This window comes from Kogia breviceps, chromosome 10 (assembly GCF_026419965.1).
Source record: "Kogia breviceps isolate mKogBre1 chromosome 10, mKogBre1 haplotype 1, whole genome shotgun sequence".
NCBI classification, from domain to species: domain Eukaryota; kingdom Metazoa; phylum Chordata; class Mammalia; order Artiodactyla; family Physeteridae; genus Kogia; species Kogia breviceps.
This window is the reverse complement of record NC_081319.1, coordinates 96,546,046-96,690,224: the sequence shown is the minus strand read 5'-3', so window position 1 is coordinate 96,690,224 and position 144,179 is coordinate 96,546,046. Positions and strand designations below refer to the sequence as shown.

The following is a 144,179-nucleotide window of genomic DNA, read 5'->3' as shown; positions in this document are numbered from 1 at the left end:
TGGCCTCACCAAGTGTCTTGAGGGATCATCCCCGCCCTCACCACGCTAGGCCATCAGCAGGTGACTGATGTCCTTGTCAAGGCTCCCAGCCCCTCTCACTCCCAAAGCTGGTCGTCTTTGAGCAGCCATTGAAATACGGGCATCTATGCACCTGTGGCCAGAAGACCTTCCTTCCCAACTTCTCTGGCTGTTTCCAGGCCCAGAGCACAAAGTCTGGCATAGAAAGAGCTCCGTCAGCTGCTATGTCCTCTCCTCCTCAAGTCCCCAAACTGGGCCACGTGTCGGGGCGAGGGACAGATGCCCTGCTTCTCCCCAGTTGTCCTTCTCTCTACAACTCACACAAACACACAACTCCCTCCTCCTCACTCACTACCCCTCCTCCCCCACTAAAAACCACACAGAACATCACTCGTGCAAACACATTCCCCAAAGATCCCTGACTGACCAAGTCAGCAAATAACCCAACTAAATCGCAGGCACGCACAATCAGGACCCCCCGCCACACCTGGGGCGCCTGGGCTTCTCCTAAAACGAGAGCAAGGGGAGGCTGTCTACTCTGACTGGAGAAAAGGTTCTCCTGGTTTGCTTTGCCGGAAGGCAAGTGAATCGACAGGACCTCGGAGAGCTTTGAAAGCTGCTTCTTCCTGGATGCCACCCCCACACATTCCGGATTATGATTTGCTGAAATTCAAAAGGCCTCGAAGTCATCTGAGACCTAGGGGTCTCACCAGAACTCACAGAACACGTGCCTGATTCCAATCGCTATTCTAGGTCCTTACAGGAAGTAGGTTCTCATCACCCCCATATTATAGACGAGCAACTGATGTTAAATGAAAGAATAAGGCTCATACAATTAAAAAAATATGGAATCAGATTTAGACCCCTGTGATCTGAAAGAGAGCTTGAGTTTTTAGCCATCTTACGGCCCTGTCTCATGGGAGGAGCCGGAGGCCCAGGGTGTAGGAAGAGGAGAGTAAGTAAGACGCTGAAGTTCAAGGTCATCAGAGGCCCGTCTGCAATCCACCCCGCCCCCCCAGCCCCGACCACCACCACCAAAAGAGAGACGATGGCATGGGGAAGGATGGACAAGGCATTCCCTGGGACACTGTGACATCCACACTCTCAGAAGAATGAAAGGGTTTAATTTTGCCCAGTTCAACATCTAATTGAAAGCATAGCATGTGACCGGACAAGTGTGCTTAATTTGATTTAAGGCTTGTGTGGTCTGGGCTCTTAAAAGAAGCTGGATGCAAAAGAGCTTTCCTAAGATGCCTGAGAAGAGCTCTGCGTGGAGACAGTGACTAAGAACCCATCCATGTGTCTACAGCATGGGATGCGCCCTCCGTGCTCCCCGCACCGAGTGCGTCATCTACCACTGGGGGGCAGGGAAAAGGGAACAGGGAAGGGCCTGGTCCAGCAGCATCAATGGTTTGTATCTGTATGAGAATCGTCTCCCCCAGGAGAGAGTCAAACAACGTTGTTACAACTACTTGTTTTCTTTTCCTTCCGCGACACTCCGCAGATGAAGAAGGCAAAGAGTGTTTCAAGAAGAGGGAACAAGGGCTTCCCAGGTAGCGCAGTGGTTAAGAATCCACCTGCCGATGCAGGGGACGCGGGTTCGAGCCCTGGTCCGGGAAGATCCCACATGCCGCGGAGCAACTAAGCCCGTGCGCCACAACTACTGAGCCTGCGCTCTAGAGCCTATGAACCACAACTACTGAGCCCACGTGCCGCAACTAATGAAGCCCACGCACCTAGAGCCCGTGCTCCACAACAAGAGAAGCCACCACAATGAGAAGCCCGTGCACCGCAACGAAGAGTAGCCCCCGCTCGCCACAACTAGAGAAAGCCCGCACGCAGCAACGAAGACCCAACGCAGCCAAAAGTAAATAAATAAATTTATTTTTACAAAAAAAGAAGAAGAGGGAACAATGCATGCAGGTTTGGAGAGAGGATTGTGGAGCGAGGCCATGTGTGAAAAATGATGGGGGTCTGGTGAGGTTGATGGGGCCTGGCTGATATGAACCGGGACAGGGAGGTGAGGGTGCGTGTGTGTGTGTGTGTGTGCGTGTGCGTGTGTGTCTGTGTGTGTGTGTCTGTGTGTGTGTGTGTGTGTCAGGTTTTCCAGACTCGGTCTCCATCAAATTAATGGTGTTTGTGTGATAGAATCTCTCCGATTCAGTTCTGCATAATAGTCCTAAGTGGCGTCCCCAACTCTATTTTACACTTAATAAAATAGGAGCACGCTAATACCAGCTAGTGGAGGCCTGCCCTGAGAAGGTCCGGTCCTTTGTAAAGCTGATGTCTCCTCAAAGGCCTACAGGTCCTGAGGTGAACCAATTAACGTGGCCAAGAGCACGTCCGTTTTTTGGCAGAACTACCAAGACGTCTGTTATGGGCTGAATTGTGTTTCCCTAAATCCTTGTGTTGAAAATCTGACCCCCAGTACCTCAGAATGTGACCATATTTAGAGAGGTGATTAAGTTAAAATAAAGTCGGTAGGGTGGGCCTTAATTCCACACTACTGGTATCAAGTCAGGAAGGGATTAAGACACAGAAACGCACAGGGGAAGGACCATGTGAGGACATAGGGAGAAAACGGCATCTTCAAGCCAAGGATAGAGGCCTCAGGATAAAACCAACCCTGCCCACAGCCTGATCCCAGGTCAAGCCTTCCAGAGCTATGAGAAAATGCCTTTTTCTGTGGTCTCAGCCCCCAGTTCCTGCAGCCCTAGCAGACTAATACAGATACCATCTCCCAGCCACATCGTATCAGGACCCCAAGCGTCCTGCCTCGTGCGGGACCTGCATTATTAATAAGTCCCCTCTCTCCCACACCCAGACAATCTTTCTTCCTGTCACCTGAAGAGACAGAGGGGAGCCGTGAGCCACCCTTGGCCCTCTCCTCCAAGTCCTCTAATCAAAAATAAGCACAAGGGAGGGGAGGGAGGCAGGAAAGAGGTCCAGTAAGACACCCCCCCCCCGGTAAAGGAGGGGTCCTTTGAAGGAACAGAGGACACTGTTGGTGCAGGGCTGAGAGGCCTTTGTGGGGTCTGTGCTCAGACGTGCCCCAAGACGCTGTCCTAAGCACGGCTTATTTTGAGGGGAAGGTGGGCAGAAGGAAAAGGCCCTCGGTCCCTGGAAGGACCACGCTTCCTGTTCAGAGAGCCTCAGCCAACTCTGGCAGAATAGCACACAGCCAGGGGGTGCTGGGCTTCTCCGGTCCCTACAGCCTGGCCCACCCCCGTTTCCCCCAAACAGACACAGAAGCAGGTGCAAGAAGGCTCCGGAGGGTCAAGGCTCATCCTAGAGGTCACTCCATTTAACCCTTCCCTTCTGCCTTTCCCTCGGCTTCTCACTGAAGCCCAGGAAGTTTGCCTGGTTGTGATTTTTGTTGATTTATTTATCGTAATCGCATCCTGCCTTTCCGCTCGGAGCAGCCCAGGCCGCTAAGCCAGCTGATGAGGTGGGATTAATTGGGGCGCGAGGCTTCTGATACCCAACCTCTGTGCGCTTTTTTGTGGGTTTCCTCTCTCTCTCTCCCTGCGAGCCCCGGGTCTGCGGGATGCACCGAGTCTTTGCATTTGAAAGGAGCAGATGAAAGCCGCTTCTCTGAGCTGCCTAATTGGAGAGAATTGCAGTTGAGTGGTGAGGGGTGAGAGGGAGAGGGGGGCAGAGGGGAGGGGGCGGATACAAGGACACGGGCTCTTTTTGATGAAAATGTGGGCCTCCCCACACCCATTCCTCTTCAGCTGCTGCCTCGCAGATGGACCCTTTAATTGAATTTTCCTTCTGGCCTGGGGGAGGGAGCCATTTCAGGCCAGAAGAGCAATTGAAGTGAATCCGATGGCTTTGGTTTCTTTTCCTCGGGAGCTGAAGGGACAGGTAGGATGGGTGTCAGTCTTGGTGTTTTCATCCTAGCCCTGCCATCCTCTTCTCCTTTTCAGTTCACCTGATTTTTTTTTGTTTTGTTTTGTTTTTCTTTTTCGAAAGTCCCCACTCTGGGCTATTTTGCTACACTCTGGCCTTTGTCGCGGGGATCGGCTTGGAGGAGGACGACTTAGAAAGGGAGGGTTTGCTTGAGTCCACTGGATTCTCGGCAGCACTTGGTGGAGTATCCGCTGCGTGCCTGGGCCTGGGTTCTGCTTGGAAGAGGACGGTGGCGAGGTCAGTGCCTGCCTTCTGAGAATTCATCCTCGATCAGGAAGAAGCCTCTTTCAAAACAGCAAAAGGAAAACCGCAATGAACAGCAAATAAGCAGAAGCAGTTGAAAGCATCATAGAAGCCAGCGTGAAGTTCCCTGTTGAGTAGGTAGGTGAGGGACTAAATGGAGGGTGGGGCGGCCAAGAACAAGACTCTGGAGGTTGGAGGCACCGGGGGACATTGAATCTGGACCACAGCCTGTAGATTGCCTTGTGGGAAAAGTACATGTCGAGAAGGCAGAGCACCCCTCGACCAGAGACTATTCGGGAGAAGAGAAGACCAACGAGGCCTAGTTCTCTGCCCTTGTGAAAACAGTGGTGTGCACCCGTGATCAGGATTCAGCTGAGCGGACTGCAGAGGTCAGAGATGCCAGTGTGATTCCGGGAATGCCATGAGGAAGACGGAATGCCTGCCTGTCCACAGCTTCAGTCATCTTCCCAGACCTTCATGAGATAAGCAATTGGGTGGCAGAGAGGGGAGGCAAAAACCTTCGGTTCCAAAGGGGAAAAACAAAAAAGCAACAACAAAATTGGTTCATTTGTTCATCACTGTTTTTGCTAAGCTTGTCCGCCCTGTTTCTTACTCATTGTTGAAATCTGGAGACGCAAAGTCAAACAGCACATGGCCCCTGAGGCTTAGAGGAGGAAAGAGCTATGGCAGCACACTTAGTTCTGTTAAATAGTATTTTACAGCAAGAAAATATATTAGTTGAAATGTGGGCAAAGAGTAGTGCAAAGAGGTGGCAGGTGAAGGGTAAGCACTAACTGCCTCTGTTTAAGAGCTCTCCCCAGAAACAGACACTCTGAGCAAAGCGTAAGTCCACAGACTCTTCACCTCGGCCCTTCGTGGGGCCATGGTGCTTCCAAGCGCAGCGGCCGTTCCCTGGTGCTCAGGGCATAGCGGCCAAGGCATCAGGGAAGATGGGTGACCAGGAGAGACAGGCCCAGAGCTGTGCTTCAAGAGAGGAAGAGGATTTGCACGGAAAGAAAACCAAGGCTGCTCTGAGTAGCTCACTGGTGGCCAAGATGCAGAGGTGGCCTTGAGAAGGGATGTAGGGAGAGAAAGGGAGGTGTCAAGCCCACGCGGGGGGGAGGACTGTGTTGTGTGTGATGGGGGAATGTTTAGGCAGGTGAAGTAGAATCATTGAGGCAGATCCTTACTTGCGTGAGGAATTTATCTATTCTTTAATAAGCAATCAAATCAAGACAAACCAATTAACTCTTTCAAGCTCCCACTCTGGCCAGTGGCTTTCCTACTGATGATTTATCATTGCCACCACCGCCTTCATCATCGTCACTGAATGGAGTAGCTAATATTACCCATTTCAGAGGGCAGGAAACTGAGGTTCAAACAGTACAAGTCACGCAGCCAGGGTCGCACTGGTGACTGGTGTCGGTGGATCTCTCATTTGCACACCACCTTCTACAGCAGGGTCACGACCGACATCCTCTCACCCACTCCCTCAGGCATGTAGGTATCTTCCAATCTTCAAGACACGTCTCAGCAAAGGGCTGGCTCGAGTCCTCTCCTGAGAACCCCCAGGCGACCCTGGAGAGGACATCCCAACCCACGGTACCAAACGAACCACCCAGGCAAGTGCCGTGCCTGGGGGGTATGGTGACCAGCGGAGAGGCGGGCAAAGCCCTCCAAGCAGCACACGGGCCACTATTTTAACAAACAGGCGGTACCCAGGCAACCCTCCAAGGCCTGCCTGTCCTAATCTTTTCCTAATCACAGGACCATTTAAGTGTCTATTATGCCACCTGCTGTGTTAGGCACTTTGCATTCATTATTCCAATTAATTCTCACACCAACCCAGGAAAGTAAGAATTATGACTCTTGTTTTACACATTAGGAAATGGCGGCTCCAAGAAGGGGTTGGGCTGAGAGTCAAAAGCCAGTTCTGACCCCCAAAGGCAACCCCGCACCTAGAGCCGCACCCCACCCCCACGTCCGCCAAAGTCTTGAGTTCAGACTCAACAAACTTCTTTCCAGAGATCAGTTCCTGCCACCCACTGCCATCACTTAGCCTGCCTTGCCTCTTTAAAATACAAGAACAAAACCCTTCAATGAAGGTACGGGTTCCTAAGGAGTTACACACACTGCAGGGACACCTGGTGTGAGGGGGGCACCGGATAGCCAGCTGCGGGTTCGGCCTGGCTCTAGTGACCTGTGCAGTCACTGGGAGGAGGGCAGATCCAGTTCCTCCCCGCCTCCCAGGATCAGCTACCAAGGATCGTGGACTCAGCCATCATGCAGTAACGCGTGGAGACGGATGACTGATGATCAAGAGTTGTTGACTGCTGTGTGCCGGCCACTGTGCTAAGAACCTCCCACGTATGGGAGACTCAAACCAGATTTCAGAGCCGTTTCTCAGCCTTGGCACTATTGACATTTTGTGCCAGATTATTCTTTCCTGTGGAGCCGTCGGGTACATTGTAAGACGCTCAGTGGCGCCCCTGGCCTCTCCCCACTAGATGCCAGTAGCACACCCCCTCCCAGGTACGACAACCCAAAATGTCTCCAGACATTGCCAGCTGCCTCCTAGGTAACGACACTGCCTGCAGCTGAGGACCACTGTTTGAAAGTATGAACCGATGAGCCTCTATATGGATACAGTGAGACCAGGCACCAAGTCTGAAGGCAAAGTCGGCTTTGACTTAGGTCATATCCCAGGCCTTCTGCACATCCACCCGGAGATCAGAGAAACGGGGTCATGCCTGCAAGCTGACCTTCCACAGAGCCAACGTGTAGCAATCCGAGTCTCACTAATGAAAGACCCAAAACAGAATGAATGGGCCCCAAACCCCTGGACCTTGGGCTTCCTTGAGTTGATTTGCTTGGGAACAGCAGGTAGTGGTCACAAAACCCTGGGGGAACCCTTTTCAAATCCTGCCTGGCTGCTAATTAGACGTGCAGTCTCGCAAAGTGACAACCTCTCCAAGCTCAGTTTTCTTGTCTGTGAAATCAGGGTAACAGAAGCGGCACTTCTGTCACGTGGGTTCTTGGGAGGATTAAACAGGATGTTAAATATAAAGTTCTCACTCCTGTGCAGGCACATAAGTAGGCCCTAATAAATCAAAATTGCCTTTGCCCTCACCCTTCTCTCACCAAGACAGAAATAGGATCTTATCTGGAACAAACCCAGTGGGGGGCATAACGAATTCCATCGAGCAGAGCCTGTGTTATGAATGGGGGTGGGGGGGGGGGTGGTATCTCCTTCCAAGCATGGCGCTCCGGCTCGGCATAATCCAGCCCCTCTGTGAATCTCCAAGTCATCTCTCTTTGACCGGGTGCCCGGGCCTGTTGAATCGGGGCTGCTGTCGGAGGCCTCGTGAAAAGGGTTGTGGGCCCCTCTGCAGGTGTCTGCTGTCCGATAAGCTTGTCGGCAGAGGCTTTTCTGCGCCTGGCTCATCTGTCAGATGTACAGGTGTGCCTGAGCTCCGCTTACACTCTTGAGTCAGGGTCATCGTTGCCAGGACGGAGGAGTTTTTCCCCGGGGATGGAAGCTTTTATCAACCTGAATGACAGCCTGCTGTAGCCTGGAGCCCACGGGGGCCGATGAATAGGCTTCTCTGTGCCCTGCATCTGAAAACCAAGATCCCAAGTGCTTGCGTGGACCACACTGCTGGGCTCTCTGGGGGATGAGGTCAGGGGGGCTCTTGGTAAAGCTGCAGGTCACAGGGTTAGCAACAACAACAAAAAAACCCCGAGGAAGTAAATGGGAGCTACCCGGCAAGTTTTGTGTATCTGAGAAGTCACGACTCATTAAATGAAGCCTCGGCTGTGCCACGGCTGGGAGTCCACTCCTGGATCTCCTCTCATGTCCTTTCTCAGGTAGGCATTTCCTTGAATATCAGTAGACAGAGACCGAGAAAATGGAATAAATAAAGATGATGCTCAAGTCTGAAAATCTTTCTAGTATTTGCAAATTAGAAAAGTCATTTTGATGGAAGAGGAGGGTAAAGCTTTGGGCAAAATGGAATTTGGGGAGTAATTCAGGTTTCATTTCCATTTATTCACTTCCTTGTTTCTCTCTCTCCAAGTCAGCAAGACCCCCTAAGATGCTGTGCATCTGGCAGCTTGCTTTTGCTGTCGTCCGGAGGGTGTTAGCTGCTTGAGTGGTCTCCCCAAGAGCCACAGAGGAAGAACCTCAGTACCAGCGTGCCGGGCGCAACCGGGTAGGGGGGGCTTGCTATGCGACGCTTGTGAAAATTGCTTGATTGGAGGAGCATAGACGCAGCTGGACTAAACTTCCAACAACTATAGGACAAAATCGCTGATACCTTTCGGGGCTTCCCTTCCCTGGTGGCGCAGTGGTTGAGAGTCCGCCTGCCGATGCAGGGGACGCGGGTTCGAGCCCCTGCCCGGGAAGATCCCACGTGCCGTGGAGCGGCTAAGCCCGTGTGCCACAACTACTGAGCTTGTGCTCTAGAGCCCGCGAGCCACAACTACTGAGCCGTGTGCCACAACTACTGAAGCCCACGTGCCTAGAGCCCCTGCTCCACAAGAGAAGCCACCGCAATGAGAAGCCCGTGCACTGCAACGAAGAGTAGCCCCCGCTCGCTCCAACTAGAGAAAGCCCGCGCGCAGCAACGAAGACCCAATGCAGCCAAAAAAAAAAAAAAAAAGAATAATGCCTTTTGGGGTTAGTGGATGGTGAAACCTATCAACGTGTAAAAGTTGAAAGTAACTTTTGTTACTCCAAGTAAACAATGAGGCTACCTGGGATCCAGACGAATATCATCTAATAATGAACAGCACAGACTCCAGGGTCAGCCCTGGCTTCCAATGCCAGCCAGCCCACTAGCTGTGTGAGAGCTGTCAGGCTTCTTACCTATTCTGTGCCTCAGTTTCTACGTCTGTCACAATGGTCCCTGTGCTAGTTTCCTAGGGACGCTGTAACAAGTTATCGCACATTTGCTGACTTAAAACAACAGAAACTTACTCTCTCACAGTTCTGGAGGAGAGAAGTACAAGGGCAATCTGTCAGCAAGGCCACGCTCCCTCTGAAGGCTCCGAGGGAAGCTCCTTGCTTGTCTGTTCCAGCTCCTGGTGTTTGCCAGAAATCCTGGCTGTTTCTTGGCTACGGGTTCATCACTGAGTCTCAGTCTCTGTCATCACGTGGCATTCGCCCTGTGTCTGCATCCTAATCTCTTTTTATAAGGACCACCTTACAAGGCCCACCCTAATCCAGTATGACCTTGTCCTACCCAACTGCATCTGAAAAGGCCTTATTTCTAAATAAAGTCACATTCACAGGTATCTGGGGGTGGAAATTCAATGTATCTTTTTGGGAGACACAATTCAACCCGCAACGGTGCCTCACGGGGTTGTTTTGAGGATTAAATAAGATAACGTGAAAAGAGCACAGACCAGGGCCTGGCATGTAGTAACACAAACTATTAATTAGTGTTATTTCTAAATTGACAACAAGCTTATAAGAGTGGGTATTATTGTCCTTCTTTGACAGGAGAGGAAGCCCTGGCTGGGGGTTAGGGAAATTGGCCTAAGCCCACCCAGATAGTGAGTGGAAGAGCCAGAACCCATGCATGTCTTTCAGGCCATTATTCTACACTCCTACAATGACGTGATTTTCCATCATAATCTAGCTTCTTCTTACATTACCCGTAAGACTTGCTTTCCAACCCTTGGGTTCTTCTCTCAAATTTTGTTCACTAATTTAGAACCCAGATAGAATAGTACTATTCTTACATTTAATACACGTGTCATTAGTCCTTCATTGTGCTAAGTACCATGCTAGGTTTGAGCACCAGGTACTGTGCTTAGGTTTAGGACACCGAAGTAGACCGTGACGTTCCTTCACTTCAAGAGTTTGCAGATGAGATACTTCCAGAACTAGCCATTTATAAACAAATTTACAATGTGGTAGATACTGTTATAAGTGCTTTAACAAACGTTTTAAAAAACATTTAACAAATGTTTAATAAAACACATTTAATTCCTTTAACAACTCTGTGAAGGAGCTACTAGTTCATTCCCATTTTACAGATTAGAACATGTAGGCACAGAAAGGCTAAGATTCCCAAAGCTGGAATGTGCCAGAATGATCCAGAATTGGGACTTGACCTGGGTCATCTGACTTTAGGTTCCAGAGTCAGTGCTTTTATGTGCTGTGTCCCATGTGAAATGGATGTATTTAAACCTTCCTTGGATATTAAGTTATCTTAAACTTTTTAACATTAGAGACAATGCTTCAGAAAACATTCTTTAGCTAAATCTTTGTGCACATCCTGAGTTATTTTTCTTGTAGGAGAATGGCTGTGTCAAAGAGTAGGCATGCTAGTAAGGCTTTGTTACCTAACGTCAAATTGCAAGAATGAGGAAAGGAGTTCTCACGAAGAGAAAATGTGATCGGGAAAAGCATCACGTATATCTGGAAAATGGCAAACTCTCCAGTCTGAATGGAATGTAAAGGGCTTGAAGATGAGAGATTGAAGGACTGCCTCTAAAGCGGTCTGGAGCCAGCCTGTGGAGAGGTTTGAATGCCACGCGGTGGAATGTAGATTTTTTGTCAAGCGGCACTCCAAAACCAGCATCCGTTTCTAAACTGGGGAGTGAAATGATCAGATTCTGTCTAAAATAATTTTTAAAATAACTTCCTCTCTGTGAATTTATCACAATTCAGTGCAGATGGATTGAGGGAGGAGGTAGTAAATATTTTACTTATTTTTTAACATGGTGCATTCTTGAAATCATCTACTTTGACATATAGAAAATATAGGGAATAATACAAAGAATAATATATTAAAAATACACAATAATTCTGTATTATATATTTTACATTATATATTTATGTGTAGTCTATGATATAAACTATTGAATATAATATATTTAATATATAATTATATATTCTGACATATTAATAATATGTTATAAAGAATAATATAAAGGATAACCTGTCTTCTGACTCTGGATTTTTTCATCTTCATGCACTTTTTTTATACCTTCACTATGTACATAAGTGCATATGAGCAGTAGATATGTTTTGTTGCCTTTTTTTTTTTTTTTTTTTTTTTTTGCGGTATGCGGGCCTCTCACTGCTGTGGCCTCTCCCGTTGCGGAGCACAGGCTCCGGACGCGCAGGCCTAGCGGCCATGGCTCACGGGCTTAGTTGCTCCGCGGCATGTGGGATCTTCCCGGACCAGGGCACGAACCCGTGACCCCTGCATCGGCAGGCGGATTCTCAACCACTGCGCCACCAGGGAAGCCCCTTGTTGCCTATTTTTAACTTTCATATGAATAGAAACATACTCTGTATATTTTACTGCAATTTGAGTCTTCATTCACTATGAAATGGTTTATATTTGCCCTTATTAGTTAATACATGTGACTCTACATCATCTTTTTTTAACTGTGGTATAGTATTCCATTACAGGAGTATACCAGGATTCATGTTTTTCTCTTCTTGATGGACGTTTGGGTTGTTTGAGAATTTTTTGCTTTACAAACAATGCTTGCTGTCTTCTTGTTTACTCTGAACTGCAAAACAGAGAAGGTAATCAGAGTAACTCTTAAGTTCCCATGGAAGGCATATAACTAGCCCCATTCTAGATTCATAAATGAGAAGTTAATTCATTTCATACACTGATGCCTGAGAACATAAGGGGCTTAATTCTCTGCATAAATGTTTGAGCAAGCCTTCTGGGATATATCCTAGGAGAGGAACTGCTGTTGGGTTTGAACAATCTCAATTTTACTTGATGGTGCCAAACTGCTCTTCAAAGTGGATGTACCAGTTTACACTCACACCGACAATGGAAGAGATCCACTGCTCCTCAGCATTGCCAACAAACAGCACAGTCGGAGTTTTCAAACGCTTGTCTCTGTAACTGGGGTAAAATAGTATCTCAGTGTTTTAAGTTGCATTCCATGATTACTTGTAAGGAAAAGTTTTCTTTTTTTATTTTCATGGACCATTTGGGTTTTCCCGCTTCGTGAATTTCCTGTTCAAATGTTGGTCCATCCATCTATTTCTCAGTTGGATGGTCTTTCTTCCATCATTTTGTAGACCTTGTTTACAGATTCTGATAATAATCCTTTACTGGTGATATGCATCATGGCAAGTATTAAATAAAGTGATCTCTGGTGATGAATTTTAGGAGGTTCTGAGTCCTGCTGCAAGGCGAATGCATGGCAAAAAGAGAGGTTTCCCAGAGGGACAGTCGACATGTGGATTACAATTATTCAGTAGACAAATATTGCATATTTTCGATGGATTAGAGTCTGTGGCGGAAGGTCTGGGGATATGGAAATAAATAGGACAGAATCTCTGCCTTTAAGGGATTTGCAGTCTAAAGCAGCACACAGACAAATAACCATCTAAATTCTGTTACAAGCCCATCAGCACCATCGTGGTTAGCAAAACAGTATTACGTGTCTTACCACAGGGATGCCACTTGAGGCTAAAAAGGATAAAATGTTTCTGCTGGTCATTATCCCATGACTGAAGGAAGAAGAGCACTGGAGAAAGCGTCTCTCCTGGGTGTCAGGTCCCATTTCCCAGTGGGGTGGCCAGTTCAAGGGTGTGGCCGTATCTGGCATCCTCTAGCGTTAACATACCTGGCAGGGCCAAAGGCCTTCTGAAAAGTACATTCTCTGAAGTATATATGTGCTCTTTGTTCCCTCACACCTCTGTAAACAAGGCTTTTTGCCTCTGTTCCTATCAAGCTGCTCCCTGCAACTGTGCCTGCAGAAAGACCGTCACAACAGCACTTGTCAGGAACTGCAACAGAGCAAGCCATGACAGCTGGTGGCACGGGCAGGCCAGGCATCTGCTTTTCTCTCTCTGCCAGGCCTCCCTGAATAACGTGAGGTCTTGTGTACACAAGAATGATGTTATTGATCTGCCAACAGTGGGCCCCGAGCTCTGTGTTTTGTTGTTTTTTTAAAAAAATTTTTTTAAATAGCCGTGGGTTGCATTTACTCTGGTCCGCTCACACACTGTCATATCATTCTCTCTGGGACCCAGGGGACACATTTGCACTTGGTTACAAGTGCAAAGATCCCTGGAGTCCTTATGGGGAGAATGGGGGCTTTGGTGGTGGCCTTGTCACATACTAGCTGGGTGGCCCTGGGGAAGTCATCCGGCCTTTCTAAATCTCTTTCCTCACATGTAAAACAGGACAGTAATACCTGCCCTGTCTCTCTCGGTATCCACATAAAATCACTTCTTAATTGCTTTGTGTGCTTTAGAGTGTGAAGCACATATGAGGGATTTAAAATCATTTGCAAAGATAGAGCAACTCTGTACTTGACTGTGGAAGGCACAGTTCTAAGGGGTCCATGAATTGCATCTTGTGGTTTCTGAGCCGACATGTCTGTGAACCGACACAAGTGGGCACAAACCTTTCTCCTTGGACAGCTGATGCGCTCCGCCCCAGCGGGGGAGTCTAAGGAAGGCAACTGAGAATGCTCCTCGAATACGTAGAACCATGGACCCTTAAATCCAAAGGGGCCTGCCCACCACCAGTGGAATGACCAGGTTGGCTTAAATTTGTTGCTCCCAAACGTTTTGTTCAGTCAAGCATTCTTCAGCACACCCTTTCAGTACATGAGTATTTATTCATTTATAAATGATAGGGCTTCCCTGGTGGCGCAGTGGTTGAGAGTCCGCCTGCCGATGCGGGGGACACGGGTTCGTGCCCCGGTCCGGGAGGATCCCACGTGCCGCGGAGCGGCTGGGCCCGTGAGCCATGGCCGCTGGGCCTGCGTGTCCGGAGCCTGTGCTCCACGACGGGAGAGGCCACAGCAGTGAGAGGCCCGCGTACCGCAAAAATAAATAAATAAATAAATAAATATAAATGATAGACATGTACTAATGCTGGTATATAATGTGCATTGTAAAATCATATACACAATTAGAAAATCTGAACGTTCAAAGGAAGTTCTAGTATGTTCTTCCTGCTGCACGAAGTGGATCCATTTTGCTCACCCCATGAGAGCGCATGCCCGTAACTTAGGAGTCCACTAGACAAAAGAGGAAACAGAGGCCCAGAGAGATGAAGCGATTTGCTCAAAGCCACACAGCTAGCTGGTGACACAGCTGACACACTGGTCTGAGTGAGACTGCTGCTTCCTGACAACGTGTGGGATCCTGGAGTTGACCCTACATTGCAAATCACTTGGGTGGAACTGTCACACTTATCACAATTTTTTCTTAGTTTATTCCTGATGCATTGAGGTTTTGTTTTTTTGTTTTTTTGTTTTTTTCCTATCTTAAAGCTCTTTTTGTTTTCCTTTTAATTTCTGGGAACGGACCTGAAAGAGTGGGTATAGATTTCTTTCACATAACAATGTGAGAAATAATAGAGCGAGAGTGTATGTCACAGATGAAAATGCTATATTTATGCCTCATTGTAATCCATTCATTGCTTTATGGATCCGAAGTCCCCTTGGGGATGTCACAAATCCACATAATGTTCCTGAGTGCCGGATTTGGCATTTGGATCTCTGATTTAGCTGTCAGATATGTAAAATCACATGTAGCCAGACAACTCCCCGGGGACTCCACAGCTGCGAACACTGAAGAGCCACAGTTATCCCAACAAGGTCAGCTTTCATTCACGCCCGGATCGTGCTCCCCTTGCGCTGCCCTCTTGCCGCCCCGTCTAATTTTGAGTGTGGCTCAGAGGGCTCAGTGGGGCGAATGCAGGAGAACTCTCTTCTCAAGCCCAGAGGACGTAACTTTCAAAGGAGTCACATGCCCTTAAGAGAGACAACAGTCATCCCAAGACGGCTGAGGCCGTCACACAGCTCTGCTCACTGCGACGCCCTCCCTCACCTGCCTTTCAGCTTCTCAGGCTCCTTCACACAGTGGCCTTGCTCTTAGGACCCCACGCAGGCCGTGTAAATAGCTGCGTGGATGGTTCTCCCCCCCGGACCAGGTAACAGTCACCTCAACATCCTCTCCTACGTCCAGACTGGTTCTAATCGGTGATCGATGAAAAATGTAAATGGACACAAAATACTTTTTAAAGGAAAAATAAGCTGGCGGGTAAGTTATCATTCCCTTCAACACCAGGGGGGCACCAAGAGAAATTATTTTATTGGGTAAATGCTTGAAGTGAATGGTCTCTTAATATTCCCTTCCACATCTTTAGAAAACGAGAACGTAGAATCAGAAGGCCTGGATTTAAAATCTCCCTCTGCTCGTTAATAACAGAAGGACCTAAGCACTTAAAGGGTCAAGAAATATTTGTTACACTGTGCAAGTGATTTCACTTTCCTGTGCTCAGGTCTTCCTGTGAAATGGAAAGACAATAACTGTCCTTCCAGGATTGTTACGACGATCAACACTTAACAGATATTTACGTAAATGAACGACGCGATAGAATTGGAAAAGAAACAAGAAAGGTCTACATGTTTTAATCAACTAGTGCTTTGCGAACCTTAAGAGTGGACGATTCCACAGCAGAGATTTCCACGAGGGCTCGCACCTTTGGCACCATTTCTGGACGTGACAAGCCTGGAAGCCATTGCTGTCCTCTTAGGTCCCCTCCTGAGAATGATGCACTAAAAGTGAAGCACTCACTGGAGTCAGGACGAGTGAACGGTCACTGAGTCACACCCTGCTCAGCCGCTGCTCCGAATCCTTCTGGCCTCATCTACAATGCCAGTCACTTGCCCGCTGACCCACCTGTGCAGGTTTCCTGCCGGCACAACCTCATCGGCCCTCACCTTAGGCATGGACCCCATGCTCCCCACATCCACCCCTGGACACCTCTTACTCTAGCAAGTCTGCAGAGCCCACCCTGTACCCACACGTACAAGCCAGAAGCACGGGAGAGTTGACAGCTTAGGGGACAAACCTTGGCCAGTGGGGGATGGGAGCTGTCTGATGAATGGACGTCCCCTCAGAGAGCAGATCTGAGACACGTTCCATCAGGCTCCACAGAGAGTCCCGGGAAGTGAGCCTCCAGATGTGACCAAATAATGACGCACCTCGGCACGGACCCTCCCTCCCTCCCTGTCCAGTGTCCGTCTCAGCTCTGTTTCTTGGGATCCATTGCTGAACGAACCCTTCTTTGGGGGAGCTTGGGCGAAGACACCACCATGTGCCAGGCACTGTCACAAGCTATCTCATTTCACCCTCTAGGGGGGCCAGCAAAGTACAACCCAGGTGCCACGCCTTGCCCACCTGCCTCCGATTGTGTAAATAAAGTGTTACTGGAACACAGGCAGGCCCACTCATTACGTACTGTCCATGGTGGCTCTCAAAGTACGACGGCAGGGCTGAGGAGTTGTGACAGAGAGTGTACGGGCCACAGAGCCTCAAATATTTGCTATGTGGCCCTTTACAGAAAGAGTTCGCCAGGCCCTGCTCCAAGCGGGCTACCTGGGCCACCCGCAGAGGATCTCACCGTGTTAAAATGCAGCTTCACATCCCCAGCTTCGATGGGTCACAAACTCAGCGCCCACAGAAGCCAGGCGGGGGACAAGGTGCATAAGCGGGACCGGTCTGTTGTCGTGGCACGTGCACAATTTTGTACGTTAAACATGAGCAGGAAGAGTGTCCTATTCTATAAGGAAATGTGCTCTCGCTCATATTTGCTGAAACAGTCCGCTCGTGTCCCTCTTTTGACTTCCACTGTGATACGGACATAGAAATTGACAATGAGACCACAGTGCAGGCTGAATGACCACCCGGCACTTGGCCTCAGAGCTGGGCAGACAGAAGGTCACCCTGAAGAACCTACCCTGTTTGCAAGGGGCAGCCTCTACTCAGCTCTAGGCAACTATCGCCAGGAGGAAACTTTGGGCCTTGGGGACCCTGGATGCCAGGCCTTGTGATCTGTTTTTAAAAGAAGACATACTTTTGAATCTCCCCATTTTGAAGGTTCATCCGTATTTCTTTGTATTACCCTATGAGTTAAACAAGATGAGACTTCAGGCCACGTTCTATCCAAGAGACATTGATACACTGTTTTGGTTTTCATTTTTATATTCTTTACCCCTGGCTAAGCTGTAATTAAAATAGTGATCATGGGCTTCCCTGGTGGCGCAGTGGTTGAGAGTCCGCCTGCCGGTGCAGGGGACGCGGGTTCGTGCCCCGGTCCGGGAGGATCCCACGTGCCGCGGAGCGGCTGGGCCCGTGAGCCGTGGCCGCTGAGCCTGCGCGTCCGGAGCCTGTGCTCCGCAACGGGAGAGGCCACGGCAGTGAGAGGCCCGCGTACGACCAAAAAAAATAATAATAAATAAATAAATAAATAAATAAATAGAATAGTGATCATTTTTAAAAAGTACTAGCCAGGGCTGTTATTCAGTAGGTGGGCCTGGGTACAGTTGTGACAGTGTTGAAATATACCTGTGCCATTTGGTAAGCAGACACTGTCCCTTGTGCCATCGCCACCGCCAGTTTCCCCCATCCCTGCTGCCCACCTCCTTCCGGGAACCAGAGGACCCCTCCTCCACTGATTCAGAGACTTAAGGCCTCCTGGGGCAGCAGGCGCCTTCTCTGGCTCGGACCCGCCACCCGGAGCAGCGGGCGAGTGTATTTGCTCTCCCCCTGTGACAGTCATGGCAGGGTTCTTCCTATGGCCAGAGCTTCAGCTGTTCCATTTGCCCCCAGACAGATGGCTGGGTAGGGCAGGGCTGACCCAGCTGCGCAAACCATAGTCGACTTTAAATTGACCAGAGTCCTGATTCTGCATCGTTCCTCTTCCCCTCCCTTTTTTTGGGAACTCTGTCCTCTTCTCCCACCCGCCAGGCTTCCAAGCCCTCCCTAAAGCTCCAAAAGAAAAATGCCACCCCACGCCCCCATGTCTCTTGTTCACTAGGCGATAAACGAATCCCACCTGCTCTAATGCACTGGGCTCAAACTTGAGCGCTGCTACCCATAAGGCAGGTGGCTGTGGGCAAGTCACGTCTCCTTTCGGAACTCGAGTTTTCATTTGCCCGTCAGGAATAATTGGCCCAAGCTTACGGGGCTCTCCGGGATCCTGGTGGACAAGGTGCGTGAAGTGGCCGGCACGGAGGGAGATTATAGCAAATATAAATTGGTCTCTGCCCCTGGCTCCTGGCACAGAGCTCCTAAACCCCTTGTCATCTCGTAAGTGACAGGAGCACTGGGAGCATTTCTTGTCCTAATGAGACAACGCTGGGTGGCTCCTGGATGGAGCCAGTCACAGAATGACCAAGCCAGGGTTAGAAGCGGGGGATTTTCACCTCCACACCCCACCCTTTGTCCAGAGAGGAAAGAGGGGCTAGAAATGGAGTTAACAACTGATCACGCCTACGTGAGGATGTCTCCGTAAGATTCCAATAGTATGGGGTCCAGAGAGCTTCCAGGTGGGTGAACACACCCACAGCAGGAGCGTGATACACCCCAACTCCATGGGGACAGGAGCTCCTGCACTCAGGACCCTCCCAGACATCATCCTGGGTATCTCTTCTTCTAGATGTTCATCTGTGTCCTTTACCGTATCCTTTAATAAACTAGTAGATGTAAGCAAGCAATTCCCTGAGTTCTATGAGCTGCTCTAGCGAATTAATCAAACCCAAGGAGAGGATCACGGGAACCTCACCTTTACAGCTGGTTGATCTGAAGCGCGGGCCTTGAGACTGGCATCTGAAGTGGGGTGAGAGCAGTCCTGTGGGACTGAGCCCTAACCTGTGGGAGCTGACACTACGTCCAGGTAGACGGTGTTAGAATCGAGTTAAACTGTAGGACACCCAGCTGGTGTCGCGGGGAATTGCTTGGGGTGGGGGGAAGATTTCCACATATTTGGTGACCAGAAGTGTCAGAAGCGTGAGCGTTTTGCATGAGTTGTGAAGGAGACGCGGGAGAAAGACTCACAGGAAGAAAGAACTAGGTGTTTCTAATACAGCACCCAACAAATCACAGACCCGGCTCCCTCATTCCCGAGTGTCACCTGAGCCAGGTCCTGTCAGTTTTAACTGGAGTCAGTTCCTTGAACTAAAGGGAGCAAAAGCACTAATGATCAGTCCTTCCCTGGATTTCCACGGCGTGGGGGGGGGGGGGGGGGGGCAATACCCTTATTTTATAACCCAAGGCACAGTGTACCTCTCCGCCGTGCACTTATCGAATTTTTAAATTATGTGTTTATTGCTACAATCCTTCAGTTAATATTTGCTTCTTCACTAGCCTGTATATGTTTCATGAGGGCTGGGATCAGCTCTGTTTCTATCACATCCCCAGTTATGTAGTGCAGGAAGGGAAGGGAAGGGAAGAAGATGCCAAGTGTATGGGCAGGAGATGTTTTTCGATGTGGTCTTTCTCAGGACTCTGGCTCTTGTAACTCTGGGACTTGCAGAAAGAAGGGAGAAAGGGTCTTTAATTCCCTTCTTCTCCCTCCTCCATCCCATTCAGCTCCTAGCCTCATCACACCTCCATCTCTACTGGTTAAAGATAATCTGTGGGGATATTTGTGAAAATAATGGTATGCATTTCCAAAGCCCAGGCATAGGAAGGGGAGGGGCAAAGAAGGTACAAAACTGGCTGAGGCCCTACCCTACCTGTGCTTTAGCTGTTCTTGGGAGTGGGAGAAGAAATAGACTTTGGTCTTCAGGGGTCTAGACAAACAGAGGACTTTCCAGCTCTTCTTCAAACTCTGGATATGGCACATAGATAGGCCCAACTCACAGACCCCTCCAGAACACAGGTAGCATATTCCATCTGGATTTCTCTCACTCCTCCAGGAGCTGGACCTGATATTCGGGTCCTAACCCAACCCAGACTGTCCAGCTCGCACCCCCGGCCCCATCTCAAGCTCAGAGATGACCAGTCAACTTCTCAGGACATTAGCCTTAGCAGAGGTCTTTGCCAATGACCATCCTGACCTCTCTTTAGCCTTAAGCTTCCCAAGGCCAAGCCCAGGCAGAAGAAGGTACATTATCAGTGGAGCCCAGTGCCTGTAGCAGCCGGTCTAGAACGGCTTATTTGACTGTAAATGCTTTATGGAGATAAGTTTTTTAAAAGGGCAGGAGAATGAAAAGCTTGCCCCAATAAATGATTCACCAGGGTCATACAAGTAAAAAAAGAATTGCTTGGATCTCCAAGCCAAGGTTTATGGAAGCCTAAGAACTGCCCCATCACTCCCTCCTCCCCACAGTACAGCACAATTTTCTAGCATCAGAATCAGAACAGTTACCAGAGTCTGAGTGATCACACCAATTCCTAGAAGTCAGCTTCCCAATGGACCACACTGCCTAGAGACACCATGCTGATTTCTATCTTACATTCACAATTTGGGACAGGATTTTCCTTTGGGGTTATCGATTACACAGGTCAGTGTTCTGTCCGTTGCTGGTGGCCGTGCACGAGCATTGACATATTGATGAAGACACAGAGATACAAAAGCAAGACCTTGTCCTCTTTCAGCACACATTAAAGTCAGGGGGATACAGAAGCAACCCAGAGATGGATAGCAACCTGGGGGCAGGGGCTGAGTTCCAAACGGGTGGAAGAAGCAGACCATTGAGGGAGTTCAGAGGTGGGAGTGACCACCGTTAGGGAAAAAACTTCACTCCTGTGATCATTAGTTAGTGGACTGAGGCCAAAAGCTACAAATGCAAAGACAGCACTCCCTCAAATCTTCTGTGTCCCCATACCAAGCACAAAGCCAAAGCTGAGTATAACCTGTGGTTGAGTGAGCGCTGATGAGCACACTCCAGGATCCCTTTCAAGGTGTCCCTTTGTAGTACTATGCAAACATTTAAATAGTAATTCGAACGTCTTACAAAAGTTTTATGAAAACCTTGGGATCACCTCTCTGAACCACAATTTCCTCACCTAGAAAATCAGGAGACCGAACTGGATAAACCCAACAATGTCTCAGAGGCATGAAATAAGGTTTTCTTTTTGCTTGTGACAATAAAAGTAATGTAGATTCTCACTGTAACATAATTAAGACAATACAGAAAAGTATAAGGAAAAAGGAAGAAAAAATTCTTCCAAGATCCCGTTACCTAGAAATAGCCGCTATTCTAAGACAGAGAATGAATGATGGGTGGATGAGTGAAATAGTAAAATAAGCCTGGCAATGGGCTCTGGTGATGGTGGTACAACGTGCCACCATGTCCCGGAACTCCATCACCTTCGTCAATAACATGAACACAGCATCACTCCTTGGGCCTCTCTTTCTCATAGGAAAATCGTAGGTGTAGAGGGGGTTTTGTGGGCAATTCAAAGGTCCTTTCCCAGATGTTTGGTACACAAGGAGACTTACATGCATGGAGTCCAGATGGTACTGGGAGAAACAGTTAAAGAGTCCTAGGCATGGTTGGATAGAAGTGGGGGGGGGGCAGCTATGGGACACTAGAGGGGGTGCTACAGAGCAAAACTGTGGACATGGAAAGAAGTGTCCCGGTAGGTACGAAACAATAATATCTGGGTTCTAAGGGCACTAAGCTAAAGAGAACACTTTTTGGTGAAACTAAGGTGTGTGTCCATTAAATGTCTCCATACCAACCCAGGGAAACTTGATCCAGATGAATTATTAATAAACGGACTCAGTAGAGTGTCAGTGAGGTACAGCTCTCCCCACCTATGAAAGTATTTGAATATCCTATAGACTAGGCAGGATAATAACGAATCTGTCAGGATTCCTATAGAAGAGCTTCCTGTGTTTCGGGACTAGGTGCCAAAGGTACTTTTCATTACCACAGACACTGTTGCTATTTCATCAGTCAGTTCAGTTCAACAATTAAGTAGGAAGAAAAAGACTCAAATTGATTGTTTTACTTTTTTGTAAAAATTGATTGTTCAACTCGGACAAAAATGTTGATCCCATTTGGTATGTGGAGATAGTCAATTTAGAAGAATTGTTCTTGCTGGCCTAAGCCAGGGGGGACAGAAATTAAATCTGACACTGCAGCAGAGGCTGGCATGTGGGAGAAGGTGAAGGAAGGAATCACTAAAATCCTTAGAGCTTCTCCCTCTGGTTCCTTGGCGTTTTGCAATCTGGTGGCCGTGGCCGAGTGGTGTTAATTATTGACAGTTCAATAAACATTATGCCAACATTTGTAACTGGCGGTATTTTGATGCGGCAAAATCACCAAGTGATTCTCTCTGACCAGATGATGCCGTGGATAATGGCGTGGCGATAAAAAGTAGCCCAGAGAGAAAGCTACACCAGAGTCGGGGATGGGTTTTCTTCCCTTTGGACTCCCAGCCCTAACGGGGAAGTGTGGAAGCCAGCAGGAATTAGCCCTGTGACCTGCACTGCACTGGTGGCTGTTTGCAAGTGGAAGCATTCGTTTTACGTGCAAACTACTGTTCATAACTGAGAGTTAGGTGAAGTGCACAAGGACTGCCTCTCTGGATGTTATATATTAGGGGGTAATGTTGGAGAAAATGCAAAGGGTAATGCAAAAAGAAAACCAGGAGGTTCAAAATGTGTGTGTTTGGGTGGGGAGATGGGGGGATTAAAACTGGAGCCAACAGAAAGAGATTAAGAAAATGTGTCATAGAAAAAGCCAAAGAGAAGAAATTCTTCATTCTCAGAGCTTTGCAGGTGATATGAGACTTGTCCTGTGAAGGTGAAGACCAAATTTCCGGAGAAGAATGTGGGACGATGCGGAGTGTGCCCAGTCCTCAATGAATGCGAGGGAATTCCCTAGGGGCGTAAGACAAGAGGCGCACGCTGCGGTGTTGGGACTCCCTGTTGAGGAGTGAAGGGAAGTCCTTGTGGAACAGCCATGACTGAATTTCTTGGATCAAGTATTTGGGACGTAACAGGAAGTCCTCCAGATTTTTTTTTTTTTTTTTTTTTTTTTTTTTTTTTGCGGTACGCGGGCCTCTCACTGCTGTGGCCTCTCCCGTTGCGGAGCACAGGCTCCGGAAGCGCAGGCTCAGCGGCCACGGCTCACGGGCCCAGCCGCTCCGCGGCACATGGGATCCTCCTGGACCGGGGCACGAACCCGCGTCCCCTGCATCGGCAGGCGGACTCGCAACCACTGCACCACCAGGGAAGCCCCCTCCAGATTTTTTAAATTCACAAACCACATCCACTGTTACTACTCTTAGGGGTATCAATAATGTCATTTGAAGGGATCAGAAATATATTTTTAAGGATTATAAAATTTTAAGCAAGAAATGGAAGGATTTGGAAGCCCAGGTGGTGTTTTCATTGATCCTTTAGATCAATATCTGGGATTTAGGAAGAGAGAAGTCAAGGAGGTGAGCAGTTGACTTCTGCAGGCTGTACTGTGGGAAGTACCTAGATGGCTGGACCATGGTTCAAGATGCCAAAATGATGGAATCTTGGCTGAGAACAGAATGCATTTCATGAGGACAGGAAAGAATTGGCCCAGAAACTCAGTGATCCAATCAAGAGTGTTTTAATAATTCAAGACTGGCAAAATGTTGATAATCTTTTTAGAGTAGACACAGAGATATGCTGATTGCCTCTAAGAAAGGATGCTTGGCCCAGCTGCAGAGAGGGTGCTTAGAGACACCCTCCTCTTGTTAACTCCTTCAAGTCAACCTCAGCTTTTGAGTCAAGGCCACATTCTTCTCAGGGTAGCCCCAGCCAGTGACTGAGCAAAACTGTGGTCCAAGGGCTTAGCCATTTAAACTCAACATGGGATTCCTTTAATGGGTAATTTTTGCTCCAGACCTCTCCACTGGGCTGGCAGAAGGGAACACATGTGCACCCAGGAGATCCACTTGGGTGCCTCTTGGGCCAACCTTGCTCAATTGTAATTATGAATGGAAAAGTGCAGCAAGCTTGGAGGTGTGTGTTCAGCTGACATCTTTTAGCTGTTAATTGCTTCAAGGACACTAGAGGTCACAGTCTTCTCAGGGTGGCCCCAGCCAATAGCCACCAAGGCCAAGGGCCTTGGTCCAAGGGCCCAGCCATTTCTGTCAATACAGGACTCCTCTAGAGACAGTCTTGGCCCTGGGCCTCCTTGTTAAACTGTGACAAACTCTGTCAGATCTCCATCACCATCTGACAGCTTCCCCTACCCAGTCTTGCTTCCTCCCATTTCCTTCCGTGGGTGTCACTCCCCAGTAAGACTTTTGCTCTCCTAACTCCATCTCAGCATCTGCTTTCTGAAGGTTCAACTGACATACAGCCGAAGCCAAGAGATGTACATTAAACTTCATTGTATTTGTCTCTCTACTTTGAAATGTTCTTTTAGTATTTTCACAATAAAATGTCTTTTAAAAGGAAATAAAACTGAAAAGGGGAAAAAGAATGCCTTAAACATAAAGTATGGCTGAGGAGAAATAAAATGTCCAAATAAATCCATAAAACTAATTGCTGTGAAAATCAGAAGATATTACATAGAAAAAATAAATGAGTAAAGTGTCGGTGATATTTTTTTAACCAGAAAGCAACTGAGCAGGGGGAACAGAAAAAAATTGTTCTAATCTTAGAAGTCTTTTTTATGTCAGTCAGCAGAGCATGAGTAACAAAATGAATTGGGGATAATTTGAAAGAAATTCTTACAAGCTAGGGCAATAAATATGAACTGTTTCACCAAGCCTGGGAAAGAAGAGATACAGAATTGAAATATGCTGATGGAAGCATATGCTCTATTCAAGACAAACAGGCGTGGTAGAGGGAGAGACTGACTAGAGTCTATGCCAAGAAGCAGACATCTTTGTGGAAATCCATGGACCTGTGGATGGATGTGAGCTGAAGAGCCAAGAGATAAGGGTACAAAACTAGAAGGGATATTGTTGTGGTACAGGTAGGTCAGTGCTTCTTAAACCTGGCCAATCATCAACATTGTTTAGGGGACCTTCAAAATGCAATTTCTTCTTATGATTTCTATTAAATCATAAATTCTGGGGTTGGATCCTAAAATTTGTATTTTTACCACTCTCCAAGCAGTTCTGAGGATCAGTTAGGTTTGTGAATTTCTAATATACAGACTGGGCCAGTGGGCCAAATAAATAAAAAGTGTAATATGTTCCCAACACATTTTTTTTTAAATGACTGTGAGTGTGATTTGGTAAAGAAGGGGGATTTCAACTCTGCGAACATCTACTCAAAGCCTCATCGGGCCCAAAGCAGAGCAACCTAAAACTTGCCTTGCTGTTTCCAAAAAGATGCTCAAGCACACACATGGAGAAATTCCTGTCCTAGATTGAATTCTGACCTACTAGGATAAAGCAGTGTTTATCAAGGAGGATGAAAAGGGAGTCTTAGGGCAAAGGTCACCGAGTTCACAGACTGTGAACCAACAGACATGAAGACAGCATGATTCCCAGATAAGATTCATAGGTAAAGAAAAGCAAAATTCCGAGGCATGAGGAAGGAAGGTCCATTGCACTCAAAATGTTTCCGAAATTTCTCAAACATTCAAATCTTACAACGCAGATACAGGTAAGGCCAATGATAATGAGAAAAAGAAAATCTAAAACAAATAACAAAAACCAGCACACAAAACCAGAAACAAACAAAACTAATATGCCACTCCATTGTACTTCCAACTTTGGCTATCCACTGGGGGTCTTCAAAAAAAAGAAAAAAAAATACAAATGCTTCCATCACTCCCTGAAGTTTTGATTCCATTTGTGTAGGGTGAGAAATCCGCATGTCATTTTTTAAATCTCCCCAAGTGACCCCAATATTCACTTACGGTTGCAAAAACATTTCTCTGGAAGCTCAGGTTTTAAAGGACAGGATGGGATGAGGGACGCAAACTGAAGAAGCATGGGAGAAAGTGACACAGACAGCATTCTGTCATAACGAACTCAGGCTGACAAACAAGCAAAAAGGCAAAAGCGAAAACGAAACACCTTTCAGCTCTATTTGGGACTAGTTGGAGATCAGGGACAGGATAGGCATGCTGTTTGGGAAGAAGTCAAAAGATCTTAGAAGGCTGGAAATGAGTAAATATCCTTCCAATTTTCTCAAATGGATAGAAAATGGATTCTGTAAACTATGGATGATTGAGCTTGATATGGATCTCAGACAAGATTCCAGAATGTATTACTAAAGCGATGTCATAATAGGCACCCAAAGGACAAAGAAGTGATTATAGGACCCAGCATGGGTTCACAAGAACACATCCTGTTAGTCCAGCCCATTTCCATCCCTCAGTAGGGGGGGCTGCCAGATAAAGGCAATGTTCACACATTTCCATTCAGGCATCTGGGCTATAGCAAAACACTTGGTGATGTCTCTAATGATATACTTGTGCTTAACACAGAGAAAAATGGGTCGGATGCTAGAACACTTTACTGGGTTATTAACTGTTCAGAAATCATATCCAAAGAATACTCATTAATGGATTGATATCAAACCTAGTGAGGGCTTCCTTGTGTCCTGGTGATCCCTCAGAGAAATAGTTCACAGCCCTGTGCATGCCTCCACGTTTTTGATGGGCCAGAGAGTAAAAAGCAAAATCTAAAGATAATTAGATTTAATAAGGTTAATAGTCTGGGACTTGAGTCCTAAAAATCTTACAGCCCATGTAGAGGAGAAATTCAATATAAAGTCAGCTGACATTTTTTAAGAGCCTTGAGAGCTTTAGTCAACAATTAATCCAATACCAGTTAAAAGCAATGTGGCTGCTATTATAGTGAAAGTGACCAACTCTGACTCTAATAAAAGTAAAGAATCTATAATAAAGGGCAGCACTTTCATCCTGAGTGCTGCTCAGATCAAACTTGGAATTTTGCATTCATTTCTGGGTTCCACCTTTTTAAAGTGAAGTATACAATCTGAAATATGTTTCAGGGAGAACCCCAGCAAGGTGAAGGAACGTCAAACCAAGCTACACAAAGAACAAATGACGGAACCGTGTTGCTTATTAAGAGAAGACATAAGGGGATGAGATGCCTGTCTTCAAATAATTCAAAGACTGTCTTGGAGAAAAGGAATTAAACTTATCTTGTGTGTTCCAAAGTGCTTAAACTAGAACAAGTACCTGGAAGCTTTGGGAAGGCGGAAAGACTTTCCATATGTAGAACCAAACACGAGCAACACGCTGTCTGAAAATAAAAACAGTGCCCTCAGGAAGCTGGGTTCTCCATCACTGATCACGTTTGGGCAGAAGCTGGGCGCTCACTACGAGGGACGCTGCACAGGGAAATCAGGCACCAGAGAAAACTGGATGAACCTTGGAGGACATTTAGATCCTGGTAAGTCACGGCACTAAGAACATAGAATAGACTTGTACGGCGCATTAGCACACTCTGTCCCCGGGGGAAGATGGGAGGTGTCTCTAGCTACAATGAGGGTGAGGGCAGAGTCTCACCAACTCCTTGGATAGGGAACTGATCATCCATTGATTGGTACCCTCTCTACCCAGCAATCCAAAATGGGACAGTCCACCGCCCGTCAGGCAGTTTTGGAGCAGGAGCAACCCCTTTCCCAATTCCACCATGCCAGTGCGGCCCAAACTACATACATACTGAAAACCAATGGAGATTTAGGTTGACCTTTTACCAAAGGGTTCAAGTGAGTATCCCGGAGTTGGGGCTGGACGGTGGTGGGGACCTGCACCTTGACTGAGCTACTCCCGCTCTTATACCGAACGGTGGAGCAGGCGCTCACTCTCTCGGCCTTCTCAGAGAGCCTGTGTGGGCATCGTCTCCTTCCCAGCATCCCCTGTCTCCTCTGGTCTCCCTCAGGTTCTCCCGCTGTGTGCTCCTGAAGCCCTTCTCCCCAGATTAACTGCAGATTAAGCCAACGCACCCTCAGATTAACAGAGCCCTGTCTCTTCTTGCAGGTTGAAGATTCTGCTGCCTCAGGCTTTGGGTGGGGGTCAGTAGAATCTTCCTTTGAGAGCTCAGGTGTCTGCTGGCTCATTGGTGAAAAGAAGCATGAAAGAAGTGGAAGCAGGAGCTCTTAAGGGGACACATGGTGGCGGAAGAAGAGTTGACTTTACCTATACCTTGATTTCTCTCCGCCAGCTGAACTCTAGCCATTATCCCTGGAAGGTCCATGAAGAAAATACATCTTCCATGGCAATAATCAAATGATCTCCTAAAGCCCACAAATTCAAATGTAGGGGTGCATACATCTACAGACATGCCTCTGACTCATTCCTTGATAAATAATGGCTCTCGCCGTATTATTTTACGTCATTATTCATTTGCCTCTTTTCTGGCGGGGTCTTTAAAAACCATCAACTCCCACTGTATAACCATGTCTTTTATTTTCTGTATTCTGAGGCTATTAATATTTGGGGACTTGCTGACCATGGAGGCTCTGCTCCTTTCAGGATTAGCCAGTTCCTAGAGATAGTAAACAGCTCAGGGCAAGCACACTTTTCAAATGCAAACCAACCAATCCAGAGCCCAGACCCCCGACCACATCCTTTATTGGGCTCTCACACTCTGGTCCACTATTCATCTACCCCGATTATCCCAGCGCCAGGTCCCAGACAACTAGGGACAGCCCTTATGCCCCAGAACCCATCTGCTTACCTACTTTGTTCACTCTTCCCTGCGAAAACCACTATAAAGTCTATGCCTACATTTCTTCCCATTCCTTCCGCCTCCTGACTGACCCTGGTGTTTTCCCACATGGCCCTGCAGGCACACTTGTGCCTCTTGTTTCTAAGGAACTGTGAATATAAACTTTTTCCTTCAAGACAGTTATTTCCATATCTCTGTGTCTTACTAAACCTGGTTAAAACAAATCCTGGATACCCTTAAAACAACGAACTTAGCTCCCTGATTCCTCTTTACCCTTCTCTAGTCTTAGTCTCTGCACAGCAGCCAGAGGGAATTTCCTAAAATATGTACCAGAGCTCATCACTCCCCAAACCCTTCAGTCACACTTGGAATAAAATGCAAACTCCTTCCATGCCCACCCACACTACAAGTTCTGGATCCTGCCTACAGCTCCAGGTCCTCTGACTGAAGCCCCTAGGGGTCTCTGCTCTGCTCCAGCCATGCTGGCCCTCAGCATGCCATGCCCCGCCCCCTCAGGGCCTTTGCACTTGCTGGTCTCTCTCACCCAGATCATCACGTGACTTGTTTCCTCACTCTCAACTGGTATCTGTCCAGGTTTCAGACCTCCCACACCTGCCGCATCTAAACAGTTTCCTGTATCTTTTTCTCTACCGTTTATTCTGCTTTCTTTTTCTTCATTGATCCAGCATCTGAAACCATATATTTATCTGTTACTTGTTTCTGGTCTCCCCCTCTAGAATGTAACCTCCATCGGGGCAGGCATCTTGTCTGTCTCGTTCATTCTCAGTGCCTGGAACTGTGTCTGGCTCTACAAATATTCTGTTGAACAAATGAGCCCAAGTTGAACCCTGATTGCAGGGCCTTTGAGGCATAGCACGGAGGTTACTTTTCCTACCCACCCCACGCCAAGCTATCCCACCCCTACCGGCTTGTGAAAACGTAAGAGATTGATTAGTTGTGTTTGGCTTCATCTAATCCAGGAAAACGGCACTTGCTTTTCCTGATATTCCCAGGCCTCTGGGTGTCGTGGACAGCACACCTTGGTTAATTTAAACAGGGTCCAGCTGTAGGTTTTATTTGAGCGAGAGTGTTCTCCAGGTATCTTGGTAATGAAACTGGGCTTTCTTCAGAGGTAAGTTAACCTTTGACTGCCCTCTGGTTCTTTGTTCCAGGTGGGGAATTTCTCTCCAGGCTGCCTGCTGCTTGTTAGAACAGCCCCAGAGCACACAGCGGTGGCGTGAGTCATTAAACCATCTGTCTGGAGTTCTAGATTAGGAAAAATCATAAAGCCTAGAAGGAGAATGATAGTGAAGTCATGGCCGAGTAAAGCCTGGGGATTCTTGGTATATTTAATTTATCCAGATTATCCCCTAGACCCCCCACTACCACAGAAGTGGGCATGGCTGCACATTTATTAAATGATGCTGAACTTAATGTTCTGTGCTAAAACATCAATTACCCATTCGCCACCCAAATGTTCATATCAAATGGTTAGAGCATCCAGGCTATAATGGCCAACTCTGAGCCCCAGGAAGGAGAAGGTGTAGTTAAGAAATATTCATCCTGAGAAGTTACTATAAACCTGGGGTAATTTTTTAAGGCATGCAGACATGAAAATAAATTGTAACTGAGCATTATAATTATATTACTAAGTATAGCTTCTGTTTACGTTGAAAGGAGAAAACCAGCAAATGAGAGTGATGATTACAGATGATGACGATCCCTCACTTGACACTGTGTTCCTGGCACTGTTGTTCGAAGGGCTTTACACAGAACAGTTTAACCCTCACAGCAGCCCTGTGAAGTCAGTCCATTACCCCCATTTTACAAATGAGGAAACTGAGGCAGAGAGTGGTTATGTCACTTGCTCGTGGTCACACAGCTATGAAGTGGTAGCCTTGGTACTTAGGTCCAGGCAGTCTCTTGACCACTATGGCACACTGCCTCTCCCGAGCTCTTGGGGACACAGCCCTAACCTCAGGAAGGGAACCCCAGACTTGGCTCAACTACACTTTGCGGGAGAAGTTGGTCCTCAGAGGCAGGGTTGCTGGTTCATTCTTTCATTCATTTCAACTCGTATTTTTTTTTTTTTTTTTTTTTTTGCGGTACACGGGCCTCTCACCGCTGTGGCCTCTCCCGTTGCGGAGCACAGGCTCCGGACGCGCAGGCTCAGCGGCCACGGCTCACTGGCCCAGCCGCTCCGCGGCACGTGGGATCCTCCCGGACCGGGGCACGAACCCGCGTCCCCTGCCTCGGCAGGCGGACTCTCAACCACTGCGCCACCAGGGAAGCCCTCAACTCGTATTTCTTGAGCAACGCGTGCAGGCTCTAGGAGAAGGGCCTTGGAGTAGTCGGGGGCGGGGGGGGGGGGCAGATCTCTCACACCTTTGCTCTTTTCTGCAGTCTGCATCTCCTCTCCTTTTATACCCCCAGCAAATCCTTCCACAAAAGAAAAGAGGCCCGGCCGGTCAGATGAGCAGATACCGGAGTGCAAAGCAATGCATTGGATTCCCCACTCTTCCGGCCTCTCCCTGCAGACCTAACTCCACTCCGATGACAAACCCCAGGCCTGTGCTGAGGCATGACCGCTCACTTCTCCCAACTCTGCGTTCAGTGACATCACGGCGGTGCCTTGAAATCGGCCACCGCGGGAGTATTTGCACCATGAAATCAGCAGATTTTACCAATCAAGGTGTGTGTGTCTGTGTGTGCGCGCGTGTGTGTGTGTGCGCGCGTGTGTGTGCGCGCGCACACGTGTGTGTGCGCGCGCACACGTGTGTGTGCGCGCGCGCGTGTGTGTGTAGCGGCTTGCCAGCTCACGACTCCACACACCACCAACTGCCTCCCCAAGAGACAGGATGACGAGCCTCAGGCCCTTCCCCTCTCTCCAGTAACTGCATTCAGGACAAGGCACAGCACCCACTTGTCTTCCCCCGTGATTCCCTCCAGAGCCATCACCATCTGTCCAGCAGAACTTTCATTATGAACATTTGCACTCCGAAGAGGCACCGAACCGCCAGTCAGCCCGCTCACAACTTTCTCCGGTCACGTCATGCACAGAGCCAGCGTTTCTTCACATCTGCTGGCCCCTTCCCCACATTCCCAGCTCCCAGGCCCTTTCCTACCTCTCAGCACGGCTGGATTCTCTACTCCTGGTGTCAGTTAGAGTTGGACGTGCATTCGAATCTCAGCGTCATCACTGTAGATCCATTTAGGCCTCAGTTTCACCACCTGTAAAATGGGGATGATGGTCATGCTCCAGCTCAGAGACTTGGTTTGAGGAATAAACTCGTAAAGGTACACAGAGCACACAGCAATCCCCGGCATGACAGCAGAGGCAGCTATTGTTACACACTCTCTCACAGGCAACTCTGGACACGAACTCTCATAGGCTGCTGCCCCGCCCAGGGATTCTATAGACAGGGCACATGTGCCGCCCACTTCCCCTCTCGCTTGATGTGCTCACATCGCTTATTCTGGAAGGCCTTTCCTCTGCTGAAGTCCTACACGTCCTTCAAAACCCTACCGAACGCCTCTGCTGTAGGGAATCTTTGCGGCTCCTCCTATTTGCATTAAACTTTGACTCCTTGGCTCTACAGGAGGCCACTGGCTGACTCAGATGATGACAGCCTCACCTTTCCCCACCCAGTCTTCTTCACTTTGCCTGAAAGGCTGATGGAACTCCACTCCTCTGGGCTCAGGGGCACAAAAGCATTGTTCAAAATGTAAATGTGTTCTGGGAGGGATCCGCATTTTCCCACGCTTGTGCATCCTCCCGTATTCCTCAGCTTACTGATTTCCTAGCCTCAGGGGGTCATAGTGCTGGAAGGGCTCCTAGAGGTCTCGGGCTGACCTGCATGTTTCACAGATGAAGAAACTTTGAGGCCTAGCAAGCCACTTAGCCCACATCACACAGCTGGACTTAGAACCAGGATGCCGTGACTTCCCGCCTGATGTCCTGGCCATCCCGCCAGGCTCTTGGAAGATCAGGACAAAGCCCAACGGGAGTAGGTTGAGGGACAACGGTCTGAGCGTGGAGGGTTCCCGAAGAAGGCTTGTGGGGCCTCCAGGAGGGCAGGACAGCCAGGGCAACATGAGGCCATGGGTCTAAGGGAGGGGAGAGAACCAGGCAAAGGGCTCGAAAGAGTTTCTGAAGCCAAAGTCCTGGAGAGCAATTGTCTACCTGCCTCAAACTGTGGTCCATATTTTTTCAGGCTCCCTACCCACCACCTTGGCCAGGCCACAAATGGCCACGGGCAGAAGGCATCAGGCTGGGAGCCCGTCAACACTCTATTATTTACGATGTGGGCTTTTTACATTTCCTAATGGTTGCATGGGTTCCTGTCCTTGGAAGAATCCTGAAGTCTAAAATAGCCACCACCAACTCGCCACCTCTCCTGGGTCTCTGTTCCTTTACTCTGCTGTATGTTCCTCAGCTTCAATGTGCTTCTCACTACTTGTAATTTTTATTCATTCATTCATTCATTTTCCTAGGTACCATCTGCTCCCCCATTAGAAGAAAAACTCGAGGATTAGGACTTTATCTTTTCCTCGTATGTAGTAGGTGCTCAGTAAACATTGGCTGATGAATGAATAAGAGTCCTTGCCATACCGCTTTGTTAGATATTCGTTCTTCGTACTTGCTTGGGAGCTTCATTCTGCTGTTCTTTTTCTTTCTTCTTAAGACTGATGCTTGGCTCCATCATTTTGCTCCTGCTTTTCTAATGCAAGCATTAACTTAAGTACTGGTTTAGCTGCATTCCCAAGTTTTGATTTATAATATGTTAATTATTCAGTCCCAAGTATTTTCAAATTTTCATTAGGATTTCTTTTTTGACCTATAAGTTATTTGGAAGCCTGTGTATGCTGTGCATACGTGTTTACTATCCATATGCATGGGGGGTTTCTACATTTTATTTAACATATTATTTCTAACTTAATTTATTTGTGGCTTGAGACTGCAATATGGGTGAGCACAATCTTCTGAAATCCAGTTTTATGGCCCAGAACTTGAGCAATCTGCATTACTATTTCATATGTTTTAGAAAAAAATGTATTTTCTCCTACAGCTGCCATGCTCTATGTAGGTCCATTTGATCAAGGTCTCTAATTGTGCTGATCAAATCTTCTGCATATATCCCTTCTTCTGGATGGGTTATTATTTACTTCCTTTTCTATTCTACTTTTAGTCTCTAGTTGTTTGAAAGCTAAAGGCTTTGGTCTATTCTTTAGTATTTACTTTTCCTTTTACAGAAGATAAAGGACCTCATATCTCTTTAACTGTGGTCAAGGCTCTCCCATCTTACATGCTGTTGTTCTGTAAATATTAGCTTCCCTAGCCTAGATTTCCACACAAACTGGACATTATTTTATAGTTTTAAAGTCTTTATTTTTGTTTGTTTGTTTGTTTTCGGGTTGTTGTGTTTTTTTTTGCGATACGCGGGCCTCTCACTGCCGTGGCCTCTCCCGTTGCGGAGCACAGGCTCCGGACGCGCAGGCTCAGCGGCCACGGCTCACGGGCCCAGCCTCTCCGCGGCACGTGGGATCTTCCCGGACCGGGGCACGAACCCGCATCCCCTGCAACGGCAGGCGGACTCTCAACCACTGCACCACCAGGGAAGCCCTAGAAGAAGATTTTTTTTTTTGCTGGTACGCGGGCCTCTCACTGTTGTGGCCTCTCCCGTTGTGGAGCACAGGTCGCGGACGCGCAGGCTCAGCGGCCACGGCTCACGGGCCCAGCCGCTCCGCGGCATGTGGGATCCTCCCGGACCGGGGCACAAACCCGCGTCCCCCGCATCCGCAGGCGGACTCTCAACCACTGCGCCACCAGGGAACCCCAGAAGTGTGTCTTTTTTAAAATCAATATTTTAGTTGTTTCATTTGGAAGCGAAGGCTATCTGCCATACCTACCACACTATGGGAAACAAAGCCCCTCCGGGAAGAATAGATCAGAATCACAGTAACCAAATGAGGCAGTTTTAATAAATGACATGTTATGGAAGGGGGGGTAGGGTGTGCTGAAGTTACCAGGACCCAGAGGGGAAGAGATCTTTGAGAGAACACAAATGGTAGCTATTATAGAAAAGTAAGATCCGCTCACATTTATCGCTCAACAAAAACAGTTACCTGCTCCACATACATAAGAATGACAAGAGGCAAAACATATCAATACTTTTCTTGAATAGAGTTTGTCAAGGATTGAATTGTGTCCTCTCCCCCCGCCAAAATTTATATGCTGAATTCCTCACCCCCAGTACCTCAGAATGTGACCGTATTTGGAGACAAGGTCTTTACAGACCTTGTCAAGTTAAAGGTAAGGTCATTAGGGTGCATCCTAATCCAGTATGACTGGTATCCTTATAAAAGGGAAAATCTGGACACGAACACGTGCACATCATGTAAAGATGAAGGTAGAAGTCAGGGCGATGCATTTACAAGCCAAGGAACGCCAACCCGCCAGACGCTAGAAGAGAGGCCTGGAGTGGATTCTCCCTCACGGTCCTCAGAAGGAACCAGCCCTTCCACATCTTGACTTCAGACTTCCAGCCTCTAGAAGTGCAAGACCGTAAGCTTCTCTTGTTTAAGCCACCCAACCTGCGCTTCTTTGTCATGTCAGCCCTAACACACTAAAACTCTATGTAACGTCTTCTAGGAGAGACAGCCCACCGGGGTCTTCTGTGTGGAGCTAGCTCAGACCACATGTTCTTTAACAGTCTGGAGGAACCTCGAGGGGGTAAGAGGGTTCACCGGCATCTTCTGCAACATTCCCAGAATTGGGCAATGTCCTCTTCTATTAATATTTCAGTTTCACAGAGAGGTCCTAGAATACCATCAATTCTTCTCCTTCAAAGCGCTCTCCTGAAAAAGCATGATGCTCTTATTGACACTGCACTTAAAAAATGTTCTGAAGTAAATCTACACAGCACTCTGGCTATTCACTTCCGGAAACTGGTTAACCAATAAGGATATAAAGACACAGAGAGATGCTCTGGCAAGGTGGCAGAACAATTTGTGCCAGATATTAGAATAGAATCAATGCTCTATTGCAGAGCATGGTCAAGGGCCTGGATAACCTCCAACAATTGACTCTGTTAGTCCCCGGGATTATGGGTCGGTGGGTAGGGTCTTTAGACCAGGAAGCTCCTATCGTCTCTTCCAGTCCAACAAACCCCAGTTTGAGTCTGTCAAAGTCAAAAAGAAAAACAAGATATGGGTTACCCCAAAATTCACTTAGCAAGGACCCAAAATCATGCAGAGTAATAGAGACTTGCTGGAATCTCAGACCCCCCAGCAGAGCAAATGGAATATGTCCAGAACCAGACTCAACTTTCCTAAAGAAAAAAGACAGACCTTCTCTCTGTTGTCAGGTATGTGTGTTCCTTCCATTTCTTTTAGCAACCCTCCTCCCTCCTACCCCACTGCATCCATGCTATAATATTAGATGCAAAACGGATGCAGACGCTCCAGAGAATCCTGAACTGAAAAGCTTCAGATGGGGGAAGGATATAATTAAAGCATAATCACACACTGTTCACCAAGAATTCATGTCAATACCATATGTCATAGGGCTTCCCAACACACACGCACCCTCCTCTGGATTCTGAGCTCTGGCACCACCTCTCCTCCAGCTGAGCTTTCCCCGGGCCACACACTAGACCCTTTCAGCACAGAACGAATGTAAAGGAAAGCACATTGGTGGCGGAGCTCCCCCTGACCCCATTCCTTCTTCCTCTTCCACAGTGCTGATGTCAGAGCAGCCTCCGAACCAGCGCTGTCCAAGAGGGAGACAACCCAAGCTACAAAGACAGACAGCAAAGAGAATTTTAAACTCAGCAGCCCCTTTAAAAAGGTGAAAAGAAATAGGTGAAGTCAATTTTAATGATGTGTTCTTTTTAATTCAATATATCGAAAATATCATTTCAACACGTAACCAATATAAAAAGTTATTAATGGGATATTTACCTGTTTTTGGTAAAGTCTTCAAATTTTGGTGTGTATTTTACACTTACAGCACATTCAATTTGGACCACCCAGATTTCAAGAACGGAATGTGTTCTTGTGTCTAGTGGCTACCATACTCGACAGCACTGGTCTAAGAGTTTAAAGTGACCTGTTATAGCTTCAAGTCTTGGCAAGGTGTGTGATTTTAGAGGACAGATGTTTCCTCTTATATTTATTCAGTGGGGTCCATGAAAGTGCCAATAAATTCTTTTTTCCAATAAATTCTTACTGAGCCCAGTTCCCTGTCTCTATATACCCAGTTGTCTGCCTGAAAGGACCCCCTTCCCCTATAGGCCTCAAGGACACCTATTTTTTTCTTCTTTGGTTCAAAAGTTTCTTCAGTGAACCAAAGCTGAAACAAATGTGGCCTATTTGAATGTTCCCTTTTCCCACTGTTATCGTATATAGTACAGGGCACTGCATCTGCTTGAGAACATTTATCTCCCTTAAGAGACAGGATTACTTTAAAAAGAGGGGATGTGCCTTATTTCTGTGTACCCCATACTTAACACAGGACCCCTCACAAGGTTGCTCTTAACATGGTACCTGCCTCCCCGGGAGCGGATGGTCTGAGAAAGCAAGCAAATGAGGGCAAAGCATCCAAGGCAAGAGCCATGGTGTCTTTCAGAACCTGACCTTGCAAGTGACACACCATCATGTCTGCCGTATTCTCTTGGTCACACAGATCACCCCTGGCCCAGTGTGGGAGGAGACTACACAAGGCGTGAGCACCCGGAGGTGGGGGTCCTTGAGGGCCATCGTGGAGGATGGTGAGCAATGGAATGTGCCACCGCCGGACAGCGGAAACCCTGAATTCAGGCCTCGGTGGCACGTAAGTTGCTGACCTTAAGAACCGATGCAACTGGCGAAGTCCAGCCCTTCCCATTCCTCTCTACATGTGCTCTCCTATCACGCTGACTCTGCAGCTCAGTATCTGTGCTGTTCCATCATTTCTTGCCTGCTTCGGCATGACCTCACACGCGTCCATCTCAGTAAGCCAGCCCCGAAGCCTGGTGCGCCAGCAACCTCAACCTACGATGCGTAAGTGGACCTTGCTACGGAGAAATACAGCTCCATTTACTGTGATGAATGGATTCCTTTGTCAGGGTTTTTTCAAATTTTTGAAGATTTGGAAGAAATTTTGAAAGTGGAACCTATAACATCAAGGCTTTCTGCAGTTGAAAGCAATTAACCACACAGCAGTTGTAAACAAATGTAAAGAAAACAGCTGTTCAATCCCACTACTGGGCATATACCCTGAGAAAACCATAATTCAAAAAGAGTCATGTACCAAAATGTTCACTGCAGCTCTATTTACGATAGCCAGGACATGGAAGCAACCTAAGTGTCCATCATCGGATGAATGGATAAAGAAGATGTGGCACATATATACAATGGAATATTACTCAGCCATAAAAAGAAACGAAATTGAGTTATTTGTAGTGAGGTGGATGGACCTAGAGTCTGTCACACAGAGTGAAGTAAGTCAGAAAGAGAAAAACAAATACCATATGCTAACACATATATATGGAATCTAAGGGAAAAAAAAAAAAAGGTCATGAAGAACCTAGGGGTAAGACGGGAACAAAGACACAGACCTACTAGAGAATGGACTTGAGGATATGGGGACGGGGAAGGGTAAGCTGTGACAAAGTGAGAGAGTGGCATGGACTTATATACACTACCAAACGTAAAATAGCTAGCTAGTGGGAAGCAGCCGCATAGCACAGGAAGATCAGCTCAGTGGTTTGTGACCACCTAGAGGGGTGGGATAGGGAGGGTAGGAGGGAGGGAGACGCAAGAGGGAAGAGATATGGGAACATATGTATGTGTATAACTGATTCACTTTGTTATGAAGCAGAAACTAACACACCATTGTAAAACAGTTATACTCCAATAGAGATGTTAAAAAAAAAATCACTTGGCAGCAATAACGGCCTTAACTTCTGAATAAATATGGTTACTGAAAATCTAAAATAATACATTATAAACTATTTAAAAAAAAAGAAACAGAATCATTTAAGATATTTTATAAATAGAGAATTAAATTCAGTGATGTGTCCCAAAGACTCACTAGTGTCTTACATTAAAAATGTTACTTTACCCCTCCCCAAATTATACTTTAAAATGCTTTTCACTAAATAAAAACTAAAAAGAAAAAGGGGGTGCATTAAAAAAAAAAGATGAGATTTGAGGATCAATATTTTTTACCACATCTATCAGGATATAATACAATACACCTAACATTTTGTAATTCTAATATTCCTATTAGTAATAATATCTAGTATTTATTGAGCACTTAACTATGTGTTCACCACTTGACATGAATTACTATACTTATTCTTCATAACTATCATATGAGGAAACTGATACACAGGTTATAAAACACAGACAATCACGCAAAAGCAGATTTGAGGTTAATTCTAAAATCAGTATTTGATATTACTTAAGATTACATCATCTTCCATGTATATGGCTTCCATGTATATATAGCTCACCAATACAGAAAAAAGGCAATTTTTTTTTTTTTTTTTTTTTGTGGTACGCGGGCCTCTTACTGTTGTGGCCTCTCCCGCTGCGGAGCACAGGCTCAGCGACCATGGCTCATGGGCCCAGCCGCTCTGCGGCACGTGGGATCCTTCCGGACCGGGGCACGAACCCACGTCCCCTGCATCGGCAGGCGGACTCTCAACCACTGCGCCACCAGGGAAGCCCCCCAAAAGGCAAATTTTTAAGCATTTGTTTACCTTTAAGAATATTGGACTGACTGATTATTGATTTCAGTCCTTCTAACATTACTCTTCAAAGACAGTCAGTGTCTATTTCTAGAGAATAATTCCCTGTATTAGTTAGAGTTTGATCAGGAAAATAAAAGCCATTCCAGGTTTTTGGTGTAGGAAGAGGTTTAATACAAGGAATTAATGCAGAACTACTGGAAAGTTACAGGAGTAAATGTCAGGAAAAATATTTTCAGGAAATTCAAAATAGCAGAGGTCAAGAGTCTACCAGTATTCTCAGCTGCCAACAATACCAAAGTGCGAGATTCTCAGGAGAATGCCCAAAAGTCAGTTGCCCGAAATTTGATGCTGCTGACAGGCCTTCCCAGCGCTACAAGGAAGAAAAATGGCTGCTCTTCCTCTGTCTTCCAAACCTTTTCCTGAGCCCCTAATTGGCAGACTCTAGCTGGAACTGTGCTGGCAAGGAAAAAAGTAGTTTTTAGGCTTTGTCCTGCTGCAGTGCAAGCAGAATTCAGAATGTCAAGGGTGGAACTGAGAATCAGTAACAATATCAGGTAAATTCTGCTCTTTGGCTATTCCACGTCCATTCACAATCTTTGGCCCATTGTTAACCTTCGAAAAAATAATAATATCAAAGATGCATTACCAAAGCATAAATACAACTATTTCTCTTTTTCTTACAAAAAAAAAAAGAAAACAGCTGTTTCACAAGTTGAAAAAATACTGTAATTTATCTCAACAAAGGCAACAAGATTAGGTAGTAACAGTATTAATAACCTAAGTTCAAATGTTATCTGTTTTAAATTTTAATGTTTGTATGGACCTAAAAGACTTGGTAGGCAAACGCTCTGTGAATTTCCTAAAAGTTGAAAGCAAAACAGTTTTGCCACCCTATCGATAAATAAAAAAGAGTAAACTGGCATAATATCCACACAGAAGTGTACCACAGTGAACCTTCAAATGTAAATGATTAAATACACTAAAATAATGAGGTGTCTGGGGCCTCTGGGTCCCAGGTCCCCACGGGTACCTGGGAGGATTGTGGACACTACAGGTTTGCCCTCCCAATTTAAAAAAAATGTTTGACCACGGGTTGTAATATTTATGTATGTATGTGAAACATGCATGCCCCCCAAAAATGTTAAGCATGAGATTAAAGAATAGACAGAGATTCCATTTTTAAAATTTCCATACCACTGTGTGAAGCTCACATTGCCTTAGATAAAATTATCCTGCACACAGGCAACTTGGACTTGCCCCCCATATCTCATCTAACCTTAGACATCTACGCAGGAACTCAGGGGAGGAAAAAGTGGATTGAACTCTAATATCCCCTGGGTTTCTAGAATCTAGAAGCATGTCTGGTGAACAGTAGCAGTCCCGGAGGGAGGCCAGGTGGAAAGAGAGAGCAGTGGGTCTTGGAGAGGGAACTCACACTGAAGGGCTAGAATGTTAGACAGGAGGCTGGGTGCTGGGGTAGACGTGCAAGTGTGAGTTGATGGAGCCGATTACATCAGCTCCAGGCAGATTTACTGTGAACCTCCTGCTGATACAATGTAGAGCTGGGGGAGGGAGCATTCTCTCTCTTACCATGGAGACACCGTCTGGCTGGACTGCCAAAGGTCCCCTGAGAGCGGTGGAGGTCTCTGCTTGATGGGCGCCCCATCCCCCCAGGTCGGTGAGGGCTTGAGCGGCAAAGTCAAAGCTCAGCCACACCAGGTCAAGAGGTAAGTCGTAACACAGAAAGGTCTGAGACCCTCCAGTCCCAAGCGTCCCAACACTGGAACTTGTCTCTCACCTCCCAAGGGTGGTGATGTTGCGGCTAAGGGATGTGCCCGAGTTTCTCTGCCTTTGGGAGCAGGGGGGCCTGTTTTCACCACCGATGGTACCTGTAGCTGCGCCAGCAGCAGTGGGAGAAGTATTCTACCTTCAGAGTGACCGCCTAATGGAAACTTCCAGCTCAAGACCCTTGTGTGGGCCTGGTTTGGTCAGTAGTGGATTCGTAAATGACCAGAACTGATTTCTGGACACACGTGAACACCCCCTAGGGATTCTTAGAAAAACACTGAGAAAAGAATCCTGGAAGCAATTCATTTTTCTGCAGCCAGGAAGGGTATATTTATAACCCTGGTTTCATTGATATGAGCAGGCGAGTAAGACTGAGAGGTTCCTTTTAAGCACCAAGACTGTCCTGCTAGTGCCACCAGATGAAGTCCGAGGACAGTGCTGTGAAAATGAAGCAACCAATTCTGGCCACCTCACCAGATACCCCGCCACCTGCTAGAATAGATAACGTAATGGCAGCCAGTGCAGGAGCTTTCATTTTAGGACAGTACAAAAGCATCTGCAGGGAAAATAAACAATCCCGTGCCTTTGGCGAAAGGCTTGGACCGAGTAAGTATGGAAACCAAGTAACCAAGCTGCCTGCTCGGAGGCGCCGACACACCCGTTCCTCCCCTCTCCCTGCCGGAACCTCACTAAAATGCAGATGAGAAATAAAGGTGGCTCAAACCCACATGGCCAAAGAGACCTGGACAGGAGATGACGGTGCAAAATGGATGCCAACCAAAACTGAGAGCTGAAAGGTAGATTGCAGCTGACTTGGAAGCCCAGGAAGAGCCGAAACGTAAACCTGCAGCAGAGAGCGCCACGAAAACTGTCTTCCCCTAAAGAATCTTGGAAAAACCCAGCTGTTTGAGTTACAGGCCCCTCCGAAGGCAGGGAAAATAGGAGGACTAGTTAGAAGACATTGTAAGTGGCAGCAAGATCCCCAGATTCTGTCGCTGACTTCCTGCAGCCAGATGGCTGTCCCCCGCCCCACCCCCCCCCCACTGCCCCCAAAGACTGCAAGTTTAGAGAGGTTCAAAGAGACAGACTTTGGACTCTGGACAGCTGAGGGCAGACAGAGAGCCTTTACCGCAAAAAGGAAATGTAGGTGAAAGTTTACACCCTGAACAGTGGGGCCCCCAACTTTTCCTCCACCTTGGTGGGTAGAAGACCGGCAGCCAAGGCAGAAGATTAGAGTCGAGCTGTCCAATATGGTAGCCACTCGTCAAAATAAGTGGTAGCTATTTAAGCTTAAATTAAGTAAAATTAAACAAAATTAAAAATTCACTTTTTCAGCCATAGTAGCCCCACTGCTAGTACTGAAGAGCCACATGTGACGAAAGGCTACCATATTGGAAAGTGCTGATACTGAACATTTCCATGTTCAGTATCCACACGAGCTGGACAGCACTGGATTAGAAGAAGACCCCTCGCTGAGGAAACTGACCAGGCTGAGAGAAAAGACCTACAGAGACTGACATCCGTTGATCACCCAGAGAGAAACACAACAGTTGACAAGCTCTACTCATGTAAACAGAGCTTTCTGTCAGAAGTTTGGTGACCCATCCTTAAACAAAGATGGCAAATATGAATGACCAAAAATTTGAGGAAAGTCCTAACCGTGAGAGACAAAAGGAGATCATATAGTATGTTGCATCCATGAGAGAAAAGTATAAAAATATGATAGGCAAATAAAAAATGAAATGGGTTAGATGGTAAAGTCTCTTGGAGTGCCAAACAAAAAAAGAGTTAAAAAACAAGAGGGAAAACTTGGGATATTAACATATCTGTCCATGAGATTCATCTTTCAATTGGAAGGATTTCCAGCAAAAGAGAACTGGGGAAAAAGGGGGAGGAAGGAAATTACCAAAGAAATAATAAAATGAAATTCTCAGAAGTTTCCAGATTGAAAGGGGCCACTGAGTGTCTAGCACTATGGGTAAGACAAAATAAACACATACCAAAGCACATCATGACATTCTGAAAACTGGAGATAAAGAGAAGTCTTCCTGAGAGCAAAAGCAAGTCCCATACAAAGGATCAGGTATCAGGATCACACTAGTGTCATCAAAAGTGACACTGAGGGGCTTCCCTGGTGGCGCAGTGGTTGAGAGTCCGCCTGCCGATGCAGGGGACGCGGGTTCGTGCCCCGGTCCGGGAAGATCCCACGTGCCGCGGAGCGGCAGGGCCCGTGAGCCGTGGCCGCTGAGCCTGTGCGTCCGGAGCCTGTGCTCCGCAACGGGAGAGGCCACAGCGGTGAGAGGCCCGCGTACCGCAAAAAAAACAAAAAGGGACACTGAGAGCTGGAAGACAGAACGACACCTCTAAAGTGCTAAGAAAAAATGACTTTCAAACTCAAACTCTATACCCAAGGGTGAGGGTAGAATAAAGACATTTTCAAACTTGCAGTGCATCAAAAATTTACTTCTTGTGTCGGTCAGTGCGGAAAACAGAGGGCTCACTCTGACTGGGGAGAAGTCACTGTTTACTAATATACGGTCAGGGTTAAAAGAATCCAGCCAGGAAAGGTGCGGTACCCTGAGGCCAGCCAGAGCAGGGAGCTGTGACAAAGCTAAGTTCCCAAGACTGGAGTGAGCTGCAGCCATAGGAGACACAGCCACCTGACTGAGGGCGTGGCCAGCACCCACTCACAGCCCAAAAAGAAGTAGCTGGAGAACACAAACACCCCTCCTTCCTTCTCCTCGCACTCAACTTCCGTATCTCCCACTGACCAAACTCAACTGGAAGCCAGAAGGCAGAGACTGCTGAGGCAGGGTCTCCATAAGTGCCAGCCTCCCGGGGCCCAGAGCAGGCGGAGAGGGCTCTGGGGTGACAACTGGAGAACTTCCCTCTACGTACTCTTGCTCAAGAGGCCACTGAAAGATGTGATTCAGTAACACAGGAGAGTAAATCAAAGAAGGAGAAGACACAGGATCCTAGAAACAGAGCCTCTAAAACCAAAAAGGGGTGGAGGGGGGTCCCGGGATAATAGCAAAGGAAGTCTCAGAAGCCATCTATGCCGGATCCCCAAAGAGCAAAATTCCAAACTGGAGAAGACAGACTGCTCTTGAGGAGGGGTGCTAAGAAAAGAAAGATGAAGTCTAGTGGGCACGTTTAGGACTCAGGAGAAGATAATCAGCTTTATCAGACAGTTATGAATTAATTAATAAATTAACTTAAAAAAAAATAAGCGAGTGGGGGAAAAAGGCAATTATTAGCTCCAAAGAAAATTTAAAAGTTGTATAGAAAGGAAATGTAATTATGATTCGCTACAACACACATTATAGTAGTGAGCAGTATTTACATAGCTGTGGTAGGCTGAGTAATGGCCACCAAAGATGTTCACATCCTAATCCTTGGAAGCTGTGAATGAAAGGGACTTGCAGGTTTGATCAAGTTAATCTTGAGATGTGTAGATTATCTTGGAGGACCCAGCTAGGCCCAGCGTAATCAAAAATGGGAGAGGGAGGCAGGAGGGTCAGGGTCAGAGGAGATATGATGATGCAAGTAGAGGTCAGAGTGATACGATATGAGAAAAACTCAACCTGCAATTGCTGGCTTTGAAGATGGAAAAGGGCTCCGAGCTGAGGACTGTGGGCCGCTTACAAAGCTGAAAGAGGTGAGAAACAAGTTCTTTCCTACAGCCTCCAGAAGGAATGCCGCCCTGCCAGCACCTTCAGTTTAGCCCAGGAGGACCCATTCCAGACTTCTGACCTCCTGAACTGTAAGATAATAAATTTGTGCTGTGGTAAGCCACTAGGTCTGTGATAATTTGTTACAGCAGCAGTACAAAACTACTACAGTAGCCACAGAAATATAATCAAATATTATTTAATTTAAAAATTGTGAAGAATCTGTGGTAGTTTTAAAACATGTCCACAAATTCTGGGACATCCCTCTTCTCACAAAGGCCCAATTGCCTTCCTTTCGTGATTCACTTCTAATGAACACAAGGTACTAGAAGCAATGGTAAGTGACTTCTGAGGCGAGGTCACAAAAGACATTGGAGTTTCTGCTTACACCTTCTTGGATCACTCACGCTTGGGGAAGCCACTTGTCGTGTCATGAGGACCTTCAGGGAACCCGTAGAAAGGTCCAACCGGGGAAGAACTGAGGCCTCTGTTCAACAACCAACATTAACTGGCCATCCATGAGAGGGATCTTGAAATCAGATACTTCAGCTCCAGTGAAATTTTCAGATTACTACAACTTTATGAGAGACCTTGGGCCAGAACACCCAAATTCCTGGCCCACCAAAACTGTGAGATAATAAATGTTTATCATATTATGGCACTAACTTCTACAGTAATCTGTCATGCAGTAGAAGATATCAGATACATAATTCAATTAGGAGGATAAGAGGAGGGAAAGAGTGTGTGTGCGTATGTGTGTGTGTGTGTGTGTGTCTGTGTGTGTGTGTGTTGATGTATGGTGAATGGAGAGCGAGAAACTATACAGTTAATTTTTAAAGAAGAGAGTCACTAGTAGTATAGAAAACTGAAAATCAGAAAACAGAGGCATACACATATTGCTTAAAATACAGAAGAAACATCTGAAAGAGTGGAATGTGTTTGCCTCAAGGTATAAAGGAGTTGAGAGTGCGGGATGCGGTTGAGTCTAATCACGACAGTTAAGTGTGATATTTGAATTTTAACCTATATACATACCATACTTTTATAAAATAAAAATTTTTTAAAGCAACTTCCACGGACCTCCCCACAGGATCTGGTGTCACCTTGCTCGGAGAGAAGGATGCTCCCACCTCTTTGATTTGGTAAGAAGAGTATCAGGGCTTCCCTGGTGGCGCAGTGGTTGAGAGTCCGCCTGCTGATGCAGGGGATGCGGGTTCGTGCCCTGGTCCGGGAAGATCCCACGTGCCGCGGAGCGGCTGGGCCCGTGAGCCATGGCCACTAGGCCTGCACGTCCGGAGCCTGTGCTCCGCAATGGGAGAGGCCACAACAGTGAGAGGCCCGCATACCGCAAAAAAAAAAAAAAAAAAAAAAAAAAAAAAAAAAAAAAAAAAAAAAAAAGAAGAGTATTAAGAGGGAGTATTCTGAGATGAGGGTCCCAGGATGCCATAGGTGGAAAGACTCCAGGAGAAGATAATCAGAGCTGGATGACCCAACCAAAACAGGTCATAAGGTTCACGAGACCCACAGCAGCACGGAGACTAACCTGGAGCTAGAAATAAAGACTAGGGCCCTCATGTGGAAAAGAAGGCCAGGAGACGTCAGACGGAGCATCAGAATCCTTCCGGGACCCCGGGGAAGACGCTGCTACTAATGAAGCCGAACTGGACCAATGTAAAAGATGAGCTGTCTTAAGGGGAAGGGCACTGGAGGAATGCTTAACTGGATTTACATATGCTTATTGGACAACTTACAAAACTAATGACAAATGCACAAAGTGGCTCTTGTAGGACTGCATTAATACGTTATCATCTGTGCAGGATGTTAATGCACTTCCTTCACTGAAGACTCTGTGCTGAGTGGATTACTTTAAGCAATTCACCTTCAAATTATAATAGTTGCCGTCAATACCATCATCATCATTATTATTATTATTCCATTTACTATGGTCTTGATATCTTTTTATAGGGGACATACTGTATTTTAAATGGTTGAAATAAGTCTTGGAATTCATTGCTAAAGGCCCAGAAGCACTGTCTTCTGAATCAATGCCAGATTCCCATAAAATGAATCACCAGCACCGTAAGATTTTTAGTGTCTTATGGGTGCGATCCTCCACGATTGCCAAAATGATGGACATCATTAGCGTAATCTGCTCTAAATCGGGTATCTTTCCAGAGCAGCTTCTGCAATGAGAGGTTCATGGTGGTCTGCTGGGAAGAGTTCCTATAACCCTCTGCCCCGTATCATGAAGGAATTGCTTAGCTGGAAAAAGAGTGTGAGGTTTTGGAGACATCGCTTCCGTTGGGTGGCCTCATCATTCACAACTGCCTGGGGAAGTGCAGACAAGAGAACAGGGGAAAGGCCACCCATACTGAAGGGAAAGTGAAGCTTGGGGTTCATATTCCTTATTTGCTTCACACGGCTCTTGGCTTTCACTTGACGTGCTTTCAGTCTCTGCTCATTTTCCCCTCTCCCTTGCCTCATTAAATCCTGCTTTTCCCAACCCATGTGTGATGCTGTGGTCTCTAACCTTGCCTCTCAGGTCTGGCTGCCCCTTTCCCCCCCCCCTCCCCTGACCCTACTTTCTTCCTTCTTGCCTCTTCCCAGCTGTGCTCTCTCCTTTTCTGGCACCAAATCATCACAGTACATCGAACTATGTAAGTACAATAACATTTGGAGGTCCTCTTCCCGCACCTCCGCATCCATCTCCATGTCTCCTTCAACCCCAGGAATTCTTTATTTCATTACTCAAGCCAGCAACCGAGTATGCCATTTCCAAGCAGACATTCACCCCAGCCAGGCTGGCTCAACCCACTAGCCTATTCCTGTATCTGCTAACATCTACTAGATGATTTTTAAATACAAAACAGACATCTCCCTAAAGGCCCTTGGTTCATAATAAGGAAAAAAGTCTTAATTTATTACCACAGAATTAGGCACCTTTCAACAGTAGAGTCCCAAGTCAAGCCACAAACTATTTCTACATTGCTGTGTAGACAACAAGGTCTGGGCAATAAACCCATCAACAATCAGGGAGACAGAAGAGCAGAAGGGCAGCTCCCGCCCTTGATGGGGCCTTGTGTGAGTTTAGGAAAAGACCCAGGGCGGCGACAGTCTATTACACCAGGTATCATCACTCACTCTAAAGGTCTTCAGAAAAGTCACACACCTACTGGAAACCAAGAGACAGGCTGCATATTCAGGATGGGAACGAATCGTGGGAAGGAAATCATCCCTGTAATGTGGCTAGAGGAGGGATCAGATCACAGAGGGAAGGTTCGGTGAGCCCACCTTCAGAAGAGGACAAGACACCTCCAAGGCTTCCGCTCGCGATCCCAGAGGGAGTTTAAAATTATATACAAGGGCTCAAGGCCATAAGAACTTCGAAAGATGCTTCACTATTTACTGCTTCTCCATCTCTGTGATTTTTGGGATGCTGTTTTCTCTTTGTGATCAGTAGTAAAAAAGCCTGAAAAACAAAAAGCACTTTTGTGTTTGTCTTTGGAGGGCATTAAGGAAACAGACTCCAAAGGACAGTGGCGGCTTCTGAGGGAGAAGGAAGTGGCTTGGTTTCCTGGAGCCTCAGCAGACGAGCACTGCTTTGGGCTGGAGATTGTCTGAAGCCAGTTGGTGGCATAAAAATGCGACCAGGCCCACAGTCCCCCACCCCTCCCACCTGTTGACTGTATTCCTCCAGGACTGTTATAAAACCATCAAAATGCACCTCAAACCTAAGGCTGGGAGTGGTCTGTCCAGGGCCAGGACGCACTCCTCATCTTCACGGAAAATTCACTGAGTTCATTAAGTGTCTCGCTTCACAACAGGCTCTAAAACTACAAAGGGGCCTTAGAGTTTTTTCAATAGAAAAGATAGACTATTCTAATGGGACAGCTGCATGCTGTAAAGCTTAGGAGCACTGGTTTGGGAGCCAGTCGGCCAGTGTTCAAATCACAGCTCTGTCACTTACTGACAATGATTTCTTTTTTTTTTTTTTTTTTTTTTTTTTTTTCCCCGTACGCAGGCCTCTCACTGCCGTGGCCTCTCCCGTTGCGGAGCACAGGCTCCGGACGCGCAGGCGCAGCGGCCATGGCTCACGGGCCCAGCGGCTCCGCGGCACGTGGGATCTTCCCAGACCGGGGCACGAACCGCGTCCTCTGCATCGGCAGGCGGACTCTCAACCACTGCGCCACCAGGGAAGCCCTGTTTGTTTTATTTTGTTTTGTTTTTTTTGCGGTACGCGGGCCTCTCACCGCTGTGGCCTCTCCCGTTGCGGAGCACAGGCTCCGGACGCGCAGGCTCAGCGGCCACGGCTCACGGGCCCAGCCGCTCCGCGGCACGTGGGATCTTCCCGGACCGGGGCACGAACCCGCGTCCCCTGCATCGGCAGGCGGACTCTCAACCACTGCGCCACCAGGGAAGCCCCTGACAATGATTTGTGATTAATCACCTAACTTCTCCGTGAGCAACTGCTCATGCATATAATGGAGACAGGACGAGTACCTCCCTCATGGGGTAGTTTTCTCAGGAAGAGGTGCACCTTGATCTGAGCCTAAAGGAAACGCAGACCACGTGTAAGTCAAGAGACATACAGGAGCCCGCCAGGCAAAGGGGTCGTCGGGCAAAGGCACAGTCGAGTCTGAGGCAGGAGACTGACAGACCCCATGTGGCGTCTCGTGACTTTCGTGACCCTCCGTGCTTCCACAGGAAGCACAGGTTGTGGAAATTATATACATGCCTCTAAGGCTGGGCTGGGCCTTCTCCCAGGACACAGTGTGGCTCACAAACAAAAGAGGGAAGCTCTTGTACAGAAGAATGATGAACAGGTGGCCGTCTTTGTCCTCGGGTCCCACCTTCTTTCACAGGGTGCTCACTGAATACCCTCGGGAGGCGGCCGAGCACAGGACCACTCTAGGAGGGGGTCCTTGTTCAAAGCCTGCTCCGTCACAGATTTAACTTCACACCCGGAGCCTCAGTTTCCTGGGAGACCAACATGGTTCGGCCACAAAACCATGCAGACCCAAGCCAGTTGTTTGCAGCTCCTCAAACAAACTCCGCCCTCTCCCGCCACTTCGCCTTGGGGGATGCTGTAGTGGAGGTGGAGTTTGGGGATCCAGGTCCAAGGACGTCACCGTGTGAGATTTACCATGTTACAGTGCTGAGCATGTCACAGATGGCCAACACATACATAAGGACTCATCAGAGTTACGTCTCTGAAACCTGGGCACGAGACTCGTACATGCACAGAACTCAAATCTGCACCGGCAAACTGCTGGCCGGTTTTCCAAAGGACCAGAAACTGCTCCCAGCATCTCAAGGAGAGGCTGATAGTTGCACACAGAAGCTCCTGCTCTCACACGCACAATTACCCAGTTTTCACATGCAAATATCCATCTGCACATGGTCTCTTTGGTAAATGCCAACTTCAGAGGTGCAATCCAGGTGCCCAAATTGGAGAACTTGGCATAGACAGAGGAGCACACGAGCTTGGAGTCAGTGATGGCCTGGGACCATCATTATAATTAGTTCCAATGGATGTGTCTGTCGTTCAGTAACAATGGTGGATGATTCGGTCTCTCGCTGCCTCATCTTGTTGCCCCCTTCCCCCCCCTCACCCCTCTTATAAGAAAAGCCAGCCACGTCTTGCTTGACTGTCCTCCCACCCCCATCCACACTCCCGCCTTTTAAAATGAAAAGCCCAGATGTGGGTGACCCATCTGTGGTGTGTGTCACGTTTTTAGCATCTTCTTTATTTAGAGCTGGGAGAAAGAGACTCATTAGAGAGGAGGTCCACAATGAAATTAGGAAACGTTTGATCAGACCATTGTCCCGACACAATACGTGCAATGAGGGAAATGCTGGAGTCGGCTGTGAACCCTAACTGTGTTTCAGTCTCACTGGCTTTCTCGTCCTGTGCTGACCACATGGGATCTCGAGAGCTCCCTGGGCAGCATCCAAGCTTCTGGAAGTGGGGAGCACCATTAGGGCAGGCAAATTCTCTCTCTCTCTCCTTAAAAGACTTTGCCTTTTGAGAAGAGCTTTAGATTCACAGGAAAAGGGAGAGGCAGGTACACAGGTTTCCCATCCATTCCCCGCCCCACACATGCACAGCTCCCTCCCCATTACCAACATTCCCCACCAGGGTGGGACAATTGTTACAGCTGATGAACCTGCGCTGACACATCACTATCACCATGGTTTGCACCACAGTTCACTGGTGGTGTTGTCCAGTCCCTGGATATGGACAAAATATGATGATGTGTATCCACCGCTAGAGTATGATACAAAGTATTTTCACTGCCCTAAAAATCCTCTGTGCTCTCATGTCTTCTTCCCCCAACCCCTGGCAACCACTGATCTTTTTACGGTCTCCATAGCTTTGCCTTTTCCAGAATGTCATAGAGTTGGAATCATACAGTATGGTACCTTCTCAGATTGGTTTCTTTCGCTCAGTAATATGTATAAAGTTTCCTTCATGTCTTTTCGTGGCTTGATAGCTCATTTCTTTCTAGCACTGGATAATTCCATTGTCTGGATGGACTACAGTTTATCTAGCCAATTCTTTTCTTCCCTGTGGCCTCACTCTGCTGTGGAAGTTGGGGCATCTACTGCTACGGCAGTTAGGACACCCTTGACCTTCATCAGTGTCAGTCCTTCCCTGCGGCCTCAGCAGAGGCATCTACAGGGACCCAGTGGTGAGGACTAACTCATCCCAAAGCATCTAGCCTTTCCCTCAGCTTCTTGGCATTTAAAGGGAAGAGGTTTGCTGCTGGGGACCTTATGTCAAGGGCTCAGTACATGAAAACCACTCTTGAACTCCAATTCCATTTCTGGTATCTCAACTCACTTATTAAGCAAAGCAGAAGGTCAGAAATATACAGACTCCAAAACAGATGCATTGATGACACCTTTCAAGCTCTGGGTAAACCATTTTTCTACAAGGATGTCCAGTCACATCCCCAAATACTTAATCTGCGCTGCATCAAAATCAGCCTAATTCTACATAAGGAGAAATTAAACCACCAAGAAATGGACCCTAGAGCCCTGAGTTAAGACTGAAAAGACTTGATTTCAAAAAATGAAAATGGGCTCTAGCCCTGACTCAGTCACTAGCTATGGATCATTAGGACCTTTCACCTCACGTCTGACAGAGCTCAGACTAGTTGTCTTAACTTAGAAGATTCTTGTGAAAGTACAATATAAAGACAGTTATTAAAGCAATCAGGAGCATTAAAACATCATATTAAAGTGTTTGGTTTTATACTAACAGACCACACAGTAAATTCTCTACCATTTGTGGCATTAGAATTCATCTCCTACCTGCTAAATCCATTGCTTCTTCATCTAAGTGACATATGAGATTTGCCATTCTGAAAAGACATGGAAAATCCACTTCTTGGTCCAAGTTACAGAGCACAACATTTTGCACTGAATATGGGAACTTGAATAGAAACAACTGACTAAATAACTCGATCCATGCCAGCACTGAATGATACAAGCTTAGCATCTGGCACACAGTAGGCACTCAATATATACACTTGCTGAATCAATTAATTAATGTAAAATATGTAGAGAAAAATCCTACTGAAAACAAAGGCAAATTTATTCAACAAATACTTGTATCAGTGAATACCTAATGGGTACATGCCTTTGTTGTTTAGCTAATGTGTAAGTTGAATCAGAACTCCTTTGTCCATAAGTCAGTTCTCCATCAACTTTCTCTGTGTAGAACTTCAACAAGCACCACCAACCATCACTTAGAAGAGAAGGGATTAAACAGAGAAGCATACCGAAAACAGTGAGAAGTGACAATGGACAATATAGCAACCAAAATGAGGTGGCAGGAAATTTGGAAACAAAGTTACAAAAATTATGAGTTTGGGGTAAATATCCCCATACATCTCCATAACCCTTGGAGGCATCGTCGTATTGATTTCTTTGAAGACACTGTAGTGTACAAGTCCAAGTTTCTTTCATTATTGCATTAACCAAGATAACGCTGAAACTAACTTAACCCTTTCTTAATAACTCACCATGTGTTATTTATTTATTTATATTTTTTTTTTTTTTTTTTTTTTTTTTTTTTTTTTTTGCGGTACGCGGGCCTCTCACTGTTGTGGCCTCTCCCATCGCGGAGCACAGGCTCCGGACGCGCAGGCTCAGCGGCCATGGCTCACGGGCCCAGCTGCTCCGCGGCACGTGGGATCTTCCCGGACCAGGGCACGAACCCGTGTCCCCTGCATCGGTAGGCGGATTCTCAACCACTGCGCCACCAGGGAAGCCCACCACCATGTGTTATTTAAAAGGTGGAAATATCTGTGGTATATTTTAACAGAGGCTTATGTTAAACACAGAAGATGCATGAGGGGTGGTTAATCATAAAAGCTTCTTTATTTTTATTTTCCACTATTCCTTTAAACCGGTTCTATGGGATAATGATTTCACTGTTCCTGGATGAAACTTCAGGAAATCTCCATGACTTTTCTGGTTTTCTTAGGCAAAGTCTTATAGTCAGGAGAGAGGTACCAGTTTCTTAGGCAAAGCCTTATAGTCAGGAGACAGGTACCAGTTTCTTAGGCAAAGCCTTATAGTCAGGAGACAGGTACCAGGTTCCTTGTGCTTTCTGCCTGCAGAGGATGCTTAGCAACCCAAAGTGGTCCCACGGAAGCTCTTCCGTGATTTGGGCGCACTGGTTGCCGTGTTCTAAAATCCCCCCTCATAAGATCAGTAGGAACTTAACCACAGCCTGGGTGAGGGGATTCTGGAAGACAGGCATAGCAGTTGTGAATAAGTTTCCAGACATTTTCTTTCCACGTTTGTATCTCAGTGTCCTGGCACACACCTCGCTTTGCTATCCAATATCTATGATATCTTTTGCCTCAGTCCAAACTTCCAAATTAACATTTGATTACATTAGAAACTTTTCACATTGAATAATATACATTGGGGAAGGGAGTTAAATCTTTAATAAGATAGCCACTCAACACACAGAATTATTCATTCACCAAGGGGTGTAGGTAGGTTTTTTGGGTTTGGGGTTTTTTTTTTTTTTTTTTTTTTACTATATTTGGAAACATCTGGATTTTTGATGAAATGTTTCCAATTTAAATCCAGATGTTTGAGATCATGTAGAGTAGCCAAAAGTTGGAAAAGTAAATTACAGGATAGCAAAAAGAGCCCTGTGTTTGCTATCATTATTTAGATGTGATCTGACCGCATATGGAATTATATATCTGAAAATACGGATCCAAATCTATACCTGGAAGAAGCTACTTATGCCTCTGGACTCAGTTTCTCCATAACCAATAAAGAGATTTACGTACCGTGTTCTGAGAATCCAATAACGTAAGTAGCTAACCCTATTGTGAAAAACTTATATTTTGTTTGGAATACGAACAATAAAAATGCAGTTTATGCCAAAGAATTTGTGGTGGTTTTACAACATGTCCACAAATTTCTTTCATATGCCTCACTTCAAAAAGTGGAGTGTAATTCTCCTTCCCTTAAGTGTAAGATGCACTTAGCCACGGACCTTTCATCAGTAGAATGTGGAAGAAGTGACAGTGTATGGCCTCCAAGATTAGGACATGAAAGGCAGTGTGGCTTTTTCCTTTCTCTCTGATCACTCCCCCTGGGAGAAACCAGCTGCCATGTCATGAGGACACGGAAGCAGTCCACGGAGAGGTCCACATGGTGACAAACTGCAGCCTCCTGCTAACAGCCATTGGGAGAGTCAGTGGACCCTCCAGCCCCAGTCAAGCCTTCAGATGATAGAAACCCCGGCTGTCAGTGTGACAGCAACCCCATAAGAGACTCCAGGCCAGAACCGCCAGCTTATCCACTCTCATATACCTGACCTACAGAAACTGTAGCTTTAACCCACTAAGTTTTAGAGGAATTTATTGTGCAAAAATAGAGAAATAATACGAAATTGATCAGATTTTCTAATCTGTCTATTATGAGAATCAACAATACTCAAGAAAGAAGTGATTTAAAAACAAACAAACATGAATCTCACTTTGAATAGAAAAAAATACCATTTCCAGATTTTTATCATTGAAGTTCTACTTAAGAAACAGTTCTTGAATCTGGTCCGTTTAAACCACTAGCTCATTGAAGGTGCTGTGTATATGCAACAAATTCACATGATAACTAAAATTATCTTTAAATGCATGGTAAAAGCACAGATATTCACGACTCTAAACTGTGCTATGTACAAGGCTGACGCTAAAAAACTTCTTAACAATGCACCTAAGGATACTTCTAGATGTTTCTTGTATTGGCTGCTTTTAAAAGGGCATCAATTTGCTTTTTATTTGTTTAGGAACTTGTTTTTAAAAAGGAAAGCATAAACATGTTTATTATAAAGATAAACCTTACCTTTTGTGAGAATTAGATCAAAGAAGTTGCATTTAGGATACTAAATATGCTTATGCATCATAGATGATCAGGACGCCACATACCCGCAGGGAGTTTATAGTTGCATGTACTTATCTCATTTAATCTTCTCAACAACACAGGAGAGCAGGCATTATTTTCTCATTTTGCACACGTGATGGTGCAAAAACTATTACTGTGAGAATCCTCTAGGATGTACCTCCTCTTCCAGACCACCAAAGGTAATCCTCTATGTCTAAGCCCAATTTCTCCTTTCCTTTCCCCTCCTAAAGATGTAGCATCTGCGCTTCCCTGGTGGTGCAGTGGTCGAGAGTCCGCCTGCCGAGACAGGGGACACGGGTTCGTGCCCCGGTCCGGGAGGATCCCATGTGCCGCAGGGCGGCTGGGCCCGTGAGCCGTGGCCGCTGCGCCTGCGCGTCCGGAGCTTGTGCTCCGCAACGGGAGAGGCCACAACAGTGAGAGGCCCGCGTACCGCAAAAAGAAAAAAAAAAAAAAAGATGTAGCATCCTTTCTGGAAAGAGGCAGATGTTGCTGTGCCGGGGATAGGCACGTCGGGGTGAAAGAAAGCCTCAGGCAGCTACAATTAGGAGGATGGAAGAGAGGTTCTTGGAGAGGAAGATGTTAAGGAGAGAGAGACAGACACTGGAGCGCTGTGGGATGTGAGGGGAGAGGGATATTTTAATGTATTTTATGGACAGTGTATTTGGAGCTCCTTTAACTTCATCTGAGCAATGTGAGAAATTAATAGAATTTGTTTTAATTGCGTTTGCCTGTTGAACTGTGCTTTTTCAACACATCACTTTAAAACTCCTGGGTTTTAAGGTGGCACACTGGAGAAAGTTCAGGTGCAGAGAGTATAAATGACCTTCTCAAGAATCCAGATCTTCTAATTAAATCAAGTGTTTTTCCCACTTTATCACTTGGCCTCCTCATTCATTCATTCATGCGACAAATAGCAACTGCTCACATAATAAACTCCAGGCGCTATCTTAGGCCTTCAGGAAATAACTTGGCTTGGAGCTGCAAAAACTGTCATTTTGAAAGTCAGCAAAAGAGTTAGAGAGCTAAATTCAGTCACCTTTGGGTCTGATCGTTCCCATGTTTGGAATAAACAACCTGGCTGGACTCCTTAATTACCCGAATGCAAAGCAAACACCCATCCATTATTCAGCACTAAAGCTGTGAAATGACAGTAATACCATGTTTTAGAATGAGAACAAAAGCCTTCTCTAATTGTAAATTTTTACCTCTGGTTGAGCCAAAGCTTTTGTTGATTTTTTTTCTCTTGTGGTCGTTCTTTTCATTTTTCCTTTTAGAGACTGAACGGCAAGAATATGCCTTTTCTCTATATGGAGCTGGTGTTCCCTGTGCCAGTGAATCTTTGTTTCTCTTGAGGAGACAAGGATGCTCGGGCATGACCCTAACTTTAGGATAAAAGAAGGAGGACTGTGAAAAGGGCTCTTTGTGGTTCAGGCTGTACTAGGATGTGAGTGTCCTGCACACTGTGTTATTTAAGACCAGATAAAACACCTTGGGAAATCCATCAGTGTTAGAATACAGTGTTCCAATGTGCCAGCCCCATTGGGTGTATTCCAACTGCCTTAGAATACATAACAACAGCTTGGGAAGAAGCCCCAAGCCAGGCTGAAGAAGAAAACAATGTACAGTTCTCTGTCTTCTTATTCAAGTTTCCCATATTCCACTTGAGGACTTCCTGTCTCTTGATGCTCTCTCCTCTCTTGGCTTCTACAATACCACTCTTTTTTGGTTCTCCTCCCACGTCACTGGACGGTCTTCTGCAAACTTCTTTTCTGGCCCTCATCCTCCACCCAAGTTCAAATACATCAGGAGTTGGTTGCAGATCTTTCTTTTTTCCATAGCTGCACTCTCTCCCTCTGCTATCTCATCCAGTATCGGGGCTTTAACAACCACCTATATTTTGATGTCTCCTACATTTATATCTCTAACCCTACCTTTTCCTTAAACTCAAAACTTACATATCCACTGCCTTGGATACCTAACAGGCATCTCAAATTGGAGGTCTAAAAAAACCCTTGATTTGGCACCAAACCTACTCCTTCACCAATACCCCCTTCTAAGGAAATGATGCCTTTACCCACTCATTAGCTCAAGTAAAACTGGGAGTCAAATTGAATTCTTCTCTTTTCTCCTGCATCCATAACTGATCAGAAAGTTGCATCAGTTTCTATCTCCAGTACACACCTACCCCTCTCCATCTGTCCTTCCACCTCCACAGTACCAGTCTATTGCAATAGTCCCCTACCAGTGTCTCCACTTGACACATTGCTGAACTATTCCACTAGTCTTTTCAGCAGTCAGAGTAATCTTTTAAATAAAATGTATCAGGTTATGACCCTGTTTTAGTCACATCTCCCTCTGTGTTTGCTCTAAAAAGCAACCTCCTTTCCATGTCTACAAGCCTCTCCATGATCTAGTCCCACCTGACTCTCCAAATTAATTTCCATTTCATACCACTCTCCCACTCATTTCTGCCATAATATCCTCCATTTAGGGGAAGGAAAGCCTCGCCACCGCTCCGCCCCCCAAGTTAGACTAGCGGTAACAGCACTGTCCCAAGGGGAATGTATGGTCCTGGCCTTTTGGGAGACGACAGCCAGAACTCAGTGAAGATCTTGATGAAGGGGAGACAGAAGCAGCACCACAGCCTCATCTCAACTGAGTGCCACGAGCGTGGGACACCACGAGATGCTCCCAAAACACTGGAGAGACCAGGAACGTCAGAAGATGGGGCAAGGCTGCCACCACTGAGACGGGACTCTGACTCACTGTAATCTACAGTATTAACAGAAAGGTGAGCCCACCACTTGGTGACAGGCACTTAAGACATTCCGTTTTTGCACCAATGAATCAGACAGAGCCTCTGCCCTCCAGGACTTTTCAGCCTAGTAGGAAAGACAGACAAGTAAACAAATAATTGCGATACAGTGTGATAAGCGCTCTCACAGGAATAGATGCTAGTAAGAAAGATGGCACAAAGGTAGCAGTGGGTAATACTCGCTCCAGTGTGGCGCCAAGCAGACATAGCGATCAGGGGATTATTCTCCTGTGGCTTGAGTTATGGCCCCTTTGGGCTTTTCCAGAGAAAATTTCCAAATGATCAGATTTTAGATTTCAATATTTTCAGGAACAAAAAAGACCGGTACTATGTTTACAGAAACAAAGGAGACCGTGTTTATTAGATGATGCCCTTGATTTAAAAGTGCCACTGAAAAATAGGAGTTTGAGGGCTTCCCTGGTGGCGCAGTGGTTGAGAATCCGCCTGCCGATGCAGGGGATACGGGTTCGTGCCCCGGTCCGGGAAGATCCCACATGCCGCGGAGCGGCTGGGCCCGTGAGCCGTGGCCGCTGAGCCTGCGCATCCGGAGCCTGTGCCCCGCAACGGGAGAGGCCACAACAGTGAGAGGCCCGCATACCACAAAAAATAAAAATAAAAAAAAATTAAAAAAAAGAAAAATAGGAGTTTGAAATTTTCACAGAAGAGAATAAAACCTATGTAAGTTGAGCTCTGTTTTTGTGTACATTTTTAGTGCCATGCCAATTTTATTATTTCCTTTGGGGAGAAGTATGTTTTTCATTACAATCCCTGAAAACTAGGGATCCAGCAAAGGGAGCAGTGGAGGTACCTTAATAACTGTAGTACAAACGCTGTCATTTTGAGAGTGGCAGGAAGGCAGGCTCAGATCAACAGACAACTGTTCCACAAACCAAGAGATGCCAGCAAAGTCTTTGCTTTTCCTCCACCCCTCTGCGGTCCAAACGACACATTTGAGTCTTACGCCAGTTTTCCGCTTTTGGAAAAGTTAAAAAGGAAATTTCATCCTGAATATCTATGGTTTTTCCCCCTCTTGGGATCAAAACATTATCAGAGAGATAAACCATGATGTTTTTCCTAACACCATCGGACAGCAGTTTCCAGACTCACCTCCATTTCCCCACCCGCCCCATCCCAAAGCTGTCATAGTGGAGTAGCCTTCCCAACATACAGTATCATTTCAATACACCAACCATTCACTAATGATAAGGAGCACAATTAGATTAGCTTTCTGGAGGCAGGAATCAATATCCTGGCATATGTGAACCCAATTAGCCATTGCTAATTAGAGCTCTCAGACATTAATCAAATACCACATATGGGGCTAATCAACCAATGTGAGAAGCAAAAAAAAAAAAAAAATCTATCGTCTCCCCTTGAATTCTCCAACCTGTTCACCTTGAAATCAGACCCAGAGACAGAAAGCCTTGCAGAAGGTCTGCATGAACTAGGCTGGGAGGCTGTGCTATTTCACGGGTTCCTGAGTGTCCTGGAGAGTGAGGCGGACGTGACGTCATCAGGATCCTTCTTACACAAACACAGGCTCCATCCTGCAGCCTGGACACACTTCTCATTGACTCCATGGCAGTTAAGGATGTGTGCCAGGTGCAGGCTAGACCCAGAGAGGCAGACCAATACTCCTAGGCCTGAATGATAAATAAAACTAAATGCTTTGCTAACGAATAGATTATTCATGAAGTAGCCCAATTGCCATCACGCTACGTACTTGTACTCATACAATAATTCCTGCGTGTTTAAATAATGAATGTTAGGTTTGTGTTCAGTAACACAAATTGCTGATTAATCCGTATTCAAAGCAAACAGTGCTTTATATGAACTCTTTGAAATACTGTACTAGATCAGTTTGTCTACCTCAATTTAGGAATAGTTTCTATAATGCTAATTCTAAGGCATGCGATTGAGCCCCTTAATCTGACAAAATCTTACCGGATAAACCAGGCTTGAATAAAGATTCTGCTGACAATGCCGGGCAAATCCAGATGTGATTCAAGATTTGTGGAAAATATTAACAATATTTCCAGCAACTATGCCCTTCATTCCTGACTCTTTAATGCTTCCAAGTGTTACCTTGCAAAAAGCTACTTACTGCCCAACAAGCTCTTTCAACCTCATCACAATCTCCTTTAAAAAGACATTTTGCTAAAAAGCCACAACATGTGTGCATGCTATCATTATATTATTATTATTATTATTATTTTTTAGAAATAGAAAGTCAGCTTTAAATAAACTCAACTCCCAAAAGGTTTACTTGAGATTTGAAATTCACAACCTATAAGAATTGAAGTTTTTAGGCTCTAAGAAAGCACGTTTTTCCAACCATTCTTAACATTGTCAGTTTTAGACGTAAGTAGTGAGATGGAAATGGAATTCCTAGAACGTAATTATAGGGCAAACTGAACAGCACTGGAGGAAGAAACGGTATAAAATAGTAAAAATAAGCATGGAATCAAATCTTGCTTGAATCCTAATTCACAACACATTAGTTGTGTGGCCTGGACAATTATTTAATGTCCCCCTGAGCTTCCCGAGGACAGTAATGTCCAAGGTCATAGTGTGGTTCTGAAGGTGATCTGAAGTGATACACGTGAGAGCTTGAGACAAGTCTTCCTGGAGTGAGAATCTCAATAAGTGCTAGTTCCCATGGCCTCTTCCCTTAATGCTGGTTCTATGGGACATAATGCTCTGGAAAGTAAGAACTGCATCTGTATCTTCAGTGCCTGGCACTATGGTGGAGCATACTTGACTTAATAAATCATTATTGAGCCAAAATTAACTGCCAGAAAAGCCACCAAAAGATATTTGGGGGACAATGTAAATGTTTCTTTACCCTCCTTCCCAAAAGTCAATATTGGACAGAATCTCCAAGGCAGTAATTTCCAGAAATCAGGGGAAACCTTCCAGAAGAGCCAAAGCAAATCCCTCCTGCAATTTCCAGTATTGAAAAGTGTGGTTATTAAAAAACAAAACAAAACCAAAAAACTCTCTCTTTTACTTCTCTGGCCCCTTTCTCTTGTAATTTGGGAGACAGTCATGCATGGAAAATGTCAAGCAGGGCATGCAATGCAAATATGATAGGTATCCAAAATATTGATTTTATGAGCTATAAAATATGAGTCTGGGTAGATGGTTCGTGAAAACACAAAAATAGAGTATGGTGCATAGATATGGGAGAAAGGGCAAAGCTTAAACGAGGGACATTATTAATATCTGGTGTGATTCTTAAGATAAACACATCAAGTGGGAAATAGCACAATTCGATTCCTTGAGTTTGGATCAGGGATACACCGTGGGCTTCCAATGAATTCAAGTGTTGAGAGGATAAAGGGTACCTACAATGTGCCTTAGCCATCAAGGTTTCCCTTGAGGGTGCACTCATCAGCAGGGCCAGTAGTAAAATGTCAGACACTTACTGAAGGGACCGGCCTTAGAACAGGGGCATAGAATATAACCAAGAGCATGTCTTTCTGATTAAAAATCATATTTTCATTTCTTGAAGTAAGCAAATACAGTGTGATGTAATTTTTTAAGTTGACTCCTAACATTTATATTGTCCACATGTTGTGATGGTGGTGATTAAAATTTGAAAAACTCTACAGAAGTTAGGAATGTGTTACTTTATCATATGTTGACTATTTAACATATTATTTAGCATTTTCTCATATCCCACCAAATCTCACTGTGACACATTTTTTGCAGGAAAATTGGGAAAAAAGATGGCCCACCAAAGAGATCTCTCCTGCCAAGTTCTACATTACTCTTGGTCTCAGATGAACTGTCATTTTTTTTTAACAATGATTCTTAATTGAGTCAATCATAAGTCTTTATTTATAACCAAAGAACATCTAAATTGAATAGTTGGCACCATCTCTTTCTCTGTGTTTAGGAATTAAATCTCTACCATTTGGAATCAAATTCTTAATTCCAAAAGTATTGGGAGTCTCCAGATGAGCGAAGGCCTCGCCCAGGGACAGTAGAGGGTGATAGAAATTCAACTGAGTCACACACAGAGCATCTGGCAGCTAAGCCTTTGCTGCAGTGGTTGTTCAGTCTTTATTCAAATGGATATGGGCTCTGCAAGCCACTTTGTGTTCTAGAAGAAAAACAGCAGATGCTGATGCACAAGGAGAAAGGGCTGAATTTTTCCTTAAAATTCTGAGCCTCTGAATTCATGGTTTCATCCCCAAACCCCTTCTCCAGGGCCACCCCTGCCAGAACTCTATTCATTAGACTCCATCATTCCAAGTCAGTTCAAATACACAACCCAAATTTCCTGTAATGAGGGGCTTCTGAGACACAAACACTGCACAGCTGCGCTGAGTCTCAAGTTATCATATTATGTTGGCATAACTTTAAATATTAAACAATCTTCCCAGCCTCTGGTTATTGTCACTCACTATGGTAGACATATGTCATATTATCTGCACCACATTGTTTCTCGTTTTCTGACAAGAGCACCCCTTTTTCCTGTAGGTAATTATTCCTCCGCCACTCCGTATACTGCCAGGGTATCTGGGAGATAATGGCTTCGCCAGCACAACCAGCAGAGACCTTCCCTAGATTTTATATGTGGACACTGAGAGAAGAAAATAGTGTTCTTTGAGTGCCATACGTTACGGCTTCGAAAGCCTGGAGCTCTCTCTGCAGACTTACCCACCCCACAACCGACCCTTGGCCATTTGAAGGTCAACCCAAAAGATAAGTAGAGAGACAGGATGACATCATCTAAATCCTTGGAGCCAGGCGGGCCTGAGGCCAGCTCAACCTCTACTTCCAAGTTACACCGGCTGTTATAAGACTTTCAGTAACAGCGTGCTTTCTACAACACGTACATTTTTTTAGTCCACAGATCCCACTTTTAGGATCCTCAGTTGTTACTCAACACTTCTCCAACCCACCAGGCTGGGTTGAAAACTTTCTTCCCATGCACCTAAACACAGAACATTGGTCTTTTCTTCTTTTGCTTACATATCCAGGCAATTTTATTTCACGATGGAGTGTTTCTCACCAATTTAGCTGCTATCTTTGGGGATCTGTCCCCCTGGCAAGTTTTAGTGAAACTTTCTTCCCATTAAGGCACTGGGTTCTTGCTTCACTTCCCTGATATAACTGTCTCTAATTATACTCTCTAGATTCTCCCTTCCACTACTTTGCTGTTCTTATGTTCTTTCTTCCTTTGCTGTCTTTTCTTCAATGCCTCCCTAAAGCAGGGGTTCTTAACAAGGTCCATACACTATCCATCAATGGGCTTCCAGGGATTTCTCAAAGTCTCTTGAAATTATATGCAAGTTTTACATGCATATGCACATATACACGTGTTATCAATTGCTGTGTAACAAATTTCCCCATAATTTAACAGCTTAAAACAATAAGCACTTGTTATCTCACAGTTTCTGTGGGTCCGAAATCCAGACGTAGCTTAGCTGGGTCCCTCTGCTTCCTCACAACGCAGCAGTCAAGGTGTCAGTCTGGGATCTGAAGACCCTGAAAAAGGAAAATACACTTCTAAGTTCACTCATGATTGCTGACAGGATTGAGTTTCTCATGGTTTGTAAGCTGGGGACCTACCAATTCCTTCCCACAGGGGCAGCTCACAACGTGGCAGCTGGCTTCCCTCAGAACCAGATGAAGAGAATAACAAGAGGGCGAGCAAGACAGATGTCACAGTCTTTTGTGATCTAATCTCACTAGTGACATCCCATGTCTTGTGCTATGTTCTATTGATTAGAGGCAAGTTGCTAGATCCAGCTCATCCTCAAGAGGAGGTTACACAATGATGTGAAAGTCAGGAGGCGGGGATCACTGGAGGCCATCTTAGAGACTCCTGCCATAATATACTGTGGCAAGGAAGGTAATCCATATCTTTCATCATATTTTTAATTTATGAATCAACATTTGTATTCTCTCTTTTATTTCTGTCTCAACCATCAGTTTTACCCAAAGTCTTCTACATTTTCACAGAGTCACTAGAAATCATCTCTCTGAAACATGCTGGACTTAGCCCCCCTTTCACAACAGTTGTTATACCCCCTTTTCTTAAATTTTTATGATGCAAATAATCTATGTTGTCACCCATCCCCATCACACACACGCACACACACACACTTTAGTCCAAGGTCACTTGATGAGCAGTGGAGTGTTTTGATCACACAGGACAAGAACCCCATATTGTAGAACACTGGTTCTTATACTCGGACTCCTTTACACTCTTAAAAATTATCAAGGCCCCAAAGAGCTTTTGTTTATTTAGGTTATATCTATTCATAATGTACTGTGTTAGAAATGAAAGCTGAGAAGTTTAAAATATATATGTTTATTCTTTTAAAAACAATAAGCCCATTATATGCTAATAAATATTTTTATGAAAAGTAAAAATATTGTTTTTCTAAAACAAAAAAATATAAAGAAGAGTGACAATGTTTTACATTTTTAGAAATCTCTTTAATGTCTGGCTTAGTAGAAGACAGTTGGATTCTCTTATCTGCCTCTGTACTCATACTTTACAAATATGTTGTTTTGGTGTAAGTATATGAAGAAAATCTGGCCTCATATAGTCATATAGACATGTCAGTGTGAAAAGGAGTATTTATGTAATTGTAGATTTTTTTTTTAATACTAAACCAAAACTTGTCAATGATAGTTTCTTAAAGATTATAGAATATGAAATCTGAAACTCTATCAATGACTTCTTTTCACATTCTGCCACATTAATATCCATTAAAATCTTACACTTAAAATGGATTTTTTTATCAATACATGATTTATCGTGCACTGGCCATTTGAAAGAAATATATATTGTATTCACTGAGCTACACAGATCTCCCAAGTGTTGGCACATTTTGTTACAAAATATCCAAAAATCACAATTGTAAATATCACGACCAATCCCATCATGAGTCTTCAGGTACTGGAAAGCAGACAAGTTGCTTCATGGTGAAAAATATGAGTTTTCCAGAATTCTACATTTCACCAAATTTTATAATTGGCTATAAACACCGTCAGTTATTTTCCTTGAGGTAACAGGCCCATTTCATTCACTTTTGAGAAAATATCTGCCTAATATCCAAGTCTAAATAGTCATAGTTCATCTGTCAGTTGTTCCTTCAAATCAAAATCGTGTTCCATGAAAAAAACAGGCCAGTTCAACTGAAAATGTGTGCTTTTCCTTGAGACAACCATTGTACTTGATACACAGCAGAATGCTTGATTCATACATTCTATTTTGTCACACAGAATAGTACAAAGATGTAAAGTGGTGAGATTTAATACAAGTAATGAGTTTTACTGCTTTGTCAAGGTTACTTATGAGCGACACTGGCTTTTCTTTCTTCGGCCAGCGTGGGGAAGTGTACAACCACCACCCAGTGCAGTCTGGCGCCACTGCCTGGAACTGTCTGAAGACACCAGCATTTTACCTACCATCGCTTTTGCATCAACAGTGCAAATATCAATATACTGAAAAGAGCAAATAACATCTCAGTATTACTATGGAAATAGTTCTGACGTCATGAACGCATTCAAAGTGACTTGGCAACCCCCAGGGATGCATGGACTATACCTTGAAAACCATTGTTACAGACTGTTTTATATTGTTTTTTAACCCTAACACTCATTATTACAGTGAAGGAGCCAGATGTGATACACCGTGTACTCACTTCTGCTTATCTAGATCTGACGGGAGAAGGGGAGTCCTATAATAAAATTACTCTTTTGATTGATTGAGCATGACCCATCCAATATTTCCCAAATGTCAGTAATTCACAAGTTTTGTCAGAGAAACATAGTCATTTTTTAAACTTTGATAGTTAAAAGGACCTTTTATCCAGCTGAAAACAAGTATGCTATCCTAGCACAAATAGAAGACATATATTAATACCCTTAAAGTAAATATATAAGGACTCACATTTTTGAAGAACCTTTCATCGAGAGTATTACCTAAAATCATTCCAGGTGCCAGCACTGAGAGCTCACTTTTGAAAAGATGGCAATAATCCCTTCCTACCTTTGAGCTCCTTCACTTTGCCAAATTCCATTATATGCAAACTTATTTCCATATTTCTTTTAGATTTTTATATCTACGGATTGCAAATCCCTCCCGTTGGGGATAATTTTTAAAAAGGAAACTGGGGATTGGGAGAAAAGAAAAGGGAGGTAAAACAGATGGCAGCAAAGAAAGAGAAGTTTGGGCACGAAGCTCTGGGTGAGATAAAGGGAGAGGAGGAGGAGGATGGAGCCTCTGCATTGTCCTCTCGGGTCTGGTGAGGCTTGGAGATGAGGCGGAAGTAAACGGGACTGCTAAAATGTTCTGCCGTGTGACGAGTGCTGAGCTCTGGCATTGGAAACCAAAAATGCCTACCAGCTGTGTTAAATAAAACTTGCTGCAAAATTTTTCCATGTGAAAAATCCAAGCACTTTTGTGTCTAGGAGACCAAGGCTGGATTCGGGACATGGGAATAACCAAATCTAAGTTATAAAATCAGAAGGGCATTGAGTATTTGGAGGAAAGGAAAGTGTAGGTACCCATGTGTGCACACACACATACACGTACGCGTTGTCTCTGGGCGTGCACGTGTTTGGCAGTGAATCAAAATAAAATTGAAAGCATCTTGTAAATGTGGGGAGAAGAGACCCTGCAAAGTCGCCTTTGAGCAAGAGAGTGTAAATGGAAATTAATAGTATAATGTCCATCATAACCCATTCACGTTGTGAAAATGCCTTTCATATTCTTATTTCTCCTGCTATCTTTATTGTTTAGTGTCAACAAATATTTCATAAAGTATTTATGAGGACTTTTATTGGCTCACTTGTTATCTTGGTTCTTAAAAACTGTCTCTGCCATAAGGCAGTGTTTTCAGGTTCACCAGAATATATTAGGGGTGGTGGTTGGGAAAGGTTCTGAGCTCCATTGACTTTCTTCTGTGAGGACGTCTCTGCTCTGACCTAGTTTGCATGTTAGCCTTCTCCCTAAGATTTCATCTAAAGAAAGGGCTCTGGTGCTATAAAGACACGTTTTTAAGCAAGAAAGCCAATGTCATAAAGTCTAAAGTCTCTTTAAAATGAAGAAACACTACATGCCAAAAATATATGCGAAATAACATACAGAGACATGAACAGGCACATAATAAAGAGGTCACCCAAAGAGCCAATAGGCATATAAAAAGTGTTCAACTCCATTAGACATCGGGAAAATACAAATCAAAACCACAAAAACGATGCCATTGCACACCCACCTGCTGAATTCAAAAGATGACAATACTAAATTGTCGGCAAGAGAATATGGGAAAATGGGAACTTTCACTGAATGCTGGTGGGTGTGCAGATAGGAAAACAAATCAGAAAAGAGCAGCATCTACCAAAGCTGAGAATGCACATACCCAGCAGTCCTGCATTTGTAGTCCTACAAGTATATTCCCAATACAAGGCACCAGAGGCCATTCAGGAAAGTGCAAAATAGCACTATTGTTAATTGGCAAAAAATGGAAAGAAACAAAGGCCACCAACAATAAGGGAGACAGTTAAATACTGGCATATTCATACAATGGAAAACTACACAGCAATGAAAAGGAATGAACTGCTGCCATATATAATAGCAGCGAAGAAAAGAAGCTAAGCATAAAAGAGAACGTGTTGTATGATTCCATTTATATAATGTTCAAAAGCAGGCAAAACTATAGGAATGGACCTGAAGATAAGAGTCATCCTTGTAGGGAGGGGTCTGGGGTGCACATGGGGGGCTTTTGTGTACTGGCAGTGTTGTGTCTTCATCTGGGGGTTGTCACCCAAGTTTGTTCCCTTTGTGAAAATACATCAAGATGTATATACTCTAGACATCTTTGTGGTTTGTGCCCTCAAGTTGTTGTATTTTAATAAGAATTTTACTTGAGAGAAAAATATGAAATGTCATTTTCAATTATGTAGAATTTCAGGGTCCTTTCCTGTCTCGGTATTTCTGTGAGCCCTCCCACCACCCACATCCTCAGCCCACACTTTTTTTTTTTTTAGTTTTCTTTTCTTGATTCTGGACCAATTTTAAATTAGCTATTTTTCAACAAGGTATATTATAATGGATTGTTACTCTAAAAGCAGAAGAGCATACTCTCCTCATCCTTGTACACCTGCCCTGAAAAGGTGGATTAATACACTAATTCAGTACATGTGTTCTGAGCACCTAGCTGGGCCAGGCACTGAGCTTGGCTCTGGAAAGGCACGGGTGAACGGGGCGGACACAGTGCTGGCCTGGGGGACTTTACTGTCTAAGGGGAAATCTGCGGTTAAACGCAATTGTCAGGGTGTTAAATGCTGTGGTGAGTGAAGGTCAGGTGCTAAGGGGCCACACAGCAGGGCTGATGTCTCTTCTCACGTCTCTGGGACCACATTTCTCTCCCCTCATTTGAAGGCCAGCTGTACTTACCGCTAGTACCCCAGAGTGTGGTGATCACGATTGTTCTCTGCTTCCTGTCTTTAACCTGTCACCTCTAATTAAGCACGGGGAATTGGTTTGATTGGGTATCTCCTGTTGGATTTAACTGTGGGCAAGAATTAGACCCTTTAAAATACCTGATGAGGGGAGGGAGGAGGAAATTGGAAGGAACATCCATAAAGAAAGAGACTTTTCAGCAGAAAAGATGGGGGGGGGGGGCATTGCTGAGACACAAACGGAAGCAAGAAGCATCTCCGCTGCAGAAAGTCAGAGGGCAGCAGCCTGAGGATGGTGGCCAATGGTCGTCTCCCAGAGCTCGGGTCTGTAGGCACTCAGGACCTGTGGAAGGAAGGTTCTAGAACCACCTGCCTGACTAAATTCAAATAAGAAAAAAATTACTCTGACTTACCTTTTCTACTAAGGAAACCAGGATATGTTTGGGGAGAGAAGAGGATCACTCCAGAAACATGTCTACAGCATTAGAAACCTCCTGACACCTCATCGGCTGTAGCTAACGTCTTGACACCTTCCTACCATAGGGATTTAAGAGACAGCGCAGGGCTCACCTGATAAGGTACGTGTAAAGACCTTGCACAATGCCAGGATTCCCAGCAGCAAAACACTAACAGCTTAAGCTCCAGGAGAGACAAAAATGGGGAATTAGTGGGAGCGGGGAGAGGGAGGAAGGAGAGAGGGAGATTGCTTGCCACAGCAAGAAGGCATCAGGATGCTGAGAAATACAGGGAAGGGAAAGGTGATGGGAGGTGCAAAGTGATGCTGCCTTCATTTCTTAAATTACCAGGGAATGAGCCTAATTACAGTTCTCCATCTGGTAACCTAGCTAGAACATTCTCTAACCAGCAGGGCCCCCCATCAAGCTGGGATTACTGTGGTTATTATTATTATTTAATGCGTGGTAATACTCAAATACCTAAATTACACAACTAATCCCCTTAACTGCCACACTCTAAATAAATGCTTTCCAGAATACCACCTCTCGTTATCAGAGTTTACAACTAATTATATAGTACCCCAGGTCCACCTACCTCTTTATCATAATATTCAAAGCAATTACGTTTTTTAAAAAAACAAAACTCTAGGCATCATGCCTTCCCATGTAATAGCAATGCAAGTTCCTCCAGAGATTCTCTGAGTTGTGGCTCCTGCCTTTGCATTGATCCTCTGTCACGAGCGGCATGAATGCTGGTCCCGTGACGGGAAGTAGCACGCCTCGGAAGGCAGGTGCCGGTGTGGCACATTAACCCCACTTTGCCGTTCCGGAGGCTGCAGCCTCGAGACCCCTTCTCCAGTGCAGGCGCCCATGCGTCCATCAGCTTCCTATTGCAGGATCTGTATATATAATTCATGCTTCTCCTTTGGTTTCCTTTCCAGGTCTCTCTGGGCTGGTGCTTAAGCAAAATCTCTACCCACACCAGGCACCTGCTAATCCTCCCTCAGTTAATAATTCAGAGCAATGGTGACAATCAGGAGCACATTCTTAAACAGTGGTTATCTTCTGTCTTTCATCTAAGGGTCACTTCTTTCTTTGCCTCAAGGGGTACTACTGAGGCACAGAGGTGACTCAGACATCCCCAAACATCACTGGCTGAATCTTATGTTGCAGTTAACAACAACAACAAAAAAAAAAAACCAGAGAACCTATAGTGGACATGTGTTATTTTGCCATCAGAATCTGAGCTGTCCTTCATGCAGCAACAATGTTACATTTTGCTTTGAGGGAATGCTCTTCCCTATTCCCTACCCGACTCTCAGCCCCTTGTCCTCAGTTGAACCCGAGTCTATCCTCAGGCTACATGAATGGAAACCACCACCCAGATTAAGCCAACAAGCCTAGTCTGTATCCTTGCTACTCCAAGTATGGTCCTTGGATCAGCAGTTTCAGCATCATCTGGGAGCTTATTAAAAATGCAGAGTCTGAGGTTCTCACCTGAGACCTTCTGAGTCAGCAACTGCCTTTCAACAAAATTCCCAGATGATTCATATGCACATTAGAGTTTGAGAGGCTGTGACTCAGGGATGACACATTAGGCCGATTAGGACCAAGGGGAACCAATTCCCCAAAATTTTATGTTATTAGTCAGGAAAGTAGCTTCTCATGGTGACTGTATTTGAACCTACAAGTGTGTATCTTCCAGTTGCTGGCAGCACTCTTGCAAGCAGTAAGGGAGAGAATGCATGAAAATCAAGCCCACTCAAAGGAAGAGAGAGTGACCAACTAGACCCTCAATGACATGATGGAGCCTGTCTTGACCTGTGCTAAAGGGCACATCTGTAACAAGATTGTTTGGATACCTGAGACACACACCTTTTTTTTTTTTTTTTGGTAATAAAGGAAATACAAATTTGGCTTTCTGTCACTTGCAACTAAAAGAATCCTAAATGATTCAGGGCCCAGCTCCCAAAAGAATTTATCCTCTGCCCAACCACCAGGGCAGGCAGTTTCTGACATTCTAAAGGCAAGTCTAAGCTTGGTTTTTTTTTTTTAACCTGGCCTTTCAAAACATCTCCTAGGTTAGGCCTTTAAAATACGCACCACCTCAGTGGAGGGAAAAATCCACAGGCCAAAGGGTACCAAATTGCTTAAAGGTTTCCTTTCTGCTTTTAATATATTAGATGCGACCCCTGCTTCCCCTTCTTCTCTTAGAGATGAAAGACTTCTTGGAAATGCAGGCACGCAGCTGTCATTTGGAAATGACAGCCAGGCCGGAGAAGGTTAATGCTGTCATCAAAGATGTCCATCTTCTAAGTTGGTTAAATGGACTTTTCTGGTTCGCCTGACACTCGTTCTTTTCCCAGACTGCCCAGCAACTCAGTGAAGTGTTGTTGCAATTTAGGTGCCTTTGCCCCAGTACTTCGGGCATCCAGGCTTCCCATGTGCCCCAGGTTTAGCAAAACCCAACCACAGATGTGCCCAGCACAAGCCAGAGGAGGCAGATCAGGACAGGTACTTCCTCTGCAGGAACAAAGAGAAAGGGACACTAGAGTGTCTGTCACAGAAAACTTGTTCCAAAAACGAAGGTCCCAACTGCTTGTTTCTACTCACTCCATCAACTTCCCAATCCTGCCAAACGCTTGGCAAACAGCAGCCCACATGCCGCGTGTCTCAGCATGGCCTGGGGTGTGCATTACCGCTGTGGGCCCCCGGGCCTCATGGCTCCTTCTCCAGACTGTTCGAGCCCCAAATTAATTATTTCACTGGAGCTGGAATTGATGTGCTTAAATAAAGGTCCTTTCTGACTCTGAAATTCAATGACCCTGTCAAGACAAAAGGATAACACCATCGCTGAGAGGCGGGTGTTAAAAGCCCACGGTCAACCTGATGAGAAAGACTCGCCGGGATTGGGAAAAGAGGGAAAAGTAGTCTTGAGTCAAGTACACAGATTAGTTGATTCAGTCAGCCAATCACACAGGCTTGCAGTGAACGAAACACAGAACTAGGAGGTTTTATGGGATATTGAGGTGTGAGTGGGGAACTGGAGAAAAGCAAAAAGTGACTGAAAGCAAAGAAAAAGAGAGGCTCCATGCAACTCCCATGGCAGCTCCTCACCTCACCAAAGCTCAGACACTCCAAGAAAAATCAATTACCTCCCTAGACAAGTTAGCAGGGTTTATGAAACATCTTCAAATGCAGGAGACTCTAAAACCTACTGGCAGACTGTCCAAAACATTTTGGGGCATTTTGCTTTGTATCTTGGAAGAATTTCCAGATAATATTAGTTTTAAACTTAGCTCTGTGATCTGTTTCTAAGATATTCTTAAACAACTTAACCTTCTACCTGGGCCAGCATGAGTAGATCAGAGCACAGACACTCATTTATTCTATTGGAAGAGCCATCCTCTGCTCAGTTCTGCTGTTCCTCTCAACACAGCTCTGCTCTGAGAAAGGGCCTGAATGTACAGATTGGGAACACGTGGGTTTATCTCCCTACGATCACGCCGCCAGTGTTCTGCATGAGGCAGGCAGCTCTGTGTGTGCCAAGAGCAGCCAGATGAGAACCAGAAAGCCATGTTCCCTCACTCTTCAGCAAATGTGACAAGAACAGTATTAAGTGTCCTATCACTGCTGTAACCAACTACCACAAACTCAATGACTTAAAACAACCGAAATTCATTCTCTTATAGTTCTGGGGGCCAGAAGCCTGAAAGGAATCTTGCGGGGCTAAAATCAAGGTATGGTCAGGGCTAGATCCTTCTGGAGGCTCCAGGGGAGAATCTGTTCCTTTCTCTTCCAGTTTCCACTGGCTGCCAGCATTTCTTTGCTTGTGGCCACATCACCCCAATCTCTGACACCATCTTTACATTGACTTCTCCTCTCCGGCAGTCAAATGTCTCTGCCTCCCTCTTATAAGGAAACTTGTGATTTCAACTGACCCTTGAACAACACAGACTTGAACCGTGTGGGTTCACTTATACACACGTTTTTTTTTTCCCATAAATACTACAGTACTACACGACAAGAGATTGGTTGAAGCCACGATGTGGAACCACAGATACAGAGGGCCAACTATGGGACTTGAGCACCTGTGGATTTGGGAATCCAAGATGGGTCCTGGAACCAGTCCCTCAGGGATACCAAAAGACCACTGTACTTTTGGGGCCAACTCAGACAATCCAAGGTAATCTCCCCATCTCAAGGTCCTAAGTGGAATCACATCCTTCAATATTTCTTTTTCCATGTAAGATAATATTCACAGGTTCTGGGGGTTAGAATGTAGCTATCTTTGGGGGCCATTGTTCAGTCTACCACGACCAGATTTGATAACTGAAGAATGAGCTTGCTGGGGCTGGGGAAAATACAGTGTCGGCACTTTCTGAGAAGCAGCCAGAAATCCAAGGGCTTGCCCCTCTATGACTGGCTCCATCTCATCTCACGGAGTTGGAACATTTTAACTCTCAGAGTCACATACATGAAGGTGACAATGGTTGTAGCTTGGAAAGAATTCCCCCCGCTCCACCTTGCCATGCATTTGTACTGGCCATGTTACACTTTTAGTTTCTTCTGGACACACCTGACCTGAGTGAAAGAAGAAAAGAGTTTATGAGCTTACTTTACAAATCAGTTGAAGACACTTCCAAGTCAAAACAAGTGGACCCGAAATTTCTTCCACTGCTGCTTATTGTCTGAGATGGAGCCTGGTTTGACAGAAGTTCCAACAAGGGATAAAGGGGGAAAAAAATCTACTTCACAAGTTTTCAGGGGATGCCGAGAGATGCGTTTTTTTTATGTGCATGAAAGGGATGGCTTAAGACAGTCTGATTTTGTGGCCAGAGCAGGCATTTAAGTATGGGGTTTTATGTCTTTTTATGTTTGCCTGGGAGAAGAATTCTTTGTAAATCAATGACGTTAGCCATATGAAAAAATTACTGATTCTTTGAACTGAATTCCCACAAAGTAAAACAAAATCTAGTCTAAACACATTTTCTGACATCCTGACACCATCTTATGACTGCTCCCTGTTGAACACTTCAGCTGGTGATCAGGCAGTCTACTCCTCGATGCCTCGTTATCTCAAAACCACAGGTCAATGTAGGAGCTGAAACCTAGTCTTATAGGATGAAGTTCCCTAAGCCCCAACATTTCCCATTTCTCACAACATCGCTGCTGCTACTCCCTCTGGCTCTGGAATGCATTAGTTCCCAAATACTTTACCCCAGAGGATCTTCCTGCTAAATTTTTTTTTTTTAATTTATTTTTTATTTTTGGCTGCATTGGGTCTTTGTTGCTGCACGCGGGCTTTCTCTAGTTGTGGTGAGTGGGGTCTACTCTTCGCCGCGGTGCACGGGCCTCTCACTGTAGTGGCCTCTCTTGCTGGGGAGCACGGGCCCTAGGTGCACGGGCCTCAGTAGTTGTGGCTCACGAGCTCCAGAGCGCAGGCTCAGCAGTTGTGGCGCACGGGCCCAGCTGCTCCGCGGCATGTGGAATCCTCCCGGACCAGGGCTTGAACCCATGTCCCCCGCATTGGCAGGCGGATTCCCAACCACTGCGCCACCAGGGAAGCCCCCTGCTAAATATTGTAGATTACCCTGAGCACTGACAGCCAACAGGTTACGTATCCCTTCCTTCCCTCCTCCATGGAACCTAGACTTCCCTGCAGGCGCTTTTTAAAGTCTCACTATATTCTCTGCTTCTTTTCCTCTGTCTCTCAGAAAGCTAGACCTTGCTTCAACCTCTCCTCTATTCTAGATCTTTCTCCCTCAGCAAAAACTTCTAGGCCCGGGATATTTATTTACACAATCAAACAGCTTTACGTGGTGCCAGAATCCCACTCTGTAGAGTTGGTTTTTTTTGAACAGCAGCTTTTGGACATTCAAACATTTGGAGAAAGTTAGAATAGAAAAAGCCCAGAGGTAGCATAATCCCTTTGAGGTATTGACAACTAAAGAGTGGATATATTGGGTTGAAGAGGAGCAATGGATTTCTAGCAAGACCAGTTTCAGCCAGAGGCAAATAAACAATCCTGCAATTTAACAATCCTGCAATTTACACTACTACATAGAAGGGCAATGTGAGGAGAGCGAATTGGAGAAACAAAATCCAACCCTCAAAATTCTGTGACCTTAAGCACAAAGTTGCTCCAGAATGGCCCCAGCAGTCTGAAAGGCAAACAACATGGTTATTCTTTTTAAGTCTATAAGTGTGTTTTACCTGCCAGCAGAGCTGTTAGAATTTAACAGGCTCATACCCCAAGCTCAAGTGTTTTGAAACACCTATTACAAGGGTTGTTTTCAAAACGGACTTTTGCCCAATCAAAGGCAAGGGAAATTAACCCTGTAAGAGAAACAGGAAATTGACTGCGAGGATTTGACTTTAGTGACATAGGCTAGAAGGCTCTGAGTTGATGTACACATCCTCTAATGGAACTCGATCTCTGCAGGTCTGTGGGCTGTATACAGAGAAACACCTTGTTTGGACCTCCATACGACACCACTAAGTGGAGACCCAGATCATGAGGGACACCAGAGGAGACCCATCACCTGGCCCCCCTTTCATAGTCACACCTGGTCTGTGTATGGAGTGGTCACCATATGGAGGCACAGATGGTGGCCTTGAGGCCAACAATGAATGTTCACAACAACCTGGTGGGTTGGTACTATTGTAATTATTCCTATTTACAAACAAGGAAGTTGAGGCTTAGAGAATCCAACCTCTTGCCCAGTCACAGTCAGAAGGTAACAGAGTTGGGGTTTGGGCCCAGGGCCGTCTGCCTCAGGAGACATAACCTCCGAGCACCGTTCCCTGGAAAATGTCTAAGGATGGTTGGACCGTGGGATTGCTGAGGTACCTGCTGGCCATTTCTCCCTGATTCTTCTAATTTGTTAACAATTTCTCCCTCCAAAATGTTGTGTTTTCTGTGCCATTTCTATGCTGCAAAGCACAATCTCACCACCCCCACCCCCCGCCTGCTCTTCCTCACCGGATACTACCCTCTGACCTTAAGGTGAAGCATCGATGCAGAAATAAGCCCAGTGCTCAAAGCATGGAATATTAATAAAGGCCCCAATGACTGCTGTGCTCTTTTTTGCCTTCTTATGTGATTTCTTTGCATCCAATACCTCTTTTCAGCCTCCCAATAACCCATAAGGTAGGAATATTATTACCTCATTTTACAAATGAGGAAACTGAAGATGCAAGACGCGAAGTCATTTGTCCAAGGCTGCATGAAGAGTTCATGGCAGAGGCAGGATGTGAACCCGGTTCAGTGTGACTTCGCCCCCTACATTCTTTTGCCTCCACTGCTCTGCCTTTCTAGCTCCTAGAGCGGGAGAGCGAGGTGTGCACCCTGCCAGACCCAGCCGCCCAGCTCCTGCCAGCCAGCTGCTGGCTGCCATGAGGTGTTAGCTCACTCACATATCTCCGAGGGGAGGTTCCAGCACACACGGGCAGCCTCTGCCTGGCAGCCTTGGTGGTTCAGAAACACAGCTCTCCCTGTCTGCAGTGACACAGCCCTCCAGTTAATTTACAACAGACATCGTGAAGCTTTGGGTGCACATGCTGGTCAGGGACTCGGGTGCCCATTCGTGGCACATGTCCTGCCCTCCACGGCTCAGCTGCCTCAGGACTTACGGAAGGACCCTTGCCCCACAGATGGATGAGCTTCCTAACGCAAGGCAGGCGAATTAAGATGCCAAATCCTTGCACAGGGAATACCTGGGTGCTTCTCCTCTCCAGTTCAAATGAAACCCAGAACATGTTATCCTGCACCAGAGGTCATGAGGGCCACATGGCTAAGCCTCAGGGTCTCAAAGGCCTCCAAGGTTCACTTTTGGCCTTATGTCCAAATGAATATAATGAGATTAACCAACATGACTGGAATAAGCAGCAGTGGTCCAACAACCTGGAATTCAGATCTCATTACAAGGCCACACTACTTTTAATGTACCATAAATGAATAGTTTCAATAAATCCTATGATTATCTTGTTTTTAATGCATGTACGCATCACTGGCTTTGGGGGCTAAGAGCATTCATTTTTTATCAGGGGGCAGCAAACGTTTTCTGTAGGGCCAGTTAGTAAACATTTTAGGCTTTCTTGGCACATACAGTCTTTGTGGCATATTCTTTGTTTTTTTTTGTTTTTGTTTTTTTTTTAAATGACCCTTTTAAAATGTAAAATCCATTCTTAGCTCACAGGCTGTTCAAAAACAGGCTACAGGCCACACCTGGCCTGCAAGCCATAGTTTGCCATCCCCCAAATTCAAACATATAAACTATATTACAAACATTTTATTATACCTTCATTTTTTATTTTTTTTTTTTTTTACTGGATGCCTCCAAAAGTCATATAAGTGGCTGGAGTTGAGGTCCACCAGAACCCAGCTAAACCTCCGTCCATGGAAATATGAAGTAATCAGCAGGAGGGAGATTTAGGAATAAGCATAACAAATATTAAACTGTGACTTTTATTATTGCCTGTGGATGAATCTTTGGAAATCATCCATCTTTCCACTTAGGTTTCCCCATCTGTACAACGAGTGTAATAACGTTGGCATAGATCCTGGGCAGTAACCAGAAGGTTACTTGTGTTCCTGTGGTCTGGCACATTTCTGCTCAGAAACTACAAGTTTTCAGGTCAGTTCCTACTCTGTGGCTTTTCCGTGGAAGCATTTACTATTGCCTTTGGCAAGAGTAGGAAACTGTTGATGGGAAGGTGAATAATCCTGGGTCAGCAAAATACTTTAGAGTCTGAGGAATGGCATCCGCTCCGTAACGCCCATTCCAGGAGTGCTTTGCTCATTGTGACATGACCTGGGGTTACCTTAGATGACCCTTAACCACACCAGGCTTCCCTCTGCACTGACTCTGCTCCTCTAAACAGACTAAATAAGGGCATTGGAACCAGCCCTGATCACCCACATGGTCAGGAATTCCAGAAGGTCTGGCCCAACTCTGCCACAGCAACTCCATCTTCCCAGGTGGATGCAGAACAGAGATGTATCCTCAGGGATGCAGGGAGCATCCTGTAGAGCAGCGGTCCCTGACCCGGGAGCCAGCAGACCTGGATTCGAGTCTCAGCTCCATCCCTAATCAACATATTACCTTAGGGAATTTCTCAATCCTACTGAACCTCACTGGATAAAATGAGAGCTTTGAACTAAACGGTCTCTAAGAAATGTCTGCCTCTAACTGCGTAAGTCCCACTAAGTTAACTGCTCCCACCCCACCCCAGTAGATGCCATTAATTCCTACTTCCCAAAATAGTTCCTGAGATTTGAGACTTGTTCTCCTGTCTTCTCCTTGGCTGCCTTGTGAATGAGCCCTGCCTTTGCTGCAAACCTCGGACGTCTCAGTGTTTTGGCTTGCTGTGTTTCTGACAAAGGGAACCTGGCTCTGATAAATCGCCCAGCAAAGAAAAATCCAAGACACCAGTCAGATTTTTACCACAAGTTGTCTACGCCATGTGGCTGACAGGGTATTGGTGCTCTGGCTGGGTGTCAGGCCTGAGTCTCTGAGGTGGGAGAGCTGAGTTCAGGACACTGGTCCACCAGAGACCTCCCGGCCCCATGTAATATCAATCGGCGAGAGCAATCCCAGAGATCTCGGTCTCAACGCTAAGACCCAGCTCCACTCAATGACCAGCAAACTCCAGTGCTGGAGAGCCCATGCCAAACAACTAGCAAGACAGGAACACAACCCCACCCATTAGCACAGAGGCTACCTAAATCATAATCAGTTCACAGACACCCCAAAACACACCACCAGACGTGGTCCTGCCCACCAAAAAGACAAGATCCAGCCTCATCCACCAGAACACAAGCACCAGTCCCCTCCACCAGGAAGCCTATACAATCCACTGAACCAACCGACCCAATGGGGGTAGACACCAAAAGCAAGGGGAACTATGAATCTGCAGCCAGAGAAAAGGAGACCCCAAACACAGTAAGTTAAGCAAAATGGGAAGACCGAGAAATATGCTGCAGATGAAGGAGCGAGGTAAAAACCCACCAGACCAAACAAATGAAGAGGAAATAGGCAGTCTACCTGAAAAAGAATTCATAATAATGATAGTAAAGATGATCCAAAATCTTGGAAATAGATTGGAGAAAATACAAGAAACGTTTAACAAGGACCTAGAAGAACTAAAGAGCAAACGAGCAATGATGAACAACACAATAAATGAAATTTAAAATTCTCTAGAAGGAATCAATAGCAGAATAACTGAGGCAGAAGAACAGATAAGTGATGTGGAAAATAAAATAGTGGAAATAACTACTGCAGAGCAGAATAAAGAAAAAAGAATGAAAAGAATTGAGGACAGTCTCAGAGACCTCTGGGACAACATTAAATTCACCAACATTTGAATTATAGGGGTGCCAGAAGAAGAAGAGAAAAAGAAAGGGAAGGAGAAAATATTTGAAGAGATTATAGTTGAAAACTTCCCTAATATGGGAAAGGAAATAGTCAACCAAGTCCAGGAAGCACAGAGAGGCCCACACAGGATAAATCCAAGGAGAAACACGCCAAGACACATATTAATCAAACTATCAAAAATTAAATATGAAGAAAAATATTAAAAGCAGCAAGGGAAAAGCAACAAATAACACTCAAGGGAATCCCCATAAAGTTAACAGCTGATCTTTCAGCAGAAACTCTGCAAGCCAGAAGGCAGTAGCAGGATATATTTAAAGTAATGAAAGGGAAAAACCTACAAGCAAGATTAGTCTACCCAGCAAGGATCTCATTCAGATTCAACAGACAAATTAAAACCTTTACAGACAAGCAAAAGCTAAAAAAATTCAGCACCACCAAACCAGCTTTACAACAAATGCTAAAGGAACTTCTCTAGGCAGGAAACACAAGAAAAGGAAAAGACCTACAATAATAAACCCAAAACAATTAAGAAAATGATAATAGGAACATACATATCGATAATTACCTTAAATATAAATGGATTAAATGCTCCAGCTAAAAGACACAGACTGGCTGAATGGATACAAAAACAAGACCCATATATAAGCTGTCCACAAGAGACCCACTTCAGACCTAGGGACACATACAGACTGAAAGTGAGGGGATGGAAAAACATATTCCATGCAAACGGAAATCAAAAGAAAACTGGAGGAGCAATTCTCATATCAGACAAAATAGACTTTAAAATAAAGACTTTTACAATAGACAAAGAAGGACACTACATAATGATCAAGGGATCAATCCAAGAAGAAGGTATAACAACTGGAACTATTTATGCACCCAACACAGGAGCACCTCAATACATAAGGCAATGCTAACAGCCATAAAAGGGGAAATTGACAGTAACACAATCATAGTAGGGGACTTTAACTCCCTACTTTCACCAGTGGACAGATCAACCAAAATGAAAATAAAAAAGGAAACACAAGCTTTAAGTGATACATTAAACAAGATGGACTTAATTGATATGTATAGGACATTCTATCCAAAACCAACAGAACACACTTTCTTCTCAAGTGCTCATGGAACATTCTCTAAGAGAGATCATATCTTGGGTCACAAATTAAGCCTTGGAAAATTTAATAAAACTGAAATCATATCAAGTATCTTTTCCAACCACAACTCTATGAGACTAGATATCAATGAGAGGGAAAAAAATGTAAAAAATACAAACACATGGAGGCTAAACAATATGCTACTAAATAACCAAGAGATCACTGAAGAAATCAAAGAGGAAATCAAAAAATACCTAGAAACAAATGACAATGAAAACACGATGACGCAAAATCTATGGGATTCAGCAAAAGCAGTTCTAAGAGGGAAGTTTATAGCAATACAATCCTACCTCAAGAAACAAGAAAAATATAAAATAAACAACCTAACCTTACACCTAAAGCAATTAGAGAAAGAAGAAGAAAAAAAACCCCAAAGTTAGCAGAAGAAAAATAATAAAGATCAGATCAGAAATAAATGAAAAAGAAATGAAGGAAATGATAGCAATGATCAAGAAAACTAAAAGCTTGCTCTCTAAGAAGATAAACAAAATTCATAAACCTTTAGCCAGACTCATCAAGAAAAAAAGGGGGAAGACTCAAATCAACAGAATTAGAAATGAAAAAGAAGTAACAACTGAAACTGCAGAAATACAAAGGATCATGAGAGATTACTACAAGCAACTATATGCCAATAAAACGGACAACCTACAAGAAATGGAAAAATTCTTAGAAAAGCACAACCTTCTGAGACGGAACCAGGAAGAAATAGAAAATATAAACAGACCAATCACAAGCACTGAAATTGAAACTGTGATTAAAAATCTTCCAACAAACAAAGGCCCAGGACCAGATGGCTTCACAGGCGAATTCTATCAAACATTTAGAAAAGAGCTAACACCTATCCTTCTCAAACTCTTCCAAAATATAGCAGAGGGAGGAACACTTCCAAACTCATTCTACAAGGCCACTATCGCCCTGATACCAAAACCAGACAAAGACATCACACACACAAAAAAAACTACAGGCCAATATCACTGATTAACATAGATGCAAAAATCCTCAACAAAATGCTAGCAAACAGAATCCAACAGCACATTAAAAGGATCATACACCATGATCAAGTGGGGTTTAACTCAGGAATGCAAGGATTCCTCAATATACAAAAATCAATCAATGCAATAAACAATATTAACAAATTGAAGGAGAAAAACCATATGATCATCTCAACAGATGCAGAGAAAGCTTTAGACAAAATTCAACACCCATTTATGATAAAAATCATCCAGAAAGTAGGCACAGAGAGAACTTTCCTCAACATAATAAAGGCCGTATACGACAAACCCACAGCAAACATCGTCCTCAATGGTGAAAAACTGAAACCATTTCCACTAAGATCAGGAACAAGACAAGGGTGCCCACTCTCACCACCAATATTCAACATAGTTTTGGAAGTTTTAGCCACAGCAATCAGAGAAGAAAAAGAAATAAAAGGAATCCAAATCAGAAAAGAAGAAGTAAAACTGTCATTGCTTGCAGATGACATGATACTATACATAGAGAATCCTAAAGATACTACCAGAAAACTACTAGAGCTAATCAATGAATTTGGTAAAGTAGCAGGATACAAAATTAATGCACAGAAATCTCTTGCATTCCTATACACTAACGATGAAAAATCTGAAAGAGAAATTAAGGAAACACCCTCATTTACCACTGCAACAAAAAGAATAAAATACCTAGGAATAAACTTACCTAGGGAGACAAAAGACCTGTATGCAGAAAACTATACGACACTGATGAAAGAAATCAAAGATGATACAAACAGATGGAGAAATATACCATGTTCTTGGATTGCAAGAATCAATATTGTGAAAATGACTATACTACCAAAGCAATCTACAGATTCAATGCAATCCCTATCAAACTACCAATGGCATTTTTCACAGAACTAGAACCTAAAATTTCACAATTTGTATGGAAACACAAAAGACCCCGAATAGCCAAAGCAATCTTGAGAAAGAAAAACGGAGCTGGAGGAATCGGGCTCCAGGACTTCAGATTCTACTACAAAGCTACAGTAATCAAGACAGTATGGTACTGGCACAAAAATCAAAATATAGATCAATGGAACAGGGTCGAAAGCCCAGAGATAAACCCATGCACCTCTGGTCAACTAATCTATGATGAAGGAGGCAAGAATATACAATGGAGAAAAGACAGCCTCTTCAGTAAGTGGTGCTGGGAAAACAGGATAACTGCATGTAAAAGAATGAAATTAGAACACCTCCAACACCACACACAAAAATAAACTCAAAATGGATTAAAGACCTAATTGTAAGGCCAGACACTCTAAAACTCTTAGAGGAAAACATAGGCAGAACATTCTATGACATAAATCAGAGCAAGATCCTTTTTGACCCACCTCCTAGACCTAATGAAACTTAAAAGCTTTTGCACAGCAAAGGAAAACATAAACAAGACAAAAAGACAACCCTCAGAATGGGAGAAAATATTTGCAAGCAAAGTAACTGACAACGGATTAATCTCCACAATATACAAGTGGCTCATGCAGCTCAATGTCAAAAAAACAAACAACCCAATCCAAAAATGGGCAGAAGATCTAAATAGACATTTCTCCAAAGAAGATATACAGATTGACAACAAACACATGAAAGAATGCTCAACAACACTAATCATTAGAGAAACGCAAATCAAAGCTACAATGGGGTATCACCTCACACCAGTCAGAATGGCCATCATCAAAAAATCTACAAACAATAAATGCTGGAGAGGGTGCGGAGAAAAGAGAACCCTCTTGCACTGTTGGTGGGAATGTAAATTGATACAGTCACTATGGAGAACAGTATGGAGGTTCCTTAAAAAACTAAAAATAGAACTACCATATGACCCAAAAATCCCACTACTGGGCATATACCCTGAAAAAAGCATAATTCAAACAGAGTCATGTACCATAATGTTCATTGCAGCACTATTTACAAAAGCCAGGATGTGGAAGCAACCTATGTGCCCATCAACAGATGAGTGGATAAAGAAGATGTGGCACATATATACAATGGAATATTACTCAGCCATAAAAAGGAATGAAATTGAGTTATTTGTACTGAGGTGGATGGACCCAGAGTCTGTCATACAGAGTGAAGTAAGTCAGAAAGAGAAAAACAAATACTGTATGTTAATACATATATATGGAATCTAAAAAAAAAAAAAAGGTTCTGAAGAATGTGGGGCAGGACAGGAATAAAGACACAGACGTAGAGAACGGACTTGAGGACACGGGGAGGGGGAAGGGTAAGCTGGGACGAAGTGAGAGAGTGGCATGGACAGATATACACTATCAAATGCAAAATAGCTAGCTAGTGGGAAGCAGCCGCATAGCACAGGGAGATCAGTTCGGTGCTTTGTGACCACCTAGAGGTGTGGGATAGGGAGGGTGGGAGGGAGACGCAAGAGGGAGGAGATATGGGGATATATGTATATGTATAGCTGATTCATTTTGCTATAAAGCAGAAACTAAGACGACACCGTAAAGCAATTATACCTCAGTAAAGATGTTAAAAAAAAAAAGTTCCTACTTCCCAACGAAATAAAGGGCAGCAAAGCTGAACTTGCCCACACCCTCTTCTCTCACACCCTCTAAACGACTGACTCCTCTCTCATGTTTCCTCCCCAATGCCGTAAAAAGGAAGTGAGGTGTCTTTTCCTCTGTGGCTAAGTGCCCCCTTCGACCCCAATTCCACCCAGTCCCCCCAGTCTCAGGATCACATTCCTCCCGCCTGCATCTGCACTCTCCCTCTCCACCTGTCCCCTTAGCTTGTATGGAAAAGCATCCCAGTAGCCCTGTTCCTAAACCACCACCATGAACCCCCCATGGACCTGCCTCCCCTCAAGCTGATGGTTGACAGCCACCTCCAGCAGTTCTGGCAGGGGCTCCTGAAGCAGGGGAACTTCCCCACTATGGCACAGAGCCCTATAAGGAAGGGTCCCTGAAAAGTCTGCTTCTCAACCCAGTTTACCCCAGCCCTGCTGAGAAACATGGCTGGGGGTACCCTATGTTCCTCGTTTCTGAATCTCAGAACCTGTCCCGCTGCTTGGCGTAGAGTAGACTCCCCGGCGCGTGTTTCAAGTTATAGGGAAATGACAGCACCGAGGAAGGAAGAAGGAATAACCACTTCTGCAAAACCAGACCTCACCTCTGCTTGGGAAAGCTGGCCCTTGCAAAAAGGCCCTGCTTTATTTCCCCACAGCGAGCTGGGCTCCTTAGTTTTAATCTATTGCGAATCCTTATTACCAGACTAGAATGCAGCGCTGGATAGAAAGGAAGGCTTAAATGGTTCTTTTATTTTCTGGGCATTTTCCTCTTTTGCCTCCCTCTTTAAAAAACTAATAATAATAATGGGAGGGAGGGGGCAATTAAGGAGCTGAGGTTTTAAACCTTCCCAGAGGTCAAACAAATTGCATTTTTGCTACAAAGACGGGGCAGGGGGAGGGGAGGGGCAGATGGTAAATCGGCCCTGGAGACCCTTCCGTGATGTCTTTCACTGGGCCCCCAGCTGGCGAGACCGCGGCAGCGCGAGGGCCAGCCCCTCCAGTGGGCAGATCCGATCGCAAATAGAGAAACAAGGCGTGCCAGCAGGAGTCTCACCGGCTGGGAAATTATTTCCTAATAAAACTACAAAGGGAAGGACGATAACTGGGCACTGCTGACAAGTATTGTTGTCTTGTATCAAAATCTCTTTATAAACCTGTTTGAAGAACAGAGCTGGCTTCTCTTTGAAGTCCCATTTCAAAGCCTCAAAGCCATTGACTTGCAGGGTTCCCAGCTCCGGAGGGGGCGGCCAGGGAAAGAGAAGTCAGAGGAACTTAGCAAACGCTCGGTGCTCGGTGCTCTGGGACGAGTTTTTAGTTAGCTTTCCCGTTGAGCTCCTAATTATTAGTAACACCCACCACAGCGAGCAGGCGCGTTCTGCAGATGATCTCATTTAACACCGACGGCCCTGGGAGGTAGACACCGTCACCCACAACTGACAGATGAGGAAATGGGGGCCGAGCCCCCAGCTCTCAGGCTGACTCCAAACCAGGCTCACCCTCCAGCCCATGAAAGCCCGGCCTTTCCTCACCGTACGTGGGCCAAGTTGCCATCCGGCCAAGTTGCCTGACGGCCCGGCTGCGTTGTATCAGCAGCACCAAGCAAAGGTCAGGATAGAAAAAAAAAGGAACCGCACAGGTTCTGTCTCCCAGCAAGCTCTCAAGTTTAGACGACACAGGCCTTCGACACAGGCCCTATGGACACGGAGAGAGGATCTCTGCCTTAATGTTGCCACACCCAGGTAGGAATCAGGCCAGTAAGGGGCACAGCCCAAAGCCCTTCCTGGAGGAAAGGAAAACCTCCTGTTGCCGGCTGAATTGTGTGCCCCCCACCCCAAGGGTTGAAGTCTAACCCCCGTCCCCCCACCTGTACCTATGAATGTGGCTTAATTTGGAAATAGGGCCTCTGCAGATGATCAAGTTAAGATGAGGTCAGCAGGGTGGGCCCTAATCCAGTATGACTGCTGCTCTTATACAAAGGGGAAACTGGGACACAGAGACAGACAGGCACAGAAGACACAAGCAGAAAGCCACCTACAGATGCCTGCAGCCACCAGCAGCTGGGGGAGAGGCCTGGGCAGACTGTCCCTCACAGCCACCAAAGGAAACAACCCTGCCGACCCCTTGATTTCAGACTTCCAGCCTCCAGACCGGGAGGCAGTAAATTCGTGTTGTTTAAGCCACTCTGACAGCGGTACCTGGTGACGGACGGCAGCCCTAGCAAACGAATGCACCCACCAACCTCGGACACACCTGCAAAGGTCAGCAGAAGAGAAAACCCGTGCTGTTCCTGGACTGGAGCCTGGAGAGAGGAGAGCATATCCCTGCAGGCAATGCTCCTTCCTAGAGGGTAGGAAACAGGGTAGTTAAGGGAGACCTACCCACACCTGGAACGGGAGAAGAGTTATGTTCCCGGCCTGGGGTAACAGCCACTTACCCGCCTCCAGTCCTGCGTGTGTCCTCACCAGCCTGCTGTGTCCATCAAGTACCTCTTCCTCCGGAGCCCTCTCTCATCACCTGCCCCCGATTTCTATCTCCTTTTATCTTCCTGCACCACCTTCTCCCCAGTACCTCTCTCCAAAAGCAGGTCCGTTAGTTCTCCAAATCAGTGCTTTCAAAGGCTGGGCCCCGAACCAGCAGCATTAGCAACAGCTGGGTAGAAATGCAAATTCCTGGGTCCCACCTGGAGCCTGCAGAATCTGAAACTCTGGGGGTGGAACCCAGCAAGCTGCTGTCAGGACACCCCATGACATCCTGATGTTTGAGAATCACTGTTTAGAAAAGTGGCCGGCAGCTAAATGTTGTTTTTCCTAAGATCACAGTCACAATACACTGGAGTTAGGAATCAATTTCTTGTACCGACATGGGCATTTCATCATAACCACAACATTCCAACAGTTCATCCAGCTGAGGTTTAAGGCAGAATGATGACGTTTTCTTTGAGGAGGCAGGCCACCTTCCCCACCTTCCCTCTTTACGCGTCTCCTTGAGGAGGTACTAGGCCCGGTAAAAAGCTGTGCCCTTCTGATTTACCAGCAAGGTCATGGATCCTAAAACCCCTGCACTGTCAACACTTAGCGCAGGAATGAGCTCGGGGGTGTCTCGCAAGGTATGCATGAGACAAACAAGGGGAGTCCTCTTGTCTCGAGGAGATAAAGTTTTCACTGTTAGTTCTTCTATTTTCCTGGTATAAACTGGTGTGAAATTCTGTCCAGACCCGCTAGCCACTTTGGGGCTCCCTCCCATGCACGTAACCCCAAGAACACTCGCCCGGCGTTGGGACGCTGTTCCTCTCTCTTCCACTTCGGTAGGAAGGGGTATTTGTTGGCAAGGCTATTTCCCTAACACAGGGCCACGGTTGCTAAATACTCTGCAGTTCTTTTGCCTCGTCATCCAAGCCTGGGAGGGGGGTTTGGGGGATGGGTAGAAGACAACTGTCTTCAAACGCCTTCTCTCCCGGATTTATACCTCGGAGACCTCCGTGGCCGTCTCCCCCCCAAGCCTGAGCAGACACGTGTAGGCGCCACATCTTCCCAGGAGGCCCTGTTCTCCCTCCCCTAAGAGTCCCTGCCCATCCCGCTCTTGAAGAGCAGACCCAAACCAACACCCTATTAGTAATCTCCCCTGAAACAAAACAGCCGGCAAGATGGAAAGCTGCTGGAGGGGGTGTCCCTCAGACCTGCGCCACCAGTGGGCTCCCTGCCATAAAAGTAACCCAGCCATCAGTTTAGCACAGATGCCACATTGGGACTCATAAACACATCACCTCAGCCAGCTTCTCGGCAGCTTCTCTGCTGCCAAGGGAGCAGAGGCCAGGACCCCGGGCCGACAGAAAGACGTGCAAGAAGGAGGCAGGGTGTTGGGACGGGCATCTGTCGTCTCGGCAGGTCTCGCCTTGGCAGAGAATCCTTGAATCCCTCGTGCCATGCAAATGCGGTGCCGAGGTCACTGCCTTCTGCCGGATTATTATCTCTGACATTTTATTCATAATAATTACCGAGCCTTTCCACCTTCAAAGTGCTTTGCAAACAATAATTAATTAATTAACACTCGTAACACCCTGGTGAGGTAGCTTGGTGTTATTAATTTATCTCTACAGTATATTATTATCCACTGTGTCCTCCCTCCCCACCCAAGCCGGTGAGCTCCTGTGCTGTGTTTCTGGGCCATTCCTCCCAGTTTCCTGCCTCCGTATTCCACTCTGCTCAGCAACGATATGCCTCGGAGTATGCCAGCCGTGCACACCCCTCTTCAGAGGGGGGACTCGGTTCGCTACGAAGTACCAACCACCCCACTTGTCTGAGTCAGAGCTAAGGCCGAGGATAGTATTTGTTTCCCTCCACGCCCAACACCTTCTATTAACTCAATTCTCACCTCTCTCTCCGCCACCCCCTTTCATTCTCTCCTGTTCCGGCCGCATTTTCCCCATCTCCAACCTTGTCTTTTTTTACGATTCCAGCCCAGACAGAGCTCTACTCCCCCATCCTTCAGCTTGTCTTCGCCTCTGTGCTTCCTTCCGTCTCTACAATTCTATCTACCATTTAGCTCACCATTCATCCTCCTAGTTATTTGGATTTTAATTATGTAAATTAGGCTTCTCTGGGGGGTGCTTAAAGGAAGGCTAACCTTCAACTCCTCTCTCTGCTCCAACTCCTCACTGTTTCAATCTCATTTTCTTCCCGGTGCATATTGCCCTCTCCCCGTCTAATCCTGTCACCCCACAGCCCATCCCTTCATCCTGTGCTTATTCCACACCAGTCCTTGAGTGCCTGCTGCAGGCTAGGTTCTGTGCTCGAGTGCGGGCAGAGGAAGAAGGCAAAAAAGATAAATTAGAACCCAGGCTTCATCCTCAAAGAGGAGGAGATAAGCACTGCAATAGAAGGCTCTGAGAAGCTCTATGGAGATTCAGAGGTGGTGATTAATCGCAATTCTGCCTAGGAGTAGGAAGAGGGGAGGGGTCACAGAGATCTTCACAGAAGTGAGGACACTTGAAAGATGAGTGGGTTGGAACTTAACTGGCAGGAAAAGAGGGAAAGGGTGTCGCAGGCGTCGGGAACAGCGTGAACAGTAGGGTGTAGGCGTGGCCTTGGATGACTCAGCTTCTGAGTAATATGGCTTGGATAACCCAGGCTTTGATTTCACCTTGGGCCATCTGTAGGCAGGGCCTCCACTGCCACCCACTGAAAGAAGAGGGGAGGGGAGGGGACAAGATGAATGTCACCGGCATGGAGGGGGGCAAGGATTTTACCAAAGGTTTTATAGGGAGAGAGAGCAGGGCCGATTCACGTCGCCTAGCAGGCAGCATTTCTCTCCAAAACTCTCCCCTCCACATTTTGTCTTCCCCATCCATCTAAAGTCCCTTGGAAATGAAACCCAGATTAATCTTTCCCCGGATCACACAGCCTCCAGGGCCCAAACCGCAAATTTGCCCGGGCCCGTCACACACTCCCTTTCACAACCGGAGATTTTACTTTCTCACTCTTCGTCTCCTGCACCCTCTCTCACCCCCTCACCTCAACTGTCCTCTTGGGGATAGATACCCTACAAACAAAAAGGAGCTCTAGATATTAGGATCCTGGCAGATTGGGAAGAATAATTATAAATATCAAATAATGTCTTCCTGTGACAAGTACTTCAGTCATTTTTATTTGTTGAATTACAAATAGTCCGGTAGCATAGTATGTGGCTGAAGCATTGTGTGTGTGTGGGGTGGGGGGGGGGCGGCAAGGAGAGTGGACCTCAAACATCAGGCTAACAAGCTTGATTGGTTTCTGCAGGCACTGAGGCCTGTATCTGCTTCCTATGGCTGCAATAACAAAGTACCACAAACAGCGTGGCTTAAAACAGATTATTTATTGTCTCTTAGTCCTGGAGGCTGGAAGTCCAAAATCAAGGTGCCAGCAGGACGGGTTCCTCCTGAGGGCTGCAAGGGAGAACCCGCTCCACGCCGCTCTCCTAGTTTCCGGTAACAGCTGGCACTCGTTGCTGCCCCTTGGCTTGTAGATACGTCACTCCCATCTCTGCCTCCCTCCTCACCTGGCCTTCTCCCTGGGTCTCTGTCTTCACGCATCCGTCCTCTTATTAGGACACCAGTCATGTTGCAAACTCCAATATGACCTCATCTTAACCAGTTACATCTGCGATGACCCTCTTTTCAAATAAGGTCACACACTCTGAGGTTCTAAGAGCTACAGGACTTCAGCACATCTTTTTGGGGGACACCATTCAACGTACAACAACGCTCAATAGCAAGTTTTTAAGTAGGTCAGGTAGTCACCTGAATAGATCCACAGAGAGTCAGCTGAACAGATCCACATCTAGTCAGAAAGGCCATGGGGCTGCAGCAATGTGGAGGACAGACAAGGTGTCAGAGAGACTGGAGGGGGGGGGCCACCAGAGGATGGCGGGGCCATCAGGCCCACCACCTCAGTGTTCCTTGCTGCGCACCTGCACACACATACAACCCTCCAAGCTATCCCCAGTCTCAGCCTCCCCGTCCACCTCTCAGCGAGTCTCCAGTGTTACAGACGGTACTGTCGAGTACAGTCCTCGTGGGGTGCATTGCTTCTCTGCACTTATCCATCCTGCAGAACTGCCACTTTGCATCCTTTGACCACCATCCCCCCCATTCCCCTCACCCCCCTGCTCCTGGTAACCACCGCTCTACTTTCTGCCTCTCTGAGTTTGACTTTTTTAGATGCCACATATGAGATCGTGCAGTTTTTTCCTGTGTCTGGTTTACTGCACTTAGCATAATGTCCTCCAGGTTCATCCGTGCTGCAGATGGCAGGACCTCCCCCTTTTAAGGCTGAATCATATATATGATATAATAATATTTATATGTATATAAAATCATATATCTCACATCGTCTTTATCCATTAGATCTGTTGATGGACACTTACGTTGTTTCCACGTCTTAGCTTTTGTGAATGATGATGCAACGAACGTGGGAACACAGATACCTCTTCAAGGTTCTGATTTCACATCCTTTGGGGTATGTACCCAGAAGAGAGGTTGCTAGATCGTACGGCAGTTCTAGTTTTAGTTTTTAAGGAAACGTCATACTGTTTTCCATAATGGCTCTACCCATTAACATCCCACCAGCACTGTATAAGGGCTCTCTTTTCTCCACATCCTCGTCAACCCTTGTTATCTTTTTTCTTTTGATAATAGTCCTCCTAACAGGTGTGAGGTGGTATCGCCATCTTAACCATATTTAAGTGTACATTTCAACAGTGTTAAGTACATTCAGGCTGTTGTGCAACTTATCTCCGGAACTCTTCATCTTGCAAAACAGAAACTCCACCTGTTAACAACTACCCAATCCCCGCTATGACCCAGTGTCTGGCAACCACCATTCCACTTTCTGCCTCTATGAATCTGACTGCTCTATGTATTCCCAACCCCCGCCTTTTTTATTGTGTCATGACTGTGTCATGAGCTCAGTACCAGAGTCTATCCCTCCAGTGTGCAGAACATTTTTATTTTAAACCATCTTAGTCCCGCTCTGAGCTCCCATCCTGGGGCAGTGGCAGAAATTCCAGTATAGTCATTCCTGGGCCCACCTGCTCAGGGCTGGTGTGCAGTGACCAGGCCTCCTCCATCACCAAAGCACTAGGGAGTCCCCACCCCTCAGCGCTTCTTGGTCCCCAAATTCTCCCGTTGCCCCAACCCACCTGGGCCTCCAGGGTCAGCGGCTCCCGTGCCTCAGGGTCTCATCTGGGGAGTTTGGGGTGAGGCTGGGATCCCCTGTGCCTTGCCAGCCCCTCTAGGTCTGCTACACCTGCACCTTTGTGACCTTTCCACATTTCCTCAACTCTCTGCCTTGCTCCCTCTCCTTCATCACCCTCAAAGCCCTCTCTCACTCAGCCTCTTGCCCGCAGAATCATGTCCCTTTTCTCCTGATGCCCTCGAAGGCATCCTCTCTCTCCTCCTTTACCCCTGGGATCCCTAGCATCCCTTCTTCAAAGAGCCTGGGAATTTTACAAAAGCCTTTGACTTCAAGCAGCTTCTGTTTCCTGCCCTGAAAATATCCTGAGGCAAGGACGGCAAAGCACGCATCTACCTGTTGATCTGAGGGAACATAAAAATAGAGCAAAATACAAAACAATCACTCAAAGTCTCTTTTGCCATATTTATATGTTTTCGTACTTTTCTCCCTGCTAGACTGGACATACCTTTAGCACTGGGTGTCATCTCCTCTTTGTATCTCTAATATCTCTGCAACCAGAGTAGCTCTCAATAAACAGTGCGGATACAGAGGAATGAGGGTAATGCAGGATTTGTCAGCCCCAGCTTTCTCTCCCCTCAATAGGCACAGAGATGCACCAAAGACCCACTCGTGGGCTCCGGCAGAGGATATGTAAGTGTAATCCTACTACCTACAATATTTATTTTATCCTTGGGTTTCCTCAACTAAAAAAGTGTGCACAGGGCTTCCCTGGTGGCACAGTGGTTGAGAGCCCGCCTGCTGATGCAGGGGACGCGGGTTTGTGCCCCGGTCCGGGAAGATCCCACGTGCCGCGGAGCGGCTGGGCCCGTGAGCCGTGGCTGCTGGGCCTGCGCGTCCGGAGCCTGTGCTCCGCAACGGGAGAGGCCACAGCAGTGAGAGGCCCACGTACCGCAAAAGAAAAAAAAAAAAAAAAAAAGTGTGCACAATTCAAGATTTTTTTAAAAAAAGAAAAATATATTTTATTTTAAAATCTGGGTCATTGGGAGAGAGGGTGGACAGAGAAACAATGATCTCCTCACTCTACAAGACAGCGTGAATGCTCTGCTCTCACAGTACAGCATGGAACTACTCGTCTCCACCCTCAACCCCCCGCCCCCATGCCCAGTACTAACCCCGGAATGGGAGAAGAACGCGCCACGTTCATTCTTCTTACGGGGTCCTGCTCTGGGAAAGAGTAACAAGAGGGAGCGGAGGGAATGGATTAACAGATAAAGGATTTCATGTTAAAACTGGGAGCAAACCCTGGATGCACAAGGGCATTAGATTAACCCCTTAGCAACTTAAGACCTGCTCTTTGGCATGCCCAGTTGAGAGTCTGGGATGCCACAGTCTTCTGCAAGCTTGGCCAGCTCAGATGGAAAGAGAGCTATGTGGCGCTCAGATCTCGTAGGAAATCTCGGCTCCTGCAGTGGGGCAGTGTCCAGACAGGGATCCCTGGTCTGGCCATCTGGAATGGCCAGCTCTATTTACTGACCCCAATTCATCCTCTCCTATTCACTTCAGAGGATGTCCCGTGAGGGAAAGAGACAAAAAGCCATCAGGGGGATTGGGGGAGGGGGGGAAGGGAGGGAACTGGCTAAATAATTAGCCCTCCAACCTTCAAAGTACTCTATAATCATTCATTAATCCACCCAACTGGGATCTATGGGCAGATGGAGACCGCCCTGACACACCCATTGCTAAGTGCAGCCTGGGGGCTGAGCCAACGCACACAGGAGCCAGGGGTGCACCTGGCGGGGTGTGGGGATCAAGACCACAATGCACTGGCTCCAGATTTGCTGTTAACAGTAATCTTAGGGTAACCTGAGCGAGGCGACACAAGGGGGCCCAGAAGGCTTTGAGAAAGAATCCACCCGAAGGCTGTGGGGGAAATAGAACCAGTGGGCGGGCTTCCACTCCAAAGGCCAGGAGTCAAGGGTGTGATGGCCCTGAGTCTGCAAGGAGGCTGCCCCCACGAGAGTGTATCTGAGTCCTTGCTGGGCATCTCCCTGAGGAAGGAGACTTCTCCTGAAGCCATGAGGACCACTGATGGGTCCCACCAGCAGCCTTAACAGCAGCTGGCACCGTCTTGATCAGAACCAAGGAAGACACCCAGGGAAGATGTCCCAGACAGACACATGTGTTTGAATTGCAGGCGCCAACCCGCTCCGTCCCTCTACTGTGGAGCCTGCCACAGGGAAATCTGTCTCTCCGGGGGTGATTCTAGATTGTTCTGTCCACACCTTTTCACCAGGTCTCCCATCTACCACTGTGCAATGCCCGCAATAAAATAAGGTTTCAGCCTAATATTTTTCCACCACATACGAGCTCACACTTCCAAATTCTCTATTTTCACCAATGCCTAGAAAGGACAATGAGTGTGGAGGCTGAGACGTTGACAAGGAGAGAAACTGCTAATTTCTCAAGATGCACGAGGAATTATTCACCCCAGCAAATTCACGGAAATGCCCGGCCCCCAGGCAGGCATACCCCCCAACTCAAGTTCAATGTCTTAAAGTGTTCTGGACTCAAGGAGAGTGAGTCATACTAACAAAACCTACAAGAAACTGAGATGTAGCATCAAAGTGAATTATAGGACGATCACTACCATTACTGGACCCTTACTGTGGAGGAGGCATTCAGCAGAGCACTCGTCAATATGATGTCTTATTCTCCTTATTCCTCACGTTCACCCTGTGACATGGGACTCTTCCCATCCCCACCTTTCTCAAGTGGATACTGAACTTCCCAGAGTACAAGACCCTGCTCCAGTCCTCACCTACTATAAATGGAACAGCTGGTCTTCAAGCTCACGAATCTTTCCTACGTCCAAGTTTTGACCACGCCTCTCTGCTGCCAAGACAAGTGTGAAGTGCCAAGCCCAAGAGATCCCAAGGCCGCCACGTCCCATGTCTTCCGCCTGCAGGCAGGCTCTGTGCAGAGTCAGATTTTCAGAAGGTTGCTCACCGTCGATGAAATATAAAAAGGGGAAGCACTGAGATTTGAGAATGTCAAGGCTTCCTCCGTTTTTACAGCCCTCTTCACCCTGGGGGTACCTGCCAGGCCATCCCTAACGGAGCAACCACCCTCTTGCGCTCAGCGGGGGTCCCGTCCAGGCTGCCTTGTGAGGCTCTTTTCTGTTTTTCCATTGAGGGTCACCACAAGCTTCTGAGGAACTGGCCGACAACATAGCCACATCCAGGCTTTACTCCCGTTGTTCGCTGCCCGTCTGTCTCTTTTTTTTTTTTTTTTTTTTTTTTTTTTGTGGTACGCGGGTCTCTCACTGTTGTGGCCTCTCCCGTTGCGGAGCACAGGCTCCGGACGCACAGGCCTGGCGGCCATGGCTCACGGGCTTAGTTGCTCCGCGGCATGTGGGATCCTCCCGGACCAGGGCACGAACCCGTGTCTCCTGCATCGGCAGGCGGATTCTCAACCACTGCGCCACCAGGGAAGCCCTCTTTTTTTTTTTTTTTAATAAATTTATTTATTTACTTATGGCTGTGTTGGGTCTTCGTTGCTGTGCGAGGGCTTTCTCCAGTTGCGGCGAGCGGGGGCCACTCTTCACGGCGGTGCGCGGGCCTCTCACCGTCGCGGCCTCTCTTGTTGCGGAGCCCAGGCTCCGGACGCGCAGGCTCAGTAGTCGTGGCTCGCGGGCCTAGTTGCTCCGCGGCATGTGGGATCTTCCCGGACCGGGGCTCGAACCCGCGTCCCCTGCATCGGCAGGCAGATTCCCAACCACTGCGCCACCAGGGAAGCCCTCTTTAAGGAGTCTTTGCAAACCTACGTTTTAAAATAATCTGTGCCAAGAATGGGGGAGATACTGCATGACTCCACCCATATGAGGTACCACAGTGGGCAAGTTCACGGGGGTCAGCAGGGGCGGGGAGCAGGGGGAGTTAGTATTAAACGGGCACAGAGATTAGGCTGAGGATGAGGAGAAGTCTGGGTACAGATGGTGCTGACGGCTACACCATGTTGGGAATGTATTTAATACCACTGAATTGTAGCCTGTGAACGGTTAAAACGATCAATATTATGTATATTTCACCACGATAAGAAAGAAGTGCAATTCTAATACATGGGACACATGGATGAACCCTGAAGATATTATGTCAAGTGAAATAAGCCAGACACAAAAGAACAAATGCTGTATGATTCCTTTGCATGAGGTACCCAGAGTGGTCAAAATTCACCGAAGCAGAAAGCAGGATGGTGGTTGCCAGGGGCTGGGAGGAGGGGGCAATGGGGAGTTATTGTTAAAGGGGACAGAGTTCCAGACGGGCAAGATGAAGAAGCTTTGGAGATGGATGGTGCTGATGGATGCACAACGACGTGCGCGGACTTGATGCCACCCAACTGTACACTTTAAAATGGCTAAAATGGTAAACTTTATGTTACACATATTTTACGACAATAACATTTTTTGTCTTAAATGGGGGGGAGGCTGCTTTGTCCAGCACACCCTCGAAAGGAGTCTCCCCAGAGCTGAGAGCCCCGGGAGCCCCAGCGCTGCGACACAGGCGATGCCCCTCCACTCGCCTCCAACTTCTGGGAGGGGCTCCCGATTCCCCAGGGATGGAAGGGCGTAGCCAGGCAGGACCCAAGGCCGAGAGCGGCGCGGCTCTCATGGGCTCCAGGAGCCCCAGCGTCTCTGCAGGATTGGCTGTGCACGGCGCCCCTCTTCCAGGGCCGCGGGCCCCCGTCTCCCTGGCTCAGTGTCTGGCTAAGAAGCTGTGTTCTTGGAGGTTGTCAGGGAACTGCTCTTGGCGAGTTCACAGCTCCAGAAATCTTTGTAATCTTGTTTCCATTACCACTATCCCTGCTCTCAGAAAACTCAATATTCCCAACTCTCAATTTACAAACAGATAAACCCTGATTGCAATTCTTCAGGGTTCTTTCCCTGAAAATGAGCCTATCTTCCATTTAAGCTACACCAATAAATTCTTTAGAATACCCAGACTCCATTCTCAAGGGCACGCACTTCCCGTAAAGTAAGACACACTGACGACTCTCCTGGAGCTCCAGGCACGACCGTCGCCGTCACCTATCCCAGCCCAGAGAAGGTGGCAGGCACCTCCCCATCCTTCCCACCGCCGGGCGACGACCCCAGCAAGAGCCCTGGTGAGAAAGGCACCCCCACCCCTACCCGGGGGCTCACAGCACCCCAGCAGCGGAACAAGGACCACAGCAGGTGGCATGTGACACCAGGAGCCCTCAGGGCCGGGGGTGCCCGCCCAGAAATTTACCCAGGGATGCCAGGTCTCTTGGAAACCTCCCGGAGCTGGCAGGGAGGAGGAGCCATCCCAAGACACCGCGTGCAGATTCCGCCTGACCACGGCTTCCTGAGAGCGGCGGCCCCAAACCGCACCCCTCCCCCCGGGCCCCTCCCCCGGCTTGGGCTCTCCCGCAGCAGGTGGAGAGCTTCGGAGCGCTGGTTTTATGACTGGAGCTGTCGGCTGGAGAGACACATTTTAAAATTCATGACCTTTCCCATCAGGGTTCGGAAACGGATCCGACTCCAAGACGAAAGCTGAGTTTATTCTTTTACTGGTCCCGGCGGTCCCCTCCCGCATCTCCCACTTCACCCCCGCCCCCCTGCTTCTTCCTCCTGGAGTTCGCGTTGTCCTCCAGGATCTTTTGCGTTGATCCCAGTTTTAATCCCACCTTCCCCCCAAGAAGCCAAAGCAAAATGAAACTTCCGTTTCCAAACGGAGCGTGTGCCTCCTGTGACTATGAAAGGTATCTCCCTCGGTCAGGTGGGTCAGGGCCACGGAAGGTAAGGCCGCGCAGCCAAGGCAGAGCAGGGCTTTGAACAGAATGAGAGTCGGCTGGGGCTACGGCGACTGCCTTCGCCCAAGAGAGGCGTGGGATGGGGGCCCACCTGAGGCTGGCGGAGGTGGGGCCCAGCTCGGGCCCAGCAGACGGGCTGGCAGCCACCCGGCGCCGCAGACCCTGCCAAGGAAAATTAAAGAGCAGTGTGTTTGCTTCTTGCCATGAGGATAAACAACAACAAAGATTCTCTGGGTGGAATTCGTGCCTTGTGACTTCAGTCGGCTGTCCTCAGCTGCCCCCTCGCGTGGTCGTTGCTCTTCCGGGGCCTCCACTGACAGCGCCCACACCTAGCATCCTAGTTTATCCCGGGGGTCAGGAAAGATCAACCTCCTCCCAGGGACTTTACTGCAGCCCCAGGAGAAGTGAATGGAAGAGAAGCAAAAGCTGCAGCTGCAGGAGCCTTGGCCTAGGGACAGAAATGACATGTCCCGGCCAAAATGAGAGCAAGCATTTCCATTTCCGGGGAGCAATGACAGGTAATACTTTGCCAGAGTGTACCTGTGCCGGGCGAGTTCTAAGCTCTGTAACTGCACCAGCTCACCCTCTCCTCATGGCCACCTTCTGAGGCAGATCACAATAGCCACGTGTGACGGTTAATTTCAGGAGCCAACTCAGCTGGACCAGCGTCTCCAGGTATCTCGTCAGACAACCAGACTAGATATTGCTGGGGAGGTAATTTTTATACCGGTGAGATTAACATTTAAGTCAGTGCACTTGGAGTAAAGCAGGTCACACTCCGTCATGTGGGTGGGCCTCGTTCAACCAGTGGAAGGTCTTAAGAGAGAAAGGACTGAGGACCTCCTGGGAAAAGAGAATTCTGCCTCCAGACGAGGGCCTTAGGACTCAAACTGCAACATCAGCTCTTCCCTGGGTCTCCAGCCTGGCTAGCCTGCTCTGCGGATTTCAGACGTGTCAGCCTCCACAAACACTTGAGCCAATTCCATAATTAATTCCCCTCTCTCTCTCCACACACACACACACACACACACACACATCCTATTGGTTCTGTTTCTCTGTAGAACCCTAATACACCCCACTTTACAGATGAGGAAACTGAGGCACAGAGAAGTTAGCTCCCTTGCCCAAGGTCTCAAGGCCAGTAAATGGTGAAGACAGGATAGGAATGCATCCTGCCTGGCTCCAGAATCTGCACACTTCCCCCCAAACTGCTGCTTCTCTCGGCCACATCTCCATCAGCAAACTAAAGTGGGGAGGGAAATGTAGTGGAAAATGCATTCAAGTAAAATGGAGCTGGTTCAGTGGACATAGACAGGACAGACTTCGAAATCAATGAGATTTGTTTTCAATCTAGGCTTCATTTTTTTTTTTTTTTTTTTTTTTTTTTTTTTGCGGTATTCGGGCCTCTCACTGTTGTGGCCTCTCCCATTGCGGAGCACAGGCTCCGGATGCGCAGGCGCAGCGGCCATGGCTCACGAGCTTAGTTGCTCCGCGGCATGTGGGATCTTCCCGGACCGGGGCACGAACCCGTGTCTCCTGCATCGGCAGGCGGATTCTCAACCACTGCGCCACCAGGGAAGCCCTAGGCTTCATTTTGATGTCTGTGACTTTGAGCCTAGGATGGAAATCTCTCTGGGCCTTCATTTTACTAATCTGCAAAGTGCCATAAAAACTTTACAAGGTTACTGAGGGATTAAATGGGATAATTTTGTAGGCATACAATATTTCTATTATGTGAATGAAATCACATGGATTGTCTGCTTAGACAAAGGCTCCAGACTCAACTGTTTTAAGCCCTCCCTTGCTTGACTTATGCGAGATGCAATCTTCTAGAATTAACTCTCTCCCAAGTATGTTTCAGTTCCTCAGGGGCCCTGACCTGAGTCCATCTCAGGGGCAGGGTTCCCACAGGTGGAGGTCACACCCACCTTGAGTTACTACCTCTGATCTAAGCAGCTGCCAGCCAGAGCACAGCTGCACCTACTGCAGGTCCGGGCTGTGTTCCAACGTGGGGTCATCAGTCCCCAGACTCTCACTTGCCTTCCTCCTTGGGCTTCCCGCTGGGCCTGCTAAACATCTCAGGCTCTTGCTTGTGGGGACTGCTCACCCAGGGCCCTCCCCTCCCCGTCTCCTGTCCTACCCACCAGTCTATACCGTCTGTCTCTGCATGCCCACAGCCTAAAGGTGAACAGGGCTCATGCACTTCTCTCTCAGGGGAAACACACATGCACAAAAGGATGTACAGGTAGAGGAAACTTCACCAGCAACATTTCTGTGACAGATCAAACCAGGCCAAAAGAACAAGGAGCCTTGTCTGGGCTGGGGTAGTTGTTTTGTTGTGTTTGTTTGCTTTTCAGCTTTGTTCCCCTTGTTGCTTCCCTTACATGTTGGAGACATCCCATGGCAAAATTCTTGACCTGCGTTTTCTCATTTAGTCCTCTCAACACCTCTGTTGTACCATTACTGTTCCTGCTTTATGGATAAAAACATGAGGATCAAAGGAGAGAATCAACACGCCACTGCTTCACAAATAGTGCCAGAGCCTGGGCTTGTCTGGCTCCAGAGCCCTCATCCTTAACCACTACGCTGCCCCTTTATAATGGGTATGTCTATCTATCACCGACAAATATTAGTTACTTTCTTGGGAGGCAAGAGACATTACTTCTATCCCAGCTCTGTCTCTTAGAAGTCAAATGACTCTGAACAAGTCACTCAGTCCTTCAGGCTGTTTCCTCATCAATAAATGCAGAGAAATGGAATAGAAGAAGCAAATGGTCTCTTGAAGCTCTCAACATTTACAATTCTAAGAATTAATGGCCAGAGAGCCTAAACTAATACATTTACACCATGTCCTCTTCAACTGGTACTCAGCATTAGGGAAAATTCTTAGAAACAGAAACAAACGAAAACATTAGGTATAAGCCGTCTATTAGATTTACAAATTATGTTGCAAAATTTATTGTGCTCTTTTTTCTTTGAATGGGAACATCCAGATCTAGGATATACAGTCATAATACTGCCGAGATAGAAGTTATTACTGACTGGCCAAACACATGCCCAATTCCAAGAACCTTCTCCGAAATCACATGCTTGATAACGCTAATATTTAAATCCCCCCTTCACGCAATAAGCAATATGGAAAAACATTTGTCTTTTTTATTTCAAAATAAACATTGAGAATTTCTCTTTTTAAAATGGTGAAAACAAGCACGGAGATAGGTCTAACAACAAAGTCTTGGAGAAGAAATGAGAGAGAATGGGAGAAAAAGTTGACGGGACAGCGTCTCTTTGCACTCACCCTGTTCCTTTTGGCTTAATGCCACCTCCTACAGCACAGAACTGGAACCCAGGGCAGATGAAGTCTTAGCCCTCTGGATGGGTAAAGGCACTTTGCAACATTATCAGGGAGGAAATGTTGGGGATGCGTGTCAGCGCACTGAAATCAATTCACCTCAACACACACATTGCTCCTTTTTATTCCCTACACCTGGGCCTTGGACACTTTCGCCCTACCTCGGTAAGAAGGAGCTTATAATTTTGATTAGGAACGCCAGTGCATCAATCAGAAGGCGCCCCACAACCCACTCTAGCGCACACACTCCAGAAATCTCTCTCCTCTTTAGTTTTTCATTTTCAGCCATCTTTAATGCATTCATGTATTTATTTATGTATCGCAAACGCACAACAGAAGTGTTCCCATAGGGGCAGTCAAATTCCAAGAGAGTAAACCTTCATTTGTTCTCTCTACAAATATTTACCATGGGCCTACTATGTCAGGAGCTGTCTGTACAGAAGCAAAAAAGACAGTCGCTGCCTTAAGGAACCACCTGAAGGGGTCAGCCTGGCGATCACCTCCTCCAGGATGCCTTCCCCAGCATCCGGGTCAAGACAGAGGAGAAGCACCCCCTCAGGGTCCCATGGCATTGGGTCCTTCACGTCCATGACCTGCATCCCCCCGGAGCGTAAGGCAGGCTCTCCTTGCTTCAGATCCAGTGGGAGAGTTTTAAATAGGACGCATCTCAGCGCATCCTTGGACAAAGCATCGCAATGATGGTGATGATGACATAATGAAAACAAAATGTAACCCCCTTTTCTAGAGGTACTGCTTGCCTATCCCCTTCTGCCCCAAATCCCTGGATGTGCCTACCTGCACACTTAGAGGGGTATCTGAGAGGATGCCAAGACAGCAGTGGGATGCCACTTTCTCGTGGGGCACTGCTCTCTGATGTGTACCATCCTGACTAATGTGCTTCAGCTGTATGGGAATGAAAAATGAATGGGAAGGAGATCTTGCTGCTGAAACATATGTGTCAGAAAATCATTATGAGTATTAAATTACAGCAATAAAATGAACCAGGACTAATTTTGCAAATTAAGATCCAATACATTTTTTTCATAGCCACACCTTTTCTTTAAAACAATATATAGCAAAATGAGACTGAGGCTAACAGTATTAAACCTGCGTGTAAGGGGGGTGGGGTGGGGTGAGAATATGTATAGAGCCAGAAATTTCAACATGACAAACAGATTAGCATTTTGGAGGGTTGGGGGTGGAGGTTGTCTGGCACGTGTGCCGAACAGCATAATGATCAGGCTTTGAATTGACATACGTATGTATTTTACATGTAAAATTTATGTATACATATTCCCCTTCCTCTCTTCTGCCCCCCCCCTCACCTGCCCACTCCCAAGACAAGGTTCTGCTGACACAAGAAACTAGTAAATTTCTAAATTTCTGACAACTGCTTATTTTTAGAAGAGACTATCACTGTCTATCAAATTAACTCTGAAGCTATAAACAAAACTTTAGAGCTGTGCCTGATCTGGAGAATAACAGGATATCTCCCTCCACCCTCCAGCCTGAGAAAGAGGCTGTAATTAGATCATTGTCCGGAATCACCATAGAGGGGGCGGGGCGGCAGACATGCTCCCTTTCAACCATTCCAGGGAGATGGGGGGGGCGGGCGGATGATAATTAATTCACTTCTACCATCTCCTGGGAACAGGGTTGAACACAACACCTCGTTCCAAAAGGGACACTGGGGAAAGAGTTGAAATGCCCTGGCCAAGGACTCACAGACAGGGTCCACCAAGAAGAGGAAAAAACAGGATTCACCCCCTGCTGTCACATTCCTCCAGGCTCAGGCTCTGGCAGAACTGCGGGAAGCGGCTCTGCTCTACTCCACCCTTGGAACCAAACTATTTATAGCCACACAATCATTATAAATTAAGCTGTTTATAACATGGAACCTTGGCCCTGCATTAATTAAAACTGTAAACTGGCAGCTATAAATAACTCTGTTATAAGCTCAAGTGTGGCTACTGACTGATACTTCCTCAAATTGTGACAAATAATGACAAGTTTGTTTAACAAACATCCCACTGACATTAATCTGATTTTGAGTAAGCTGTGCTGCTTTTTTAATTTGGTCCCTAAGGGCCGGGGTCTGGGGAACTTCCTTTATTCTTTCCCTCCCTCACCTCCTGCACCAGGAGACTGTCCTGTGTGTAGCTGTTTCCCGCCCCCCCCCCTCCCCACCAATCACTGGAAGGGATTTGGGGCCGTTTAAGTGGAAGCTTATTAAATCCACTGCTTCTCTCACGGGATGGTTCTGCTCTAGGGGCTTTGCAAGGGTCTGGGGAGTTTTGTTAATGACACAACAGCGACAGAGAGGGGGGAGGGGGATGTGGGCCAGAACTGGTGTTGGATAAAGGTGGGGAGGGATTCGGAAGGGAAAGGCAGGTGTGAACGTGTCGGATTGTTGGAGTCTGCCTGCAAGGGGGACCTGGAAACCTAGAAATGCTGGAAGTGAATCGATAGAAGACAAGGCTCTGGACAGAGGAATTTACCTCCCAAGGCCCCTGACCTGAGAGACCTTGAATAGTCCTAGATTGGGGTCCCCAAGGCTTGGGTGCCTGCTCTAGGTGAACGGACAGTGATGTAGGTCAGGAGTCACATGGGATTTCAGAGCTCTGGGGGACCTTTGGGATTGTCTGATGTTACCCAGTCATTTTACAGGTCGGAACAGTTGAGCTAAAAAGGCTCCCACAACTAGTTAGTGCAGAACTAGACTAGAACTCAGCTCTCTGGGCTCCCGGCTGAGGCTGGGGGGCGGGGGCGGGGGGGGGGCTTCTCCCATCGTCATTAAATTAATTAATACATGTAAAGCGTTTGGAACCGTTCCCGGCCCTCTGAGAGCACTTCCTGAGTGCTAGCAATCGTGGGAGCCGTAAGCATGAGCCAGTTCTTCTGACTGCTAGACTCGATGTATTAACTCTTTAAAAGGGACTCTTCCATGGCTCCCCACCTTCCGTGTTCCATGTCTTCTCTGTCTGATTTAACCCCTAATTATAACATGTACACAAGCTCACCTCCCCAGCCCCACTTCTCCCAGTCTCTCCGAAACAGAGCTTTCAGGTCACTCTCTGGTCCCAAGTGCAGGGCCCACACACCTGAGAGAACTGCTCCATGAATGTCTAACCTCAGGTGCTTCACTTCCTTCACCCTAGCCTTGACCCTGCCTCTTCCTCCACCAGAATAAAAACCCACCCACTTGTTCCGTTGGTTCAGTGTCTGCCAAGTGTGCTACAGACCTCTTCTCAGGCTGGCTAACATTACAGGCCCCACCTACTTCTCCAGTCCAAATCTATGCTTTAGCCCAAAGTGGACTCCTTGCTCCTCCCCAAACACACACCCTGAGTTAATTTCCCCATTGCCTTTGACAAGGGGGCCCCCCCTTTACATTTCAAAACCCTGAGCTTCTTTCAGGACTTGTTGTAAATGCCTCAGGTAGTCTTTGCTGATGGACCAGGCAGCTGTGACATCCTTTCCTTGGAAGTCCCATTACCCTTATTTTGTGTGTCTCTTTCAACACCAGCCTGTCTTAATCCTGCCTTGCAGTTACTGCGCACGTGCTTCTGTTTAATCCTCTTTCCTACTGGTAAGGGGAACTCTTTCTTAATCATTTTGGTATCTAGCGTAGTGTATATTTAGAAAAGGGTAAAACATTTAAAAACTGCACTTTCTAAAAGTACAAGCAGAAACAAAAAAGACTTTGAAAGTGATAAATAACATATCAGCTAGTAAATATTTGCTGGGATGTGTAAATAAACAGCAAAACCTAGAATGGGTCCAGGCGTTTCGCGGCAGCCCAGCCTCATGCAGTTCCAGGAAAGCTACATAAGGGATGTCCACTTGCAAATAGGCAGGTCCTCTGTGCTGATGACAGATGCAAATGCCTGCAAGGTACCAAGAGAACTGGCAATGAAAAAGGCCAAACAACTGGGCAAGCCTGGCAGTTAAACAAGCTGGGGGAGAAAAGGGGTAAGTATCTAATCAACCCATCAGTCGGCCGCCCTCAAACATTTATTTAGAGCCTGCCTGCAAAGTACCTGACATAGAACTACCGGTAAAGAATAGATGTTTTCAAACAAACAGACGCGTAGAAAAGGAAATCAGATCTGTGGTCCCCAGAGGCTGGGGTGGAGAGAGTGGGAACTGGATGAAGGTGGTCAAAATATACAAATTTCCTGATGTATGGAAGTCAAACCATCATGCTGTACACCTTAAACTTATACAGTTCTGTATGTCAATTATACCTCAATAAAACAGGCGTAAAAAAACCATAGATGTTTTCCCCACTTTCTAGAATTGTCACCTCCACTTGCTACATTTTTCCCCACTTCTTACGCTTTTATAACACTAAGACCCATGGAACCCTAAGTCTCTTGTCAGCCCCCAAATTCTTATCTTTATGATGAGAGAATTTGCCAGGCTTTGCCTGGCCTCCCAGTGGGTTCCACATCCACGTGCATGTCAGCCCTGGCCCATCGGCCCCCTGCAGCCTGCCAGGGCCCTGGGTTCCCTAAGGTCCCCTTAACACTCCACGGACACAGGACAGGACTCACCATGTCAGGACTAACCCATCCCCGGAGGAGAAGCCGATAAGGAAACTTTCAGCTGACAAGCTAACCACCAAAGAGGAAAAGCACAAACTGAACATTCCTACGACAGTCTTCTTTCTTCCTCAAAAGTGACACAAGAAGGAAGGCGCCAGGCAGGACAGAGGCTTTAGGTCCCTTTGTGTGATTCTGTATTAACACAGTCACACTTTGCTATGCAGATGTCACTTCCAATAAACACCAGGGCTTTGCCGGCCTGGGACTCTAATTGAAGGGATGGTTACTGTTGCTGAATGGCTGGGGAATTAATTAATGCCGAGCCAACCACTTCATAAATGCCTGCTTTGTGAGCGGTCCCAGCGTCCCAGGGACCGCAACTCCTGTGGTCAGTGCAGCCCCAGGCCTCTGTGTCAGCAACTGATACTTACTATTGCCGTCAGCCGCTTTCTAACACCACCAGGAGAAGGAGGCCTCACCTGGAGCCTGGCGGGCACAGCCAACCATCCTCCCATTTCTCTAGGGCTGAGCACGCAGTGTTGGAAAAAGCGCCCCCAGTCTTCCAGACTTTTCATGCAAGACCTGACTTAGTTTTTGAAGAAAGGCTTTGTTTGCAAGTCATAAAGACGGGAACAGGCATGCAATCAGATAAAAAGCTTTTCTCAATCCACTCTATTCCTCATTTGGTTACTTGAGGTCTACGCAGATACAAAAACACAGGCACACAATCGAGCAGGGACACACACACACACACACACACACACACACACACACACACACACACACACACACACGGAGAGTCTCTGATCTGCACTACTCCCAGTCTTCACCTAATTTAAAAATCAGCTCCAACTTGAATGCGGCAAATGGACTCTCCAGGCTAACTTACTTCCTAGGAATACAGAAGGGGGAAAGGAAGTGGTGAGACAACACACGCGCTCTCTGCCTGATACACGCACACCTCACGGAATACACACGGGGTGGGCGGTTTTATTTTTCCCCCAGAAAATCAGTCCCCGGTTCTGCTGACATCGCATGTCCAGGCCCCACGTCAGTTTTTGCTGTGGTGGCTTTGTAGCCTCCTCAGTCTAAACTGCCGTGGATGCAGTCCTGAAAACTCCCTTTAAAATAAAAAATAGGGCTTCCCTGGTGGCGCAGTGGTTGAGAATCCGCCTGCCAATGCAGGAGACACGGGTTCGTGCCCCGGTCCGGGAGGATCCCACATGCGCGGAGCGGCTGGGCCCGTGAGCTATGGCCGCTGAGCCTGCGTGTCGGGAGCCTGTGCTCCGCGACGGGAGAGGCCACAACAGTGAGAGGCCCGCGTACCGCAAAAAAAAATAAATAAATAAATAAAGTTAAAAAGTGCCACAATGCCAACAGTGGAGGAATGAAGGAAGTTTTTTTTCTTTGCACTTTGTTGTGATATCTAAATGACCTTTGATCTATGGTGAGGGTATATGTTTCATACTCTAGAAAAAAATACATGATGTAAAAGAATTATTTTAGGTTCATAAAATCTCTCAAGATCCTTAGGTTTTCTTTGGCGGCTTTATCTGATTTTTGTGGAAGTGGTGTTCAGGTCTTAAAAATTAGCCTGGGTCGTAAAACAAGGAGACTATGACACTTGCCGAAACTGGATCCCTACGCCACTGGATTCTGTCTAAACTTAGTGGAAAAGAAGGAATGGAGAGTTTATCTTTGGAAACTTCATTCTCCCCTTTCCACGTTCTTATGCCCCTTCCCATGCCTTTGCCACGCCTGCAGTTCCCATCACTTTGCCTCTTTTCCTTTGGGTTTTTTCTTACTCTTACCTTAAACACATTCTGCAGAGGATGGGGTCCAGTATCAGTTATACCTTTATATGAATTAAAATAATCAGCATTTATTTCGTTCCAATGTTAAAAGTGCACATTTGCATTTTAATTCTAAATTCAGTCGTATAATGAAAGGTATCGGCTAGTAGATGAAAGAGCTCACCAACTCCCTGCATCTCTAAAATCAGACATCTAGGCTCCTGGCTCCCCTGCGAGAAAGGCAGTCCCTGGGACCAATCACAGAGCTGGCTGCAATTAACGCTTCCACTTTGGCTACAGAGTATCACCATTTAGTGTCCCTCTCCCTTTTGAAGTAGCACACACTCCAGGGATACTGCTAAACGTGGGAATGGCTGAAATAACGTGCAGTCTGGAAGATATTCACAGGCCCCAGGCTTCTGAAAAACTATATTCTTTATTCTTATTTAGAAAATTATACTTACCCAACTTATATGCTGAGTATGCATATCGAATGTCTGATCAAGAAAGATAAGCAATGTTTTTGAGTGCTAGATTTTAGAAACAGATGAGGAAACTGTATCCCAAAGAAGTTCAATAACTTGCTCAAGGTCACTCGCTGGTCAAGGGTGGGCCAGCACAAGAAAAGAAGGCTTCTGATTCCTAGCCTGGGCTCCTCTTGTTTCAACACATCATCTTTCAACCCACCAAATCCAAGTCCCAGACAAATCTGACTACTTCACGCTGATGGATGACCCTCCTAGTGTCCTCCCCCCCCTCCCTTGTGGGGAATCCCTGGCTAAGAAGTGAGGCTGAACGAGCAAACACCGTGTTTCTGGCCCTCCTGAGCCTTCTCTGCCGATCAGACCATGCTCTGCAGGTAAAACGGCAATACGGAAGAAAGGAAAACTTAGGAAGAAACAATCATTTGTCATTGCTGCCTTTTCCATCATTCTGATCCATATAACTGTGGTTCACCCCTGGTTATCCACACACCCTCCAGGACCTAGAGAGAGAGAGAGAGGCAGGGCCACCAAGGGACCACCAAGGGACCACCCTCGAGGCAGAGTTTCCCAGTGGAAGTCCACCTCCCAAGCCAGAAGGGCGAATTCGTGGTGGTCTTCTATCATTACAGGTGGTAATCAAGACTTGACTCTGCACCTGTGGCTGGATCTGGGGTCACCTCCCACCAGGCCCCAGGTGGACAGCATCTTGGTCCCCCAGTCACTGTGTACCTGTATATTTGCCACACTGCCCCGCCTGCCGTCACCTAAAACCAAAATAAGATCGTGACCTTGGCTCGCCAATGTACGCCGCATAAAGGATCTCAGTACCAGCCATTTATAGATTTGTTCATTTCTTCAGCTAAAATATGGCAAGCGGTTATCACGCACCAGGCACTGGGCCAGGCTCTCTTGCTATGTAAAGAAACAGGACACACAGCTCTTGCTCTTGACAAGCTGATGTGACAATCAGAGAGAAAGGGACAAATGACAGGGAGCCAAGTTAATTTATAACCAGATCGACAAAGGCCTCTTGCCTCTTTAAGACTCCGATCAGACACCGCCCTCTTGAGAAGGCTTCCTGTTCATCTGCAGGCAGTGACATGCTGCCTCTTCTTCTGGGCCCTGATAATATTTGGATGGTTCCTTGACACCAACATTTCTCATATGGTTAAAATTATGTCTATGTACATCTACTTCATTCCTTGGATTGTGTGTGAAAGGGGGAGGGTGGAGGATGGAGGGAGGAGAGGCAGAAACTGTTATTTACCATCTCCAAACACCACAGTATCTGGGACTTTTCAGACGAATGAATGAATGGGTAAATGGATGAATGAATGAATTCATTTCCAAGCTCTCTTGCCCTCTGGATTTCCTTGACTCAAGTGTGTGTCCACTAATTCAAACAAGGAATAAATTTCCTCGTGGCTCCTTAATATGTACAGTGTGTTTATTTCCAGTTCATTACACAAACCTGCAAAACTTGGGGAAGCGAAAGCCTCGTCGTAGCCAACAGCACTATTCTGCTGTCTTTGTGTTTCTCCAGGCACATAACTACAGTACGTGTGAGCGGGTGTGAGTGTCGCTCCTGCACATAATCTGGTGGCATCCTCAGTAACAGGTGTCCCTCCTGTAGGTCTCAGTGGTGATGGAGGGCAAGGAGGGGTGTGCCAGGAAGATGGGGAGATGCCGCCTGCCAAGGCCAGTCACATTAAATCTTAATGCTCATTCAGGGCCTGTCACAGGAGGAGAAATCCGATGAACACCCGAGTGTTGGGGTGGTTAGAGCATCTGTTAAATGGCTTGTTAATGTGATTTTTGAGAATTTTACACAGAAATGACACTGGCTACAATCAAAGCAAGGCAGGCCTGGCTCCAAGACAGCTTCTACCAAGTACCGTCACCACTTCAGGCCAGGTGGATGGAGGTTTTGCTGCTACCTGGCCTGGCCTCCTGGCTGCCATTTTGAGCTCTCTCTCTCTGTATTGTAATCTTTTTTTTTTTAAGAAAAGGCTAGCAATCTCCCCCCAAAAGATACATAGGGTCATAATATTTGCCTGTTCTTGCACTGAAATAAATATCTTTTACACCAGAAATAAAGAGAGTTTGGAAACAATCTGTCACTTTCATTTCTTTCCATGAAATAAAGAAACAAGACATGAGTAGTTAGGTCAGGTGGTACCAGAGTCCAAAGAAAGTGAAAAATCATTGAAGGGCAGAGCACAGTGACACCCAAGTAGCTTCTAGCAGCTCTTTCCCTTTGGTTTTCTAGAGAGTCTGGACCGCAGATGACGGAAATCAATACTCAATGAGTCACCAACACTGAGTAACCATCTGCTTGGGCAATGGACTGCCTTAGCTGGTTTGGGGGACAAAAACGGAAGTTACATGAGTCTTGTCTACAAGTAATCTGACTTAAAGAGGACAGATAAAGCTAAAAAAAATGAAATTTTGTTATTGTACAGATAACTGACGGAAATGAGATTTGGGGTATTAGTAAAAATCCTTAAGATCCTTTTACAACCCTCGCTCGTTCATTTCTTCAACTTCCATTCATTGATGTCCACATTGTGCCATACTATAATCATGTAGCCCTTAGGAATACATCTCCCACGTACATTTTATTTTATTTCATTCTATTCTATTCCATTCCGTTTGGGGCAGGAAAGGGTATGTATCAGAAAACATTTCATATTGTTTTGAATATCTCAGTAAGAAAACCTTTCTTCAGGGCGAATGTGTTTCATTAATATTCAGACAGCAATTATAGACTCTGGAGGTGATCGAGCCGACCTCATAGTGGTGACAACAAAGTTAAGTTCCTGAGCCAGTGCACGGCTGGCGCAATAGCCCGGGTCTGCTGAAGGTCCGTCCTGCACACCTTCCCCCTCCTCCATCCCGCCCAACTGCGTACAATTCAACTGCCCCGCGTCTGTCTTGGGTACCAAGAAACACAGGCTGCTCTCTCTGGCCCGGCCCTGGTCTGAGCACGTCTCTGACATTTCCTCGCTGTGTGCCGCTCTGGTCTCTGGAGGAGGATGCTTGGCTCTCCAAAGTATGCAGCCCACCGCCCCCACCCCCATGTGCACAGTGACCCAGGCTGGGCGGCACAGGACATTCTGGGGAACAGACGGGCCAAACCGGCCAGTTATCCTTGCTTACTTGGGACAACTAAACCCTCCCTGCCTGCGTCCTTTTCTTTCAACCCCTGGTAGTGGCAAAAGATGGTTTCTCAAAGGCCTGGCTTAGAGAAATGGCAGTCCTGCCCCGGACCCACGCTCTCCTTCTCACTGGGTCTCCTCTCTCCTCACGCGCAAAGCCTGGAAATATTTTTCTGGTCTATTGAAGTGCGTAGGCCGGTGCGCGTTCCAGGTCTCAATGACACGACTGCACTACATGATGAGCTCCTGCGGCTCCAAATCTTTAGCCAAGGCTGAGATTTCTTTCAGTTCCTCACGGCCTCTGGAAATTAAGATCCACCCTCCCAACCTCTCCTGACAATCCCATCCCTGCGCCCGAGGCTCTGCCACCAGGAATCCTTCAGCAAGCCTCTCCTCCGCCTCTTCTTTCCAGTATAAGTCCAGCTTTGTGTGCTGGTTTTAACGGCTTTTCTTGAAGGCAGGTTACCCTCTGGATTAGTTTCCTAGAGCTGCCGTAACAAAAAATCACCACCAACTGGGGGTTTAAAAATGACAGAAATGTCCTCTCTCACAGTTCCGGAACCCAGAAGTCCAGAACCAAGATCTTTAAACATAATTACCTCTGAAAAGATCCTTTTCCCAAATATGGTCACATTCCCAGGTTCTTGGGGTTAAGATACGGACATATCTTTCTGGAGGCCACCGTTCAACACACTACACCCTCTTCCAGTGATGCAGTTCACCCTAGATCAGAGGTGAAACATCGTACTTCGGAGTCATTGAATGATTCAGCCAGTACGTCCTGAGTGTTGCTTAGGCCCTGGATGCTGGATATTAGTTTGCCACTAGAGATACAAGATGAATGGCTCCTGCCCTCTAAAAGTTCGTAATCTTATAAATCAGATAGAAAAGCAAATAGATCATTATAATACAACGTGAAAAAAAAATGGAAAAGTCCCATCACTCAAGGATTCCATGGCCCATTTTCCCTGATAATTCCCATATTCCAAGCAGCGTCACTCTTTGTTCATATGCCACGGAATCTGCTTAACCAGAAAAATGAAAACTGATGGAGGAAGGGGAGTGTCAAGGAGGACAAGGGAGATGTCTTCCCCGGAGAAATTTCTCTCAGCCACAAATATATCTGTCTGAATATTAAAAATAAGGGCAGGCATCTGGTAAGACAGTGCGCTGGGGGCGTAACGTTTCTGAAGTCTGAGCGGAGAGCATCTCAGAATCAGAGATGGCTCACCTGCGGACAGAAGTGATGGCTCCCTGAAAAGGCTTCTACATATTTGTGCACAAATCAACCACCTGGACGGGTGCCAAGAAGCGAGCACGCTCTTTCACTGTTGAGTTGCTTAAGCGTTTTAATACTTGAGTTATGCAGGGCCGTATCTGCACTCCCATGTGGAGCCCCCCACGTTCAGCACTCTAGGTAGGAGATGGCCTAGCCTACAGACAGGGAAACAAGGCGAGCGCTTCCCTCCACTTCAGATCAGAGAACCCTAAAGCCTGCTGCTAAATTTCCTGAGGGGCAGGGAATGGTGGTATGGAAGATTATTCAGGATGATGAGGAGGCCACGTGGAGGGAAATCAAACACACACGTTGTTAAGTGATTCTAGAAGACTCCTATTTCACAGCAGAGATTTCCTTCAGGAGCAAAGCTTTCCACAATTTAGGAGACAAATGGTGGATAACATTCATCCTTGAAAACTGAAACATACAGATATAAAGGAGACAGGCAAGTAGGCAATGTGCAAATTGGCTGGAATATTGTGATTCAGAAATAAAACTCAATTTTGTTTGCTAGAGTGACTGCTCTGCATTTTAAAAAAAATATGTAGTATCTTAGAGTAAAATGACTTTTCTTCTGATTTTTTTTCGGAGCTGAGACTCGATGAATAAGACATAGATAATCATCCTCAGCCAGCCCTTATCTTTGGTTCCCTGCTATTATCTTTGAGAAAAGAATTATGTCCTGGAAGAGGGTTTCTAAGAAAATTGGCAAAGATCCACCGGCTGTCCAAAGAAAGTTGAAAGCACAAGAGCAAAATTTTCTAGAAAGCTATGCTTTGGTGACTGTGCCCAGTAAAGAACTTTTTCAGCCTGAGGTAAGCGGCAGTTAGAAAACGCTCTGTTACAGATTCCAATCTCCGCTCTAAAAAACGACTCGTGTTAAGTCCTGAGGGTAATATTTTGACAAATAAAAATAATTGTTATAATATCCTCAGTACTACAAAGGAGAATACCTCCACACACCTGCTCATACAGCTGAGAAATATTATGGAGGGGATTGACCTGGCTGCCTCCCAGTTTCTCCCAGCTTATACTTTAGCTAAAAGAAGATGATTTATGCAGACCTTCTTCAGCTCTTAAAGATCAGGGTGACCCCAGCAGATACTGGGCTCCATCGTGCAAGTGAGCTCGCCACAAAAATTCGTTCTAATCCGTTTCCCCTTCCTAATTCAGTCTACCTGAAGAAGCAAGAAAATGCCATCCTTCAAAGAACAGAGGGAAATGCAGGTGGTGAATCACGTCTACAGATCTCATTTAGGAAAGTGTCAGCCTGACGTACTGTTCGTGAGCCTCGGGTGACCAGCCCACAGGGTCCTGCTGCCCCAGACTGCGTCCACTGTGTCCCTCCACCTGCCACTCCTGCCCCAGGACAGGGGTTCCGAATCTCAGGTTCACCAGCGCGGCCGCCACCTCTCGGACAGCACTGCCCTAAGCAAGATGTGGGCAAAATAAGAGGGTCTATTGGTCGGTCCATCTGTACCTTATGTAGCAGGTGAAATAGAGGCCTTCATAACGATAGGTCCACGCCCTGGACCCTGCGAATGGGACCTTATTTGGCTAAGGAGTCTTTGTAGATGTGACTAATTTAGGAATCTGGAGACGAGATCATCCTGGATCGTCCAAGTGGGTCCTAAGTCCAAGGACAAGTGTCCTTCTAAGAGACACAAAGAGGAGAGACACATGGAGAAGAAAAGGCCATTGGAAGATGGAGGTAGAGATTGGAATGATACAGCTACAGCCTAAGAATGCCTGGGGCCACCAGAAGCTGGAAGAGACAAGCAAGGATTCTCCCTCAGGACCTTCCAAGGGGGCACTGTTCCCTGCCAACACCCTGCTTTTGGCCTTTGGGCCTCCAGAGCGGTGAGAGAACACAGTTTGATTGTTGAAAGCCACCCAAGATGGTGGTGATCTGTTACAGCACTAGGAAACTCACACACCTTACTGCATTTTCAAGGACAAATGACATTCTCATGATCCAGAAGGCTGAGTCACACTATGATCAAGCTCACAGGTTTGAAATTTGAAGCCTCACAAATTTCTTTCCTTTTATAAATTGGTCATATCTCTCAGACTAATCGATTAGTCGATGAACATACTTCAAATCTACTAATTTGTTGTAGCAAGAAAAAGACAACTGAACTAGAAAATACTGCTAGACACATGTTTCAGACTTTCACTAATATACATTATAAACATACATGTGATACATCTTTGAAGTTGTCTGTCCTTGACAATTTAATCTCCTTTTTCTGAGGATCACACCCGTCATCCACAGACTTGAGCTCCAAGACATGTTGGAATCACGTGACTCCTCTCCACTCGCCATTAGGCTGGTTATAAGCGACTAGAGCAGGGATGGACCTTGACCCCAGCTGGACCAATCACGCTGTCTCCCCTGGGAATCTGAAACTGAGATGAAGATTGCCAGGCTTACTGGGCTGGTTGGGTGCTAGAGGAGAGACAGATAAACTCACCAGCTACAGAGAGGCCATCTTCCTGCACTTTTACAGATGGAGAAGGTCAGTCTGGAGAGGGAGACATGGGACAGATGCCAGAGAAAAACAAAGATCAGAGATACAAAGGGAGTCCTCTCTGGGTTCCTCCTGGCTCCCCAGGACCTCATGATATTCTCTCAAGGAGCCCCAGAGCCCTTGGATTCCGTGCAACATTCCAACCTCCTCCCTGTTACCTTCTTTTTTGCTTAAACCAGTTCAAGCTGATTTCTGTCGGTAGTTTCCAGGAGAAACTTGATTAAGATGGAAATGAGCGCCAGCAAACTAATGAATAAAGATTTCCATTTTACAATGGACACATGCAGAGATCAATTCATCCATCTGTCTATAGATATCTATGTATCTTTATCTATATACAATACATACAACACTCCTTAAACAGGCACAAAGTACTTTGGGATATAAAAATTTAAGGAATCCTTAAGCATTGCATCCCTGTCTTAACGAAACTAGTAATTTTATTCCACCCATTACTCACTAAATTAGAATTTAATAAGTGTTTATTGCACGCATACTAAAGAGGGTTCTGCAGCGTTCTTTGAAAGTCCTTTCTTCCCCTTGAAGAACTTATGATCTAATTAAGAAGATAAAATATACACTGTGACCTAGTGCCCCTATTTCACCTTGTCATAATTACTAGTAGTTTTCAACTTTCATAAACCGAAAACTCTCTACCCCGTCCATTCACACAATTTACACTGACTTCTCTCCACCAGTCTTTGTGTGCCAAATTCAGATCTTTATACATCAGCTGAAAAATGAACATTTTGGGCTTACTGCATGGCAGTGCTGTCAGCCGAGCGCTGAGTTTTGGCAGTGTTGCCATTTTTATCTGCACGGCACTGTTTCTGCAATTATCTGAAATTTTTATTGCATTTTGCCCCTATGGCTTTATAAGAATAAAGTGGAGAAATGGAAAAATGAAAGCACTTAAACGTCATTCTCATCAACTTAACACAATCAAGGCAAAGCTGGAAATAGGGCAGCCCAATGTGGCTGAACATTCACTGGGTTTAAACAGGTGAAGGAAGGTAACAAAACTCAGGAGCTTTTGTGAAATGCCGCAAATATGTCTTCAAAGCGTAATTCGGAAAGCAGAGGTATGACTAGAGACTTGATCCTTCTCACAGCCTGTTGGGGGTGGAATCCCTCCTCTTCTATTGTTCGACTTTCACTCATCCCCGTGAGATGGAAGTTTCCGGCAAGGCATCGGGGATAAAGATAGGAGAATGTCTGTGGACCAACCTAGGTCAGTAGGGTCTTGAATCTGACTTCCACTCCTATCTGTTAGAAATTCTAAGAACCTCCATGGAAAGGTAAGGAAGGCACTGGTCTTGGGCTAACTCCTCCGCCCCTCTTTCCGCAGTTCACGGATTATGCCTTCTAGCTATAGCTTACAATTGGAGTCTTGATCTAGCCAGTGGTTCTCAACCGGGCAAGAGCCTTCTGCCCCCCAGGAGACATCTGGCAATGTCTGCAGATACTCTGGATTGTCGTGGGGGGGGAGGCTGTAGCGTTACTGGCAGGTAGCGGGCAGAAGTCAGGTATGCCGCGATACATCTTACGCAAGACAGCTCCCCATTACGACGACGATCTGGCCCCAAATTTCACACAGGGCTGCCAAAGTTGAGAAAACCACTAGCTCAACTCTGCTCTTAATTTAAGAATTAATGTTTCTATTTTAAAACTCCCTGAATCCAATTAACTACGGGCAGACCTTGGAGATACTGTGGATTCGGTTCCAGACCACCACAATAAAGCAAACATCACAATAAAGCAAGGCACACGAGCTTTTTGGTTTCCTGGTGCATAGAAGAGCTATGTTTACACCATAGTGTAGGCTATTAAGTGTACAGTCACATCACATCTGACAAAAATGATGTATATTACCTTAAAAATATTTTATTGCTAAAAGATACTAACCCTCATCTGACAACGCGGGGTGGCCACAAACCTCCAATGTGTAAACACCGCAGTATCTACGAAGCACAGTAAAGCGGAGTGCAATAAAACGAGGTACGCCTGTAACCTCTGGATGATGGGTTTTTCTCTCTAATTTGCGTGTGAGAAGGGACTATGCACATGTGGATGGAGGCGGAGTCGGAAGGGAACTGAATAACATCCATCACTTACTGAGCACGTACTATGCGCTGGCCACGCGCTGTTCTAAGAGCTTCGCGTACACGACCGCATTCAACCCTCGTAAGAGCCCTATGAGGTAGGTCCACTATGATCCTCATTTTACAGACGAGACATCCAAGGCTAAGAAAGGTTAAGAGAGATGTCTGAAGTCACAGAGGTCTTAAGTGCCGAGCCAGGGCTGGAATAGAGGGAGCCTGACTCACGAGCCAGGCGAACAGGCTTGGTAGTTGAGTGAAAAGACAGAAAGGCAGGTGAGGCTCCAAGGCCGCGTGGATGGGAAAGAGGAGAGGGGGGACTAGACAGAGACACACGTGGGGAGATCGGTGGGGCAAAAATGGGTCCACAAGGGCCCTCCTGGTTCTTGGTGCTGACTCAGCTGCAGAAGCTGCAGTTCTGAGCCGTCGGACCTGAACTTGGGGTCACTCTGCGGGCCCGCTGTTTAATGTTCTCACACCGTGCCTCTCTCGTGGCCTGTAGAGAAGAGGCATTTTCCCCCTGTTCAGACTCATTACATTCTGTTAACCCAGAACCTGTTTTGTGCAAAAGCTGCGAACTGTGGAGAGCAGCGGAAAGCACGTGATATGTTTCAATATGCAGGAGTAAGATGCTGGGCCGCGAGGTCTGTTTATTAAAATCTTTATGTGGGGTGAAGGCCAACCGAGCTTATGTCAGCTGGTTTCTGGAGAGGCCCCGTTTTCAAGATCAGTCTGCTGTTTGTCTTCTTTACTGAGCTGACAGAGGACATTCTGGAGCGTACATTATGCCAAAAACATCTGTAGTACAGAAAATCAACAATGAAGGGTAACAGCTCCAAATGGGGTTAGTACTTTGAAAGGCTTTAATGTGTCAACAGATTAAACTGCTATTTTTATCCAAGGAGGAAACGAGCGGAAGTAAACCCGTTTAAAAGAGAGCAGAAACCAGCCTATTCTTTCTGCCAAGTTATTTTGCACACTCAGAAGGACACAGAGTAGGTTTTTGTTTTGTATTGTTTTTCTTTAATCGGGGTACTCAGGCCGACTTTTTTCTTTATTTTTGTCCCCCACTTGGATGCATGCCTCTGGATGAGACACGAGGCAAAGGGGTTTGCCTCTGATGAAGAACTGGGCACTTCATATGCCTTCCTATTTAAAAACCCTGGGGTGTCCCAGGCATACCGAGATGTAACAGGAACTAAATTTGTCACCAACACTTTCATCGGGATAACAAGAATAATAACAATAACCAGTTGCTAAGCACTTACTATGGCTACTAGGTATTTTTCATGTGTTATTTCATTTAATCCTCACCTCTCTATGAGCTAGGTGCTATTACAATCATCTGCCTTTTTAAATTAACTTTTTATTAAAGTATAACATATATACAGAAAATTACATGTTTTTAAGTATGAAACTCAGTGCACTTCACAAACTGAACACACCCAAGTAATCACCACCCAGAACAAGAGACAAGACACCTGCAGCCCTCTCCTGCCCTTGCCCAATCACACCCCCTCAAGGGTAACCGCTAGCGCAACTTCGAAATACATAAATTTGTTTCACCAGGCTTTGAACTTTATCTAAGTGGCATTATACGACAGGAACCCTCTTCTTTCTGGCTTCTTCCCTTCAACATTTTGTTGGTGAGATTCATCCATATTGTTTTGTGTAGTTGTGTTACGTAACTGTATTGTGCGTTGTGTGTAGTTGTAGACTGCCCATCCCCCCAGCTGTAGAATATTCCATTATATGAATACGCCACAGTTATTTTTTCACTTTGCTGTTGATGGGTTTTATGTCCATTTCAAGGTTGATGTTAAAGGTGAAGGTTAAGATTGAAGATTAAGAACACTGAGACTCAAGAGGTTAAAAATAACTTGCCCAAGTTCACAAAGCTAGAAAATGGTGGATCTGAGACTAACTCAGGTTAGCCTAACTCCAAACAGTTAGGTTTGTAGGGACCTCTCTCTGATGGGTGGAAAGGTCTTTTGTATGAACAATTTGGGAGGACCACTGGAAGAGGATATTTGAGTAACACAACACGATGGAAAACCACCCACCTCTACAGAGCTCCTTGCCTTTAGGCATGTCTCTTTACCCTTGGTTCCCATCTAACCTTTCTCCCTTTTTTGTTACTTTGACTGACTGTTCCAATAGCTCTATTGAGATCTCAAGCATTGTGGCACCTCACTGAGTTGTAGAGGCAGGAAACACACAACTGCACCTGAGACCTAGAAAAAATGTTGAGTGTAAGATACATCCTTAGAGAAGCAGCCACTGAAAAAGGTGAAGGCTTCAACGGATATGTCAACAAAAGAGGGAATGGGGCATGCCCAAATTCAGTACGGACGTGCACACATTTGTGGGTCTTCTCCAACCCATGTGCGGGCTCACTCTCCTCCCCTCTCTAACATTTCTCCTACGAATAGTTTACGATGCTGCTACCAGGTCACTCCTACGGTGAGCATCAATTTGGCACATCCAGTGAACTGATTCACTTTTAGGATAATTGTACCCTAATTGGCATTCATACTTTCCACGTTTTTTTAGGAGGAAAAGAAAAGGAAAGAAAGAACAACCACGCTTTTAAGGAATCACGTTAACAATAAAGGAAACATGAATGCTTGCTCTCTTCCTAATATCATGTCCTCTTCAAATGGAAGGGAATACAGTGAAGAGATGCCATTTAGCCCAGTAAAGAGAGGGAGCCCCTTAGGCAATCTTTTTGGTCCCACCCTTTGGATCCTTCTCCAACCTCACACTCAGAAGTGACTAGAGACACAGGGAGACCAGCCATAGAACCTACAGGAAGCTCAAGAAAGACTTTCTCACTCACTGCCTCTCAGCCTAGCTCATTGGTGTTTTTCTGCAAACAGGCACAGAACTCACATGTGTCTGCTAGATTCTTTAGCCAGTTTACAACAAATCATGAGGTTAATGCACAATTATTGTGGGCCAACAAACACTGCTTGTTAAAATGACAGAAATCACTGAACCAGCTGAGATACGGGCCAGTTGTTTCATTGATAAAAACACCATTGGGGATTCCAGGTATTATTCTAGAATAAAACCACCTTGCTTTGCAGAGTCTCAAGAAGCCTTTCCTTCTCTTCTCCATGCTCCCCTGAAGGAAAGAAGAGACACTGGCACTGGCCAACCGTACTGGTTTGCTGTGGATGATGCAGCTAAGCACCACCGATGGGGTGGCTTGAACAACAGAAATGTATCATCCCACAGCTCTGGGGTCCAAAAGTCCGACATCCAGGTGTTGGCAGAGTTGCTTCCTTCTGAGGGCCGTGAGGAAAGGATGTGTTTCACGCCTCTGTCTTTGGTTTGCACGTGGCCATCTTTATGCTCATACTGCATTCTCCCTGTGTATGTCTCCATATCCGAATGTTCCCTTCCTATAAAGACATCTATCGCTCTGGATTAGGGCCCCCTCTAACGACCTCACTTTAATTTGATTGCCTCTGTAAAGACCCTACCTCCAAATAAGGTCAAACTCTGAAATACTAGGGGTTAGGACTTCAACATATGAAATGTAGGGGGCACCCAGCTCAACCTATAACACTGACTCCTACAAAGGTGTCTTTGTCTCAGTGCACCATCGGTTCAGCTCTCCCCAGCATCTCTAGGGTCCGCACTCTGTGTGCTCTGGCCCCAATCAAATAAGCTCACTGAAAAAAAGGGAGTGAACTTGACATGGCCCCAGCTCCAAATTCTTTGTGGTCTTCCAGTATCTTATCACCACAGGGAATGATATTCTGTTCATCAGGGTCTCCTGAGGTCAAAGGCGTCAGGGGTGCCCATCCAACTTCTGGCTCGGTCTCCCCCATCCTCTTTCACACACCTGCCGGTCTCAGCACCAGACGTCTCTCATCACTTCATGCGGCCTCTTCCTTCCCTCCCTTTGCTGAGGCCCCCCCGGCTCCTGTCTCCTCTTGCTCTGCCCTGTGAGCAATCTTTTCAGATCTCACTCAATTCATGTCTTCTGTGACGGGTGCTTTTCACCCACATCATCCGAAGAGGGAGCATCTTGTTCCAATTTGTTTTACATGATTTGATGAAGGAAGAAGGAAGGACATCTTCTCCTTCCCTCTGCAATGTCTCAGTAGCTCGCAAGAGCTGTCACTGATATCCCGCTGCCAGATCTCAGCTTCCTGGGGCCACGGAGTCCTCTTCCAAGTATCTTACCTTTGAAGCTTCTGCCAGGCGAGCAGAGATTGGACAGCTTGATCGCACGGATCTTAGACTGATGACTGCAAACGTCCAGGAGATCTCAGCCACGGTTAAATGAGAGGAGAGAGAGTCGGGACTTGATTTTCACTCTCCTGTATGAAAACATCACTTTTTAGAGATCCTGTTTTGTCTCTGGTGCTATTTCTAACGGAGTCTTTTCTTTCAAATTGACTTTTAATTTTGAGAAGCTACTTCATCTCCTCAGAATCTCATAAAAATTCCTCCCATTCAGTTTGAAAGCAGAATCAAGTTGCTGGTGGGAGTCATCACATGGATAGAAAGGAAGAGGTATGCTGTTGGGAGTGACTTGTAAAGGGTTTAAAAATATAACGTTTGACCGTATTTCTTTAAGAATGTAAAACTGGAGGATTTCTTCTGAGCATTTGGAAGCCCTCATGAAGGGATGGGTGGGTAGACGTGTATCAATTAGGAGACCTCAAAACCATTGGCAACACCTGGCTTAGTCTTTCCAGGGAAGGAATACCTTTCTAGTGAAAACCCAGGTGCTAAGGGAAGCACACTCTTTCAAGATGGAAATCCATTTCTTACAGTACCACTTGCTAACAGACCCAATTATTATCCCCAACCAACTGATGAAAAACTGCGAGAAAGACAGATCAAGTATAGGCACGCACCTAGCCCCATGCCTGAGACATAACTCTCGGTACATGTTAGGTTAGGCAAATCCTAATCTGTGTTGAAAAGTCAAAGGCAAAGAAAGAAAGAAAAGACCTATTTCCTAAATCAGTTAAGTTCAATTCACTAAATAGGCTGTGTTTTTATACCAAAATGCAAAAGTGCCTCACGCCAATGAGTAGATATGATCAAAAAAGATATGCGTTCAAAATATTTTGACCCCTACCCTTGTATCAATAGTTCCTTTGTGTAATAACAATTTCCCGCATACTTCTTACATGAGGACAATGAGAGTAACATGCAGTCTGCCAGGCAAAACAGAAAAGTTAAGATGCTCGCAGTGTAATGTAGAAGAGTATATAGGCAAGCCACTTAACCCGGCCTTGGAGGGGAGAGAACTGCTGAGAGGAAGTGCTGTCTCAGCTGAGGCCTGAAAGTTAGAGGGATTACAATAATCTAGAAGCAAGATGAAAGTGGCCTGCGCAGCGCATCGGCAGGCAAGATGGAGAAAAGTAGTCAATTTAGTGAGATTTTAGGAGAAAGGATCTACCAGACTTGGTAGGACTGTTTCCTTTGTGTCTTCCAGGTCATGGTACTGAAGCCGGAAGAGGAACAGATGGGAAGGTGATTTATTTTACACAGCGACTAACAATACACGAATACATCTGCTTTGTCGATCTCTATTTTCACATGTAGCAGGTTTGTTTACAACGGAGTAAATAGCAGGTGCGCAGCAGATTTGACTCAGTTGAGAGTCTTTTTATACCAGTGGGTCCCTTCCACTGTCTCATTCAGACAGCCTAGCTGCTAGGCTGTATACCTGAGTTGAGAGTGAAATTCTTCTATCTCCTTTTAAGCAGCAATCAGAGGCTCCTTCAGTCTACATGCCATGATATGATGACGAGGCGTGCTCAAGTTGAGCAAACACTGATTTGTTCTGTGTGGATAAGACATCATTTATGTAGCAACTTCTGCGTGTTAGCTACTGGAGATTCCCCCACATGGATAATGCCCGTTCTTGAGCTTCTACAGTGGAAGAGAAAAGACAGAGTGTGGTGAGCGACATGAGACAGGTGTGGACAAATTCTTGTGGGAACAAAGTGGAGGGCACATGCTTTGAGCCTGGGCCTGGGGAACAGCCAGGAGGGTGTTCTCAGGGAGAAGGTAGCAAGGAGGCTCCACCTGCATGCATCGGTAGGAGCTGCCCAGATAGACAGGCGCACGTGTGAATTCCAAGGAATCGAAACATCCTGAACAAAAGGATCAAAGTGGGAAAGGGGAGGGAAAGTTGAGGAACAGTAAACAGACCCTGTGACACAGCCAGAGTGCCCAGGGTCGCTGAGGAGAGTGAGAAGCAACCTGAAGGGAAGACACTAGGAAGGGCTGTGAATGCCAGAGAAAGGGGAGCCGTGGACACAATGGGGGGCCATGAGCAACTGTCAAGCAACAGAGTGAGGTGACCAGCCCTGCTGTCAGGAGCAGCGTGTCGGTGGCAGATTGGAAGTGAGAGAGACGAGTGTTGGGGATACCAGCTAATAGACTCTGAAGCAGCCCTACTACGATTTGAGGAAGATCTGAACCAAAGCTTTGACAGTGGCAAGAGAGAAAAGGAGCATGGCCAAGTGATATTTCTGCAATAGGATCTAGAAAAGCTGATGACCAACAGGATATCAGCTGGAAAAGAGAGAAGAGACTCTAGAGTTTCTTTCTTAGTTCATCCGGGCAGCTATAACAAAATACCATACAGGTGGCTTAAAAACAACAGAAATTCATTTCTCATAGTTCTGATGGCCAAGAAGTCCAAGGTCAAGGCACCGGCAGATTAGGCGTCTGGTGAGAACCTGCTTCCTGGTTCACAGATGTCCCTCTTCTCACTATAACCTCATGTGGCAGAAGAGGGGAGGGAGCTCTCTGGGGTCTCTTTTATAAGGGCACTAATCTCATTCATGAGGGCTCACCCTCATGACCTAATCACCTCCCAAAGGCCCCACCTCCAAATACCGTCACAAAACCGTTGGGATTAGGTTTCCACATACAAATTTGGGGGAGGACACAAATATTCAGAGTAAGGAATAAAGGGAAGGGATAAAGAGTTTTCTAGAATTTGGAGAGTAAGAGTCTCTGAATAATTTGGGGGGAGGTTGGGATAGAGAGTCAAGCAGGAGAAGAACCAATTGCTGTTTACTCTGTGCTTAGATTCCTTTTTTGATGGTCTTTGAAAATGTGAATATAGGACTTGGGTTATTTTTATGTTCCTTTGGAGGCTAGACCGTTTCCCAAAATTCAGCATTCCCTTCTAGACTGGACCACATGAGTCTCTTGTTTCTCTGGGTTACACTGGGGCAGAGTTGCTTTTAGAATGAGGATGAGTCCTTCAGCTACTGGAAGTGTGTAGAGTACCTGACGACACTCATTTGCATATAGGAGGCAGGGGAAGCTTTTGGAGGAAGAGGGTGAAAAAATAGGAGCATTGATGGCAAAACGTTGGGCTGGGCCAGGTTAAAGAAAACACGAGGAAGGAGAAGCAAACAAAGGGGGCCTCAAAAGAGGAGTCATGAAGTGTAAGGGAAATGGAGTGGGCACAGGGTCACTGAGGTCAAGAGAGAAGGCACTTGGGAAGAATATTAGAACCTCTGGTCGGGAACCGCAGAAGCCCGAAATCATCACCTTCTGTGGTGCCCAAAATGAGGAGTAGATGCCCGTAGTTTTGACCCTCTCTCCCCTGGGAACAGCGCTGTCCTCCTTTGGGCATCCCTCTTCACTCCACACGTGTGCTTTCAGAGGAATGACCGTGTTGTAACGTGATCTCACCCCCCAATCCACAGCAGACAGGCATGGGTACCATTTCCAAGCTAGGCCAGCAAGGCCCTTTCTCTAGGATTATTCTGCAAGGACACCAGCGTTTCAGCCTCTTTCCAATGGCTAAAGCTGTCGTTCAGAGGGTCTCAAGCTTTAGAGTAAATAAGAATGAACCACACAAGAAGTCTCCTTGAAATTCAGACTCCCGGGCCACTTCCCCAGGGACCCTGACTCAGTGGGTGTAGGGTGGCTCACAGGCCCGATGTTGACCCTGCTGTTCTGTATCAAGCATGGGCGCTGCTGGGGGCCAGGCTATGTGCAGCGTGAAGAGAGGAGACGGCGCGGAGGGAAGAGACGAGAGACAGTTCTGGGTGTCCTCCACGCCCCGCCCCCAGCTCCCCCGGTAAATACCATTACCAGACCTATCACTGGGTCCACATCCCAGATTTTATAACAGAGGGCTCCTCTTTGTGGGAACCAGTTCAAACGGTAGTCCCATCAGCTGCAACCACAGAGTTCCAACAAGCTCAGAATTCGTAGGCAATCTTTTCCCTGAGTGCTTAAGAGACAGAGAGCTTGTGGACAATCGTCCCTTGAAACACTTGCGTGCGCACCCAAAAACATAATGTGCACCGCGAGAAAAAGCTTTGCGTGTGCGTGTGCGTGTGTGTGTGTGTGTGTGTGTGTGTGGTGCTGATGAGAAAAAGTAGGGAAACAGAAAGCAAGATGATCACCTACAACGCGCTACTGTTGCCACCTTCATCTGGGTGTGTTTGCGGTGGTGGCCTTGAACCTCAGCCCACGAGGGCCTACTGCAGCCCCCCACCCTGCCTGAGGGGAAGAAACTTGGTCTCTGTTAATTCTGGAGCTTCCTTTCCCCTGGGCAGAGCATTTCACGCGGAGCAAGATCCTGTAAGCGGCGCTGGCGCGGGTCCGGACGCAGGGGCAGAAGGCAGCCGGCGGCCCACAGGTCCGCGGAAAGCCTGCGCCACTGCCCACCAGGCGTTTCCCCGTCCTCTGTGCACAGACAGGTGAAGGGCAGGGGGTCATCCCGGTCCGGCCCGTGCCACACAGGGCCATGAGGTCTCTGCAGTGTGTGCTGAGGCCGCCCGTCAGCCCCTGGAAGTAGGAGGCAGGGCTCCTCTCCATCTGACCATCACTTACCCACTGTCTTTACTCCTTTCTTATCCCCAGGGAAAACCTCGCCTAGATTTGGGGGTAATGAGAGGTGCAGGGACCCAGGCTCCTCTCCTGACATTTCTCCCTAAGGGCGTAGTTCTTTGAAACGGGTGTAAGACAGCAGAAAGCAGGCAGGCCATTTGTTCCCCATTCTACCCCATCCTTCCCCCCAGGCAAGGAGCAGTAGACGGCCTAGCTGCTTCTGAGGAGGGAGGGGCTGGCAAAGGGAGAAAGGTGGGCTGGGGGAGGGAAGGGACGGAACAAAGGTTAACTTTTCAAAACCATTATCTTGGCAGCAGATCCCGGTAAGGTTCCCCGTGCCTGCATGCAGGCAGGAAGTGCATATGCATTATTAATTCACCTGGACATTTTTACCCTTTCCAGACTGTGCCCCCGGATCTCTCTACTGTCTGCCACACCCGTTTCCTCAAGCCCAGAATTTGAGTGGCTGTCACTCCCTGGAAAGCCAAGCTCAGTAGTTTGGAGAAAAGGACACGCCAGTCCCACAAAAGAATGATATATGCCAAAAGGAACTGCATTAGGCTCTTCATTAACTGGAGAGCAAATAAATTTATGAAAATCGTGAATCAGTTAATCCACCACTTAGAACAATTAATGGCTAATTATCACGAGGGCGGGCCTGAGGCTTCTGCTCACCTCCACTCACTCCGGAGCACCCACGTGCTCCAGGGCAGAACACCGAACTCGCGTTGCCTGTATACTGTGTGTTACCCTCAGATCCCTGGCGGCCTCCCAAAATGGGATGGACTAAATGTAACCTTCTCTTAATATTGGAATTTCTCCTGAGGGCTCATGCATTTTTTTTTTAACTTTTTAAAAAAACTTTTTATCATGAAGACAGTCAAAACATATGAAAAGCACAACATCAACATCAACTACCTTCAACAATTATCAATACACGGCCAATATTATTTCATCTATGCACCCCCCTCTCTGGATTATTTTAAAGCAAATCCCAGGTTTCCTAGTGTTTCATCTATCACTATTCAGTATGTGTCACTAAAAGAGAGGGACTTTTTAAAGCATATTAACAATACCATGACCAGACCTAAAAAAAATAATGATAATTCCTCAGTGCCATTAGATTTTCTCATGAATCTTATAGTTTTTAAGTTTGTTTAAATTCGGATACAAATATGAGCTCGACGGTGTAACTGGTTGATGATACTCTTTTAAAATCTACAGGTTCCTCCTCTACCACTGCTTATTCCTTACAATGTTTTGCTGAATAAACTATGTTGTGTGCTCTTAGCCTTTGACACAGTCTGGATTTTGCTGATTGCATCCTTGTAATGCTGGTGTGTGTGCGCGCGTGTGTGTGTCTCACATCTCCGTGGAAGTGAGATGTACGGAGTTGGTTCACACCAGCTTGGTTTTGTTCCGTTTCGGCAAGAATTCCAAAGGTGGTGGTGTGTGCTTCCACTGGGAGACACATGAAGTCTGGCTGTCGCTCTTTTTGTCATGTTATCACAGCCACTGGTGATTATTACCTACAGCAGTGTTTCTCGACCAGGGGGATTTCGTCCTCCCAGGGAACATCTGGCAATGTCTCGAGACAGTTTTGGTCATCACAGCTGGGGGAAGAGATGCTACCGGAATCTAGGGGGTGCATGCCAGCGATGCTGCTATAATGCACAGTCCCCCCGGCACAGAGAATCATCTGGCCCTAAATGTCAATAGTCCAAAGTTGAGAAACCCTGGCCTAGATCCATTTATTCATTTGGGGTTGCAGAATGTTATATTTCTAATTTCACCTTTCATTTTGTAAATTTATTAGCACTAATATTGGTATAAAGAAAAACTTCCTAATGAACTATTTGATTTCCCCAAGGTAGAATTCATGGAGTAGATGTAAGCTAATGTTTAATTCTTTCATTTGCCAGTTTTCAAAATCATAAGGTAGTTTCCTAGACTCTTCCAAAGGTGACCAATAAGATTGTTTCTCATAAGAATCATGTATAAACTTGAGCGTATAAAGGGACTGGGTATGTTCCAACCACTACAGCGATTATCTTCACTGATGCCTAAATTATACCTTCTTTGGACATATGGAGCTTATTCAGGGGGGTTTCTGAGTCTTTCTGACACACGCTCGTAGTCTTTAAAAGTTTGCTTGCATTTCAGGATGACAAGATCCTCTAGGGTCAGCTTGTGTACAGTACTTACTTTCCTGGACTGGTATCAGCCACTTCTCCAAGGAGCCCTGGTTCCTTTCAGTGGTAATTAGCAATCACCATCTAATTATGCATGTTAAGACATAAATAGCCCTTGTAGTATTTTATTTTTCTCTAATGATGGAATTTTTTGAACCATATTTTACACATGGAAATATTTATACAGTTGACCCTTGAACAACACAGGAGTTAAGGGCGCCAACCCTCCGTGCACTTGAAGATCCAAATTTAACTTTACAATCGGCCTTCAGTATATGTGGTTTCACACGCATGGATTCAACCAACCCCAGATCATGTAGTACTGTAACAGGTAGTTAGCGAAAGAAATCCACGTAGCAGTGACCCATGCAGTTCAAACTCACGTTGTCCAAGGGTCAACTGTACTCAAGAGAGTGGTTTCACCCCAACTCACCAACTCAAACTTAAAACAAATGGAAATTTTTGAAAGCTGGCAATACACCCACCCCCATTTCCAGATCCTCTCTTTTGGTCAGCAGGCCCAGGAATGGGACAGACTGTCCTGAACGCCCAATAATGAGGATACAATGACAAAACAGGCTGGATCTAGGGGGCCAAGAAGGCCTGGAAATGCCAGAGTTGTTCTGAACTCCGGGCCTCTGGTCTCTCCAAGACTAGGAATTTCCCAGGCCCCTTCTCCTGGGCTGCAGATGGAAAAACAAATCCTGCAGGCAGAGGCGCAGGCGGGCCGGGGAGACCGCAAGGAGGGTCAGCCCCGCCAAAAGTCTGGGGAGATGAGTGGAACGTCTTCAATATCACAGGCCAGGTACAGAAGTTTATACGAACAGATAAGCTATGGAATAGCACGCCAGAGTGCCATTCACACTTAGAATACGTGACCTTGAAGAAGTTTCTCCTTCTTGCAGGTCCCTCTGAGCTACATTGAGACCCCAGAGTGCAGAGACCTCTGGTCCCCTGGCATCAGGGTTATTTTAGGAGAAAGAGTGAGAAACACTGTGAGGCAATTCCAAACACATTCTGCTGCAAGAAAGGGCCTCTGACTTCATTATAAATTTAGGTAGCCTAAATTATATTGAGAAGTCAGAAGTGCGTCATTTGTTTAAAGTCAGGAATTCTTTTACAAAGGGAATTGCTCTCTCCTAATTTCTCTTTTCTTCAAGCGTTTAATATCTCAGAGCTGCCTAGCTCAAGTTTAAGCTGAAGCATGTCGGGTTGAAACCAGCCTTAAATCCTTTCTGGCACAAGGTAGGAAATGATGCAGAGACAGGGATAGAGACAGAGATAGAGACAGATAGAGATAGAGATCTTGTGGACATATACATTGTGGAAACATACCTGCTGTCAGAAAAAAAAAAAGTGCCTGAATATATATATATATATATATATATATATATTTTTTTTTTAGCCCTGCAGCCACCTCTGAGTGAGCCCAATAAAGAACTCCTCTGCCCAAGTGATGAGATCAGCTTAGCGGGCCCCAGCTCTCATGTCCTGTGCTGAGGGAATTAGAAGGGGCTGATGGTGCTGGAACGGGGCTCTTTTGCATTTCTCAGTGACATCCTCTAATGAGCTGACAACGGGGAACACCAGGCTGCTGTCTTGGAGAAATGAAAACAATCCAGTGGTCATTTCACATCCTATCATCCTAATGACAACCCATGAGCTGCCTTCTTCTTGCCTTTGATTAAAATCCACGGGACCTGCCCAAGGAATTGAGACTAAGATCCCCAAGAGGGAAAGAGACCAAAGAGTGCTGCGTGGAGGGAAGGAGGAGGCCTCCCAGGGAAAAGCACATTTGGGAAAGTCAGCAAAGTCAAGGGTGACTAGGCTCGGTGTTGCCTGAAACTTGGCACTCTTGGAAATTGTCAGCTCCAATGCCTGATTAGCTTTCTCCAACGGAGCCAGTGAGGGATTCCACCAGAGAGATCCAGTGCTACGTCCTGGCTCAAATGTGGTTCGAGTGAACCACAGCAGCACAAATGATAGGGGTGATGCTCTCCAGGTGGGAATTCAGCTGGCGTGCGCCGGGACAGCTGGACTCACTAAGATATTGAAATGCTGCATACTAGTGGACGAAAACCCCTCCCCAAGCCAATCTCCCACCCACTGCCTCAGCTTCCCCCCACCCCACCCTCTCCTAAAACCCCTAGTCTCACCCCCCAAAACCCAGCGATTTCACTCAACAGGCAAGGCTTGGCAAGAGAGGGTGCCTGCCCGTACCTGGATTCAGCGCGTGGTAGGTGACTTCCATTCTGACTGGTCCGTGTCCAGGCCAGACCCATGATTAAATAGTCATATTCCATTAGACATGCCCGCGGTGAGCCTTCCCAAGCCCTGCCAGCAACCCACAGGGGTGGGGCAGCCGCTGCGGGACTGCTCTGCGCCGTCTGCCCCCGGGGCCGTCTGCCCGCCCCATGCACTCGTCCCTGACCCTGTGGAGGAACGAAGGAAATGAGAGGCCCGGGATTGTCCTGGCTCTCAGAGGACTGGACACCCTTCTCATGCCTGGCAGGCTGATCGCCGGAACTTTTTTACTGCCCTTTTCTTGTTGCCAACCCTTTTCAAGCTTCCTAAATTAATAATGATGAAGCCCTTTCAGCTGTATCTCCAGTCTGTTTTGGATGATTTCCATCCTCTGGGGCCTTTTTCTCCCGTTCTGGTAGCCCTTTACCCCTCTCTCCTTCATTTGTATCCATTCTCAGATAATCACTGATTAGGTCATGGAGGGAGGGGGGAGGAAAGACAATTAGGAGAAAGAAAGAAACAGCCATTTGGGTATTGCTGAGTCAAAGGTCTGGGTCAGAAACAACATGAAATTTCAAGGGCTGTTTCCCCAGTGAAAGGACGGAGGAGGAAGAGGATGGAACATCTCTGAAGAGTCATGCGTAACATCTAGCGCACGGCAAAGAAGAGGGTGAGTGTGGGACACCCTCCAGGACCAGCGCTTGAACCTGGCTTGAGCCTGCCTGGTAGAAGGAGGGGAAACGTTTCCCTCTAAAACAATCGGTTTATCATAAACCAATAATCCTCTGCTTTGGGATAACCATCTATTCTTTCTCCGGTTCAGCAGAGTTCCTCCATCCTTCCTACCTCCCTAGTGTTTCTGCATCATTAGATTTTTCTCATCCCATTGAGGAAACCCAGAGAGGGAGCATTCCAGAAGGCCCTGGGCTGCCCACCTGGCAAGCCAGAGTCTCTCTGTGCAGCATCAGACTCGGGTGGGAGCCAGGGATTCCACTGTCGACCTTCCAACAGAGGGGAAGGGCTGCCAGCTACCGTAGAAAACCAGAATGTCACAGAGAAGCAGGGATGCGTCTATGAATCACTCACCACTCTGCTCTAAGTTTCAGCTTCTCCAATTCCACCCAGCACAAGAGAAGTAGGTTGGGTGGAAGCGTGCTGGGTGCAATTGTGTGTCAGAGGCTGTGCAAGGTACAGGGAATCGCGGAACAGCAGAAGACACTTTCTCTCAGGGAAAAAGCTCATTGTTTGGCTCTGAGACCGCTATAATTAGCCAATCTGTAAAACACTGACAATAATAACTCTCTCTCTGTGACAGGCACAAGGCTGTGTGTTCACCCGGTCTAGTTCATTGTCTCCCTGGGCACACGTCTAGACCTTTCCCAGCATTCCATGCAGTGCCCGCAGGAATGAGCTCTCGCTAGCGGGAGGTGGATAGGACGGGTGAATGTCACTTCCGGGACGGTCCTCTGAAACCTCTCCCCCTGAAATCTTCCCTGGATTGTCTCTCGCTCTTTAGCCAGCAGGATGCAGAAACCCAGCAGAGGACTCAGAGGCCCTATAGGAAGTGAAATCACTGGATGAAAGATTCTGAGTCCCTCAGAGACTACAAAGAACAGAGCCCCCCAGCCCAACAGACACACACACACACACACACACACACACACACACACACACACACACACACAAACATGGGCCACACTGGCTATGATATGAACAAAAAATAACCTTATTGTGTTAACCCACTGAAATTTTAGGGTCGTTTGTCACAGCAGCTAATGTTACTTACCCTATCTAACATACACGTGGGTTGCATTAACAGATAGAATGAGAAAATATATTTACAGTGCCTGGTTCTATGTCTGACATATAGCAGGTGTCTGGCACTGTGCCAGAAACACGGTAGGTACTAAATAGCTGCGCTTCATTTTGCAGGACCAGAGCAAGGATTCCACTAGACGAAGAGGAGGGATCAACAAGTACCCTGACCCAGAGGCATGAAGCCACATGACACAGCCAAGAGAACACAAACAGTTCCCACAGCTACAGGTAAAGATACACCAGGGCAAGCAGATACTGGGCAAGCAGACATCAGACCAGAGAGGCCAGCAGAAGTCAATTCTGGAAGACCCTTTATCCTTGGCAATAAGAAACTAACCAAGTGTTCTTTTTCATTTTTAACGACTTTATTGAGACAGAATTCAAATACCATATGACTCGTCCATTTAAAGTGTATGATTCGATGACTTGCATATTCACGGAGTTTTGCATCCATCATCACACTCGGTTTGGGAAACTTTTCATTACCCCAAAAAGGAACCCTGCGTCCCTTAGCTGTCCCTCCCCAGTCCGCCTCCTGGGTATGTGCCTAGAAGCAGTGAAGATCACTCCCTGACCTACCACTGCCCAAGGCCCGACACAGTGCACACGTGCGCACGCGTACACACACTGCTCTCATCGTCCTCACGGTGTACGTGTGAAGACCAGCCCCAGGGACCTTACACTCGCCACCAGCTGAACCACTCAGGCGCCTGTCCCTGCACACCAGGCCCCGGTTTCCCCGCCTCCGCCTCCCCAAGAAACACTTGAGGAAGCCTAGCTGAGCCGGCCTTGGCCTCAGGCAAATGCACACCTTTGGGTTCTGCTTCCTGGTGGCTGGAATTGGTTGATCTATGCTCTGAGGCTGCTCCTCTTGGCCTGTTTGTTACCCTCTGAGTCAACTCCCTCCCCCTCCAGAGACTCCGTCCTTCCCTCCCTCCCTGTCCTGCCACACATCCCTTTCCCCTTCCCTCAGAGGGACAGAGCCTGGAGGCGATCGACAACAGTGGTCCACCGCGGTCACACCTGCAGAAGTTCTGAATTCTCTCAGAACCCACGTGCACGGAAGACAGTATTGTCCTCGTGTTATTGGGTTGGCCAAAAAGTTCGTTTCGGGTTTTCCTCAAGATGTTACGAAAAACCCAAATGAGCTTTTTGGTCAACCCAACAGAAGTGGGGAAACTGAGGTTCAGAGAGTTCAAGTACTGTTCCTAAGGCTGCACAGCACATGAGTGTCGGAGCCAAGCTCCCACCCGAAGCGGGGAGGCACGGGCAGCATTTAGGACCCCTCTCAGCAGCGTGAACAAAACTTCCAAATACCAGCTTAGTCAGACGGGGATGGTTTCTTCTCACCCAGCAAGAGGTCCGAGTGAGGAACTGGAACAGCACATCCTTAGCGACAGCCAAGTCCCAAGCTCCTTGTGTCCCTCTGCTTTGCCATCCTTAGTCTGGGGCTTTCATTTTCATGATCAAAATTCCTACTCTAGACCCTGTGCTTTTTTTTTTTCTATCAGAAAAGCAAGAGCTCTCCCAGAATCTCCATTCTGGGAGGCGTCTCTTCCGTCTCATTGGCTCATGAGGAATTTGTTTTTGTTTGTTTGTTTGTTTGTTTTGCGGTACGCGGGCCTCTCACTGCTGTGGCCTCTCCCGTTGCGGAGCACGGGCTCCGGACGCGCAGGCTCAGCGGCCACGGCTCACGGGCCCAGCCGCTCCGCGGCACGTGGGATCCTCCCGGACCGGGGCACGAACCCGTGTCCCCTGCATCGGCAGGCAGACTCTCAACCACTGCGCCACCAGGGAAGCCCCTCATGAGGAATTTGTAACATTCCTGCTACAAACAAAATTAGCATTTGTCACCAAGGGAAAGAGGAGAATGGGTGCTGGGTAGGGAAGCAGCCGCGCAGGCTCTGAGCAGAGTCCAGCCCCTCCGGCCTCTCACATTCGATCTGCACTGGCTGAGGGCTGCTGCCCACCACCTCCTCCGCTCCTCAGCATGCGCTGGGCTAAACCACAAGGCGGGGCCTAGAGCTTCGGGAGAGAGGAAAGCCTTTCTAGATCATCAGCGTGATCAGCTGAGTGCCCATTCCCACCGGCAAGAGAAGACGTTGTTCGTTTACTCTGGTTCAGCGGAGCAAAGTCCCCACTTTGGAAGGCGTTAGAAAGCCCTGGGAATACACCCACCCTCAACTCTCGAGCACTCACAGCTGCTGCAGGCCTTAATGGAAAAGGGTCTGATGCACTCATTTCCAGGCCTGCCACAAAGCCCTTCTGCAGAAACTTCAGACTCTCAAAAGGGCTCAAGAATAAATTATGCATTAATCACCATCTGAAGATGAGTGGAAAAGATCAGACACATATAATTTCTGGCCGCATTAACCTAGAAGTTGGGGGTTCGGGGGCTGGAGGGCAAGAGGCGATATGGTGAGATGGGAAGAAAAGGAGCCTCTCGGGGGCACTGACTTCACCTAGATCCATCTATCTCGTCCTCCATTCCCTCTGGCTGAACGTGCCCATGTGACTGAGGAAGCTGCATCATGGGATATTTTCACCAAAGAAAAGAGCCTTCCTTGCAGGGCTGGATGCTGAGGCCTGGTCCCCTGGAGGTTATGACATGTTGAATCACTCCTCCCACATCTCACACTTCTGAACAAGGTGTGACGTGAACCTCACCCACGGTGCCTTCTTCCCGGGCCCAGAATGCTCCCTGCTCTCTGAATATTAAACCTCTGAGAAGCCTGGCTAAGCAGCATCTTGGGTTTTTAGCAAACACCCTTTGAAACCGAGACCCCGGGGGGAAAAGGTTCCATGCAAAGCACTATGTCATGGAAAGATTACAGGCTTCAGGGGCAGCAGCCCTGGATTCCAGACCCGGATTCTAGATTCACCATGAGCCTCCCTGGCCCCTGGTCATCAGTCAGTCTTCTTGTCCGGAAGATGAGGGCTGGAATTAGTGGAGACTAAAGATCACTTCTGGCTCCCACTCTATGACTCCAGGGATGGACTCAGCGTGGTATTTCCTTTTCGTATGAATTTTCTCAGAAAATGTGAATTGATCAAGGATATTCATGACAATGACATTTGAGTGATTACTATGAGCTCTGGCAAAGTGCTTCAACCTGGTAACTCTCAAGCCTCACAGCAATCCTCTGTGGAGTAGGTGGGTATCATCAACGGCTCCAATCTACTGATGAGGTGACCAGGCACAGGGAGGTAAGTAATCAACCACTCCATTTCCACTGGGATAAGTCCTAGAGGCATCTCCAGTTGAGCAGGTTGGAAACTGAACTCCGGACTCCCCCACTCCACCCCAGCCAAACCTGCTTCTCTCTCCATCTGTCCCTGCTTGGCAGATGGCAACTCCTTCCTTTCTCTCTCATACCCAGGCCAAAAGGCTTCAAGTTTCTCCCACCTCCGATTCGGCACAAATCACGTCAGCTTTGCTCTCAAACAATAGCTGGAATCCACTGTTTCTTAGCACTCCCAGTGCTACTACCCTAGCCCACGCCTTCATCGTGTGTCGTCTGGACCACGGCAAGAGTCTTCTCACTGGTCTCCCATTTCTAGCCTCTGTTCCCCATCACGTGCACACACATACATGCACATACACAAGCACACGTGCACACACGCACACACTGAGTATTTTTCTAGACCACAGCCGGCATGATCCTTTGCAAATGTAAGCTATGTCATTCCTCTGTTCAAAACTTTCAGTGATTTCCCATCTCACTGAGGGTAAAATCCAAAGTCCTTACTCTGGCCTCCGAGGTCCTCCAAGACCTCCCCCCCACCTCTCTCCTCTCCCCTCTCCCCTCTCCTCCCCCCCACTCTTCCTTCAGCTCACCAGGCATCCTCCCGGCTCAGCCCTGGCCCGGCCGCCCTTCCCCAGACAGTATCCCAATGGCTTTGCTTCACCTCGCTGCCGACTCTCCGCTGAACCGTTTCTCTGACTAAATAAAACAGCTCCTCCCTCATCTGTCCGTGTCCCCCTAGCTCGGTTTATTTTTCTCTTTAACTCGCATCTCTACCTGCCATAGTTTATATTATTTGTTTATTTTCGTGTCCTTCTCCCGCTACCAAAGGTAAGCTCTGTAAGGACAAAGACTGCGCGTGTTCACTGTTAAGCCCCCAGGGCTGAAAGAGTGCCTGGCATTTTAAACAGTCACTCGGTGTGACCTATGGTGGTGATCATTTTGCAATGCATAAGTGTATCAAATCAACATGCTGGACACCTTAAGCTTACACAGCGTTATATGTCAATTATACCTCAATGAAGCTGGAAAAAAATAAACCATTCGATTGATACTGGTGGCCCTTGTTATCTGAGTCTAATCTGTACCTGAAATTCCACTGGATAGGGAATTTGTGGGTAGCGGAAACCCATATTCTATTACATTAAAGGGAAAAATAATAATGTGTTCCCTATATCACCTAGATTCCTAATCACCTATAAAACAACCCACTGTGGATTTCTGCATAAGTCATTTAATACACCCATTACCTAATTACCTGACTCTTAATGAACTCATTAGTGAATATATGTGTGTGCAGTATGTGCTACAATACTGAAAGCATTACGTTTTCCTTCTACACAGAAAGCAACTATATACTGTAATATAAATAAACAATAAAATGATTTGTTAAAGGTACCTAATGAATGCCAACATAATTACCAAAACAAAATAAACAGGTTATTTTTACATTACCTTTTTTTATATAAATGTATTTGCGGCTGCGTTGGGTCTTCGTTGCGGTGCGCGGGCTTCTCATTGCGGTGGTTTCTCTCGTTGCGAAGCACAGGCTCCAGGTGCACAGGCTTCAGTAGCTGTGGCTCACGGGCTCTGGAGCGCAGGCTCAGTAGTTGTGGCGCATGGACTTCGTTGCTCCGCGGCATGTGGGATCTTCCCGGACCAGGGCTCAAACCTGTGTTCCCCGCAGCGGCAGGCGGATTCTTAACCACTGCGCCACCAGGGTTTAAATGCTTACTGACTGCACGCAGAGTTGGCCAAGTGCGAGGCAGAAGTTACTGAGCCGCACGCCTGTGGGGAGAGAAAAGTCAAAGTGAGCCGGGGAAGGAGCAGGTGAGACCATCCAACGCCCCAATGCACAAACACTTCCTAATCGCGGAAGTAGTGGGCAGTCTTCTCTTCTCGACGTTCAGGAGTCTGGGAAATGGATGCATAACTGTGGACCATCGCCCAAAGTCACAAATGAGGCAGCAGGATTTTTAGAAAAACACTAAAAACAGGCATCTGTTTTAACTACTGTGTAACTATATAATTTATTATCCACACTGGGGACAATTTTGAAAGTGAAAAATATATTTTAAGAATTTTTAAAAATATATTTTTAAGCATGCATTCATAGATTGACAAGTTGGTTTTATTATATAATGGCAGGCCTATAAAATAATTCCAGTGAAAAATTATGTTCAAAAATAAAATCATTTCTAAAAATAAAAAAATCAATCCGTATCCATTAAAGCAAAACATTTTAAATTATTCAGAGTGAGTAGTCTAAACGGTTAAAAATAACAAGCAGAACAGTATTATTTCATAAACATTTACTGTAATAAGTTCTAGAGTCATATCTATATCTAATGCTATGCTACAGGTATTTTTCTAAAGAATGAATTTTTAATATATATTTCTATTTTTTCATAAAATTGCCTTCAATCTTTTTCAAAGTTGTATTTCATGGTTTATAAATTTAAAATCGGGGCTTCCCTGGTGGCGCAGTGGTTGAGAGTCCGCCTGCCGATGCAGGGGACACGGGTTCGTGCCCCGGTCCGGGAAGATCCCACGTGCCGCGGAGCGGCTGGGCCCGTGAGCCATGGCCGCTGAGCCTGCGCGTCCGGAGCCTGTGCTCCGCAACGGGAGAGGCCACTGCAGTGAGAGGCCCGCGTACCACAAAAAAAAAAAAAAAAATTTAAAATCGTTGGGACTTCCCTGGTGGACCAGTGGTTAAGACTCTGTGCTTCCACTGCAGGGGGTGCAGGTTCGATCCGTGGTTGGGGAACTAAGTTCCCACATGCCTCGCAGAGAGGCAAAAAAAAAAAAAAAAAAAAAAAAATTGTTGACACCATCAGTTTGAGGTAGGCTGGGACCTGGGACCCTTTGCTGCAGTGCTTGCACCTGGACAAACATCTCCTTGAGCAACAAAATACAAAGAAACTATAAGGGACTAAACACAACTGCACTGCATGGGCAGTTGGGGTCAAATTATGGAAACCAAGATACAAAAAGACCAAAAAGACCTACTGCCACTTCTGAAGAGCTGGGAGCAAAAGCAGGGTCCTAGGCATGCCCCCTGCACCCAACACCACCAAAGGGGCGGGTGGACCTCCTAAGCCACCCCTCCAGCCCGTCCCCTGGACCCACCCCTACCCTCACCCCGTATAAGGAACCACTTCAACAACCCCCACCCCCACCCCCACCCCCGTGAGCAGGGAAGCAAGCAAGGGAGGGAATCTGTGGCTTGTTTTAGCTCCCCCTCTGCTGCAGCAGGGGCCCCAATAAAGCCTTGAATGAATTTCTCATCTGGCCTTTTATCAATTTCTAAGGACTGAGGAGGCCAAGAACCCTGGCGGCAACAAATTGACTCTTCTCATTTGACAGCAGTATTTTTAATTAAGAAAATAGTCTTTCTACAGGTGCTGAGATACCTGGTAAGTGAAGAAGTAATTCTGATAAATGGAAAATATTCTCAATTCTAATTTTTTTCTTAGTGAAATGTGTTACTATTTCAGTTCAAATCTTTTCACAGGTACCATTCTTTTGTCATTCAGGGAAACTGTGACAAATATTTTATGAGACAAAACTCATCAAGTAAGCCGTCTCTATTTATGATTTTTTTAAATGTTTTGACAAATTTAGATGCTACAAAATCACAGAACTTCACAATTTCATTCCATTCCAGTATATAATGTAAATCCATCCAGTTAAATATAAAAGCTCCATCAAAATGTTCTTCCTGTAAGATATTTCAAAGCCTAAGTATTTACTCTCAAATTTAAAATTATTTAATTTCTTCAACTCCTTCTTTGGTTTTGTAGGTACAAATTTTGTTTTCAATAGTTATACTTTCCTAAAAGCTTCCAGAGCTGAAGCCTTTTGGCTCACCATTCCTTGAATACTTGATTAAAAATTACCAACTTATTTTAGACAAAATGCAAACAAAATTTACAGTACTAGTTTGTTTAAAAAAATATTTTTAAGTAAAAGGTCACTAGGTATTGTATTACACTTGGGTTCATTTACAAAGTAGCACTTCAAAGGCTGAACATTTCTCAAATCTAAGAACATGCAGAAAAGGAAAAAAAGCACATACTGCCAGGCTGAAGCACTTTTTAGTTCGACATCAGCTCTATCACAAATATTTTGTAGCTCAGTTTCTCTGTGTATAAATAAAAATATTTATAATGTCTGTCAACTATAGCTTCTATTTTGTTGGTAGACTGTCACAGCTTGTTTGGATGCAGTTTTGAACTATGAACGCACTACATCTAATTCCAAATACATTTCTGCTCCACAGATTTCTTAATTTAGTAATAACACTATTTTTCCCATTATGCTGTGCTCCACCAAAAATCTGTATTTTTAGTACCACCACAATCTTCACTGTTGAATTATTTTTAAGTGAAGTGATAAACTACAATAATGTCAGATGCTATATCTTTGACAAAATGATCTTTCAAAAGCTTTGAGTCCATGAATTGGATTGAAAAAAAATAATCAAACCATTATTTAAATTAACTGGCTTTTTTTGAAGAAACTGATATAAAACTGCATCATGTAACTGTTTGTGACATTCTTCTTCTGATAGTGGAGCCATCCCACAAATATCCCTTTACTTTTCCTATGTGCACAAGAAAAGGTGAAGGCAAAATTAACTTGTTAGAATAATCATTTTACCTAATTGAAAAGTCATACTTCTCAGACTGATATAAAAATACAACCAGGCATAACTGTCTTAAAAAGTTACTAATTTTTTAAATAGATGGTGATGCTTTTTCACAAGATTTTGTCTTCTGGGTTTACCTGTGGTCAGTGATATTACCACAGCCCCCAGAGCATCTGGCAAATGTTAACAAGTTTCACATTCATCAATACTCTTGAGCAAAGGATATCCAGTACTGAATTTTTCATTAAACGTGAACTTTTTTCTAAAGCTCAGTGCTGCAGGAAGAGTTTGGTTTGGGGGGCTTTTCTCTCTTTTTTTTGGTAAAAAAAAAAAAAAAAAAGTATTATCACAAGATAAAAACATATAGATTTACACAATGCAACAGATGGCAAGCCACTGAGGTGGCAACCACGAGAGCATTCAGACCATTCTATCTACACTCCACAGGGACACCGACCTCTCAAACTCTGTTTCCAGCAAGTGTTTCACACCCACCCAGTCCCCCACGTCTCATGCATCCTTCTGACTGCAGTGACTCAACGTCCTGGTGGCTCCAAGGTCAGCCCAGGGCTGAGGCGCATAGCCCAAGTTGCCAGCAGGGGCAACAGCAGTTGAATGCATTCAGACCGACGTATCCACCAACCATGGATTGAAAATATTTAGAAAAAAAATTCCAGAAAGTTCCAAAAAGCAAAACTTGAATTTGCCACACTCTGGTAAATATTTACATAGCATTTGCATTGTATTTACAATTATTCACACAGTATTTACATTGTATTAGGTATTATAAGTAACCTAGAGATGATTTAAAGTATACGGGAGGATGTGCATAGGTTATATACAAACATTTATCCCTTTTTTTTTTTTTTTTTTTTTTTTTTTTTGTGGTATGCGGGCCTCCCACTGTCGTGGCCTCTCCCTTTGCGGAACACAGGCTCCGGACGCACAGGCTCAGCGGCCACGGCTCACGGGCCCAGCCGCTCCGCGGCACGTGGGATCCTCCCAGACCGGGGCACAAACCCATGTCCCCTGCATCAGCAGGCAGACTCTCAACCGCTGCGTCACCAGGGAAGCCCTATCCCGTTTTATGTAAGGGATTTGAGCATCTGTGGATTCTGGTATCCTTGGGGGGGTCCTGGAATCAATCCCCTGTGGATACTGTGATTCTCCCATCATTAAATACATAGATCAGAAGGAATTACTAGTCCCTGGCCACTCGTATCTGAGGGGAACCGTCTCTCTCTCTCAGATCCCTCCAGAAGGAATCCATCTTGCTGACACCCTTCCCGGCCTCCAGAACTGTGAGAGAATAAACTTCTGTTGTTTGAAGCCACCGACTGTGGTACTTGTTACAGCAGCCCTAGGAAACCAGGATGCTGCCTTCACTCCTAGAAGTCCCAGTCTTGATTTGCATGTGGAGAACCACGTCTCTCTGGTTTGGCAAACTGGCCCTTGCAAGTTGTAAAGCTTTTGGACAGTTCTGGAACTGCCCTGGCACAGGAATGATTTGTGCATCTTCTCTCGTGACACATTCCACTTTACTGTCCACTCATCCAAGGGGAGGCGAAGGGGACGTGGTGGGTCTGGGTGGCGAGGGTGACAGGAGTACTTCTGATATGTCACATCTTCTGGGTGACATCCAGATTACTACACAAAGCTATGTAGGCTTGTCCTTAAATCCTGCAGCACCCACCCCTGCCCGAGAGCCTACTCTCCCTTAATACTTCAATAAAATAGCTTAGCCAGACATCCATGAATTTGTTAACTGTCCAAGGCTTACATTTTCCAGGTCATTTTTAAAAATTTTTATTTTATATTATAGCCTAGTTGATTAACAATGTTGTGTTAGTTTCAGGTGTACAGCAAAGTGATTCAGTTATACATATACGTGTGATGATTCTTTTGAAAATTCTTTTCCCATTTAGGTTTAATCCAAATTCTTGTCTCCACTCTGGATGCCACCCTTCACTATTTCCTCAAAGCCGACTTAATACCAAAGAGAAAAGTGAGGAAGAGTTTACTGAAGCTTTGGGAAGAATGGAGAAGGTGGCTGCATAGTATGGAATAGGAAACCACCTGAAACTGAATACCAGGCACCATTCTGAAGACGCCCTTGGCCATCTTCCTCCCCTGGCTCCTGGTCCGCTCTTCCTGCGCTCATTTTCTTTCCTCTGCGCTCCTTAGAGACATTTCTCCTCAAGGACACACAGGCTGTTCAGCTGTTCTCCCAGGTCCAATGCCTACCTCTGATGCCTCCTCCTTGTGTAATCCGGAAACATTAATTAACCTTTATGTGCCTCCATTTCTTCATTTGAAAACCAAGTATAATATTACTCACCCATAAAAGGAAATAAGTACTGACACAGGACACAGCACTGATGGACCTCAAAAGCAATATACTATGTGAAAAAGCCAGACACAAAAGGTCACATACTGTAGGATTTCATTCATAAGAAATGCCCAGAGTAGGTAAATCCATAGAAACAGGAAGCAGATTGGTGGTTGCCAGGGGCTGGAGGAGAGAGGACTGAGGAGTAACTGCTCAGTAGGTATTGTAGGTTGAGTTGTGTCCCTCAAGAAGATATATTGAAGTCCTATCCCCAAGTACACCTCAGAATATGGCCTAATTTGGAAAGAGAGTTTTTACAGAGGAAATCAAGTTAAAACAATGTCATTAGGGGCTTCCCTTGGTGGCACAGTGGTTGAGACTACGCCTGCCGATGCAGGGGACACAGGTTCGTGCCCCGGTCCGGGAAGATCCCACATGCCACGGAGCGACTGGGCCCGTTAGCCGTGGCCGCTGAGCCTGCGCGTCCGGAGCCTGTGCTCCGCAACGGGAGAGGCCACAACAGTGAGAGGCCCGCGTACCGCAAAAAAAAAAACAAAAAACAATGTCATTAGGATAGCCCTAATCCAATACATGACTGGTGTCCTTATAAAGAGGGGAATTTGGACACAGAGACAGACACACAGGAAGAATGCCGGTTAGCAGATGGAGGCAGAGATTGGACTGATACAGCCAGAAGCCAAGGACCACCAAGGGTTTCTGGCCACACTAGACGCTGTGAGAGTCAAGGAAGGATTCCATTCAAAGTCTTGGAGGGAGCACAGCCCTGCAGACACGGTTGATTTAGGAGCACCAGCCTGCAGAGCAGTGAGACAATACATTTCTGTTGTTTTAAGCCATCCAGTTAGGAAATGAATACAGTGGATACAGGGTTTCCTCTCCAGGTGATGAAAGTGTTCTAGAACTCGATAGAGGAGGAGGTTGTACAACATTGTGAATGTTACTGAATCGCTCACTTTCAAATTCTTAATTTTCTGTTACGTGAATTTCACCTCAACACACAAACATACACACAAGTATAATATCAATCAACACCTATCAGCTGTGAACATTCAATGAGTCAGCACGCAGGAAGCATTTAGAACAGTCCCAGAGACACAGTAGTCGCTCAAGAAAAGTTAGATAGGGGCTTCCCTGGTGGCGCAGTGGTTAAGAATCCGCCTGCCAATGCAGGGGAGCCCTGGCCTGAGAAGATCCCACATGCCGTGGAGCAACTAAGCCCATGTGCCACAACTACTGAGCCTGTTCTCTAGAGCCCGCAAGCCACAACTACTGAGCCCGTGCGCCACAATTACTGAAGCTCGTGTGCCTAGAGCCCATGCTCTGCAACAAGAGAAGCCACCACAATGAGAAGCCTGTGCACTGCAATGAAGAGTAGCACCCGCTCGCTGCAACTAGAGGAAGGCCGTGGGCAGCAACAAAGACCCAATGCAGCCAAAAATTTAAAAATAAATAAATACATTTATATAAAAAAAGGAAGTTTAGATAATATTACTATTTTCAAGTCTCTCTCCAAACTTCCCACCTCTAACCATCAAATAATGAGCAGCAACTAATCCCCCCAACCCTTTTTCCTCTTTATGCACAGCACTTGTTCTCTCTTCTTCCAGACCAAGCTGTGTGAGTACTAAGTCTGAAATGCCTTCTCTTTATACACAGCATGACCCCTCAAGTCATTTTCCCCAGAGTTTCTCACCCACAAGATGAATGGTACCTCCCACCTACCCACCACCCCTACCACCAAGTATTCAAAAATTAGCAGCAGAGAAATTTATTTTAAAATGGCAATTATTTCCATCCCACTAAGAGGCTGCATATAAAAATGGACTCATTTCTCTACTACGTAAGGTCAGGCATTTTCCGTCCTCACTCTTGGGGGCGGGGGTGGCACACAGGGTGGGATGACTTATGGGACCCAATCACACTCTCTCCACCTGCTGCTAACCAGTGTTCCTGTAGGCTATGATGGCAGAAGCCAGGAAGGTGGGTTACCTGCAGGAAAATCCGATACCTAGCCCCAGGGCTCTGGGTTCCATCATCAAGTGAGTTTACTGTCCTGTACTCAGTTCATTCCAGGAGAAGAAAGTCCTAGTGGGTGGGCTGTCAATTTATTAAA

General features: G+C 46.3%; 1 long non-coding RNA gene across 1 annotated transcript; it reads right to left on the bottom strand.

Annotated features, from left to right (window-relative positions):
• Positions 1 to 31,698: 31,698 nt before the first annotated feature.
• On the bottom strand, positions 31,699 to 136,598 carry LOC136794933 (uncharacterized). The gene is made up of 3 exons (XR_010842397.1): positions 136,521 to 136,598; positions 63,421 to 63,516; positions 31,699 to 31,798 (listed from the first exon to the last, which is right to left on the bottom strand). It is a non-coding gene; the product is annotated as an uncharacterized lncRNA (long non-coding RNA).
• Positions 136,599 to 144,179: the final 7,581 nt, after the last annotated feature.